Raw genomic sequence first — 121,896 nt, forward strand, 5'->3', positions numbered from 1 at the left:
GCTCACCCTCCTTCGGAAAATGCTTGAGGCCTCGGCTGCTTGCACCAGGAGCTGTTGACTAGTTTGAGGGGGCGGGGGGCGGCGGGCGGTGGGGGGGGGGAGGTCAGAGGGAGGAGACTCACCCAGCCTGTGCAGCCTGAGATTCTCCTTGTGGCCAGATGAGTTTGTACGGACAAGCTTCTCCATTGATAGCTTCATTAAGGCTTACAGTCCATCTTTAGTGCTCCCTCTTGGCAGAGCCTTATAGGAAGTCAGCTGGCAAAGCAGAAATGTGGTTTGCAGAGTCCCAATTCCAGCATCATTAAGGCAGATTGGGAAGAAGCAATGTGGGTTTGGAACTGAGGGCCAACAACTTAATAACTTGTTCCAGCAAACTACTAGGAAATATGGTGTTAAAAATGTTTTCTTAGATCTGTTTTGCAGCTAGTGTTTATGTGATTTTTAGTAGGGTACTTGCATGTTGCTATAAAATGCTAATTTTATAAATCCTGTGATATTGTATATTATATATGATTCACAGGTATTCCTTGCAATCTGAATCTACTGCATAGTAGGCATCTGGAAAGTGAATACTGGGTCATCTACATCTATTTAATTCCTGAGTTTTGAATAGCAAGAGGGAGAGTTCAGATAATGATGGATACAGTTTCTGTCAGACAATAGAATCTTTAAAAGTTAGCAGAATCTATTTGGTTACTGAGATTATATAAGATGGATTTGGATCCTGAGGTGTACTTGCATTTTATTTCCAGGTACAGACTAAGTAATAACAAAAGTTTACTGAAAAAGCAAAAGTTTTCCTGGAACATTTGTTTTATGTAGACAGGTAAATACATATATGCATATAACATAGTTCTTTCTGGGCTTCCGTTGTGGCTCAGCTGTAAAGAATCTGCCTGAAATGTGGGAGACCTGGGTTTAATCCTTGGGTTGGGAAGATCCCCTGAAGAAGGGAAAGGCTACTCACTCCAGTATTCTGGCTTGGAGAATTCCATGGACTATACAGTCCAAGGGGCTACAAAGAGTAGGATATGACTGAGTGACTTTTACTTTCACTTTTCACTTTCACATATCTTAACATTCAGTTCAGTTCAGTCGCTCAGTCGTGTCCAACTCTTTGTGACCCCATGGACTGCAGCACGCCAGGACTCCCTGTCCATCACCAACTCCCATAGTTTACTTAAACTCATTTCCACTGAGTCAGTGATGCCATCCAACCATCTCATCCTCTGTCATCCCCTTCTCCTCCCACCTTCAATCTTTCCCAGCATCAGGGACTTTTCAAATGAGTTAGTTCTTTGCATCAGGTGGCCAAAGTATTGGCGTTTCAGCTTCAGCATCAGTCCTTCCAATGAATATTCAGGACTGATTTCCTTTAGGATGGGCTGGTTGGATCTCTTTGCAGTGCAAGGGACTCTCGAGTCTTCTCTAATACCACAGTTCAAAAGCATCAATTCTTTGGCACTTAGCTTTCCTTATATTCCAACTCTCATATCTATACATGACAACTGGAAAAACCATAGCCTTGACCAGAAGGAACTTTGTTGGCAAAGTAATGTCTCTGCTTTTTAATATGCTGTCTAGGTTGGTCATAACTTTCCTTCCAAGGAGCAAGGGTCTTTTAACTTCATGGCTGCAGTGATTTTGGAGCCCCCCAAAATAAAGTCTGTCACTGTTTTCATTGTATCCCCATCTATTTGCCATGAAGTGATAGGCCCAGATGCCATGATCTTAGTTTTCCGAATGTTGAGCTTTAAGCCAATTTTTTCATTCTCTTCTTTCACTTTCATCAAGAGGCTCTTTAGGTCTTCTTCACTTTCTGCCATAAGGGTGGTATCATCGCATATCTGAGGTTATTGATATTTCTCCTAGCAATCTGGATTCCAGCTTGTGCTTCATCCAGTCCAGGTTTCTCGTGATGTACTCTGCATATAAGTTAAATAAGCAGGGTGACAATATACAGCCTTGACTGTATACTCCTTTTCCTATTTGGAACCAGTCTGTTGTGCCATGTCCAGTTCTAACTGTTGCTTCCTGACCTGCATGCAGGTTTCTCAGGAGGCAGGTCACTTGGTCTGGTATTCCCATCTCTTTAAGAATTTTCCACAGTTTATTGTGATCCACACAATCAAAGACTTTGGTATAGTCAATAAAGCAGAAGTAGATGTTTTTCTAGAACTCTCTTGCTTTTTCGATGATCCAACAGATGTTGACAATTTGATCTCTGGTTCCTCTGCCTTTTCTAAATCTAGCTTGAACATCTGGAATTTCACGGTTCACCTATTGCTGAAGCCTGGCTTGGAGAATTTTGAGCATTACTTTATTAGTGTGTGAGATGAGTGCAATTGTGTGATAGTTTGAGCATTCTTTGGCATTGCCTTTCTTTTGGATTGGAATGAAAACTGACCTTTTCCAGTCCTAACACTAGACTATTTTTATAACTTTGGTTAAAGCAAAATAAAATTTGATATTGCTTTGAACATGTTAAAATGGGGCCCTTTCTGCACTTAAGAATTGCCTAGCATTTATGAGGATTGATTTTATGGTTCACATGTGTATTCAGTCTTGTCTTCCCTTGTGGCTCAGACGGCAAAGAATCTGCCCGCAATGCAGGAGACCCAGGTCCAGTCCCTGGCTCGGGAAGAACCCCTGGAGAAAGGCATAACAATCCACTCCAGTATTCTTTCCTAGAGAGTTCCAGAGACAAAGGAGCCTGGCGGGCCAGAGTTCATGGACTTGCAAAGAGTCAGACATGACTGAGCGACTACGCTTTCACTTTCATTCAGCCTAGGACACTGGGTTATCAGTAGTACTTTAAGTATCAATAGTTTTGACCTTTTACTTTCGGTCTCTTCCTTTCATTATCTTTTTCTATTTTTATGATTCACACTTACCTTTTCCTTTTTGTTGTACATCTCCCTTAAAGAGGCCTTTATTATTGATTCAGTCTATTTGTTTGGATTCTGTTAACGAAAAAATAGGGATTTTTATCACCAGAGAAAGCATGTGTGTTAGTGTCCCAAATGAATTTGCTGTTCATCTGTTTCCTCATTTCCCTCCATTTGATATTGATAACCATGCTATTTAGAATGACCAGAGAAGGGTAGATTTATTTTAAGGCTTCTTGCTGTCTGGTTTCTAGCAGCAGACTTGGTACTGTTAATGCAGCTCTGGTATATAGTCTTAGAATCGGGTAGATACAGGTTTTCAGATCCTTGCCATGTATTATTACTCATATAATCTTGGGTAAGTTACTTCACTTTTCCTAAATTTTTTTTAATAGAGTGGTTAATGTTTACCTAACTGGTCTGTTTGGATTCATGGGATATAACATAAAGCATCTGGCCTAATTTATCTTCTTTCGCATATTCTAGGAGTAGAAAGGGTTTCCCAAGCAGTGCAGTGGTAAAGAAGCCAACTGCTGATGCAGCAGATGTGGGTTCGATCCCTGGGTCAAAATGATCCCCTGGGAAGGAAATAGCAACCTATTACAGGGTTCTTGCCTAGAAAGCTCTATGGACAGAGGAGCCTGACAGGCTACAGTGTATGGGGTCACAAAGAGTTGGACATGATAGAACGACTGAACATGCAACCTCCTAAAGGTAATGGGAGGGCCTACAGAGATTATCGTCCCTAATGCTGACTAGGGGAGGTTTCATTTCTGGGAAGGTGAGAGTGCAATTAGTTTTGGGAATAAATTTGTTTTGGTGACACTGACATGGGCTTAACACAAATGACTTCATTTCAGGCGTGTTGTTTCTTTTTAATAATAGCAACACCACATTTCTGAATAGGAGGCATTGTTATCCAAGGAGCCTTTATGCAAAAGTGTTTTTTATGCTCTCATACTATCACTAAACTGAAATGAAAATCTCTCTACTGGTTGGAAAAAAAGATTTTAATTTTCTAGTGGTTTAAAACTTCAACCTTACGTATTGTTGAAATAATATGTATTTAATTTAGAGTTTTGGTCTTAATTCCTTTTCTTTTCTTCCCTATCTTTATTCAGATATAATTAATATATTTAAGTTTAAGGTGAACAATATGATGAAATGCTATATATATCACAATATGGGATTTCTTTTCTTTTTTTTTTTGTATTTTTATTTTTAAATTTTTTTTTCATTTATTTTTATTAGTTGGAGGCTAATTACTTTACAATATTGTAGTGGGGATTTCTTTTCTATAGAGGAGCCTAGAGGGCTACAATCCATGGGGTCAAGAAAGAGTCAGATACGACTTAGTGACTAAATAGCAACAACATATAGCTGATTCACTTTGCTGTACATCTGAAACTAACACAGCACTGTAAATCAACTCTATTGCAATAGAAATAAATAAATAAATACGTAAACCTGCTTCTCTTCCAAAAAAAAAGTCAACTCATTTCGTTTCAAGTTGGTTAATTCTACTCAAAGGGAAGTAACCAGTCCCACCAGGTTATTGGGTAGTTTGGGAATATTTGACAAGGCCATGTAAAGGGTGACAAGGCCATGTAAAGGGTGACAAGGCAGAACGTATCTAATTATGGTCAATATTGATCCAAAAGGAAGGCAAAGTTTCATTTATGAGTTTTTTAAAAAGCCCCTATCTTATAGTATAATTTATATCAGGGTTAAACTTACTCTCAAGTTAAATTTATTATGAAATTTAAAGCAAACATACATGCCCTGATTTCAGCTGGTAAAGCCCCTAGTTAGCTAAAACTGTTGGCCCCCGTGCGTTAGAGCGGTGCGCGGAGCGCGCACTGCCATCTGGTGGCGCGCGCTGGAGCTCGGCCGGCTTCCAAGCCGGCCTGGGCCCGCAGCCCAGCAGGCTCTCGACAGGGGGTACTCCTGGACCAGCTCCACCGCTGATGTCAGTAAGCCTGCAGAATGGCTCTTGCAGGGCCTTCTTTTCAAAATTAGTCTTAAGTTTAAGAATTAAAAAAAAAAGCTTAATTGTATCCAAGCTTTCAAAGATGGCTTTTTGTCCCATTCTAGAAATAATGATTAGATGCTTTCTTAATTGGAGAATTCTCATTAGAATACAAAAAGAATGACCATGTTCCCTAGAAGTCAAATACTTTAACTAAATGATATAATTTTAATGTGAATTCTAATTTTCTTTTTTTTTTTTTTTATTTTAATTTTTTTATTAGTTGGAGGCTAATTACTTCACAACATTTCAGTGGGTTTTGTCATACATTGATATGAATCAGCCATAGATTTACACTTATTCCCCATCCCGATCCCCCCTCCCATCTCCCTCTCCACCCGATTCCTCTGGGTCTTCCCAGTGTACCAGGCCCGAGCACTTGTCTCATGCATCCCACCTGGGCTGGTGATCTGTTTCACCATAGATAGTATACATGCTGTTCTTTTGAAACATCCCACCCTCACCTTCTCCCACAGAGTTCAAAAGTCTGTTCTGTATTTCTGTGTCTCTTTTTCTGTTTTGCATATAGGGTTATCGTTACCATCTTTCTAAATTCCATATATATGTGTTAGTATGCTGTAATGTTCTTTATCTTTCTGGCTTACTTCACTCTGTATAAGGGGCTCCAGTTTCATCCATCTCATTAGGACTGGTTCAAATGAATTCTTTTTGACGGCTGAGTAAAATTCCATGGTGTATATGTACCACAGCTTCCTTATCCATTCATCTGCTGATGGGCATCTAGGTTGCTTCCATGTCCTGGCTATTATAAACAGTGCTGCGATGAACATTGGGGTGCACGTGTCTCTTTCAGATCTGGTTTCCTCAGTGTGTATGCCCAGAAGTGGTATTGCTGGGTCATATGGCAGTTCTATTTCCAGTTTTTTAAGGAATCTCCACACTGTTTTCCATAGTGGCTGTACTAGTTTGCATTCCCACCAACAGTGTAAGAGGGTTCCCTTTTCTCCACACCCTCTCCAGCATTTATTGCTTGTAGACTTTTGGATAGCAGCCATCCTGACTGGTGTGTAATGGTACCTCATTGTGGTTTTGATTTGCATTTCTCTAATAATGAGTGATGTTGAGCACCTTTTCATGTGTTTGTTAGCCATCTGTATGTCTTCTTTGGAGAAATGTCTGTTTAGTTCTCTGGCCCATTTTTTGATTGGGTCATTTATTTTTCTGGAATTGAGTTGCAGGAGTTGCTTGTATATTTTTGAGATTAATCCTTTGTCTGTTTCTTCATTTGCTATTATTTTCTCCCAATCTGACGGCTGTCTTTTCACCTTACTTATAGTTTCTTTTGTAGTGCAAAAGCTTTTAAGTTTCATTAGATCCCATTTGTTTAGTTTTGCTTTTATTTCCAATATTCTGGGAGGTGGGTCATAGAGGATCTTGCTGTGATTTATGTCGGAGAGTGTTTTGCCTATGTTCTCCTCTAGGAGTTTTATAGTTTCTGGTCTTACATTTAGATCTTTAATCCATTTTGAGTTTATTTTTGTGTATGGTGTTAGAAAGTGTTCTAGTTTCATTCTTTTGCAAGTGGTTGACCAGTTTTCCCAGCACCACTTGTTAAAGAGGTTGTCTTTTTTCCATTGTATATCCTTGCCTCCTTTGTCAAAGATAAGGTGTCCATAGGTTCGTGGATTTATCTCTGGGCTTTCTATTCTGTTCCATTGGTCTATATTTCTGTCTTTGTGCCAGTACCACACTGTCTTGATGACTGTGGCTTTGTAGTAGAGTCTGAAGTCAGGCAGGTTGATTCCTCCAGTTCCATTCTTCTTTTTCAAGATTACTTTGGCTATTCGAGGTTTTTTGTATTTCCATACAAATTGTGAAATTGTTTGTTCTAGTTCTGTGAAAAATACCGTTGGTAGCTTGATAGGGATTGCATTGAATCTATAGATTGCTTTGGGTAGAATAGCCATTTTGACAATATTGATTCTTCCAATCCATGAACACGGTATGTTTCTCCATCTGTTTGTGTCCTCTTTGATTTCTTTCATCAGTGTTTTATAGTTTTCTATGTATAGGTCCTTTGTTTCTTTAGGTAGATATACTCCTACGTATTTTATTCTTTTTCTTGCAATGGTGAATGGTATTGTTTCCTTAATTTCTCTTTCTGTTTTTTCATTGTTAGTATATAGGAATGCAAGGGATTTCTGTGTGTTAATTTTATATCCTGCAACTTTACTATATTCATTGATTAGTTCTAGTAATTTTCTGGTAGAGTCTTTAGGGTTTTCTATGTAGAGGATCATGTCATCTGCAAACAGTGAGAGTTTCACTTCTTCTTTTCCTATCTGGATTCCTTTTACTTCTTTTTCTGCTCTGATTGCTGTGGCCAAAACTTCCAACACTATGTTGAACAGTAGTGGTGAGAGTGGGCACCCTTGTCTTGTTCCTGATTTCAGGGGAAATGCTTTCAATTTTTCACCATTGAGGGTGATGCTTGCTGTGGGTTTGTCATATATAGCTTTTATTATGTTGAGGTATGTTCCTTCTATTCCTGCTTTTTGGAGAGTTTTAATCATAAATGAGTGTTGAATTTTGTCAAAGGCTTTCTCTGCATCTATTGAGATAATCATATGGTTTTTATCTTTCAATTTGTTAATGTGGTGTATTACATTGATTGATTTGCGGATATTGAAGAATCCTTGCATTCCTGGGATAAAGCCCACTTGGTCGTGGTGTATGATTTTTTTAATATGTTGTTGGATTCTGTTTGCTAGAATTTTGTTAAGGATTTTTGCATCTATGTTCATCAGTGATATTGGCCTGTAGTTTTCTTTTTTTGTGGCATCTTTGTCAGGTTTTGGAATTAGGGTGATGGTGGCCTCATAGAATGAGTTTGGAAGTTTACCTTCTTCTGCAATTTTCTGGAAGAGTTTGAGTAAGGTAGGTGTTAGCTCTTCTCTAAATTTTTGGTAGAATTCAGCTGTGAAGCCATCTGGTCCTGGGCTTTTGTTTGCTGGAAGATTTTTGATTACAGTTTCGATTTCCTTGCCTGTGATGGGTCTGTTAAGATCTTCTATTTCTTCCTGGTTCAGTTTTGGAAAGTTATACTTTTCTAAGAATTTGTCCATTTCTTCCAAGTTGTCCATTTTATTGGCATAGAGCTGCTGGTAGTAGTCTCTTATGATCCTTTGTATTTCAGTGTTGTCTGTTGTGATCTCTCCATTTTCATTTCTAATTTTGTTAATTTGGTTCTTCTCTCTTTGTTTCTTAATGAGTCTTGCTAATGGTTTGTCAATTTTGTTTATTTTTTCAAAAAACCAGCTTTTAGCTTTGTTGATTTTTGCTATGGTCTCTTCAGTTTCTTTTGCATTTATTTCTGCCTTAATTTTTAAGATTTCTTTCCTTCTGCTAACCCTGGGGTTCTTCATTTCTTCCTTCTCTAATTGCTTTAGGTGTAGAGTTAGGTTATTTATTTGGCTTTTTTCTTGTTTCTTGATGTAAGCCTGTAATGCTATGAACCTTCCCCTTAGCACTGCTTTTACAGTGTCCCATAGGTTTTGGGTTGTTGTGTTTTCATTTTCATTCATTTCTATACATATTTTGATTTCTTTTTTGATTTCTTCTATGATTTGTTGGTTATTCAGAAGCGTGTTATTTAGCCTCCAGGTGTTTGAATTTTTAACAATTTTTTTCCTGTAATTGAGATCTAATCTTACTGCACTGTGGTCAGAAAAGATGACTGGAATGATTTCAATTTTTTTGAATTTTCCAAGACTAGATTTATGGCCCAGGATGTGATCTATTCTGGAGACGGTTCCGTGTGCACTTGAGAAAAAGGTGAAGTTGATTGTTTTGGGGTGAAATGTCCTATAGACATCAATTAGGTCTAGCTGGTCCATTGTGTCATTTAAAGTTTGTGTTTCCTTGTTAATTTTCTGTTTAGTTGATCTATCCATAGTTGTGAGTGGGGTATTAAAGTCTCCCACTATTATTGTGTTACTATTAATTTCCTCTTTCATACTCATTAGTGTTTGCCGTACATATTGCGGTGCTCCTATGTTGGGTGCATATATATTTATAATTGTTATATCTTCTTCTTGGATTGATCCATTGATCATTATGTAGTGTCCTTCTTTGTCTCTTTTCACAGCTTTTATTTGAAAGTCTATTTTATCTGATATGAGTATTGCGACTCCTGCTTTCTTTTGGTCTCCATTTGCATGAAATATTTTTTTTCCAGCCCTTCACTTTTAGTCTGTATGTGTCTCTTGTTTTGAGGTGGGTCTCTTGTAGACAGCATATATGGGGGTCTTGTTTTTGTATCCATTCAGCCAATCTTTGTCTTTTGGTTGGGGCATTCAACCCATTTACATTTAAGGTAATTATTGATAGGTGTGGTCCCGTTGCCATTTACTTTGTTGTTTTGGGTTCACGTTTATACAACCTTTCTGCATTTCCTGTCTAGAGAAGATCCTTTAGCATTTGTTGAAGAGCTGGTTTGGTGGTGCTGAATTCTCTCAGCTTTTGCTTATCTGCAAAGCTTTTGAGTTCTCCTTCATATCTGAATGAGATCCTTGCTGGGTACAGTAATCTAGGTTGTAGGTTATTCTCTTTCATTACTTTCAGGACGTCCTGCCATTCCCTTCTGGCCTGGAGGGTTTCTATTGATAGGTCAGCTGTTATTCTTATGGGAATCCCTTTGTGTGTTATTTGTTGTTTTTCCCTTGCTGCTTTTAATATTTGTTCTTTGTGTTTGATCTTTGTTAGTTTGATTAATATGTGTCTTGGGGTGTTTCGCCTTGGGTTTATCCTGTTTGGGACTCTCTGGGTTTCTTGGACTTGAGTGGCTATTTCCTTCCCCATTTTAGGGAAGTTTTCAGCTATTATCTCCTCGAGTATTTTCTCATGGCCTTTCTTTTTGTCTTCTTCTTCTGGAACTCCTATGATTCGAATGTTGGGGCGTTTCACATTGTCCCAGAGGTCCCTGAGGTTGTCCTCATTTCTTTTGATCCTTTTTTCTTTTTTCCTCTCTGCTTCATTTATTTCCACCATTTTATCTTCTACCTCACTTATCCTATCTTCTGCCTCCGTTATTCTACTCTTGGTTCCCTCCAAAGTGTTTTTGATCTCATTCATTGCATTGCTCATTTTTAATTGACTCTTTTTTATTTCTTCTAGGTCTTTATTAAACAATTCTTGTATCTTTTCAATCTTTGTCTCCAGGCTATTTATCTGTAACTCCATTTTGTTTTCAAGATTTTGGATCATTTTTATTATCATTATTCTAAATTCTTTTTCAGGTAGATTCCCTATCTCCTCCTCTTTTGTTTGACTTGGTGGGCATTTTTCATGTTCCTTTACCTGTTGGGTATTTCTTTGCCTTTTCATCTTGTTTAGATTGCTGTGTCTGGAGTGGACTTTCTGTATTCTGGAGGTCTGTGGTTCCTTTTTATTGTGGAGGATTTACCCAGTGGGTGGGGTTAGACGATTGGCTTGTCAAGGTTTCCCGGTTAGGGAAGCTTGCGTCAGTGTACTGGTGCGTGGAACTTGATTTCTTCTTTTTGGAGAGCAATGGAGTGCCCAGTAATGAGTTTTGAGATGGGTCTATGTGTTAGGTGTGACCTTGGGCAGCCTGTATGTTGACATTCGGGGCTATGTTCCTGTGTTGCTGGAGAATTTGCGTGGTATGTCTTGCTCTAAAACTTATTGGCTCTTGGGTGGTGGTTGGTTTCAGTGTAGGTATGGAGGCTTTTGGACGGTCACTTATTACTTAAAGTTCCATGTAGTCAGGAGTTTTCTGGTGTTCTCAGGTTTTGGGCTTAAGTTTCCTGCCTCTGGATTTCAGTTTTATTTTTCCTGTAGTCTCAGGACTTCTCCAACTATACAGCACTGATAATAAAACTTCTAGGTTAATGGCGAAAAGATTCTCCCCCGTTAGGGACACCCAGAGAGGTTCACAGAGTTACATGAACAGGAGAAAAGGGAGGAGGGAGATAGAGATGAGCAGGAGGAGAAAAAGGGGGACTCAAGAGGAGAGAGACAGATCTACGTAGCTGTCTGTTCCCAGAGTGTTCTCCGTATCTCAGACACCTACAAGGATTCACAGAATTGGATTGGGAAGAGAAGGGGAAAGGAGGAAATAGAGGTGTTCTGAGGTAGAAAACAGAGAGTCAAGATTGGGAGAGAATAATCTTCGGTTTAAAGATAGGGCTTCTCTCTCTTTTTTTTTTTTGGTAAGGTTATAGTGTAGTGAAAATGAAAATGAAGAGTAGTAGAGGAGTACTAGAGGACTTTAAAAGAAATAAGAGAAAAAGAAAAATAGAAAATAAAAGAGAAAACGGAAAGGAAAAAAAAGAAGAAAAAAGAAAAAAAAAGAAAAAGAAAAAAAAGAAAAAAAAAAACAAAAAAAAAAACAAAAAAAGAAAGAAAGAAAAAAAAAAATTTTTTTTCCCCCTAATTAAAAAAATCGGAAAAATCTATGAAAATGAAAGTTAAGGAGTAATGGGGGAGTAATAGGGAATTTTAAAGGAAAATAAAAGAGAAAAAATAAAAAAGAAAAAATATAAAAAGAAAAAAAATTTTTTTTTTTTTTCCCTTACTTAGAAAAAAAAAAGTAAAAATATATCTAGGAGTTTCTCTGGAGCTGTTGCAGTCAGTGTGGGTTCGGCTCAGTTTCAGATAGCTCCTCGTTCCAGCTTACACTTCTCGATATCTACAGGGCCCTTCCGGTGAAGTTGGTGTTTTCTACAGGGATTTTAATCTGTTGCACCAGTCCCTTCTGAGGCGGTTCCCTTTGTTTATTTGGCTTCTGTTTGCCGGTCTCTTCAGAGCCTCATTTCCGCCCTGACACAGGCGGGCGGAGGTGGACTCTTATTCAGGTAGCTAGTTCCGTTGTGCTGCTGGGAGGGGCTGACGCTGCGGGGGTGGGCTGGCGCTGCGGGGCGGGGCTGACGCTGCGGGGAGGGGCTGGCCCTGCGGGGGCGGGCTGGCGCTGCCGGGAGGGGCTGACGCTGCTTTCTCCGTCTGCGCTGCTCAGGCTCCCGGCTGTTCTATATGGAGCGCGCCCCGCGCTGCGCGAGGTTCCAGCCCTCGGGTGTTACACAAAAGCGCGGAAGGAAAAGCTGCGCCTGCTCTCTGTGCCTTCCCCGTCAGAGCGGTCCAGGCAGCGAGGGGCTTGATGGGCGCGCTATCCCCCGGTGTGGCGCACTCACTCCCTTCCGCGGACCCAGTCTCAGTTTCCGCTGGCGCCAGTCGGGTGCGCGCGCCTTCCGCCCTGTGCGTCCCCAGCCCCAGTCCCCGCCCGCGCCGGTCGGGTGCCTGCGCCCTGTGTCTCGCCGCGACCTTCCCCTCCCCCCTGCCTCCTGCCTCCGGCGGGGCTGGGCCGGTCCGCAGCCTGCGAGCTCTTCTCGGGACTTTCTCCGTCCCTTTGTTCTGCGAACGGCCGGCAGTGTGTTCCGGCCGGTTAATTTTCTCTCTCTCTTTTGGTCTCCCACAGTTCAAGTTGGCACCTCACAGAAGCTCCCTCCGATTGTCCTCAGGGCACTCAGGCCCGGACCCTAGCCCAAGCAAGGCCGCCTAAGACTCCCTCCCGGGACGGGTCTCCGTCCTTAGCTCTTTTGTCTCACTTTTTATCTTTTATATTTTGTCCTACCTCCTTTCGAAGACAATGGTCTGCTTTTCTGGGCGCCTGATGACCTCAGCTAGCGATCAGAAGTTGTTTTGTGAAGTTTGCTCTGCATTCAGTTATTCTTTTGATGAATTTGTAGGAGAGAAAGTGGTCTCCCCGTCCTACTCCTCCGCCATCTTGGCTCCTCCCGTGAATTCTAATTTTCTTGAATTCCCTGACCTCTCCGAAATAGGGTCAATTTTATACCTGGGTTCAAATGGCTGAGGAGCCTGTGTTTTCACAAGACGGCAATAGGGGCACTTAGGTCAGGGATGCCCCCCGAGGCCCCCAGGTTTCATCTTACACCATGGAGACACAGGAAGAAGATTGCTGAGCTGAGCGTCAGGATACGTGCATCTAAAAATTTATGTAACACTTAGGCTCTAAATTTTTATGTAAAATGATGTGAGAGAGAGACAGAAAAGAGAGACCTGATTATAGATAAAAAGATTTGAGTAAAAATTCTGAAATGATCCCTTATGGCTCAGACAGTAAAGAATCCACCTGCAATATAGGAGACCTGGGCTCGATCCCTGAGTCGAGAAGATCCCCTGGAGAAGGAAATGGCAACCCACTCCAGTACTCTTGCCTGGAGAATTCCACGGGGTTGCAAAGAGATGGACACGATTGAGTGACTAACACTTCACTTTCATATTTAGCTAACCTTTTAAAAAATGGACTACTTCACTAGAAGATAGTGAACTTTTAAAAACTGAAGTGATAAATCACAAAACCTAGTTTAATTACTGTTGAAATAGTACAAGGGCTCTGTAACAGGTTTTAATGGCAGGACTAGGGGGCCACTTTATTGTACTCAAACCTACAGACAGAATGGTGCACAAATTTTAAGTGTGTAGCTTAAGGATTTTCTATAAACTTGCCTTCTACATATAAATAGCAACTGATTAGCAGGAATTCCCTGAAGGTCCAGTGGTTAGGACTCCATGCTTCCACAGGCCCGGGGTTGATACCTGGTTGGGGAGCAGAGGTCCCGCAAAGCATGCTGCGCAGCCCAAATAAGTAAATAAATAAATAAAGTGGCAGCCGCCAGGACACAGCGCTCAGAACCTTTCTCATGCCTTTCTTTAAGCTCTGCACATATCCACTATCCTGACTTTCCATAGCAAAGATCATTTCTGTTCATTTGTATTTTTTATGTAAATACAGTCATCTAGTATTACTCTACTGCATCTGACTCAGCACTACTTGTGAACTTGTGAGATTCATCTTCATAGTCGCTCTAGATGTATTTGATACTTCTCATTGCTGTGTAGCCCACTGTGCAAACATACCAGAATTGATCTATTTTTCTGTTGATGAGCATTTGAGAAGTTTCAAATGTCGTCTATCATAAAGTATGTTTCTTTGAACATTCCTGTGTATGTATTCTGTTGAACATATGAACATGTTTCTCTTAGATATAGATATACCCCAAATGGAACTTGGGTATATTTAGGCTTATTGCAAAGTGCATAAGTTGCTTCCGTTGTGTCTGACTCTGTGTGACCCTATGGACTGTAGCCTGCCAGGCTCCTCTGTCCATGGGATTATTCCCCAGGAAAGAATCCTGGAGTGGGTTGCCATGCCCTCCTCCAGGGAATCTCCCTGACCCAGGGATTGAACTCGAGTCTTATATGCCTCCTGCAATGGCAGGTGGGTTCTTTACCTCTAGCGTTATCTAGGAAGCCCCTTAAGCTTATTCAGTTCAGTTCAGTCACTCAGTTGTGTCCGACTCTCCGCAACCCCATGAATTGCAGCATGCCAGGCCTCCCTGTCCATCACCAACTCCTGGAGTTTACTCAAACTCATGTCCATCGAGTCAGTGATGCCATCCAGCCATCTCATCCTCTGTTGTCCCCTTCTCCTCCTGCCCCCAATCCCTCCCAGCATCAGGGTCTTTTCCAATGAGTCAACACTTTTCATGAGGTGGCCAAAGTATTGGAGTTTCAGCTTCAGGATCAGTCCTTCCAATGAACACTCAGGACTGATCTCCTTTAGGATGGACTGGTTGGATCTCCTTGCAGCCCAAGGGACTCTCAAGAGTCTTCTCCAACACCATAGTTCAAAAGCATCAATTTTTTCTGCACTCAGCTTTCCTCACAGTCCAACTCTCACATCCATACATGACCACTGGAAAAAACATAGCCTTGACCAGAAGGACCTTTGTTGGCAAAGTAATGTCTCTGCTTTTTACTATGCTGTCTATGTTGGTCATAACTTTCCTTCCAAGGAGTAAGCATCTTTCAATTTCATGGCTTCAATCACCATCTGCAGTGATTGTGGAGCCCAGAAAAATAAGGTCTGTCACTGTTTCTGCTGTCTCCCGATCTATTTCCCATGAACTGATGGGACCAGATGCCATGATCTTAGTTTTCTGAATGTTGAGCTTTAAGCCAACTTTTTCACTCTCCTCTTTCACTTTCATTAAGAGGCTTTTTAGTTCCTCTTCACTTTCTGCCATAACGGTGGTATCATCGCATATCTGAGGTTATTGATATTTCTCCCAGCAATCTTGATTCCAGCTTGTGCTTCTTCCAGTCCAGTGTTTCTCATGATGTACTCTGCATATAAGTTAAATAAGCAGGGTGACAATATACAGCCTCAACGTACTCCTTTTCCTATTTGGAACCAGTCTGTTGTTCCATGTCCAGTTCTAACTGTTGCTTCCTGTCCTGCATACAGGTTTCTCAAGAGGCAGGTCAGGTGGTCTGGTATTCCCATCTCTTTCAGAATTTTCCACAGTTTATTGTGATCCACACAGTCAAATGCTTTGGCATAGTCAAAAACACAGAAATAGATGTTTTTCTGGAACTCTCTTGTTTTTTCAATGATCCAGCATATGTTGGCAATTTGATCTCTGGTTCCTCTGCCTTTTCTAAAACCAGCTTGAACATCTGGAAGTTCACAGTTCACGTATTGCTGAAGCCTGGCTTGGAGAATTTTGAGCATTACTTTATTAGCGTGTGAGATGAGTGCAATTGTGTGGTAGTTTGAGCATTCTTTGGCATTGCCTTTTTTTGGGATTGGAATGAAAACTGACCTTTTCCAGTCCTGTGGCCACTGCTGAGTTTTCCAAATTTGCTGGCATATTGAATGCAGCACTTTCACAGCATTATCTTTCAGGATGTGAAATAACTCAACTGGAATTCCATCACATCCACTTTGTTCGTAGTGATGCTTTCTAAGCTTATTAGGTGATGCCAAATAGTTTTCCAAAGTAGTTGTGCCAATTTACACTCCTACAGGCAGTGTATGAGAGTTCTAATCACCCCGGCTTCATGCCAGTACTTAGTGTTATCTCTTTTTTTTTTAGTCATTTTTGTGGGTGTAGCTAATTTATATTTATTCTAGTTTGCTTTTCAAGGCTTTATCCTGTGTCTTATCATAATTTAACTCAATACAAATCATGTTGCTCACATTCCACAGGCACCCCACATTCACTCTTACCTCCCTCCCTCTACTTGGTACAGAAGCCTTTCTAAGCCTGTCCAGGCCCCACGATTTTCCAAATCTCAATGTTTAGTGCACCTTTTCAATGAACAACTCCTACAAGGTCAATGTGAGCTAAAAAGCTTACCTGCTTCATAGGTATGTATATCAGATTGCGAGGTATACGTCCTAGGAGAGAGACGAAAATTTGTTTAGTTGTGAAGTCACATTTAAGTTCAGTTATAGATATTTCCATTACTGTGCTCCTCATTTGTTAGTCCAGAGAAAATGAAACATAGTCATTAATTTACTGAGCACAGGGTGTGTTTAAGGCTGGAATATATAAAGGTGAACAAGGCTCATAGAACTTTCTTCTTGTAGGGGAAACCTCAAAATCCCCACAGTAATTCTTGAAAGGTTTTATGAAATAAAGGCTATACATTTAGAAACAAAAAATTAAAAATATCCAATATGTTAAGGTGCCGTATTTTGAGGTGGCATGTCCTGGACCCCATTACAATGTTCTAGGCACTGGACTCCATGCTCCATCCTCTTTTCAGGTAGAAATGTCAATCTAGCAGGGAGGGGACCTATTTTAATTAAACAGTGACTAATGTAGAATTATAACTATTTAAATGATGCAAAGAAATTTCAGAGAGTCCCATGAAAGAGTATAATAAGAAAATCTGGTCTGTAAGATCAAGGAAGGCCCATTTAATACTGAAAAAGAATATAGAATAATTTTTTAAAAAACTAAAGTATATACCTGTTGTATTAAATGAGACTGTGAGTTTTTGAAGCAGAGTCTGAACTTGTAACTAGCATATAAAATGAATTAGTGGTTTTCAAAGCAATTTTCTTTTTATAAATAGCACAGAACTTGGTTTCTGCGCCTTCATCGTGGTTAACATTTTCAAATGACCAGTTAAAATATGCTAATATTTGACACTGACTTGGAAATTTTCAGTTTTTACAGAAATAGATGACATGGTCTTTGACAACTGCATGATAAATACTGATGAGAGAAATGTTTTACCTGTTTGTTGGGTTTTTATCAGGACCTGAAAAATAGAACCATGTAGAACAGCTTACCTCAATTTGCTTCACTTAAGTAACCCAAACGTCACTTAACCCACCTACCCTCTCACTCAATTGTTAAAGTCCATCATTACCTGCCGGGAGCCGTTATGGGGGGTCCCGCCCGTGACGAGGTCATGAGGGCAGGCAAGGCCGTCCGGGACCCCATCCATGGCGAGGTCACGAGGAAAGAACCTGACAGGCAAGGCCGTCTAGGATAAGGGACCCTCCAGGTTGGCCTCGGCCTCTACCCCACCCTGTATCCTCCCCCCTTTTTCTGCTGTTGTTCTTGTTTGCCCTGCTGCGGATTCTTATGTTGCCTGCCGAGAGCTCTCCTGCTCCTCTTTCACTGAATGAGGACCAACTTAAAACCCTAATTAATAAATCTCCTGGACGCTGGTACCCTATGAAGGGTCCAGGGATTAAAGAAATGCTTCAATTCTAACCCTTTTGATGGCATTATGGCTTGTTTGATAAATGTGTGCTCTCATTGCACAAAATGCTCATGATTGTTCTAAACATCCTAAGCACAGTACGCTAACAAAAGAAACTATTAAGCATAGGCCCCTTCGCGGGGTGAGAAAAGCTCCACAAATATGATAGCCACAAATGTGCCTAATAGAAAATACTTTAGATAGAGATTAGCTGGCGACTTCTTGCAGGTAGTTAACTTTTAGACAAAGAGCCTGTTTTGTGCCATATCTGCTATTTTTGCAGTCCTTCGCAATTCTGTTCTGTAAAAATGTAGTCCTATCTAGTTCCCTTAGAGATGACGGCTATTAGAAAGAAAATAGATTAATTACAAGAAAAACAAGCTACTGAAGTTGCTTAAGTCACACCAGGTGCAAGCCATGAAATGTTAGCAGGCCTGAAGGCCAAATGATAAGAAAGACTCTTGTGAACAAAAAGTATGTGGGTGACATCCTGTTTCTGTTGAAGGTCAAGTTGCTGTGATGTTTTGAGATGACCTGTGTGTAAGCGATATGCACTTCCCCCAAAAAGATGTTGTTAAGGGTATGAAGGGGCCGTGCGAAAATAAACTTCAGACTTAGCCCTTGAGCTTTGTCTCACTCTCTCTCTCATTCGCCAATGCCGTTCATCCTGAGGGTTCCCCTGGATCCTGCTGGGGCTGGACCCCGGCAATTACCTTCTTTCTTAAAATTTGTCTTCGCATACAATAGAATCTCTCTTATATTATTTCCCAGATAGTCATCATTAGGTGCAACCATTTACTGGAAGATGAATCAAAAATAGGTCAAGAACTATACTAACTGCTAAAAGAAAGCAAGGGTAGAAAATTAGCTGGTTAAATCATTTTTTATCACCGACTCAATGGACATGGGTTTGGGTGAACTCTGGGAGCTGGTGATGGACAGGGAGGCCTGGCGTGCTGCAGTACATGTGGTCGCAGAGTCAGACACGACTGAGCGACTGAACTGAAGCAAAGTCAGCCATTGGGCTTCTCTGGTGGCTCAGATAGAGTCTGCCTGCAGTGCGGGAGACCTGGGTTCCATCCCTGGGTCGGGAAGATCCCCCGGAGAAGGAAATGGCAATCCTCTCCAGTATTCTTTCAATCCCTGGGTCAGGAAGATCACCAGGAGAAGGAAATGGCAACCCTCTCCAGTATTCTTGCCTGGAGAATCCCATGGACAGAGGAACCTGGCAGTCTACAGTCTTTGGGGTTGCAAAAAGTCAGACACGACTGAACAACTTCACAAGCAAAGTCAGGAATGCTAAGAGATTATTTCTGTAATTTCTTAATGTACATAACTCTGTGTACTACGTTTTTGAATAATTCTGTTTTGTTCATTTTCCCCTTTAACTGCATATTTCTTCTAGACAGAATGAGATTTAATATAATAAAATCCTTAGGTCCCACTTTTAACTAAGTAAATCTTTTAATTTTTATCTTTTTTTTTTTAAACTTTTTTACCTTTTAACTTTTAAACATCATGTCTACATTTAGGAGCTAGATTTAGAATCTTCCCTGTAGCTCAGATGGTAAAGAATTTGCTTGTAATGCAGGAGACCTGGGTTCCATCCCTGGGTTGGGAAGATCTTCTGGAGAAGGAAATGGCAATCTACTCCAGTATTCTTGCCTGGAGAATCCCATGGACAGAGGATCTGGCAGGCTACAGTCTGTGGGTTGCAAAGAGTCAGACACAACTGAATGACTAACACTACTACTATTTTACTAAAAATTACTAAAGAAAGATAATTAAAAAATCCTCAGGTTCTACTTTTAACTAAATAAAGCTTCATATATCTTTTAACTTTTAAACATCACATAATTAAATAGGCCAAATATAGCTCAAAATTCAACTTGGGAAGTTAAGTTTGAAATTTCTGACTCTATTGATAATATTTGAATGCTTTGGTTATTGCCTTTGACATTTAAAATTTTCCAAGAGCAATAAAATTGTTCTATAATCAAATCTGGGTCATGACTGACTTTTCCCATTTTTGAAGGTCAACATTAGTTCTTCTGAGAAGTGTCCTTACCTGTCTCACTCTCCCTACCATATATTAATAATAATTTTTATTATTGAGAATTTAGAGATACAATTGGTATGACATTAGTTTCAGATGTACATCATAATGATTTGATATTTGTATATATTGTAAAATGATCACTACAACAAGTCTAGTCAACATTTGTTACTGTAGTTAACAAATTTTTTTCTTGTGATGAGAAATTTTAAGATTATTCTCAGCAACTTTCAAGTATGTAGTACAATATTACTAACTATAGTTGTCATGTTGTACATTACATCCCCATGACTTTATTATTTTATAACTGGGAATTTGTATCTTTTGACCACCTTCATCTATTTTACCCACACCAATCCCTCTCCACTGTGGGATTTATTACAACCTGAAGAGAAAATGTGGAGTAAAATAAACTACCAAGGGTAAAACATTTATTATTCTAAATATCTTTATTGGTATAGCCTGACTTTACCTAATAGCAAGAAGATTGTATATAGTACCATGGGATAACTTTCCTATATCTATGGTATGAAAGTTTAGAGAAAACTGTTAAAAGCCCACAATTGTAATAAGCCTTGAAATATATATAACTGGAACACCAAAAATCATTTTGGTTCAACAACTCAGGATCAGAATACACAGATTTTAATGATTTAAATAAACAGTTGAAATATTTACCTGACAGAATTGTGACCATTTATGCTGCTTTAGAATGTTTTGGCTGAAGGGTTGTTTCCTTACAGGAGCAATGGGAATAATATAAGATTATTAGAAAATGGAGTTGCTTTACACAGATAACATTTCTAATATAAAATCGGAGAATAACAGTAATCACTCAGAATTCTTCTTGGAAAAGTAAAGATATTGAACCAATTATTGACCAATAATTTGGTTGTTTTTCCACTGGAACAATTATTTTCAAAGTTTAGTCCAAGGAGTTTTAGATTTTGTAGGCATTGAACTCAAAGCTGTTCAGTTTTTTTTTTTTTTTTTTGTGAACACTGCTATGTGGCCATGCAATGTTTATAGTTCCTATGGTAAGAATAAGGTTATTTCAAGGAATAAAATAAGATAGGAGAGGCAGAAGAAAAGGGGGAAAGGGAGTAAGGGAAATAAAAAAAAGGAAAGTGATGTAAAAAGACAATAGGGTTTTTATAAAATCTGCTCAGCTATTCTTAAAAAGGGCAACTTCAAATTTCTAATATATACATATATACACACACAAACACATATAAACATTTCAACAGGATTAGAAAAGACAAAAAGAGTCAGTGATAAAAATAAAACTGGAAGAAAAAAGGGAAGAGAAAAACCTGTCATCCAAGTTTTGAAACAGCGCTGTGCTCAGCCATGTCCAGCTCTTTGCAACCTCATGGACTGTAGCCCACCATGCTCCTAGATCCACGGGATTCTCCAGGTAAGGATACTCGAGTGGGTTGCCTGCCCTTCTCCAGGGGATCTTCCTCACCCAGGGATCGAACCCACATCTCCTGCATTGCAATCAGATTCTTTACCACTGAGCCACCTGGGAAACCCTTTAACTTTACCACTGAGCCACCTGGGAAACCCTTTAAAACAGTAGATGATACAAAACATTCTTGAACTACTTGACTGGACAGAAAGGGAGTTATGACAACCATGTGGTAAATGCATTTTCAAGTTAAATTTCAATAAAATGTAGCACCTAAGAACAACTTTTCTAATTTCAAAGATCGTGTTAAACTGGGGACCATTCTCTAGCACACAACATGTAGCCTTTCCACCATCCTGCTTATTTCTGTTAAGACAGTAGCTTGAGTAGTCATCCTGAGTTTGATGCTGTGGCTCTCACAGGCCTGTCAGATGATTTGATAGATTCGGAAGGTGTTTGGCTCCCAGTTTTCAGTGTAAAATTTGCCACATTCCCAAGGACCTATGAAGCAAATTTTGCTGCAGCTGTCATCAGAGAAATCCTGGTGAGCAAACTGTTGTAGTGGTTTTACCATCTTCCTTTCCTAGAGCGGAGCTCCTGGAATACACTGCTATTGTCTTTGCTTGGTCTCAGCATTGCTTAAACTGGGGACAGAAAATTTGTTTCAGTTTTTTAATTCTATGTTGGGTTCATGGCTGTTCATTTACTTATTCTTCTTTAAAGGTGCACCTCATACTGTATGCTGCTATAAATATATAAAGCCAGAATATAACACAGAAATAAAAGTTTATTATTGAATTGATTAAATTTTTTTGATTAAAATTTCAGTTAAATTTTGAAGAGACAGAAGAGTTCACAAAGATAAAAACACTAAAATATCTAATTAAATAAAAATGAAAGTTTCTGTAAGTTAAACAAAAAACCTCTAACCTGTCGACTAAAAGAGACGTACAACTTGAGAGTTTTTTTTTTATTCAATTCCTTTATTAGGCCTTATTTAATGAGAACTATTTTCTATAATCAAATGTATTGTACATTCTTTTTTTAAAATTGACTGGGTGGGGGGTTTAGGAGAGAATGGATAAACGTATAAGTGTGGCTGAGTCCCTTTGCTGTTCACCAGAAACTACCACAACTTTGTCAACTGGTTACATCCCAATAATAAAAAATTTAAACTTTGGGAAAAAATAAAATAATAAAATTAAATGAAGAAAAGAAATAATAACATGAATAAAACTGGTCAGAGACGTAATAGTTGAATTTTTACTGAATATTTGACACCTTTTGTCCCCCAAATAGGTTTAAATTAGCTTTTTAAAATAACCAACTAATTTCCCGGATGTAAGAAAGAGTAAGGGATTCTCAGAATTGAAAAGCAGCTGCTATTCTCTCTTTTTTTAAGATTAATTAATTAATTTTACAACATTGTATTGGTTTTGCCATACACTGACATGAATCAGCCATGCATGTACATGTGTTCCCCATCCTGAACCCCCCTCCCACCTCCCTCCCCATCCCATCCCACTGGGTCATCCCAGTGCACCAGCCCTGAGCACCCTGTATCATGCATCGAACCTGGACTGGTGATTCGTTTCACATATGATAATTTACATGTTTCAATGCCATTCTCCCATATCATCCTGTCCTCGCCCTCTCCCACAGAGTCCAAGTTTTATTTGGGGCAAAATGAGGACTGCAGCCCGGGAGGCAGCATCTCAGATAACTCTGAGAGACTGCTCCAAAGCAGCAGTGAGGGAAAGTCAATGTATAAGATTTTGGTGAAGAGGGAGTTCAATACCATGAAGCACTCAATTTACAAAAGGTTTTTTGTTAGTCATGAGGGTCTGATGTCACCATGAATGGATTTAGTGCTTCTCTAGATATGAGGAGATGCAAGGATTGAGATCATAAAATCTGTTCCTAAAAACATCCAACTAAAGACCTGTCCCACCGGATTCCCTGGAGCACAGAGTGCCTCTCTCTGAAGGTCACCAGCTATAGCAGCATGGGGTTCAATCTCAGTAGAGGCAGATGGCAGATGCCTTGTAATTGGCAATGCTCTTGGTAAGTGCCAATTTGTAGCTGACAAACCCAATACCAGATATGCTAAGAAATATATATTTGGAAAAAACTGCCCAAATGACAACATATCAGTATTATTTAATAGTGCAAGTCTTATACAAATGGAAAAACTACCTCTGAACTGAGCAACTTAAACATGAGTTTATTATTTTGGTGCATTGAAGATTTCTATAAATAAGTGTGGCAAGTTTGACCAATTCACTCATACTCATGAAAGGTAAAAAAATTCACAGTAGCGCAAATGATTCCAGGAAATACCTGGAGTATGTATAGCTGCTAACATATTCAACATAGGTCAATTTATACATCAAAAGTTAACTTTGCTCCTAATTTCAACATGGCTAATTAAATAAATTACCAAACAGCCTAAAATTCTTCCTCCTATCTTTGTTTCCATACATACTGCAAAAAGATAAAGCACCCCAAATAAGCAAGTCCTGAATAAATGGTAGTAGTAAGCATCAACAAATTAGTTAACTGCTAAATAATGGAATAAATGCAAAATACAGTCCTTTAGAAAAGATTTTTATTTTCTTGGCACAGACATAAAAATGACATTTGCCTACTAGACAGAGCAGGTGAAGACATATCAGAAATGCATTACATAACGTTCATAGACAGGATGACAGGTCTCATGTTTCCTCAGTTATCTGTGAAACGTATTAAATTATCACAGCATACTGGTTAAACTGGCAAACTTCTCAAGTAAAAGAATAAGACTGATCTGAATTGATTAAGAATCAGGGCACAGAACCATTCTCAATATGTGATATAATGGTACCTCATTCAACACCACACAGGAATGAAGTATTCTATTTAAATGTTTTTTAGGCAAACAACATTTATCCCTCTAAAATCTAAAGCTATTAATATCAACAATCTTTGATAAAATAATGTGTAACATGCTTCTTAAGCTTTAAAATAGGCCATGCAGATTACAATAATGTTTTTTCATTAATATTCCTAATAAAAATGTGAATTGCTTAATTTTCTAGTGTAATATGATATCCTAAAAGTGTACTGGTGAGGTGGATATTTGCCCTACCATAGATAACCCAACATGGCTATGTTTTTAAAATTGTCAGCTTGTTATTATTTATTTTTTAGGATTAATTTACTCATTTACTTATTTATTTATCACATTTAACCATCAGCCAGCCATTGCTTCTTGCTTTTTTTTAAGCAGATTTAATGTTGGTCTTTAGTTACTTTTCTTACCACTTTTAGAAGTTTGATTACAACAGAACTATGTGAATCTTTGATAACTAACGGTTCTCCCTCTTAAGGAAGGTCATTTTTCTAACTGCACAGGTTAGAGAAGGTCAGACACTGAACAATGAAGAAGGAAGGAAAACTTGGAAATCAACGCATCCTTATGTAAAAGTCAATCTGCTTTAGGTTGGGAAACCAGAAAAACAATAGGTAACACTAAAGTAGGGTTGAGCATGGGTATTTGGCATCTGAAACATTTTTATATTTTTACTACCCAGAAGTTTTAGCTTACTTGTTTTCCCCCATTTTCACTCCTTCTTCATGGTTAAGGGAGTTGGGCATATGACTTCTAGGTGAGAAAAGTGTTATGGTACCACTATTTTAACTATAAATGTTACAACTGAACAATGAAATGGATTTTTGCAACTATTTTCTTTCAGCTGAAAGTATAATGATCTAATTGTGCCTTCTTGAGACAAAAAGAGATAGTTTTTAAAAAAATCATCTAGAAAATAAGTACTATTAAAAATGTCAAATCATACAAATGTTAAGTCTTTTTCCTTTTATGACTTTTCCAGATTTAAGCTATCTTAAAATAACATGAAAAACTATTCAAGTGATTTTATTGGATTCAAGATAACTGCTGAATTCATATCTCTATTTTAAGCTTGTTCTCCATGCTAAACTTGTCAACAGTTTTCAGTTAACAGGAAACCAATATAATACACTTTTATACACAAACTAAAACTAGTTATTTTTAGAAAATTAATATAGTACCTTTTCCTTTAAAATTCTCATAAATATGTCTGAAGGTTTGCATTACGAAAATGTAAACCATCTCAAAGTAGGAAAATGGAACACAAGACTAATTTTATAAAATTTTTCTTAGAAAATAAATTTCTAATACTTTATGATTTTTTCATATAGCCTATGCATCATTAGCACAATTAAATATATGTTAAATATACTGTTGAAATTCACTGTATTAAAAACATACTACACTATGAGTGAAAAAAATAAAAGCACATTATAAACATCTGTGCTTCACTTACAAACATATATTGTAGGTGGACATTTCCATCATTCCATATTCATTTAGTATCTTCTGAATGCAATTTGGAAGGTGCTAGAAATACTACTAGTAAAAGGTTGAGGAGGTTACTTAACCACAGTTTATTCAGTATATACTGTTACTAAAGAAAATATATACCACCATTTGAAGATACTTTTCCATTTCTTTCATTATTACATTCTCATATTTCATTTCACTAATGTACAAAAAGAAAATTACATGATTTTTCTTTTTCAAACTCTGGCTTTCAAATTATTTATTTCTAGACATTTGAAGAATACTTATTGAATTCAAAAGACAAACATTCCATTGGTAGTGATAATTTTTTTCTTACTCAAATCAAAAACTACATTAGCAAAACCAATGCTTTATAGTCTTACCTATTAGGGCATCAATATTATATGAATGAGATTTAAAAAATGACTTTAGCCATGTGCATATAAAGCATTTACATTACATTATGACTGCATTCAACAACAGAACTGATTGCATACTTAAGAAATATGCATAAGTCAACTATAAGTCATAGAGTGTTTCAAGAACAGCAGCAATTGACCAGGCTTGTGTTTCACAGCTGAAAGGACAGTATTGGCCATTCTCATTGGTCAGCTCTGGAAGTCCTTTCCAAGGGGATCTTAAAGAAAGAAGAGCCATTTTATGAGATATAATCAACATATATCTTGTTGGATTAATAAAATAGGCAATACAGCTGGTGATTTTTGCCTTCTCTTTTAGAAAACAATCATATGTACCCATTTACTACAAAATAAAACAGGCTATACTAAAGATTATATATAAAGAACTTAGACTGAAATTATTCTTTGACATTCAATCTTTAGGATTTAAGACTTTCAATTACAAAGGAGCCCCTTTAAGTACCGAAAACAGGAAAATACCACTACAAGTAATGTAAGTATAGAGATAAACATCCTCTCAGGCCTAATTTTATTTCTTTTAGATAAGTTTATGAGACTCAAATTGTAATTATATGAATGTACTATGTTTGATCTTGACAAAATTATAAAATGAACATGAAATGATGCAGAAGGAAAAGACAATGATTAGGAAAAACATGCCAATTAATATAACAATTCAAATTTCTACACAAATTTCTCATTTTCCTGAGTAATAGTACAGTTGATATTTACTGTACATTTACTATGCTCTAATACTAGTGCTTTATGTACATTATCTCAGTTAATACTCACGGCAACCCTATGAGGTAGGTATCACGACTATTCTTCTAGAATAGAAACACATAGAACTTCAAGGAGAAAGAGGCAAATCCATAATTGTAAAATAAAATGTTACCTTTCTAGGTAACTCACAGTACAAGTAGACAGAAAATCTGCAAGTATTTTGTACAACACTAGCCTGCAATGCAGGAGACTGGGGTTCAATCATTGGGTCAGGAAGATCCCCTAGAGAAGGAAATGGCAATCCACTCCAGTATTCTTGCCTGGAGAATCCCATGGACAGAGGAGCCTGGCGGGGCTATAGTCCATGGGGTCGCAAGAGTCAGACATGACTTAGCAACTAAACCACACCACCATCCAATGATAACAGAAGGCACACTTTTTTACTTGCAGTTTAGTGACCTAGTTAGAATATATTTTGAGTTATAAAATAAGTATCAATAAGTTTAGAAAGATTAGTCATATAAAATACATTTTTTGACCACAATAGAATTAACTTTGAAATCAGTTATAGAAACATCTCTGGAAAATTCCTAAATATTTTAAAACTAAATAACACCTTTATAAATAACCTATGAGTCAAAGAAGAAGCTAAAGGGAAAAACCGAAAGTATTTTCAACTGAATTAAAAAAACATAACACATCAGAATTTTGGAGTATTGTTAATTTAGTACATAGAAGGAAATTTAGCACTAAGTACCTATACTAGAAAAGAAGAAGTCTTTAAATCAGTGACCTCAACTTACACCTTGAAAAAAACAGAAAAAGAAAATAAATCTAAAGTAAGTAGAAGAGAATCATAAAAATTAGCGTAGAAATCAATGAACTAAAAACTGAATAATATGAAAAAAAATTGACAAACTCAAAAGCTGGTTCTTTAAGAAGACCAATAAAATTGATAAGCCTCTAGTCAGACAGATCAGGAAAAAAAAGGGAAAATACAACTTATCAACATCAAGAATGAGAATACTGACATTATTACAGATTCTATAGAAAATTTAAAAAGTAATAATGTACTTTAGGTGAAACCATTTCATGATTTGTGGCAAATATTTTTGATCTATCTTTTCATTTAATTTTGACAACAAGTAATGAGATATTATTATTCCCATTTTATAGATGAAGAAATTTATTTCAGAGACATTAAGTAATTTGCCGAAAGTCACACATGAAAATTAGCAGCAAGGACAGAATTTGAATCCAAAGCTCATAGTTAAAGCTAATGGTAATAAAAGTAGCTATAGGAAACAGTAAGAAATAAAAATGTAAAGGTAGTTGGAAAAAAAATTGTGGAAACTAAGGAATTCGGATTTCATTTTGTAACCAATGGGGAATTGCTAAAGATTTTTAAACATAAGATTAAAATTGTGAGAGTTACATGTCAACAAGATTGAGCTTGTTTGGGGTGATACGACAAAATGGAGAGAGAAGAGGGGAAGTCTGGAGGCTGATTGCTTAGTCCAGAGAAAAGATTATCAGTTACAGACTAGGCATGGGCAAAAGAAAGGAAGACGGTGGGTTATTAAAAGGAAGAGAGCTAGAATCAAGTCTTGACAACTATCTGAATGTTCTGGAGAGGTAATGAAGTAAAGTTAAACAGTACCTGGGGTGTCTGAGCTTGCAGACCATGAATAATGGTAATACTGTAACAAAGATGGGAAGCATAGGAAGAAAAAAACTGAGAGACAATGAGTGATGGCAGAAGGACATCCAAGGTAAGAAGTTTATTAAGTAGTTGAAAAGTAGAAGAGGAGTTTATGAAAGTTCAAAATTACCTGAAGAGTGAAGATGTGAGACTAGGTGAAATATAACAGAAGACAAGGTAGACAGAAAAGAAAAGATCAAGGATAGATTTTTTTTTTAGAATGAATGTGTTTTTAGGTTCCAGAAAGCAGAGCCAGAAAAACAGCAAATAGAGCCAATCATGTAGTGGTTAAGGGCACAGTCCGTGAAACCATATTGCCTGGAGTTTAGTAAGAGCTCTACCAAATTACTTGCCATTTGACTGTGTATAAATTACTTAATTTTCTAAGCTTCCATTATAAAATGGAGATAGCCCACATCTGAGTTAGTATCTTGTCCATGTTACGTGTACTAATAAATTAATCCTCAAAACAACACCAGCACATACCTTAAATAGATGAGGAAACAGAGGCTTAGAGAAGTTAAATAACTTGCCCACAACCACGCAGCTAATAAGGGGAGATGTGACGCTCGGAAAACAGTAATAGTAGTTATCTTGTATAGCTTTTTGGATGAAATGAGTAATGTTATATGAATGCATTTAGAACAATGTCTGAAGATACTAAGTATTCAATAAATATTATTTGCTATTATTATAATTGTTACTGTTACTAGGTTAACAAGGGAAATTTAATGCTATGGCTAGCATAGGTTTTTCATGGAAAGAGGAAAGCAACGATATAGCCAGTCAAAGAAGAGAACTGAGAAGTCATAGGATCTGGGAACCAGAAAGGATCTTCTTGAGTGGCTTCACCAGAATGGTGAGGGCAAAACAAAAGCCAGTTTGCATGTGGTGATGACTGAGTTGGGTCAGAAAGCAAACAAACAAACAAAAAAACTAATTCTAGAGAAAATGTGGATCCTGGAAAGAAAACAGAATGATAAAACAAAGCATGAGGTAGGAACATTATGAAGGGACTTTGTTTTAGGGTAGGCTGACAGGTATCTTCATAGCTTAGGAAGGAAGGATCAAGTGGAAAACCAAGTAAGGATAATCATTTGACAAGGACGTGGAACAGGTAGGAGGGATAAGGTTATAGGCAAAAGTAGAAAAATCATCTCTTCAGTGCAAGATATTCTTACTCCTCATGGAAAAAAGGGAAGAAAGAAAACTAATGCAAATATTGGGAAATATTGTCGTGCAATAAAGGTCAGAACACAAGATTGTTTACATTACAAAGACTTCATACTTAATCTCTGGATGAGGTAGAAGTTTGACAGGACTAAGGTTTCTGGACTGTATTTAAGCTAATGAAAATAAACTTTGAAAAAAAAACTTTGATAACATTCATGGTGATAGATGGAAGCCCCAAGTGTTCCTGTAGTAGAGGAGATAAAATATATGTTGCTCATGCATATTATAAATATGATATATGTACATCATATAAGATGTACATATATCTAGGATTAATCTAGAATTTGTAAAATTAAGATAGCTTTTGACCGAGTTATATCATCTTAAAAAGGCACATAACTCTGATACTATTTAATTGCTAATAGTTCAAAGGATGTGACAAATGGGTTTGTAATAGTCAAAACACCAATACTGATATTTTAATTATAATATTATAAAACCATTTATGAAAATATTTATCAATATATCTTCAAATAGGTGAACTCAAAAGGCCAAGCCTGAGACCTTCAGTTTTTGTATATATCCTGTACTAACCATATCAAAAAATATTAGAAAAATTAAAAAAAACCAAAGGTTATTCCATCACACATACAAATCATGCAATATCAAGTGTTTAAATAACAATTTAAATAATTAAAATAAGGTGAAAATTACATAGAACGTGTGTTAAAGAGTACAACTTTCAAATTTCATTGTGATACATAGAATATACAGAAATGAATTCTATGGAAAAGCCATTTACTTAATAGCTAATAAACTGACTAAACACTCAGTTCAGTTCAGTTGCTCAGTCGTGTCTGACTCTGCGATCCCATGGACTGCAGCACGAGAGGCCTCGCTGTTCATCACCAACTCCCGGAGTTTACTCAAATGCGTGTTCATTGAGTCAGTGATGCCATCCAACCATCTCATCTGTTGTCCCCTTCTCCTCCCACCTTCAATCTTTCCCAGCATCAGGGACTTTTCAAATGAGTCAGTTCTTTGCATCAGGTGGCCAAAGTATTGGGGTTTCAGCTTCAAAATCAGTCCTTCCAATGACTATTCAGGACTGACTTCTTTTAAGGTGGACTGGTTGGATCTCCTTGCAGTCCAAGGGACTCTCAAGAGTCTTCTCCAACACCACAGTTCAAAAGCATCAATTCTTCGGTGCTCAGCTTTCCTTATAGTCCAACTCTCACATCCATACTTTCATGCACTGGAGAAGGAAATGGCAACCCACTCCAGTGTTCTTGCCTGGAGAATCCCAGGGATGGGGGAGCCTGGTGGGCTGACGTCTATGGGGTCGCACAGAGTCAGACACAACTGAAGTGACTAAGCAGCAGTAGCAGCACATCCATCCATGACTACTGGAAAAACCATAGCCTTGACTAGACAGATCTTTGTTGGCAAAGTAATGTCTCTGCTTTTTAATATGCTGTCTAGGTTGGTCATAACTTTCCTTCCAAGGGGCAAGTGTCTTTTAATTTCATGGCTGCAGTCACCATCTGCAGTGATTTTGGAGCCCCCAAAAATAAAGTCTGTCACTGTCTCCACTGCTTCTCCATCTATTTGCCATGAAGTGATGGGACCAGATGCCATGATCTTAGTTTTCTGAATGTTGAACTTCAAGCCAACTTTTTCACTCTCCTCTTTCACTTTCATCAAGAGGCTCTTTAAGTCTTCTTCACTTTCTGTGATAAGGGTAGTGTCACCTGCATATCTGAGGTTATTGATATTTCTCCTGGCAATCTTGATTCCAGCTTGTGCTTCATCCTGCCCAGTGTTTCTCATGATGTACTCTGCATATACATTAAATAAGCAAGGTGATGATATACAGCCTTTAAGGACTCCTTTCCTGATTTGGAACCAGTCTGTTGTTCCATGTTCAGTTCTAACTGTTGCTTCCTGACCCACATACAGATTTATCAAGAGGCAGGTCAGGGAGTCCGGTATTCCCATCCCTTTCATAATTTTCCACAGTTTGTTGTGATCCACACAGTCAAAAGCTTTCACACAGTCATTAAAGCAGAAGTAGATGTTTTTCTGGAACTCTCTTGTTTTTTCAATGATTCAATGGATGTTGGCAACTTGATCTCTGGTTCCTCTGCCTTTTCTAAATCCAGCGTGAACACCTGGGATTTCACGGTTCACGTACTATTGAAGCCTGGCTTGGAGAATTTTGAGCATTACTTTACTAGTGTGTGAGATGAGTGCAATTGGGTGGTAGCTTGAGTATTCTTTGGCATTGCCTTTCTTTGGGATTGGAATGGTAACTGACCTTTCCGAGTCCTAAAGCCACTGCTGAGTTTTCCAAATTTGCTAACATATTGAGTGCAGCACTTTCACAGCACCATCCTTTAGGATTTGAAAGCGCTCAATTGGAATTCCATTACCTCCACTAGCTTTGTTCGTAGTGATGCTTTCTGAGGCCCACTTGACTTCGTGTTCCAGGATGTCTGGTTCTAGGTGAGTGGTCACACCATAGTGAGTATCTCAGTCATGAACATCTTTTTTGTATAGTTCTTCTGTGTATTCTTGACATCTCTTCTTAATATCTGCTGCTTCTGTTAGGTCCATACCATTTCTGTCCTTTATTGTGCACATCTTTGCATGAAATGTTCCTTTGATGTCTCTAATTTTCTTGAAGAGATCTCTATTTCTTTGTACTGATCACTGAGGAAGGCTTTCTTATCTCTCCTTGCTGTTCTTTGGAACTCTGCATTCGAATGAGTATATCTTTCCTTTTCTCTTTTGCCTTTCACTTCTCTTCTTTTCACAGCTATTTGTAAGGCCTCCTCAGACAACCATTTTGCCATTTTGCATTTCTTTTTCCTGGGGATGGTCTTGATCCCTGTCTCCTGTACAATGTCATGAACCTCCGTCCATAGTTCATCAGGCACTCTGTCTATCAGATCTAATCCCTTGAATCTATTTGTCACTTCCACTGTATAATTGTAAGGGATTTGATTTAGGTCATACCTGAATGGTCTAGTGGTTTTCCTTGCTTTCTTCAATTTAAGTCTAAACACGAAACACTAATTTCAGAAATTACATGCTCTGATGACTTACCTCTCAAGATGAACATAATGTCGAGAAAGGACATTTTTAACCAAAAATATAGTTTTTGCAGTAGTCTCCGGACCCATCAATCTGGAAAAGTACAATTTTGCACGAAGAAAATACCCAACAGGCCATAGCCACTCCTGAAAAATATAAAAATGAAGAGAAAAGAGCTGTGAATATCTAAAATTTTTTGAAAAACAACAAATTAAAAAGTCAAAGAAATAAAAAGAAATTCTTACAGGTCCTTGGTGATAATTGAAACCTTTAGCAAGATTATAGTTGTCATTGTCTAAGGCATTGTCATAAGTTCCACAGTAAACCATATCACTGCAAAATGATTGAAATTTAGGTTAAAAAAAGATCAGACATTATATAAAAAGCATCAGGAAAATTTCCTACTGGAAAAGGTAAGAAATAATAAAATTATTTTATCTTCCAATCTGTAGTCTAAAGCTCATCATCCACCTAACCCTAAATTAGTATATACTGAGTTTAGAATGTGTTAGGGGATGATTAACAAATGCTTAATACCTAATACAAAAAATGTAAAATATTCAGATATCTTGCTTTCAAAGAGACACTAAATAATGGTTAAAGTTAACTATTTCACTTGTGCTTTGTCTCTTAGTTGTAGTCGACTCTTTGCGACCGCAGGGACTGTAGCCCGTCAGGCTCCTCTGTCCCTGGAATTCTCTAGGCAAGAATACTGGAATGGTTAACCATTCCCTTCTCCAGCATTATCTTCTCGACCCAGGGATCGAACCTGGGTTTCCTGCATTGCAGGTGGATTCCTTATCGTCTGAGCCACAAGGGAAGCCCCTAATATACTTATAACAATTAAAATATACACATAATAACTTGAATTAGTAAACATTAATGATAAAGTTTTTAATTATTATATATCAGAAAGGCTGTTTTTTAAACTTCTCCATTAAGTTATTTTAAAATTAAGTAAAATTGGTAGATTACCAGATTATAAATAGCAACTGAATATAATTTACATATATTTACAAACTAAACAAAGTTACAAACACTGCAATATTTAATACAAGATAGTTATCTATACTCTCTTTAATTATTGCTTTTTTTCTTTTAGTGAGATAGATAGACCTTATCACATAAGTATGTTTTTTTCTGTGGGTTTTTGTTCTGACCAGTGGTGCTTACCACCTCTGAAAACATTGAGAATACTTTAGAAAGCAGATAAGTTCACACATATAAAATTTTGCATCTCAAGAGTGAAATGAGTAAACAATATGTTAGGAAAAATCTACAAAGGTAAGGCTACAACAAAATGGGGATCTCTCACATATGAAACCCAAGGCAAATGGTGATGGGCATCCAATTTTAAAGCAAAACAGTAGAAGAAAAATAGAAACATCATTATAAACTCAAGAAAAAATAAAAATTGGAAAAGAAATGCAAAATGAGATAAACATTTAATCATAAAAACAAAATTACTTATTGGCTTAAATAAAAACAGTGATGTAATTATTTACAGAAAATGGAAAGGGTTCAGGGCGAGGTAATGACACAGTTAAATCTGCCATCAAAAGAAGTGATGTGATCTGTCATCACAAGAAGTAAGCAAATAACATCTAATATTTAAAGGAGTCAAGAAATAGCTACAAACACATACTATTTAGAATTATAGGAGGAACTACTAGGAGTAACAACTTCTAAAATAAATATCGTTTCTGAGGAAACAATAAAGCCATGCCTCCAATGTTCATAATCATCATGTATGACTTTTATGATCAGAAAAAATAGGCATTAGAAAATATTCATATGACACCTTAGTTTTATAAAATTAAAATTCTTTTATTGATGACTGAATTTAGGACAAGCCCACTTTGAACCCTGATGATTATTGAAGATGTTGTTGCTGTTTAGATGCTAAGTCGTGTCTGACTCCTTGCAACCCCATGGACTGTAGCCCTCCAGGCTCCTCTGGCCATGGGATTCTCCAGCCAAGAATATTGGAGTGGGCTGGTGTCCTTCTCCAGGGATCTTCCTCACCCAGGGACCGGGGCTCACATCTCCTGCATTGGCAGGTGGCTGTTTACCACTGAGCCACTAGGGGGGGCCCTTAAGGAAGACATAGAAGGTCTTTTTAAAAATTCAGTTTGAATGCAACTTTAGAGATTTAACTGATAAGCAAAAAAATTATGACCTGATGAAATAAAATAACACCATTCTTAACACCCATATTTCGACTTACTCTGAACTCACAGTTTTCATGCCAGTATTAATATGATTAAATATAGTTATATATTAAATATAATATGAACTACATTCTTAATACTTTTTAACTTACTCTGGATCCAAAGTTTTCATGCCAAGAGGACCAAGCAATTTTTTTTCTGCAATCTCCAAAGCCTTCCATGCTTTTTGGGTTGTAAAGAGCTCAGGGGCCTAATGAGTGTCAAAAACAAATATACAAACTTTTTGAGATCACAGAAGAGTCTACCCACACTAGGAAAAAAAACTACAAACTTGGGAAATAATGAAAACTTAAAAAATACAGTGCAGATCCAGAAGATCAAGTGTAGATGTCTAATCAGACCTAATTCTATCAGGCCGACTTGGAAGCACTGACCTTGGCTCTAGAGATTAGGGAAGCTGTTTGGGGTGATTGTTTCCTTGTGCCACTTTAAGGAAGTTTACTAGTTCCAAAAGGAAGTTGCCATAGTGCCAGTGAAGGCAGAACATAAGATTTACATTATCTTCCTTTAAGTTCACCTGGAACTCATTTTTTGCTTTTAGTGTCATAATGAAACACAGAAGGATATGCACTGGAATAGCATGAGTACATTTGCTTGTGATATGGAGAAGGAGAGAAAGATGACTAAGTGACTAAAACTCCACATTAAATTTAAATGTTAAATAAAATCAATGCACACTGAACCAAAGCTACCTTTATGTACTTTTGTATTTTTTATTCTACTATAATTAATAATACAATATTTAATACTCTTTTTGACAAGGTGGCAACACCTGGACACAGATGTTGAACACATACCTTCTCTGTTTTACTGTACTTTATTTTGAGACTAAAGTATAGATAAAAAAGGAGAGTCAAGCATTCTTGAGTAGACAGAACTAATTAGAGCAATACAACAAGAGCAAAAAGCAGAATGTGAATTGAAGCTACTCATATTAGTTCATTAGTCCAGATGTTTCCAACTAGTGAGCTGAGGCATGGCACAGGTATGCTGAGAAACAGAGGCCTGCAGCTTTCCCCACAGCTGGGTGGGGTCTGGGGCTCAAAGAAGCGGGTGGTTCTGGCAACAACCTAGTCCATTTCGCCCAGTGTGCTGTACAAACATCATCATTTTCCTTTTTTAAAAATCATCATTTTATATGTGTTATGATGTAAAAACATGGAGAAGAACTTCATTAGTCATCACCCATTATTTTCTATTTTTTGACATCAAATTTTGAGTTAAGGGTGTTACGCTTTATTCATTAGAAAAGACCATATAGTCTATGGCCATACCACTCTGAACGTGCCTGATCTCTGATCTCGGAAGCTGAGTAGAGTTGGGCCTGGTTAGTACTTGGATATGAGAAAAGACCATATAAAACTAGCTAGTAAATAACTCATTTTTTAACAATTCAATGAATTTGAGAACAAATGAGAATAAAGAACTAAATAAACCCTATCATGACATTTTTGAAATTTGAAAAGAACAAAGCAAATTACTCACCACAACCATTGCTATGGTAAAATTAGGCCTGAGCTGGTAGTCACACCACGGGCTTGATGCTCCGTAACTGTCTTTGTATATGCCCCGCTTGTGTACCAGATTAGGGTGCTTTTCATTGACATCTGCAGGGTCTTCTGACACATAAAATAACTTTTCAAAGTTCTCTTGTATTTTTCTGTTCCATTCATCATATGAGACTCTCACAAGCTTTCCTGAAACATTATAAAAGACTTGGTAGTTTTAAGCATTCAGAGAAACTCATACATTTAGTTAAAGCTCAAGAGTAATATTTAGTCAATAAATTATACACTTTTTTGGAAAGTGTCAGGGTCTTTTGAAGGACACTAGCCAGAAATAAAAAATTATCTTTCACTGTATTACTGAAAAAGGATTAGACTCCAACAAATGATCCCAGATCATTTGTCTTTGTTTGGGTCACTCTTACTGTTGATAAAATTATCTTTATTAAGCACTTGAAAGGAGGCTAGTCTGAATTGAGAGGTGCTAGAAGTATAAAATATATACTGTATTTCTAAGACACAGTACCCCTCAAAAGAATGTAAAACAGTCGTGAATAATTTCATAGTGATTACATGTTGAAATAATCTTTCGTATATACTGAGTTAATGAAAATATACTCATTAATTAATTTCACCTGTTTAACTTTTTAAAATGTAGGTACTAGAAAATTATATTTCTATTGGACAGCACTGTTCTAGAAAAAGAGATGTAAAGATTTCATAATTGTTCACCAAAACTTGACCTGATCATAGTCATATCATATCAAGGAAAAAAAATAAGTATGATGCTATTCATATGTCAGTTCAAAGTTGCTATAAAAATATAGTTAGTAATCAGGTTTGTTACAATTTTCATACTAGTAAATTAATGGAACTCCAGTACTTTGGCCACCTCATGCAAAGTATTGACTCATTGGAAAAGACCCTGATGCTGGGAGGGACTGGGGGCAGGAGGAGAAGGGGACGACAGAGGATGAGATGGCTGGATGGCATCACCGACTCGAAGGGCATGAGTCTGAGTAAACTCCGGGAGTTGGTGATGGACAGGGAGGCCTGGCGTGCTGTGATTCACGGGGTCGCAAAGACTCGGACACGACTGAGCGACTGAACTGAACTGAACTGAACTGTCTTTCCTTTTAATCTTAAGGGTTTTCTAATACTAGTTCATTGAGTCACATGATGATTATGTAGATTAAGCATATAGACAGTCATCGGACTTTCTTTGCAAACAAAAGAAATAGCTTACCATGTCTTTTCACTGTAACATAATGATAAGGAAAAATATTTTTTTGGGATAATTCCAGCAACCAACGAACAGCAGATTTACTCAGGCCCACAATTTCCACAGCAGATCCATCTCTAAAATTAAAAATAAATTTTATTCTGTGACAATGAGTAATTTAAACACTATTTAAAGGGCATTCAAAAAATAATTTTGAAGAATTATATAACTAATGTATTATAAAAATGACTATAAAAATCCTTACTTTATAGGAGGTGTGTGGCATATATAAGAAATTTCTCCTTTTATTACTTTTGGATTGCTTAGCATCTTATTTTTAAAAAATTATATGAAGTAGAATACAGACTATGGAGTAAAAGGAGATACTTCTGGAAAAAGGCAGAAGTAGGAATCAAAGAATATTGTGACAGGATTCCGGAGAAAAGAAAATATAGGATATAGGACTAAACAAAGCCAGGGAAGGTGAGCATCATAATTTGAAAGCTCATTTTTAAGGAAAATGAAACAGAAGTTCAAGATCTAATAATTCATCAAAATAAGTGTTTTTAAAAAGAACATGCAAAATATATAATGACAGCTTCTATTTAACAATTTTTTTTGACATTTCTGATTGAAGATAAAATTTGGATAAAAACATGGTTTCTTAGACTTGATACTATAGTAAGAACTTAAAATAATAAAAAGAAATGATGAGATAAAAGATTAAAACATTAAGGGGAAAATATTTAGAAAGTGAAAGGATTTCATAAAAGATAAGACAACTGGTTGTTTTCTGTATTTATAAGAGATAATAATAACGAATTATTTATAACAGTGAAAATACTTCAGGTTATAAAGAAATGTCCTAGCCATGGGGATAATGAATCATAAAACTTTCCTTTGAGGTGCTTGTAGGGAATCAATCCATGAGAACATCCAGAAGAGAACAGATAGGTTTACTTGATCACATATCAAGAGGATTGTACATGTGTATATTGGGGGAGAGAAAGGAGTACGTGGAAGGAGAAGTGGGAGGAAGGAAGCAAAATTTTGACTGATTTACCAAGAACACTTCGTGGTTAACAGAATAAAAGATTCCACAAGTATATCACTTTACAAATGATATAATTATATAAACACTATAAATAAACACTACCTTGGAGTGGCTGGGATTCCTTTGTTTCTAGCTCTGTCACTTTCTCCCATTTTATCCATCCATGTACCGCAATTGAAGCGATTTCCTCCATAAACAAATCCTGTTTCTTCATCAACCCCTGCAGTAATATTAAAACCTGACAATAAAAATAAACCATTTATAAAATTTAAAAGGAATATAATAAATTAGGAAAACTACTCTGGAGATCAATTTGGTAATACCTTAAAAGTTGAAGATGTGCAAATCAAAACTACAATGAAGTACTATGTTATACCCGCCAGAACGGCTAGCATCAAAAAGTCTACAAATAACAAATGTTGGAGAGGATGTGGATAAAAGGGTACCCATGTACCGTATTGGTGGGAAAGTAAATTGGTGCAGCCACTATATTTTTAATAGACAAGATAGGTCATGTTATTCATGCTCAAAACTGTTCACTGGCTCATTTCAGTATGAAAATTCCTTAAAAAACTAAAAAGAGAACTACTATATGATCCAGTAATTCCACTCCTGGACATATATCCAGAAAAGATGAAGACTGTAATTCAAGAAGATACATACATTCAATTCAAGAAGATACCCTAATATTCATAGCAGCACTATTTACAGTAGCCAAGACATGAAAACAACCTAAATGTCCACCAGCAGATGAATGAATAAAGACGACATGGTGTATATATATACAGTGATCTACTTTAATATAAGTCTGTTTGAGTACTGGTGAGATTGAATGCTTCCCTTATGTTTATTAATGGATGGTTGATGCACCTCCTTGGGCAAGCTACTTTTACTTCCTTTCCTATTTCCTCTATTATGAGCTAGGAATAGAGGTACTAGTTTTTGGAAAATGTTTGTCAAGTGATACACAAAGGCAAAGAGCTTTTTAATTTACTTGATACTAAATAACTGGACAGTCAATGTTTAGTGACTAAATCTCAGGGATTTGGCCATGAAGTCAAAAGAATGCACACAAAAAGGTACATAGGTCAAAATGACTATGAATGAACAGGTTGTTTCAGATGCATAAAGTGAGTAGAAAATCTATCTTTGCACTTCTTGATGAGCTGCCGAAGTATTCCAGGCTATTGGTGCCCTTTCCATAATCAACCCTGGAGAAACTACAGAGAAGTATGTGTGAGGTACTGATGTGAACTCACATAATGTTTGGGACAAACTAATGAAAACAGGTGAGACGTGACCAGCCTCTTTGGACTTTTATTTTACCTTGGCTCGTAAAGCTGTTGTTTTACAGCTTAAGAAGACTGCTACAGAGAACTAATAATCAAGGGAATATGAGCTTATTGGGAAAAGACAAACCTTCGATAGCAGAGGAGTCTAATGACTAGATGAGAGAAAGGAGTTGAGTAACATATTTCATATGAAGCAGAATTACTGTATCAATAGCACACAATAAGCAAAACAAATATCCTCAAACATAAGCAAGATATTATTAACAGGAAGTAGGAACAAAAGACATTAAAAATGACTAAGTGGAGATGTTAGGCCTGGAATTTTTAATAGTTGAAATAAGGAAAACAATAAAGTGATAATAAAGGGACTAAACAGTAGATGGATATAGCTAAGAGTGAAATTAGTGAGATGGAGGACAAGATGGAAAAATTCTCCAGAGGCAGCAGGAGTGGTTAAAGGCAGACAACAGAAGAAAAGCTATGGGGATAGAAATAAACAAGAAGATACTCAGACAAAAGTAACCCCAGAAAGTGAAAAGAAATAGTAAATCTCAGATTAAAAGGGCTCATAGAGGACCACATGAAACAGATACGAAAAGTTAGCGTAAAAACCCCGATTAAGACAAACAGATGGTTCTAAAACTTCAAAAAAGAAAGAGTAATCACTTCTAATAGAATGAGGTATAGGTCCATAAGACTTTCAATAGCTTTACTGGAAGTAAGACATCAACAGAATGATATTTTCTAAAGCACTGAAGGAAAAAAGCATTTATGTCTAATCTGTCATTTAAATATGAGGGCATAATAAAAATACTGCCAGTCATTCAAGGCCTTGGTGGGTTTGACATGTAAACTGTTGTTGTTTAGTTGGTAAGTTGTGTCTGACATGTAAATTACAACTAAAAAATACTCATATAGCAACAATAAAAATAACTACAGCAAGACGCTGTAGTAGTAGGAATTTTTCTGAGAGGTTTTCATATATTAACATAAATAAATAAGCTCATTTGATTAAATCTAATAAGGAAAGAAAGAAATCTTGGAGGATATAGACAGGGGATGAAAAGATGATCAAATTACACATCAAAATTTATTGTTGCCTAAAAATAGCACTAACCAAGGAAAAGAAAAAGAAGAATAGTCACAACAATTCAAACTGAAATTTCATCTAGATAATATCAAACATGGATTGGGAGAGAGGTGCATACAATAAATTACTTAATCTGTTAGGGGTCATTATAGATTTTAACAAGGAAACGAGTACAGACATGAAAAATGAACACAGATATAGGTCATAAAAACAAGAGTCACAGGAACAAAAACAGAATGGATTATTTCAGAAATCCTACCCTACCTTCATATCACAAAGATAATCTCTCATATTGACTTTTATTAACTGTGTATGGTTTTGCATTTTACAAATATTTTTTAAAGAAACAATTTATACAAATTGTTATATATAATTATATTAATGATATATAATTTTTATATAAATTGTTTCTGAAATAAACAATAGGATTTCTGAATAAAATAGGTAGGATTTCTGAAATAAAATATGTTGAAGGACACGATAGATAAATTGGGAAAAGGTCTGTATAATTCTAACATTAATGATGGACAAGTACCTAGAGTAAGCCAAAAACTCCTGGTAAACAACATGAAAAATATCAGAATGCCAAAAGAAAGATGAATAAAGGTATAGAATAGGAACAAATAGTTTATAGAAAAGGAAACTTTCCAAAGATGCAATAAACATATGAGAAAATATTCAAATTCAATAACAGGAGAATTACAAGTAAAAACAACTACATATGGTTTTATAACCACATTCAGCATTAGAGGATAATGCCAAATGACGTTGGTAGGCATGGGAGTACATAAGAAGCCACTTTGGTTGGTAATGGGAATAGATACTGGTGCAGTAATTCTGGAAAAGAATGTGGTAGCGTTGAAACAAAGGGCATAAAAGTATAGTATATATAGCTCTGATATACCGATGTTAACTGAAATAAGCCAGACATAAAAGGACAAAAATGATGTAATTCCATTTATTTGAGGTACCAAGAATAATCAAATTCACAGAGACAGAAAACAGATTAGTAATGACCAGGGACTGAGGGAAGGAGAGAATGAGAAATTACTGTTAACTGGGTAAGAGTTTCAGTTTGGGATGATGAAAAAGTTCTGGAGATGGATAGCAGTAATGTTTGAAAAACAGTGTGAATGGTTGAAAAACAGTGTGAATGTACTTAAAGTCACTGCACTGTACACTTAAAGAAGGCTAGAATGATGTGTTTTATGATAAAATGGTAAACATGTATTTTACCACATACACTCAGCAGTAAAAAAAACCCAAGCAATCCAATTAGAAAAGGGATAAAACAGAGTTTTATCATCAAAGAAGGGGTAGGGATGGTAAATATGCACATGAACAGATGTTCAATACTGTTAATAGGAAAATGCAAATCAAAAACACAATATGTAGTAGTCTACATGACTATCAGAATAGCTAAAAAACAAAACAAAAAAACAAACAAAAAAACACCAAATTCTGGCAAGTATGTGGAGAAATGATCTGTTCAGTTTGCTGGAGGAGTGCAAAATGTTACAACCACTTTAGAAAACAGTCTCAGTTCAGTTCAATCACTCAGTCATGTCTGACTGTTTGTGACCCCATGGACTGCAGCACACCAGGACTCCCTGTCCATCACTAAGTCCCGGAGTTTACTGAAGCTCATGTGCATTGAGCGATGATGCCATCCAACCATCTCATCCTCTGTCATCCCCTTCTCCTCCTGCCTTCAATATTTCCCAGCATCAGGGTCTTTTCCAATGAGTCAGTTCTTCCCATCAGGTGGCCAAAGTATTGGAGTTTCAGCTTCAGCATCAGTCCTTCCAATGAATATTCAGGACTGATTTACTTTAGGATGGACTGGTTGGATCTCCTTGCTGTCCGAGAGACTCTCAAAAGTCTTCTCCAACTGTATTTAAACTCCAATACAGTTTAAAAGCATCAATTCTTCAGTGCTCAGCTTTCTTTAGTCCAACTCTCACATCCATACATGACTCCTGGAAAACCATAGCTTTGACTAGACAGATCTTTGTTGGCAAAGTAATGTGTCTGCTTTTTAATATGCGGTCTAGGTTGGTCATAACTTTTCTTTCAAGGAGCAAGCATCTTTTAATTTCATGGTTGCAATCACCATCTGCAGTGATTTTGGAGCCCCCAAAAATAAAAAGTCTGTCACTGTTTACTTGCCATGAAGTGATGTGACCAGATGCCATGATCTTAGTTTTCTGAATGTTGAGCTTCAAGTCAACTTTTTCACTCTCCTCTTTCACTTTCATCAAGAGGCTCTTTAGGTCTTCTTCATTTCTGCCATAAGCGTGGTGTCATCTGCATATCTGAGGTTATTGATATTTCTCCCAGGAATCTTGATTCCAGTTTGTGCTTCATCCAGTCCAGTGTTTCTCATGATGTACTCTGCATAAGTTAAATAAACAGGGTGACAATATACAGCCTTGATGGACTCCTTTCCCTGTTTGGAACCAGTCTGTTGTTCCATGTCCAGTTCTAATTGTTGCTTCTTGACCCGCATACAGATTTCTCAAGAGGCAGGTCAGGTGGTCTGGTATTCCCATCTTTTTAAGAATTTTCCACAGTTTGTTGTGATCCACACAGTCAAAGGCTTTGGCATGGTCAATAAAGCAGAAATAGATGCTTTTCTGGAACTCTCTTGCTTTTCGATGATACAATGGATGTTGGCAATTTGATCTCTGGTTGATTTCATCTGACAATTTGATCTAAATCCAGCTTGAACATCTGGGATTTCACGGTTCATGTATTGCTGAAGCCTGGCTTGGAGAATTTTGAGCATTACTTTACTAGCATGTGAGATGAGTGCAACTGTGTGGCAGTTTGAGCATTCTTTGGTATTGCCTTTCTTTGGGATTGGAATGAAAACTGACCTTTTCTAGTCCTGTGGCCACTGCTGAGTTTTCCAAAGTTGCTGGCATATTGAGTGCAGCACTTTCACAGCATCATCTTTTAGGATTTGAAATAGCTCAACTGGAATTCCATCTCCTCCACTAGCTTTGTTCATAGTGATGCTTCCTAAAGCCCACTTGACTTCGTATTCCAGGATGTCTGGCTCTAGGTGAGTGATCACACCATCGTGATTATCTGGGTCATGAAGATCTGTTTTGTACAGTTCTTCTGTGTGTTCTTGCCACCTCTTCTTAATATCTTCTGCTTCTGTTAGGTCCATACCATTTCTGTCCTTTATCGAGCCCATCTTTGCATGAAATGTTCCTTTGGTATCTCTAATTTTCTTCAAGAGATCTCTAGTCTTTCCCAGTCTATTGTTTTCCTCTATTTCTTTTCATTGATCACTGAGGAAGGCTTTCTTATCTCTCCTTGCTATTCTTTGGAACTCTGCATTCAAATGAGTATATCTTTCCTTTTCTCCTTTGCCTTTTACTTCTCTTCTTTTCATAGCTATTTGTAAGGCCTCCTCAGACAACCATTTTGCCTTTTTGCATTTCTTTTTTTTGGGGGATGGTCTTGATCCCTGCCTTCTGTACAATGCTATAAATCTCTGTCCATAGTTCTTCAGGCACTCTGTCTATCAGATCTAATCCCTTGAATCTATTTGTCACTTCCAAGTATAATCGTTAAGGCATTTGATTTAGGGTCTAGTGGTTTTCCCTACTTTCTTCAATTCAGAAAACAGTCTGGCAATTTCTTATAAAACAAAACATGGATATACCGTATGACCCACATTATTGGGAACAGTATGTGAATTGTGAACTTCCAGATGTTCAGGCGGATTTAGAAAAGGCAGAGGAACCAGAGATCAAGTTGCCAACATCTGCTGGATCATCAAAAAAGCAAGAGAGTTCCAGAAAATCATCTACTTCTACTTTATTGAGTATGCCAAAGCCTTTAACTGTGTGGATCACAACAAACTGTGGAAAATTCTGAAAGAGATGGGAATACCAGACCACCTGACCTGCCTCTTGAGAAATCTGTATGCAGGCCAGGAAGCAACTTTAAAATTGGGCATGGAACAACAGAGTGGTTCCAAACAGGGAAAGGAGTCCGTCAAGGCTGTATATTGTCACCCTTCTTGTTTAACTTATATACAGAGTACATCATGAGATATACTGGACTGGATGAAGCACAAGCTGGAATCTAGATAGATGGGAGAAATATCAATAACCTCAGATATGTATGCAGATGACACCACCTTCATGGCAGAAAGCGAAGACCTAAAGAGCCTCTTAATGAAAGTAAAAGAGGAGAGTGAAAAAGTTGGCTTGAAGCTCAACATTCAGGAAACTAAGATCATGGCATCTGGTCACATCACTTCATGGCAAATAGACAGGGAAACAGTGGAAACAGACAGATTTTACTCTTTTGGGCTCCAAAATCACTGCAAATGGTGATTGCAGCCATGTAAAGGACTCTTGCTCCTTGGAAGAAAAGTTATGACCAGCATATTAAAAAGCAGAGACATTACATAAAAACAAAGATCCATCTAGCCAAGGCTATGGTTTTTCCAGTAGTCACGTATGGATGTGAGAGTGGGACTATAAAGAAAGCTGAGCACCAAAAAATTAATGCCTTTGAACTGTGGTGCTGGAGAAGACTTTTGAGAGTCCCTTGGATTGCAAAGAGTTCCAACCAGTCCATCCTAAAGTAAATCAGTCCTGAATATTCATTGGAAGGACTGATGCTAAAGGTGAAACTCCAATACTTTGGCCACCTGATGGGAAGAACTGACTCATCGGAAAAAACCCTGATGCTGGGAAAGATTGAAGGTGGGAGGAGAAGTGGATGACAGAGCATGAGGTTGTTGGATGGCATCACCGACTCAATAGACATAAGCTTGAATAAACTCCAGGAGTTGGTGATGGACAGGGAGGCCTGGCGTGCTACAGTCCATGGGGTCACAAAGAGTTGGACATGACTGAGCGACTGAACTGAACTGAACTGATTGGGAATTTCTCCCAGAGAATTGAAAACTTAAGTTTACATAAAAACCTGTATATGTTCACAGCAACTCTATTTGTATTAGTCAAAAGAATGAAAACAATCCAAATGTCCTTCAAAAGATGAATGATATATCCATAAAAGGGAATACTACTTAGCAGTAAAAAGTAATACAATATTGATATATGCAGCAACATGGATGGTTTTCAAGGGGAATTATATGTAACCATATATATATATATATATATATATACACACACACACACACATACAGTACAGGTTACATACTACATATAACTTATGTTCATATATATATATTATAGGTTACATACTATACGATGGCATTTACCTACATTCTCAAAATGCCAAAACTATAGAGATGTAGAACAGACTGGCAACTGCCAGAGACCAAGGATGGTTGCTGTGACTATAAAGGATAGCACAAGAAAAACCTTTGTGGTGATGGAATAGCCCTATATCTTGACTGTGGCAGTGGTTACATGAAGTTATACATGGGATAAAATTGCACAGAAGTACACACACACACACACACACATGAGTTAATGTAAAACTGGTAAACATGGAATATGTTCTATAGGTTAATTAACAGTATTATACTGATATCTATCTCTTGATCATGATACTGCACTAAAGTTACATAAGATGTCCTCATTGGGGGAAGATGGACGAAGGGTTCAGGATACTCATGTATCATTTTTGTAATTTTATATCAGTCCCCAATTCTTTCAAAATTGAAAAGTTAAAAAAAGACTATATGTGCTTAAAGAAATGTGTATTTCATAAAAGTACATTATTATACAACAAACCCCATTGGAATATCTCTAAGGGGAATGGGTAATAAAATGAAATAAATTGTTAGCCTTGCATTGGCTAATGATGATGAGTATGTGCCATAAAAATTGGAATATGATGAACTTCAAAGATGTTAAAATATATATTGATTTTAACTCTGAATACTAATAAACCTCTTTATAAGAGCCCAAATTACAAGGGCAGACAAACTATGTATGAAATCCTAGCTCTGCCACTTAGCAGTTCTGTAGACTCTGGGCAAGCTACTCTGCTTCAGCCATCTTATCAATTAAAATGGGAACAATGAAACTCATCCCCAGTGTTCTTAGGAGTGTTAAATGGGAATAACATAGGTAAAGTAGTTAGCACAATGCCTACCTAGCACATAGTAAGCACTCAATCATTAGTAATTATTATTATGATTATAAGTGTAAGCACCAAATTAGTTTTTGGTGTTTTCAAAGTTGGCTGACAAAGGATATAAAATTTTATCTTTCCTCCAGAAACTAAAACTAAGCTGGCAAGATCAGAAACTCTTAACCTTTTTCATTATTATATTCTGAAGTTTTATACACAAATAAAATACTTGTTGAATAAATGAACAATTACAAGGTTTAATTTCATCTCATCATTAAATCTTTATTATGTACCTAAAGTTATATACCTTCATGGGACTTCCCTGATGGTCCAGCGTTAAGACTCTGCACTCTCATTGCAGGGGGTGAGGGTTCAATCCCTGGTCAAGGAACTAGGATCCCACATGCCATATAGCGCGGTCAAAAAAAACCAAAAAAGTTATGTACCTTCATCCTTCATGTTCCGATCTATCTGTGGACCAGCATTCCTTTCTCGGAACTGTATGCCCTGCATGTGTCTTTGCATAGCTTCCTGTATTACTTCAAACAATGGTTGATCCTGTTTGAGACATGGATGTTACCTCTGTTAGAAATTACATTTTTCTTATCTTCTTCCAAATTCTACAACTGAAATTTTGTGAAAACATGTATTTTCCCTTAAAAGAAGAAATAGGGATCAGGGGTGGGACTGGGCAAAGAAGAGGCCTTCATACATCATATGATACAGCAGACCTTTTGCATGTGAACATTTAACATATTGTAGTTTTAACTATAAATTTCTGTGACATGAAATAACCTGTAATTCTGCTGATACATGAAAAAGGATCTTGTGAGTTGTGTGATCTGTTAGAGTAAACAGTTCAGCTAATAAACAAATCCAGCTTATTATACAGAAATCCGAGTTTTAAACTGGCATTGTTCCAATTCATCCACATACATAGCAATGGAGGCAAATTATATACTAAAATGGTAATATGTTTACATTAAAAAATTTTGGGGCAAATATTCTTCACACACTTCATGATATAAACATCGTAGGGCTAGCCCTGGGGTAGCCCAGAAGCCCTCCACACCAAGTAAACTGTAACATAAATGCAGATCAGATGTGGCGAAAGTACAATATCCTGTTCATTCTTGACTGGGGGTAAAACATACACAAACATTTATTCATTCTGTGCTGCACATAAGATAAACTCTGAACTCCCTGGATTGGTAGCCAAGGCTCTCCACAATCTGGCCCCCACTCTCCACAATCCCTTGCCACTTGGCAGGTGCCCTACACAAAAAGCCAAACACTAGATGGAGCAGTATGTTCCAAGCTGTGCTTCAATTCACCCTGTGCTTTTGTTATTCTGTTAATCTGTAATGTCTTCTCATAATTTCCCTCATCTCGGACGAAATCCTACTCAACTTTCAAGGTTAGTTTAGGTGAAATTTTAATTATTTTCTGTAGTCCTCCCTGAGACCCACTACGAGATCATCTCTCTTTCTTTTATGAGACTAAAAGAGGCACTTCTCATATATTTCTTTTTGCAGTGATCGTATTAGTAATATACACATATCACCTCTCCTACCGTGTTGCAAGCTCATTAGGTAAAGAATAAGTCATCTCTGCAGTCTCTCACAGCAGCAGCAGGGCTAAATAAATACCAATATTTGAAGAATTTGTAAGACTCAGATTCTTAATTACATGTATTTTTATATTAGAAAGTAACATTATTCAGGAAAAAATTATTTTAAGAAATGATCTTTACCACTGTGCCGGCAGACAAAGGAACAGAGTCATCTGTAGGATACATTCTGGAAACGGGGCAGTTGAGAATGTCCAGACCATTTGGAACCATTTTGCAATAATCCTGAACACACTGCAGCCACCACCACACAGCATCCCGGCAGTTGTATCTGGCGTGAGTCCCTTCACCCAGGAGATTAGGAATGAGGCCATGTCTCAGGGTACTAGCAAATGCTAAAATGATATTCCTAAAACAACAGAATTAGGTGAATTGTTTGACATGAAAATCATTTTAAAAACTAAAGCAATCTGTATGACTTATCCTCTGGGAGAGTTTTTTTCATCTGTGGAGTTTGGGACCAGGTGATTTTTAAGGTCTCTCATAACTCTAGGTTTTACTTTTGAAATCCCTAGTATTTCAAAAGAACAGGAATTTTATTACCTTAAATGGCAGATACCAAAAATAAAGCAAACATATAAGAAAATTAAAGGTAAAAACTGACCCTGAAAAACATAATTCGTTTTCAAAAACTTGTAGAGAATACCATCATATACCAAATGACAACTTTGTAAGATGGCATGGCATTCTAAAAAGAGCATGAGACTGAGAATTAAGAAGACTGAGATTTAAATCCTAGTGTTGCCATCTGTATAACCTTGGAAAAGTCATTTAAAGTTTTTTTTTTTTCTAAAACCATTTAGAAATTTAATTAATTCTGTGTATCAGGTAATACCTCTCTCTTAAACAATTGTGTAAAAGGAGCTTTTTTATTTTCTGCAGTACAAAAGTGTTAGTGTGGAGAGTGACACCTCCAATTAATAAAAGGTCAGAATAGTAGCAATCTTAATTATCCAGAACATGTCATACACATGGAAGTTGAGTAAAAAGTCCTCTGTCCATGAATATCTCTGCAGAGGGTGGAAGCAGAACTATCTGTGGTAGAGACAGCCATATGTCCACCAAAATGGCTTTCCTAAATGTCCCAGTCAGATGACAGCATTCTCCAGGAAAAAAAAAAATTAACTGCATGGAACAGGAGTGTTTTCCCCAGGCTCTCTTTCCCTCTCTGCCAGCTGACCGGAGAGAACCCAGAGGTCCTGGAAGATTGTATATCATGCAGATAAAGGAGGCTATATCCCTTAACTACCATGTGGAAAACTGCCTCTTGAATACCCATATAGGATCAGAAGATCATAAACTTTGTTTATGAAAAGTCCTTGAAATTTAATGGCTTATAATTCATAGTAGTTAGCACTACTCTAACAAAAGAATTTTCTTCTGGGAAATCTTCTAGATCAGGGGTAGGCAAACTATTTTTCTGTAAAAGGCCAGATGTAAATATTTTAGGCTTTGTTGGCCTTACATAGTGTGATCATACATTCTTCTTCTTTCAATAATTCATTAAAAAGGTAAAAACCATTCTTAGCTCACAGGTCATACAAAACAGGTGACATCAAAACAAAAATATTTTAAAAAATGCTTTTTTTGCTACAGGTTTTAACTTGTAGAGCAATGATTTCAAACTTAAGTCTTAGGCCACTGAAAATCACTTGGAGCCCCTGCAAAAACACAGATTTCCATCTGTCAACTCTGCCTTTCCACCTCTAGGTTTGGACTCAGGGAGTTCAGCACAGGGACCAAGAATTTGCATTTCTAGCTAGCTGTCAGATGGTGGTGATACTGATTTATGGAACACTAGACAACACTGCTGTAGAGCCTTCCTTTTCTACCTTTGATAAAATGCATTTGTAGTATTGTGACACAGAGACACCATTTTAAGTCTAGAAAACATAAAACTGGAGGTTATAAGGTCTGCACTAAAAAGAAGGCAACCTGATATAATTCTCTTTACAGGACTCTGTCATTATGGAAGAACAAAAAATGGAAGACTTTCCATTTTACCTAAAAGTCATCTGCATTCTTATACTTAATTCAGGCACAGACATTTTACTCTTTAGTGAGCGATGTTTGTAACATCCTGAAATAAAGTAGCAAATGCTGAAGATAACCTGATGTGTAATGTGAAGTATTAGAATTTGGTAACTTCAAAGATTTTCACACCTTTGAAATTCTATGATCCTATTAAATGAACACACAACAAATAAAACAAAAATCACACCTCAGGAAAACATGCCTACCTACCAAATGTTGAGAATAGATGAATAAGAAAGGTCTGAAGAGCACTGAAAAACACTCAGACATAAACTTGCATTGCAACTTTTTAAAGATTTCCTACCTGGCCTCCAAATAGCGTCCAGTAATCAGCAGTAGACCTCTAAGGGCAATAAAAGTATCCCTTCCCCAGCAGCGGAAAATACCAGCAGAGAAGTGAGGTAAGCCTAACAGAAAACACAGCAGAGTAATCTATTAACCTCAGTATACACAAGCTTATGAACTCCACGACTACAGATGAGCTGCTCTAAACTTTGGGGTTAAGGAGGAGGTGAAAAGAGTCTTCAAACTCTCTTAAAATTATCTGCAGAATGCATGGTTATTTTTATGTCTACTTGTGTGTGATGAGGTTCCATAATCATATCTGATTCTTAAAGGAATCTGTCACTCAAAATAGACTAAGAATCAGTGCTATAGAGTGATGCTTATTTGAACTGGTTAGAATGTGTGAATTTTTAAACACAAACTTTCTTTTAGCAAATTAAAGATTAAAATCAGAGGTCAGATATTTAACACATGAAGAAACACTCAATATAGTAATAATGATATAAAAGGTTCTACCTGCAGTTTGAAGGCAACAAATTAATCTAAATATGGGATGATTACCTTAACGGAATTACATGTTTATCGGTCTGTCGCTCTAGGGTTATTACTTCATCACCAAATTTCCCATTAACTTAAAACCACTTAAAAGTGTCACAGTTTGTTAGAAACAACTTTTACAGGTGAAAACAAGGATTTCAGATGTTAAATCACTTGAAAACTTTAGGTAACTGCAGCCTTTATACAGGAAGTAAAACAGAATGACCATAGATAAAATCTAAAATTTTACTTTTATATTGAGTTTGGTTTCTTATGAAATGTGAAAAGAAATACAATTGTTACATGTAACAATCAGCAGGAAAATAAAGCAAAGGGAATTAGCATTTCACTTAAAAAAAAAAACTGTGCTAAAGTATAAATGTAACAAAAATTTCAGGGAAGAAAAACCTCAGGTCATAAATAAAAGGTTCAGAGCATTCATTCATAACTATTTTCTAAACACTTAACACTATCTGACATTATCTTGTTTGTCTTCTGGTTTGTTGAATGAATGTCCCTACTCAGTAGAAAATATGACCCATGATAACAGAAACCTCATTAACCTTGTTTGTCAAGTTGTATCACTGAAAACTCTAACTGGTATATATCACTATGAAAGTGTATTGGATGAATGAAATAAAAGATTAACTATAAGGGGTAAATTGAGAGGTGAGAGAACTTGACTAAGACAAAATATTGGCAATACTTCACAATTAAAGTTTCTGTTTGTTAGGTCTTCACCTTGGAGAAAGACATTATTTTCTTCGGTTAGGAAAAGATCAGAACTAAAGGTAACATCAGACATTTCTTTCTATGTTTTCTCCCAAATAGTGGTATAAAATTTCCCTAAACACTTTTATATTGTTTACACACAGTTAGACTTCCCAGGTGGTATAGTGGTAAAAATCTGCCTGCCAAGCAGGAGATGCAGGTTTGATCCCTGGGTCAGGAAGATGCCCTGGAGAAGGAAGTGGCAACCCATTCCAGTATTCTTGCCAGGAAAATTCCATGGACAGAGGAGCCTGGTGGGCTACAGTCCGTGTGGTGGCAAGGAGTCAGACCTACTGAGCAACTGAGCACCAACATACATGGTTGACATACAGTTTATAAATATGGCTGATGATGGTACTGAAGACAGCAGCGAATATGTATATATATAGTGCTCCGTGTTGTACACATTTCCTAGTACTTTATTTTTTTTTTTTTGAAATTTGTTTAAAGTTTTTTATTTTTTTTTTCTCCTTTATTTATTTATTATTTTTTTTCCCAGTGCGTTTTGTCATACATTGATATGAATCAGCCATAGATTTACACGTATTCCCCATCCACTTAACACCTGGCATAAAATGTAAGTATAGACAGATCCAAGGGTAAGTTTGAGTTGGTATGCCCTGAACACAGGCACTCTTGTTAAAAAGTCAAAACTAAAACCTCTAGCATAGATGTGTGAAAATATTTGTATTCACTAAAACATTTTTTAAAACATTTTTTAAAATAAATTAATTAAAAAAAAAAAAAAAAAAAAATTTAATTAATTAATTTTATTTTTGCCTGTGCCGAGTCTTCGGTTGCTGCACAGGCTTTTCTCTAGTTGCAACAAGCCGGGACTACTCTCTAGTTGCGGTGTGTGGGCTTCTCATTGCAGTGGCTTCTCTTGTTGCAGATCATGGGCTCCAGGGCATGTGGGCTCCAGTAGTTGCGGCTCATGGGCTTGAGAGCACAGGCTCAGTAGTTGTGGCACATGGGCTTAGCTGCTTCGTGGCATGTGGGATCTTCCTGGACCAGGGCTTGAACCTGTGTCTCCTGCATTGGCAGGCAGATTTCCAGGGAAGCCCTATATTAACTTTTTGACCTTTCAGAATATATGACTTACAGATCACACATCTTCTGAATAATTTCTACCTTGTCAATTAGTGTAAAAGTTTATAATTATACACATATTTTGTATCACTGTCAGAAAAGGAAGTGGCCTTTGTATCATTTAAAAATGAAACCAAGAAATCTATCTGCAAATCCGTATACAGTCCTATATATTGTTAGTATGGAACACACAAAACTCTCTTTTAGGATGCTAGAAAGAAATACCAGAACTTCTATCCATATTTATAAACTATATTTTTAGTTTTTCTTTTTGTTTTATATTGTACATGATATGTAAACATACCAAGTATACTAACATATGAGTATTTCATTTATGATCTCAATATTCAATACATTCATTTTGGGAGTGTTTAACAACAGCAGTGGATAATCAAAAATGTTGAGCTCACTATTTTATATAATAGGCTTCTAAACAACAGGCTTTAAAATCAACTTCTGCATTTTTTCCACAATGTTCTTGTTCAGTTTTATGACCATCTGCTATAGATTCACAGGGGAAAGTACCAGAAGGATATCAAATAGTTGAGTGAAAATCTAAAACACAATTATATAATTAAAACATTCAGAAGGTTCATATAATCCTTCTAAGTGAAATGTTAATTTCTTTTTTAGTTGTTGGGTCCTAGTAGGTCATTTTTATTGGTCTAAGTGAATGCAAATTTAAGGGTAAACAGAGGCAATCACATAGACAATACTGTTACTTTCATCCAGCAATTGGTATTTCTCAGTTTAGTTTGGAAGTTCTTAACTTCAGTGGACTCAAATATTAAATACTTTTTAGAAACAGCTTGAAATTTATTAAAAAGAAACCAAAAGCCTATTTTGTTGAGAATTATACCTGTTACTTGATTTGGGTTTTAAATATACTTTCAGGAAAGATGCTAATGGAGTTGGAAGCATTTAATTGCAATTAGACACATAATAAAAATTATTTAGCACTTGTTTTGTGTTTTGTAACTTGTAGAGGATCTCCACATGATCTCTTGGTAATTACAAGGTTGGGTAAATTTTTTATATTGGGGGAAAAAAGTATAATGTAACGGGAAAGGTAGTAAAACAGATTTGATTGAAAAATGCAAAATGTTGGAAAAAATTCACATGCAGAAGAAAGGGATTAACTGGCCAAAAGAAAAAAAATGCACATAAATAAATGTCTGGTGCACAGTGATACTAAATAGCACCGTTATTATTGTTATAAATGTATGCCTGTGAAATTTTACTAACCAGTAACATAAAATCTTGGAAAACATCATGAGTTTTTAAAAATAATCATTTCTTTATAATTTTCCTAATACTGACTGACACATTTTAACCTTGTCCCATAGTTTCTTACCTGCAGCAAGAGACACGCAACACTGTTCCTTCTCTCTTGTGATCTCATTCAGCCTGCACGGTACATCCGTGAGGGAAGGTGAAAGAAGTGGCAGAGAAGAGAATCTTCCTACTCCACACATTTGGACTGAACCCAAGGAAAGGTGTTTCACAAAGGTAGAACCATTCTGAACAAAGCTGCAACAAAGTTATAGAGTTCAAAGTGTTATGGGTAGAAATAAAAAATTTTTTATTACTTATTCAAAAAAATTTATTAGGGTAAGAACACCTAATTTGAGAATCTACTTTTTAAAACAGATTTTTAAGGGCACAATACAAATTGTTATTTACAGCCACAACGCTGTACGTTAGATCTCAAAACTTACTCATCTTGCATACCTGAAATTTTACGCCTTATTGATTCAAAAAATTTTAGGAGTATTATTTTAGTTCTTTTTTTCTCTTCAAAAAGTTTCTCTATTCAAATGTGTAGCAATGCTAAAATCAGTTGAACAGAATTTTAAATTTGGTTAAGGTTTCAGAACTGCTTTCATTTCACCCAGTATTCTATCTAGCTGGCTTTAAAATGCTTATTGTAAAACAAATGGTAGAGTTGAAGTCTTATCCTTTCTGAAGTTATGCCCAAATTGCCTTGGCTGCTCTTCACTGGTACATTCCAGCCTGTGGTTTCATCTCAGGGAAATCGCTAATAAAGGCATATTTCATTTATAACAATAGCAGAATATTTTTTCTCTTAATTAATAAAAAATTAGAAAAAAATAGTATGTGTAGATTTAAAAAATTTTATCCATTAACTTAACAACTTGAGGAATAGAGATAACACCAAGCAATTAAAATTTCCCATCAACATGCTTTTTAGCTTCATAGAATAGATTTTAATATCTAAGTTTGTTTCTGTATGTTCCAGGTTAAAGGATGTTAATACATTTTATTCCCACTTATTAACTTTTTCAGCTCTATGCATGCATGACAATTCCTGATGTTTTGGTCTTTTTAAGAGTGTATACACTGACTGTATGTGGCTTCTACACCAACATGCCTATCTACTCAAGCTTTGCTGGGTATACCTTGACATTTGCTTCCAAGCTACATCCAGAAGAGTGGTGTATGCACCGATTAATATAGCATCAAAGTAACACGGGATAAGATAACGTGGGATCTGCTTCAGGTAGAAGAACATAGCCTGCAACCATTTACCAACCTGTTATAAAAATAATTTTAAAAGTTAACTTGGTGTGCTTATAGGTTAGGTGTATTTTAACATGCCATTGTACTATCTAGCAATCTATTAACCAGATTTTCACTTATAAGAACTGAAAGATGGAGAAGAAAATGTTTCAGGTTAGAAAACAACATAAACGTATATGTTAATATATATTTCTTACTGTGCCCCCCACCTTCTATTCTTTTGGATGAGAATATAACTTTACTTACTTCAGCAATAGTTCCTGACCGCGAAATAAGTCGGTTACTGACATAGTCAATCATCCAGTCTCCAGATCTCAAATTATCACAGAAGGGATGCCCCAAGTCATTCTTTGGTCTTATTTCTGCCAATACGGACATTAATCCTGAAAATTCAGAGAAATATCATACCAATTTCATCACTGGCAGAGGTAGTTTGCTCTCATAGCCCGGCAACCTGCTGCTAGTCTCCAGCGACTGAGGGTGAATATACATACAGCTAGACACAAGAGCAGCATAATCCTCAGTGGCACTTCCCATGACTGGAGGTAAGTGTGGCAACACTGCCTTGAACCAAGATACAAAGGCAGGCTGATGGGGACCGCGGTCGATCGCATGAGCTATGCAGAGTTTTCCAAGATTCCTGTTTTCTGGGGTTAGTCCTGCTCTTTTGAATTTTAATATTACAATATTCAAAGGCAAATGGCACAGCTTCCCTATCCTAAGGCATCTAGGGCAGAAAACTGGTAAGTTTGCCTTTTTACAGTTGAAAAGTGGTAGACTCATGAATATTCAAGCAAGATTTAAGAAAAACCATAGAACTGGCCTCAGAGACAGCAAGATCACCTATGGTGATACTAAGAATAAAGTCTGTTCTGGAAAGAATCTTTGAAATATAACAGGAGTTTGTGTTGCTGTTTAGTTGCTAAGTTGTCTGACTCTTTTGCAACCTCATGGATTGGATCCTGCCACCAGGTTCTTCTGTCCATGGAATTTTCCAGGCAAGAATACTGGAGTGGGTCACCATTTCCTTCTCTAGGGGATCTTCCCGACCCAGAAATCGAACCCTGTCTCCTGCATCAGCAGGTGGGTTCTTTATTGCTGAGCCACCAGGGAAGCCCATAACAGGAGGTACTTGGAACTAAATGAAGTATCAAAATGATGTATACATACATATCCTCAAGTACCACTCAATTAGAAATATTAGAATTTCTATGCACGTGTGTGTGTGTGTGTGTGTGTGTGTGTGTGCACGCTCAGTCGTGTCTGATTCTTTGTGACTCCATGTACTGTAGCCCATCAGGCTCCTCTGTTCATGGAATTTTCCAGGCAAGAATACTGGAGTGGGCTGTCATTTCTTACTCCAGGGCATCTTCCCAACCCAGGGATGGAACCTGCATCTCTTGAGTCATCTGCATTGCCAGGCAGATTCTTTACCACTGTGCCATAGAAATTTTTGGGCTTCCCAGGTGGCTCAGTGGTAAGAGGACCCACTTGCCAATGCAGGAGATGTAGTATGTTCAATCCCTGGGTCAGGAAGATCTCCTGGAAGAAATGGCACCTCACTCCAGTATTCTTGCCTGGAGAATCCCACGGACAGAGGAGCCTGGCGGGCTGTAATCCATAGGGTTGCAAAGAATTTCTATGTATATATAACATATTGTTATTTCAATGACAGACAGCTAGAACAATAATACTTCTTTCCATCACTTAATAGGGTAGTAATTTAAAATTATATTGGCTTCACTGACTTCATTCCAAATAAATTTAGTTCGTTAGAATTTAATTAATTTTATTGTGTATAATAAGCATGTTTTGAAAATTTAAAGTTAAATATATAAATTTAAGATATTATTGTTACAAGAAGTAGGGAAGGGGAATTCGGGTTAGAGAAGAGAAAGGTCAGTGAAATGGTTAAGTTTGATTTGAGTAATCCGAGATTGTTATTAAAAGCCTACTGGAAATACAAGGTGATTGTTGGAAATATTAAATAGCCAGAGGGAATACAGATTGGTATAGAGTAAAAAAATAAATCAAATAAAGGCAATTATTTTTAGAATGAATGAGAAAAATCATTTCATGAGAAAGTAGTGGGAAAGTAGAAAGTATAGTTATGTCTATAACTATACTTAATTAATTATAAGGAACATAAAGGCGAGAAAAGAAGTTCACACAAGTACAGTCTTTTCAGGCAAGTAGAAAAAGGAGTTTAACATCTTGGAATGAAAATGGAGTAGCTATCTGCTTATGGCTGAAACATGTACATTTCTTTATTACAGCACAAAATAAAAAATGAGAATATTTCAGAAAAAATGTCATAAGCATAAAAAGTCTTAAAATTTTTTATCGAAAGCTTTTTATGTGCTTGATTTTGCAGAAGGTATGAAAGCTAAAAACAAGAATCCTTCAAAAGGCAAACATTATTCTTCTTCTAAGGGTACAGTCTACTTAGTGGAGTTTGATAGCTAGTTATCACTGAATACTTACTATGAACTAACCACTCACGGTCTAAGTACTTTTTACATATTAACTCATTTAATCCCAACAGTAAGCCCTTGTGGTAAACACTATTTTTATTTCCATTTTACAGATGAAAAAATTGAGCCACAATTTACCATATAATTAAAGCTAGTCAGTGCAACCCATAAAGTTTGGTTCTAAAGCCTATTTCTTGACCATGATCAAACATTCACAAAAAATAGTATATTAATTATTAAAATAAAGCAATAAATTCCAAGGGTTAATAAGGGATATAATAGATAAATACAATGGATGTCTGGAAGACAAAGAAATTACTGTGAAGTCAATAGTTAAGGAAGGATTTGTGGAAGATGTTAAGAATTGAATTGGCCCTTACAGATGGGAGATGTACAAAGAAATTAGGAACTGAAAAGGAGGCTTGTTAAGTTGTAAACTTCATGAACTAGGAATATATGTGCAGTAAACCAAATTTCCTAAATAAAAACCTAAGAAAATATGGCTAACCAAATGAATTAAGCTGACAGTTAAATATTTAGTTCCTTTATCTCAGTTTAGAACTATTCTCACTACAAAATATTTAACTAAAAGTTCTCTTTGTAGGATAAAGCAAATAGGCAATAAAAAATATTTCCAATTATATGAAAAAAGATGACTATACTTACAGCCTAGTCCCATTTGGGGCCCAAATGAATGATCTCATTTAATCCTCAAAAAGTCTATGGATTAGACAATACTATTCACATTTTATGAAGGCAGAAGTTGGGGCACAGAGAATTTAAGTTACTTGTCAGAGGTCAATCAATGAGTAGGTGGCAGACCCATGATTTGAACCCAAGCAGTTGAACTCTGAGCCCATACTCTTATTTCTATAAGGAAGATACCACATGACCTTAAAAAAATACCCCTGAAAAGCTTCACCATCTTTATACTTGCTTACCTTGAAGACCTGCATATTTAAGAGGTAACCAGTTTGGTATGTTATAACATCCTCCACCATCTTCTTGCTCTTCTGATTCACATCGGTAAAGTACCTGATTTAGCTCAGCCAAAGTTAATCTAGAGGCAATACTAACAATTGGAAAATAAAGAAAACTGGTTAAGTATAATGAAATTCCACCTGCTCTCAATAAAAATAAAGAAGAAAATCTGAACCATAACCATAAAATATATGGTTTTGGAAATGTATGTTTTAGGAACTCAGCATTATACTATACATTGTAAGCAGTACACATTATAAACAACAAACAACAAACATGCTGAAAACTCAATTAAAAGTAACACTTCTTCCAAGACAAGGAATTATAAGTGCTAAATTTTATTAATTAGAAGTACACTGAAAAAATCTTTTGGTTGTTATACCCTTTATCTTTTAAATTTCTGTTTTTAATCTTTCTATTTCAGACTTAGTCTTTTTTCTCCTTTATATTCTCCTATGTATGACAAGCACTTTTATACTATCTTAAACTCAAAATAATTATCAAAGGACCAGGAGAAGGATAATCAAAAGTCACAGTTAACTACCTTAGAAATCATGTGTTATTCTACTGTTGCCTATCTCTCCTTTTCCTTTCTGTCCTGTCCTAAAGTTGCACTATCTTTCAGATTTGTTGTTCAAAGAACTAAGATTTTCTTAAAGTTGTTTCTTGATAATGATCAGAATGCAGAAACTAACTCTCACGGCTTTAGTTTCAACCAAGTTTCAGTTAGCAGTGAGATTGTGTAAGGGACCACACCTACCTGAATGCAACTGAAACCCTACCTTCTTGCATTTCTAATTACTCAGGTAAATTCACCTTATATAACTGAATACATATCCTCATGAATATTATGTGAACACATATTTTCTTGAAAATATTCTCTTCTTTCTCATTTACTTCTGCCTCAACTTAGAACACGACTTGGTGACTAAACCCCCACCATCAACTTAGAAAACTGTCAGCTCTGCTTTGATGCCTCTGTCTCTGCTAGTGTCCCTCCTCTCACCTGGGACTGACCCTTTGTAATTTGTGAGTCAAATCAGCAGCCTCAGTACCAAGTCCATTCTACTGCAGTATTTACCAACATGTAGCCAGTGAACTCCTTGCATAAGAATCACCTGGACATCATATTTAAGTGCAGACTCTTGTCCTGAGATAATCTTAGTAGCTTTGATGAGGAATGTGCCATTTTATCGGAGAAGGCAGTGGCACCCCAGTCCAGTACTCTTGCCTGGAGAATCCCATGGACGAGGAGCCTGGTGGGCTGCAGTCCACGGGGTCGCTAAGAGTCAGACACGACTGAGCGACTTCACTTTCCCTTTTCACTTTCATGCATTAGAGAAGGAAATGGCAACCCACTCCAGTGTTCTTGCCTGGAGAATCCCAGGGATGGGGGAGCCTGGTGGGCTGCCGTCTATGAGGTCGCACAGAGTCGGACACGACTGAAGTGACTTAGCAGCAGCAGCAGTGCCATTTTATAAACACGCCATAGAAGCACAAAACTGCTTCATCTCAGATTATAATGTATCTACTAAGTATGGCTTGAATTAAGAGTTAATATCCTTACTAATAAAAGCTCTTATAGAACAGCAAAACCAACTGAACAGAACAGAAAAATGAACTAATATTTAAAAATGACATTTCACTAAATAAATACAAATGACTTATGAACACAGAAATTAGCTTAATATTTACAATAAATTGAGTTGTAATTTTAAAGTGCTTTATATTTACCAATTTGACTAGTAATAGCTAACACTTATTGATCACTAGTACTCTCTGTCAAACACTGTTCTCAGAGTCACTATATCTCCTAAGTAACTTGCCCGAAGTCTGTCTTCTTACAGTTAATAAGTCTGAAATTGGATTTAAATCCAGGCAGTCTGGTCCCATCCTCTATGCTCTTAAACATTAGATTATAATAACATATACTCAGTAAGGATGTGGGATACTGGACTTTTACATAGAGCTGAAAATATTAATATAATCTGTTTGGAAGGGATCTGGCAGTATTAAAAGCCTCAAATACATGATAGTCTAACTCAGAAATTCCATTCCTGGAAATTATCCTAGTACTCATGATATATAACATGTATTGAGCATTTATTATGTGCCATGAATTGTGTTAAGTGTTTCATGCGCATTATCCGATTTAATAAAGTCTAAGAGGTAGGAATTATTTTAAGCCTCATTTTCCAAATGAGGAAACTGAAATGAATAAAGTGTAAATAACCGGTCCAAGTAAGTGTCCAAAAAATGGAGACTGATGAAATAAACTCTGGTATAGCCAGATATTAGAACAATGTATTGGCATTAAAAAAATGAAATGGTAAAGAGTATGATGCATGTAACTTAGTCTCAAACAGCTCAGAAAAACTGTATGTGTGTATATATAAAGATGTGTATATACATATAGATATATATATGTGTGTGTACATAGGTATACATGTATATCTATCTATCTAGAGAGCATGTATGAGTGAGAGAGCGTGTGTGCACACAAATGATAAAGCAAAAGGACAAAATGTTAACAATAAGTGATGCCAATACTGCTGGTCCTTGGACTATCCTTTGAGTAACAAGGATATAGAAAAGCCTTAAAACTGCTTAAATCAGGCTTGAGACAACTTATCAATTATTAAAGTGGCAAATCTCCATAAAATAAGGCATACTTACGAAGCAAAAGGAATTTTTAATATAGGATCTGCGTTGTCAACAGCAAGACTCCCAGATTTAAAGTGAGGACTGAACTGTGTTAGATGATTTCGAAGAATTCCAACAGCAACTTGCGCATGTGGATCAAGACTAACTCTGAAAACATTAATTAAAATGTGGTTGATTTTTAGGAGTAATTTATTCAAAATTAACAGAATACGTAAAACATTTTAAATATTAAGTCAATAGCTTGAACTCTACCTGAATATAATAACACTTCCTGGAGACAAATTTTCAAATTCTATTTCTTGAATATATTCATTGGGTCCTTTTGTAGTAACTCCAGCTTGTTTAACAATTTTACTTTCATTGAGCTTGAAAAAAATATATAAAACTATTCAATAAATAATTCTAATGTCCTTAAAATGTTAAATACAGTAGTGAGATGAGAGTCCGAAGTACCTGAATATGTTCTCTAATTTCTACTGTGATGTTTGGTATTCCATTGATTGAATTAGCATCCTTCCTATACGGTGCTGTATTTCTCTCAACAGTTCTAGCTTCAAGAACTACTTCTTCAATTTTGCCTAGGAATATATAAAAACTTTAACAAAATTTCATATTAAACCATCTGAAATTAAGAACTGCTAAAGGAGTTTTAAATCATTTAACTTAAAGTTGACTATATTAGCTAACTTTAAAAAAAAGCAATCTGAGAGTAGATAATTCTATGTAACATACAGTTTTTACACATGTTTTTAAAAAATTAACAGAACTATTTAAAAGAGATTTCATCAAGTAATAACAGTTTAGCTCTGGGAAACAATGTGAAACCTTCCTAATATTGACAGGAGAGAAAGTAGACCATTTGAAAGGCTTACATTTTAAAAATGGAATATTTCAAAGACAGAAAAAGTAGGGAGAAGTTAAAACACCCAGATCCCACTACCTCGCTTAAGAAAATATTCCAAACCCAACTGATGTCCCTGTGCTCCCTTTCTTTCCCTTCAGAGGTAACCACTACCTGCAGGTTGGTCTGCATTGATCCTGTGCATTTTTACTACATATACATGTTTCCCTAAGCACCACATACTATTCTCCATATTTCCAAGTTTATGTAAGTGGATTCCAGTTATATATACACTTGTGCAACTTCCTTCCTGTCGGATAACACCGCAGTTTTTCAAATTTAGTTATATTGCTATGTTAGCTCTACCTCATTTATTTCAAATGCCGAACAGTATTCCACTGTATGAGTATACCAAAATGTATTCATTTAACCACGATTGTCATTGATTTTCCTCTACTATAAATAATGTTACAATAAATATTTTTGTGCATATTTCTTAATGGAAATGCAGGAGAGTTTCTCAGATACATACCTGGAAATAGAATTGCTAGATCAAAAGATATATAAAACTGAAACTTTATGATTTAAATAATTTGAACTTTAAGCTGTTAACCTGACAATGAAAGAGCTTCTGATCCAGAAATCTACTTCTGAAAATATACACTGAGAAAAGTACTCAAAACAAAAAGGTTATTCCTAGTGTATAATGAAATCTTAAAGAACACGGCTAAACACACACATAAACGTTAAAAATGGAATGCTAACATAATAAAATATAAAACATTCAACATAATGAAAATCACAATTATGTGGACTGACAAAATGGAAAATGTTTTAAGAATGATCACTGATCAAAAACAAAACAAAACAAAACCCTGAGATATTACTATATACACTGAGTGCAACCATGTGAAAATATATATGTATATCAGCAACAACCAGGTGAGATTACTGAATATAAACTTGTGAACAGTTAAAAAAAAGAAATAGACATTTAATGCTAAAATTATTCAAGTTGATAACTTCTAAAAATGGGAGTTATGAATATTTTGCAGTTAGCAACAAATATAGAATATGATCATTTTTGTGAGAAGCTTCATTCACTCAATTAGTCAACGGACTTGGACAGCTGCTATATGCACAGGAGCATGTTATGCCATAATATATTATATATAATAATAAATAAGGAAATTAAATACACATGTCGAGAAAACAATCAAGCACTAATAAGTATATACCACAAGAATGCATTTTATAATGTCTGAGTGCTACAGAGACTATAATTGCTATATGCTCAGAGGACAGAGAGTTTACTGAGCACTTAGAGAAGGCTTCTCAAAGGAGGTTAAACTTTAGTCCTTGAAAGATGTAAAGAGTTCATATATAAGTAGGAGTAAGGCTACTTAGGGAGCAGTGAAAATATCTATTTGGTTGAATCAGATGAGGATGGATTACAAAGTGCCTTAAATATTAAACTATTTTCCATTTTGGTTTATATATGTAAATATATGTATACATATACACAAAATACTTGGACACACACAAATATATATGTATATACATATGTACATGAATATACATATAAATCTAGCTGGGTATAGAAGAAATACAAGTTCATTTATACAAATTAGGAGATAAGAAAATGTATTAAGATGAAAATAAAATTACAACTCAAAAAATGTTAACATTTAACAGTATTTCCAGGTTTTGTTCCATGTAGTAAAAATACAAGTTATCAAAAATTTGTAATTCCTTTTCTTAACTACATCTATACTTGCACTGTGTTACAACATATATGACATGTAACAACAATTTAATATTTATTATTACTAACAATTAAACAATATAATACAATCAAAACAACATTTTTTAGCTCACATTACCAGGGATGCACATTTGAGGCACTTCCTTGCTGTAAAATGAAGTCTTGGGATTCCTGAAAGCAGTTCTGGAAACAGATACAACTGACTGATGGATACTGGGCGAATGTCTTGTTACAGCCACTATGTCTGCATCAACTTGATCCACATATACCTGAGAAACAGAGAAAACACATTAGTGCTCAAACTGGAAAGACTCTAAAACGGAACCTTGAGAAAGAAACCTAGAAAACGTAGCTTCTTGCCTGAATAAAACCCTTGGCTCCGAGCTCTTGGTGAAGCCTATTGATAGCACACCTGGCCGCAATAATGCCACTTTGGGCGTTAACTTCACCAGCGCTGGATGGTGATGCTGCAGGATTCCATTTGGTGTAAAACCGCTCTTCAGAAACTACTGAAATCTGAGCAAAATAAAAACTTAGCTATGTGCATGTTTTAATTACAATGAGAAATTTGGTAAAAATGATCAGGTTTTGGCCTTGTGGATTTTAAAAAACAACACATAGACAAACCTGGTGAGGCACTAATTCGTCATAGCCTTTAGTACTTCCACTAGCACAACATGCCATGGAAACAATTGTGGTACTTGGGAGGGCATCATACGCTGACCTATGCTACAAAAGAGTAAAACGACAAACGTTTATTTTCTTTCAAATGCAAAGTGCATCCTATAGCCCAATGAAGTAAAATGATAAGTACATAAATACATTCTGAAGATATATTCCTTTGCTTTAAAACAAATAACAAACCACTCAAAAACCTTTAAATCACAGTCACTTATAAATCTAAGGCACTATTTTGAGGTACTGTGGATATTACTGCCATTAAACAGCAGAGAACTAAATATCAAAACATTTAGCAAAATAAGTAAATACAAGAAACAGGAAGGATGCTTACCACAATAGGACACTCATTATCATGGGTGATATCCATAAACAGGGCATGTGCAATAGCTGGCATTAAAGGCCTCAAACAGGGCTGAACAAAGGATCCAACAGGTTCTCCTCCGTATCGGTAAACTAATCTGCCCTCTTCATGGCTATCGTATGCACTCATTGCCTCTGCAAAGCATTACAGAATATTTTAAGAATCTTCATTACCTACATTAATTACAATCTTCATTAATCTACATTAGCAATATCCAAAAGCAGATTAGATTTTGTATTGTGACTGATTTTCAAAAACAGATCTCAAAAATATTATCAAAAATAAAATTGATTTAAACATTTAAACAAATGTCCATTAGTTTAAATGACAAAAAAGTCTCTTCTGCAACTTAACCAGAGAAACGGCTCATGCGGTAAAAAATGGAATATATGCTGCTTATTAGGATGTTGGTTACATAAAATCTATGGAGGAAAAATCTCAAGATTACATCATTTAGGCAGATAGAGATGAAAAACAGATTTATATATTTTCAACAACAAAAAAGTGATTTTGTTCAAGAGTCATCAATTCGTTCCATTGGTCTTTCAAGTTAAAATGAGATATCTTACCCCAAAGTAGAAATTGTCACTGATGAAAACAGGGATTCAGTTATATTAAGAAATTTTGAGTAGACTGTTTAAAAGAACAATAACTATGCTGAGCATTATTAAACACTGTACATAAAGCTATTCAATGCCTTTTAATCTACTTAAACAAAAACTGAAGCTTTAGATGGGAAAAACACTTTCAATGAGCCTACCTCTTATTAAGGAACTAATGCCCAGTCTAGTAACAAAGACATTGTCCAGGTCTTCACTTCCTGTGAACAGTTCAGCTACTACATATAAATTGGGTTGCAATTTCCTAGCAGCATCCAACATGTACTGCAAAAAGCACAGTCACAAAATAACAAAGAGAAAAGCAAGATGGTGTTGCGGAAGGAGAGGAGGCAAGACTAGGCATGGGTTTGACACAGGAAAATACCATGTAGCGAGACAAAATGGAAATCCAAGAGAATTTCCAAATAAATTTAATTGTGCATAAGTAAGAAAACATAAAATGGACCAATACATACAGGAAACAAAAGAATGCATAAAGCGAATATAACAGTTAAAAAGGAAGATTAGATTTTGCAGATGGGACACAAAAGGGGGAAAAAAAGGAAGAAGAAAAATGTTAGTGTCACTTACAAAATGTAAACCATAATACTGCAAGTCTGCTAGGCTTTCCAAACCCTATTTTATGTTTTGTTTTTAATATCTCTAATTAGTCTATTAATTTCCAGGCCCTTGACTAAACTATAAATGATAAATTACCTGCTGGTGCATCATTTAGCTATTATAAAGATTAGGTCTGACTAGACTGAAGCCAGCTTTTCCTGCAGATGATAATAAACTCCTTTTTTTTTTCTTCCCCTGGCCATGCTATGTGGCTTGCTAAATCTTTGTTCACTGACCAGGGACTGAACACAGGCCATGGCAGTGAAAGCACGGAGTTCTAACCACTGGACTGCCAAGGAATTCCCCAAAACTTCTAATCAGAAATGAGATCAGTTAAAAAAAATTTTTTGAACATTTGCACAAAGGCTAATAAAATACTTGAAATTCTAACACGTAAGACCCTAGAGGATTTTTAAACTTAAAATTAAGCAAATTAAATTTTAGTATTCTAAGTTTTGCTATAATGTTATAACCATCTTACAAGTGTATTGCTAAAGGCATACATTAAAAAAAAACTCTGCTTTTTTTTGAAGCTAAAAATGTTCTACTACCTTAACTAAAGTTCATTAAATTCTTCCAAATCAAAGCAATTTTTCATCACAGGACTTGAAACATATGCATTATAATACTGCTTTAAAATGATAGAAATAGATGTTTTTCAGTTAAGCACACATTTCCATAGAACACTAACTTGTCACTAGGAAACTTTCAAAGATCTTACAAATAAATGAAAATCTAAAGTGTTTACAAAGTTGTAAACATAAATGATAATGCTATAAATTGTATAAAATTTGTAGCACTTATAGTATTATATAAAATTTATAGTATTATCTTTTTTGTTTCATAAAAGATAATGCTATAAATGTTGGCATTGCTTAAGTTACTATAAAAAATCTGAGAAGGGAAAGAAAATTTTTATGTTTACATTTACATATAATTACATTTCCATATGATAATGAAAATTGAATCAATGAGACAAACTATCTTCAATATGCTGTAATGCTAGTGTTTAAATAATTGTTATCATATGAAATAAGCTATATGACTTCACAGTGGCTACTAATGTATTGAAACCAACCTAATAATAAGAATAAGACAAATTAATATTTATATATTGTTAAATTATTAACAAGGTTAATTCTTTAAAAATATTAACATTAAAATATTGATAATATTTTAATAATATATATGGCAATATTGCTGTATGTGTATTATCAGAGACAATATAATGTCCCTAACTTAAATAAAAATATTAACTCAAATGTTTTATAGCCCAGTACTCCATAATATCTGCATCAAAAAATTCTCAGAATTATGCAAGTTATGCAAGCTTTAAAATACTACCACCATATTACTGTTAGCATTCAACAAGCAAAAGGAAACATGTATTTGTACACTCTCATTAAGGAAAGCTAGGAAAGAACACTGATTTCTTTAACAAGATGAGTTATTTATCTGTACCTCTGCTACATGAAGAGGGGTTGAGTGGCAGTTATCAAGACGGACGCCCTGGAAATAAGTCGCAGTGATTTCTGTGTATTTTTTCATGTGTGCCCAGAGATAAGGACAGTCCTCTGGTTTTTTCCCATAGCGTAATTTAACACTGTCTCCCCAGCAAATAAGTTCTCTCCTTAGATAAACATCTGAACCTGTTAAAAAAGGAGCTTGCTTTCAATGGTTCAAGGAATAAAATGAAAATATTTATTTCAAGCAAAAACTGTTGTTTTTAAATCACATTTATTATTTCTAACACAAGCCATATATAGGTTAAAATTATATCTAAAATGGTATGGGATAAAGTTTTAAAAAACTGACAGTAATTTATATCTATTTTGCTAAAACTGTACCTTACAGTCTCTTCTAAAAATGTGTGCTTAATAGTAAAAATTCAAGTTGCTTCATAAAGGAAAAGTAATGGTAATATCATGGGCCTTTAAAGCTATACCAAAAACATTTAAAGCTCCATCTCCACCCTACTACCAATCTTTGGCAATATGTTACACTAAATCCATGGTGCAGAGCAGAGTGGCATTTTTCACTTCAAATGGTTAGAAAGGAGAGGGCAGAGATACTTAAATGCAAAGCTATATTTTTTTAAAAAATGAGACTTCTGAATTAAATTTAATGACATAAAACAGGCTTCTGATTCTGAAATGTTAAAAAATAAATACATTGATAGGTCCTCTGCAAAATTATTCCTGGCAGTGAAACAGCTATAAAAAATAAGAAGCTAGCATTAAGTAAGAGGGAATCTAAAAAAAATTGTTTTCTAGTTTAACTGTCATTCAAATACCTTAAATACTCCTCTAGCTAATGAGTGAAAATATCTCTTACAGTAAACTGTTGTAATCATACAGGTTCAAATGGCTTTTTAAAGATGCAAATGAGTACATCTGTGTACAAATGAGTTGCCCAACGTAGAACCATAATATCAAATAGATATATAAGAACTCTTCTGTTAAGGAAGAGGAGATAAGGGGTAGAAAAGGAAAGAAGGAGAAAGAAGCTGAATCTCATTCTGTCAGTCCGTTCTCTTCTCTCAAACTGTATGCACCTCTGGCATCTCCAGTGAAACAATTTAGAAACCATTAGCCTACTCGGGGAACAAAATCAACAAACAATTTATATTCTGAGCTTGCCATGAACTTTTACTTCCCTGTCCATAGAGAAGTTAACAAAAAAGACATACCTGGCTCAGCAAAATTTCGAAGGGGATCATCTCCCATTACCCATCCATTATGTGCCATCAGAAAACAAGCTTTATTTGGGACATGAATCATTGACTCTTCTGCAGAAAGGGATATGTCTTCAAAAGGGAAAGTAAAATATCTAGGGAGATACAATGAAGTATGAAATTCATGCAGAGAAACTCCTTGGGGAAAATCTGAATTAATACCATTAAAATTAAACTTTGTCCCTAATGAATAGAATAGATTAGTTTGACACCATTTATAAGAAATAAGAAATAAACTTCAATACAGGTGAAAAAATCATCAGAAATTTTGAGTAAATCTAGTAGGGTTTGAGAAATTGAGTGAGTATTATAGTATATCTGATTAACATTCTAAGTAATAACTTTAAAAATCTCATAGAATGACTAAGAAAATCACTAAGGTATTGACATTATTTTGCAAAAGTTTTTACTATGCTTCAGTTGCCTGATCTCTGCTGTACATTACTTATAAGGAGCTAAATACTTGCTTAATTTGCTTAACACTGAAATTATTAGTAAGTATGCAGTCCTCCAGAAACATGAATCTAAATGATTATAAATTGGTTCATACTGATGATAGCTTCTCTAACTAAAGATTTGCCTAACAAAATTAATTCATATTAAGCCTGAAGTGAAGTGAAGTCGCTCAGTTGTGTCCGACTCTTTGCGACCCTCTGGACTGTAGCCCACCAGGCTCCTCCATCCATGGGATTCTCCAGGCAAGAATACTGGAGTGGGTTGCCAGTTCCTTCTCCAGGGAATCTTCCCAACCCAGGGATCGAGCCCAGGTCTCCGGCATTGCGGGCAGACGCTTTAACCTCTGAGCCACCAGGGAAGCCCTAATATTAAACCTAGTTACCAGATCAAAACTGCTATTTCAATTTAAGAAACATACTGGGTCACACATTAGAGGAAATTCAAATTTAGGTTAACTTTAAGAGTTTAATACAATTTTCAATTTTTAACCTTTCATGAGAAGAAAACAAAATGGAATACCTGGTAACCAAAGGATGTTTTCTAGTAACAGGTCCTAGTTTAGGACCATGGCCAGCCAGTCGTTCATAAAACACATTTCCCAAAAGGCAATTGACTGCCTAGAAAACATGAACTTATGTCAATAACAGCAGCAAAAAACAGTATTAAAACTCAAAGAAAAACAGCAGTTCAAAAGAAGTAGGTAAAACCTGTTCGTGATGATAGTTCATGAGTTGATGTTTCTCTGAATTTAATTCCTCAATTCTCTTCCTGAACCAATTGCAGCATTCGTTAATTGCGGCTGGCCCATTGCTTGAAGTAGATAAAGCAATACGAACAATATTTAATGGTTCTACAAACTCTACATTTGAAATTTTTCTAATACGGGTCATAGAAACTTTAAATATATTCATCAGGACCTTAATTAAGACTTAAGAAATTTTCCAGTTGTATACATTTTTACCACAAAAGGGGAAATGTCATGTGTTGGAAGTAGTAGTTATAGTGAATTACTTTATTTCATTTTCTACTCAGGCTGTTAACAAATAGCATAAAAATAATACCATAAATGTAATCAGAATAGTTGTAAAGGTTTACAAGTAATATTATTCTTTAGTATGTAGTAAAATATAAAACATACTCATGTGGTATGAAAGTTGCTAGAGCAACATTCATATCTACAGTACAGCCAAGCCGTCTGTATTCAGGATCCTGAATTATCTTAAGGTGGTGATTTGGATCAGGCCTTGTTGTTTTCCTATTTTCTGAAAGAAAGAAAATATTATATCTTAAATGCAGATATGTATAAGGAGATTATAACTGTTACTTATTTCATATTTTTAATTTATTGTTTTTTTCTTAGAAAATAAAATAACTATTTATTTCATAAGCATTCCTTCCTCCCTATGTATCCTTCTGCAAAAACCTAACACACACACACACACACACAGAGAAGGAAAGAGACAGAGAGGCGGGGTTGGGTAAAGAGGAGAGAGAGATGCTGACTGGGGGAAAAAAAAACACTGCAGAAGAACACAGCAATTCCTACCAGTTCAACCCCAGTCCCACCTTTCTGCTTCAATTAGTATTCAGGTATTCTATACATTTTTTAGGGCACTAAAGATGCTCAGTTCAGTCACTCAGTCACGTTCGACTCTGTGACCCCATGGACTGCAGCACGCCAGGCCTCCCTGTCCATCACCAACTCCCGGAGCTTATTCAAACTCATGTCCATTGAGTCGGTGATGCCATCCAACCATCTCATCCTCTGTCATCCCCTTCTCCTCCTGCCTTCAATCTTTCCCAGCATCAGGGTCTTTTCCAATGAGTCAGTTCTTCCCATTAGGTGGGCAAAGTATTGGAGTTTCAGCTTCAGCATCATTCCATTCAATGAATATTCAGGACTGATCTCCTTTAGGATGGACTAGTTGGATCTCCTTGGAGTCCAAGGGACTCTCAAAAGTCTTCCCCAACACCACAGTTCAAAAGCATCAATTTTTTGGTGCTCAGTTTTCTTTACAGTCCAATTCTCACATCCAAACATGATCACTGGAAAAACCATAGCCTTGACCAGATGGACATTTGCTGGCAAAGGAATGTCTCTGCTTTTTAATATGCTGTCTAGGTTGGTCATAACTTTTCTTCCAAGGAGCAAGCGTCTTTTAATTTCATGGCTGCAATCACCATCTGCAGTGAAATTGGAGCCCCCAAAAATAAAGTCTGTCACTGTTTCCCCAACTATTTGCCATGAAGTGATGGGACCAGATGCCATGATCTTAGTTTTCTGAATGTTGAGTTCTAAGCCAACTTTTTCACTCTCCTCTTTCACTTTCATCAAGAGGCTCTTTAGTTCTTCTTCACTTTCTGCCATAAGGGTGGTATCATCTGCATATCTGAGATTATTGATATTTCTCCCAGCAATCTTGATTCCAGCTTGTGCTTCATCCAGCACAGCGTTTCTCGTGATGTACTCTGCATATAAGTTAAATAAGCAGGGTGACAATATACAGCCTTGACGTACTCCTTTTCCTATTTGGAACCAGTCTGCTGTTCCAAGCACAGTTCTAACTGTTGCTTCCTGACCTGCATACAGATTTCTCAGGAGGCAGCTCAGGTGGTCTGGTATTCCCATCTCTTTAAGAATTTTCCACAAGTTTGTTGTGATCCACACAGTCAAAGGCTTTGGCATAGCCAACAAAGCAGAAATAGATGTCTCCCTGGAACTTTCTTGCTTTTTTGATGATCCAGCGAATATTGGCAATTTGATCTCTGGTTCCTCTGCCTTTTCTAAATCCAGCTTGAACATCTGGAAATTCATGGTTCACGTACTGTTGAAGCCTAGCGTGGAGAATTTTGAGTATTACTTTGCTAGTGTGTGAGATGAATGCAATAGTGCAATAGTCTGAGCATTCTTTGGCATTGCCTTTCTTTGGGATTGGAATGAAAACTGATCTTTTCCAGTCTTGTGGCCGCTGTTGAGTTTTCCAAATTTGCTGGCATATTGAGTGCAGCACTTTCACAGCATCTTTTAGGGTTTGAAAGAGCTCAACTGGAATTTCATCACCTCCACTATCTTTGCTTGTAGTGATGCTTCCTAAGGCCCACTTGACTTCACATTCCAGGATGTCTGGCTCTAGGTGAGTGATCACACCATCATAGTTATCTGGGTTATTTTTGTATAATTCTTCTGTGTATTCTTGCCACCTCTTCTTAATATCTTCTGCTTCTGTTGGGTCCATACCATTCTGTCCTTTATTGTGCCCATCTTTTCATAAAATGTTCCTTTGGTATCTCTGATTTTCCTCAAGAGATCTCTAGTCTTTCCCATTCTATTGTTTTCCTCTATTTCTTTGCATTGATCCCTGAGGAAGGCTTTCTTGTCTCTCCTTGCTATTCTTTGGAACTCTGCATTCAAATGGGTATATTTTTCCTTTTCTCCTTTGCTTTTTGCTTCTCTTCTTTTCTCAGCTATTTGTAAGGCCTCCTCAGGCAACCATTTTGCCATTTGGCATTTCTTTTTCTTGGGGATGGTCTTGATCCCTGTCTCCTATACAATGTCACGAACCTCCGTCCATAGTTCTTCAGGCACTCTATCAGATCTAATCCCTTGAATCTATTTGTCACTTCCACTGTATAATCGTAAGGGATTTGATTTAGGTCACACCTGAATGGTCTAGTGTTGATGGTACACATTTACTTAAGGATGTTGATGGTATACATTTTCTTCCCAGGTGCTACCAAAGACACTAACTTTAGGAGTTCTTTTTACTCAAAGATTGCTTTCTATTTTAAAACTTAAGTCTTATTAACAACTTGACTTTCTCTGAAAGAAGCAGACAAGTTTGTTTTTTGTTTTTTCCTTTTCACCAACTAGCATTCTCTTCTTACATAATAATAAAAAATGAAAAAAGTAAATAAATGCTTTGTAGGGGGAGTTTTCATTCTTATTCCGAAACTTGTTCCTAGTAAATCAGTGGAAGATTGCCTCCACTGGGTTTGATTTTACTTTAGTTAATTAATATCTGGCTTATTCTAAATGAAATGGCTTATAAAAGTGTAAACAAAGTAAAACAAATATTAAATAGATTTAAAGATGTAGTTTCTGAGGTAAATTTGGAAGAGTAACATACCTGAAAAATGCCAAGAAGTGTTTTAAAAAGAGGTAAAACTACACAATCAGTGTATATTATAAAAGTGATTAGTAGTGCTAGATTAAAAGACAGATCACTGGAATAGCATAGATAACAGGCCCATGAATATTCAGCATATGATTATACATTATGAAGTATTATCTTGGTATCCCAAACCAGTTTAAAAGGATGGAATATCAACCCAGTATCACTTTTTAAAACAAAAATAAAGTTAATATCTTCTTTATATAAATTCCAGGTATATTAAATATTTAAAAGTAAACTGTAAATAAGATTTTCAGAAGAAAACAGAATGTTGTTTGAAGGTCTAGGCACAATGTAAAATTAGAAGCCATAGAAGAAAAGATCATTAAATTTGGGTACAGTGAGGGGAGGAAACCACAGTAAACAAGGATTAAAAGATCAACAGCATAATAGGAGGATATAGCTGAGGCTACTATAATAAGGAACCACCAGTTATAATAAGTCAATATGAAAAAGATGAGCAACCCAACAGAAAAATAGGGGAAGAACATTAAAAGGCAATTAATGGAAGAATTATAAATGGCTAATTAACACATGAAAAGATATTTCATTCATAACCAAAGAAATAAAAATAAAAATAATGAATATTTTGCCTATTGACAAAGATTAAATGGTATCTAATGTTGATGATGTTATAGTTAGTGATAACATAAACTGGTACAACTTGTATTGAAAAGCAATTTGACAACATCTATTACAAATTTATCATTAAATTTGTATACTCTTTGACCTATGAATTCTGTCTAACAATTTGTCCTACTGATTTAGTCCCAAAGCAAGTAAAGTTAACATGCACAAGGATTTATTTTCTATAGTATCACTTGTAAGAATATAAGTTATTCTGGATCCAGGGCTTGCTATGTTTACCACTGAATCCCCCTACCTGGAAGAGTGCCTCGCACATAATAGGTGATTCAATAAATATGTATTAAATGAATGAATGAGAAATGAACTACAAATAATTTACCAAAATGGTTAAAAGAAATTCAAGTACTTTAAAGCAGTGTATTGCTATCTAGAAGTTAAAAAGAAATAATTAGCTGTAATAAGATCATGTTGTCAACTAAAAGAACAACTTGTTAAACAGTCTGTATACTGCAGTCTTATTTATGTATAAAATAGATATAAATATAAAACTTATGAATGTAATTTACAGTACCTAACTATATAAAATTGGAATTTCTTTCAAAAAAGAGTCTGAAAAGAAACACAAGAGACTATTAAATAATAGTTCCTTCTAGTAAGTAGATTTTGGAGGAGAGGAAGTTACATATTCTATTTATTATATATTTGTCCTGTTTGGCTTTTTTTCTTTACTATGAGCATACATTATTGCAAATAAATAATACAGTTTATAAATATCAGAGGAAAGGGAAAATGGAGGCACTTCAGTAAGATAAAACATGAAGGAAAGATAATATTAAAAATTCATGTATTAAGATGTTACACAAATGTGAAGGCTAGAAGAGTGAACCTGACCCGAAGCTTCCAGGGCCTCAAACATAATGACTTTGACTTTGAAGGCAGTGTTTCTGGGCCTTACTTAAGCTCAACTTTCTGGATAAGGAAGAGGATTTCTTATTTTAAGAGCCTTCAAAGATCCTTGCTCTTAGGTTGTCCTATACTAACTGTAGATATATTCTTTATAATTTCTCTAATTAGCTTCCTAAAAAATCCTAATTTCTCTTTTGGCATGGTTTTTCCTATCCTACTTTGTCAGTGACACAGTGATTAACTTCTTAAGGTTAATTTTGTCCTCAACTGGAGATTTGTTTCTTTACCTTTGCTACTGGCTAGTATCTGAGTCAGTCCACTAGTGGTTAGGTGGCCTTAATGGTGCGCATGTGAATGCTAAGTGGCTTCAGTCATGTCTGACTTTTGGCGACCCTATGGATTGTAGCCTGCCAGGCTCCACTGTCCATGGGATTCTCCAGGCAAGAATACTGCAGTGGGTTGCCATGCCCTGCTTCAGGAGATCTTCCCGACCCAGGGATGGTACCCATGTCTCTTACATCTCCTGCATTGGCAGGTGGGATCTTTACCACTAATGCCACCTGAGAAGCCCAGTGTTAAAGGTAGGTACCATTAACTAGAACTCAGTTAAGTTAACTGAGGTACCATCAACTACCTCAGTTAAGATTCCTACATTAGCCAACAGAAGACTATCACATCTCTCAGTTTTGAAGCCTGTTTCAAGTTTTTGGCGGCTGAAATAATCTGTTCTATTTACCTGCCATGTTAAACATTCATTTAACAAATGTATATTGAGCTGTATGGTATTCTGAGCATTTTGCTAAGGAATCAATATAAGAAGCAGTCCCCAAGGGAAATAATTGTTTATTATGAAAGAACTGATGCTTTTGAACTGTGGTGTTGGAGAAGACTCTTGAGAGCCCCTTGGACTGCAAGGAGATCCAACAAGTCCATCCAAAAGGAAATCAGTCCTGAATATTCATTGGAAGGACTGATGCTGAAGCTGAAACTCCAATACTTTGGCCACCTCATGCGAAGAACTGACTAACTGGATAAGACCCTGATGCTGGGAAAGATTGAAGGTGGGAGGAGAAGGGGATGACAGAGGATGAGATGGTTGGATGGCATCACTGACACGATGGACATAAGTTTGAGTAGGCTCTGGGGATTGGTGATGGACAGGGAGGCCTGGGTGCTGCAGTCTATGGGGTCGCAAAGAGTCGGACATGACCGAGCGAATGAACTGAACTGAACTGAATGGCATGGCCTTTACAGATCTCTGCTAACTCACAGATAGCTTCCAGAATCATAGTGTTAGAACATCAAAAATAACACAAATACCATATAATAATAACAGATTTAATACTGTGTTAACCAAGAGAAGAGTAATAGTAAATTTCTTAAAATTGATAGTAACATTCTAGTGTATAACCTTTACCTTGTGTAAGAAGTCCTCTAAATTGCTCGACTGCTTTGTGAACATCTACTTGGAAAAATTCCCAGAGTTGAATCTTTGGATAAATATCCTCCCAAATTATTTTTCGAATGCACTGAAAAATATTAATAGTTAGAACACATATTTAAAATCATTTTACTAAGTATTATTTAGCACCTTAAAAGACAGGTTCTAAATGATCTTCGAAAGGACACTTAATTTATACTTTAGAAATTATGTACTAAAAGTGCGGTATTCCTCTATACATACTGACATTCATTTGATGATCATTTTCAATCAAAGCAGGTACTCCTCTGTCTTTGTATTTCCCTTCTGCAACGTCACAGGATAAATGCCAAAGTGCTCTGTCTAAGACCCAGGCAGGTTTTAAGTGTGGGGAATTCACAAGGTTATATGCACTTTCTGGATGTTCCTGGAGCCATCTACTATTAGCAGCTTAAAGAAAAAGGAAACATAAAGGATTATCATGTAATTAGACTGAAGTTAGGTTTAAAGCTGAAATAAAATATCAACATCTGTCACTCATTTTCTTATATGTTAGATATCAATATTTTATAATGATACTGTAGTAGTATGAAAACAACTTTTTGGTTATGGTATCCTATCATCTATTTCACCATACATTTTTCTTTTCTGTTGTAAGAGTTTTTAACAGTAAATAGGATCAACACTGATTCATTATATCATCATATTTACTATTATGGTGGGAGTTAAGAAGGGTCTTGTCCTCTGCCTGTTTTGGTGGTCCTTAGGAGAACAATATTTTGGAATGCTCCTTCTAAACCCAAAGGACCTCTTTCCCTTTAAGGTAGACTGGGCTTTTGCCCTGACTTCAAGTTCTCTGACCTTGTTAAAGCAGAAAGTTACCTGCATCTTCAGCTCTGGTTTAGGCTTCTCAGTGTCTGGCTGCTCAGTTGTAGGGCAGGAAAAGAGCCCCTGAAATTTATTCTCCCTCGAAAGTCCTCCTTCTTACTTCTGGTCTCCTAAGTGATAGACCCTTCTTCAGCCCCATCTAGCTCTAGATTCTAGATTTTGCATCCAAAATGTCATTTATATTTCCCCCCCCCTACATATCATGTCTTTTTTTGTTATCTGAAGGGGGAGGGAGGTGAGATTCTTTCTTCTGGATCTTTAAATATGCTTGTACCTCCCCAAAGCTATGAATACAAACACACATCTTATCTAAATAGAGTTATTTTCCGAAGTTCTGCAGCGTCTATTAGTATCAAGACCAAACACCTTGAAAACCAACCTGCACCTACTGCTTCCACTTTCTCCCCACACTCTCATTTTCTTCCCACCACACTCTGCTCCCTTATTCACTCAACCATCTACGTGTTATGGAAGCTCTACCCCTGTTGCTCTACTCCAGGCAGATGTGGCCAATATGGCAATGCCCTCTCCTCCCAACTCCTTGTCTAGGGTTAGTTTCATTCTGGGAGACAGAGGCTGCCTGTTTCTCATTCCCTCTAGCTCCAAGCTGTAAAAGCTCTATTCCAGGTTGCAGGCAGAGAAAACCTTGACTCTTTTCCTTCACCAAATGCCAATGTGTAGGGTAACTGTCCTTCTTGAGCTGTGGGGGGCCCAGAATGCTGAGGCTCTACTTGCCCCCCAGACCTGGAGCTTGCTCATAAGGAGGAGGTTCCACATGGGAGAGACAACCAAGAAGATCAGAGACTGATGCCTCCTGCCTGAATACAGTCAGAATGGCTGCCCCAGGAAAAGTGGGCAGTGGCACAGGTGTTCTGCTCAAGAGGCATGACAGGCATTAAGGTTGAAGAGCTCTGCCTGAAAGGACTGAATTTATTTGGCAGAGTGAGTGGAGAACTCTGTGCCTAACAGTGTTGTTGAAAATAACAGAGACCTTGATGAGGCGCAGTTAAGAGAATGCTAATAGCTCCATGATACAAGAAAAACATTAGAACGACCAGAAATTTCATAGAGAGAACCAGGGAAAGAGATTGCTGAGAAGAACCCTACTGGGACCACTGGCAACTATGGGGTTTGGAAAGGCTGGATATGTGTGCTAGGCACCTACTCAGGGGCATCCTGGAAGGACATTAGACTTGAAAGCATTCCTCAAACCACATACACACCCATCAACACAGGACAGAAAGTCCCTGGCAAAGGGACTTAAATACAACCTCTAACCAAACACTGAGTGAACAATGAAGTACACCCTGACCCAGGGTGAGTTCTAGGAAGCTGGCATTAAAAACAAGTCACATTCACCTCTGGCAGTCTGGAAGACCTTGTGCATGTACAAGGCTAAGCCGTCTTAGCAGTGGTCAGAGAGGGACTTCCAAGCTAACAGTTCAGGTTTATCTTTTTCCATCCTTTTATGGGCAAACTATTTGTATCTTTGAATTTAAAGTATGTGGCATATAGACAGAATATATTTGAATTTTTTTTTTGGACTCTGACAATACCTTCTTTCAAGATATTACTTTCAAGATTCCCTAAGTCTTTGGCTTTCAAAATGTTTCCTATGATGTGTCTGAGCGTGGTTCTCTTTTGTTTAGGGTTCTTGAAGGTTCCTGAGTCTTAGAATGTGTAAACTGATGCTGAAGGTTTCCATTCTTTCCCCTCCTTCTGGTATTTCCAAATCCTGCATTCCACTGAAGCTCTGTGCATTTTTATCTTTTTTCTTTCTGTTCTTTACATTGCATAGTCACTGTTCACTAATCCTTTCTCCTGTCAACTCAAGTATACTGCTGAACAGCGGTCACTGAATTTTTCAGTTTGGTTATTTACTTTTCAATTTCAGAATTCTCATTTAGGTCTTTAAAAATTTTTTTAATCTATTTATGATATTCTTTCTTGATGGGATATCATCATAAAATCCTCCTTTACAGCTTTAAGTTGGTTTCCTTTAGTTCTCTAAATACATTTATAATACTTGCTTTAAAGTCTGTTTCAAGTAGGACATCTAGGACTTCTCAAAGGTGATTTCTATTGCCTGCTTTTTTCTTGTGTAAGGGTTACACTTTGCTGTTTCTTTACATGTCTCAATTATTTGCTGGGTACTGGTAATTAGATAATATGATTGCAGAAAATCTGGATACTGATCCCATGCCCTCCAGGTCTTTTGGGTTGCTTGTCTGGAATATTTTAGGGAAGTCTACTTCCCCCATAGTGTGTAGCCTCTGAGGTAGTCTATTAAGCTGTCAAGTCTATTAAGCTATTAACACGTCAAGGCAGTATATTGTCACCCTGCTTATTTAACTTATACGCAGAGTACATAATGAGAAACGCTGGGCTGGATGAAGCACAAGCTGGAATCAAGATTGCTGGGAGAAATATCAATACCTTTAGACATGCAGATGACACTACCCTTATGGTAGAAAGCAAAGAAGAAGAAAAGGGCTTCTTGATGAAAATGAAAGAGGAGAGTGAAAAAGTTGGCTTAAAGCTCAATATTCAGAAAACTAAGATCATGACATCTGGTCCCATCACTTCATGGCAAACAGATGGGGAAACAGCGGAAACAGTGACAGAGTTTATTTTTGGGGGCTCCAAAATCACTGCAGATGGTGATTGCCGCCATGAAATTAAAAGACGCTTGCTCTTTGAAAGAAAAGTTATGACCAACCTACACAGCATATTAAAAAGCAGAGACATTACTTTGCCAACAAAGGTCCATCTAGTCAAAGCTATGGTTTTTCCAGTGGTCATGTATGGATGTGAGAGTTGGACTATAAAGAAAGCTGAGTGCTGAAGAATTGGCGCTTTTGAACTGTGGTGTTAGAGAAGACTCTTGAGAGTCCCTTGAACTGCAAGGAGGTCCAACTAGTCCATCCTAAAGGAAATCAGTCCTGAATATTCATTGGAAGGACTGATGCTGAAGCTGAAACTCCAATACTTTGCCCATCTGATGTGAAGAACTTACTCTTTTGAAAAGACCCTGATGCTGGGAAAGATCGATTGAAGGCAGGAGGAGAAGAGGATGACAGAGGATGAGATGGTTGGATGGCATCACTGACTCAATGGACATGAGTTTGAGTAAGCTCCGCGAGTTGGTGATGGACAGGGAGGCCTGGAGTGCTATAGTCCATGGGGTCACAAAGAGTCAGACACGACTGAGTGACTGAACTGAACTGAACTGAACTGAATTAAGCTGTCTGCTTCTATTGGTATCAGCTATAACACTCAGCTATTACTCTCCTGAGCTGTTACTGAGGCTGACTGTGCTATGATTTTTTATAAGATTCCAGAGCATAAATTGTACCATAATATGACCCAGTTAAATCTGGGTCCTTTGGCAGGGGTAGTCTTTGAAGCTTGTCTCTGAAGTCCGTTCTGACCGTAGGAAGGCTCTGCTTTACTGTCTCTTTCCTGGTTCTCTCCGTTGGACTACTAGCTGGCCTACGGCATAGGGTATTACCCTCATGAAGATACCAGCCTTCTCCTGATTGTTTACCACTGCTTTCAACAGCGCTCACGGGCATGAGCTTCCCCTGCTATGTGCCAGGTAAAGTTATTCCATTCTGGCTCTGCTTCTACTGCACATCTCTTCCCCTGGGCAGCACATCCATGTCACTGTTCCCCCGCGGGTAGCAGAGACAGTGGCCTCCGGTTTTCTTGGCTTAGCTCTCCAGGTGTGGAACCCCAACCCCACAAGCAAGTTGTGCAAGGGTTCAGTATTCCTGACCTGCTGTGCATGGGGTAGAACTTTCTCTCTATAAATGGGGGCTGGGTGGGGGAAGGGTGTCCCAGATCGCTCATCCGCTCTTGCCTAGAGTAGTTTCTGTAATATAGTGCTGAAAGTGGAAAACAAGAAATGCTGGACACCTGCATTTTTCAACCATAGCGAGAAGGGGAGCCTGGTGTCCTTACAGCACCTGCTAGGAACAGACATATCGTCACTCTGATCTGAGGCAGGGGACAGAGGGAGGAGTGGGTTGTGGTTCAAATGTCATAGACTGACTACTCTTTTTGAGATTTAATAGAGTTTCTTGAATACGGGTCTCTCTATATGCTGAATACCCTTAGGACAATTTTCAGAGACTGGTATTTTAAAAATAATTTGCACCAGTTGTAGCTGTTTTGCAGGGTAGAGGGTCTGTGAAGCACTCATACTGCCATTCTGGAAGTCGACTTCCCCTGGAAAGTAACTTTTTAATGAAAACCTGTTTCGTGGGAAAGATATTATGATATGCAACACTTTTCAAGTAAGGTGGAAGTAATGCTCACTTCTTTTATATTACACAGAATCTCTCAAATGCTTTAGAAATAGTCTCTGACAGAGTCTGTGACCGTACCCCAAATTTTATACTCACTCTGTCCCTTTAGTAACAGAATTCTCAAGGTTCAGTGACAGACATGGCTGACCAGCAAAAGACTACACTGCAAGCTCCTTTATAGCCAGGTGTGACAAGAGACAAAACCCCATCTGATGCAATGTGAGCGGGAGTGATACATACACCAGATCAGGCCCTTAAAAGACATTACTTCCCTTTCCTCATTTCCACTGGGTAGAAGGTGATATCAGGAGCTGGAGTGGCTATGTTTGATGAAGAGTTGGGAGCAAAAGTGCTGGACAGCAGAGCATCATGAGAGAAAGAACTCAGTGCCCTATAACGGGTGGGCTACCACACCAATCTTAGAATGCCTACTTAATTTTTTATAGAAATAAGTATAATTTCAGTCTTATGTTACTATATTTTTCTGTCTCTCTGTTACAGATGCCTAAGTCATATCATAATTTGTATAATTCCATTATGTGGTTTGATAAATTTGATATGAATAATAGTAAAAGATGTCAAAGTGGTTATCAATAATGTCAAATTTTCAAGTGAAGAATATTGAATTCTTGGATATTAGGAAGTCTTCACTGTGAACCCTGATGCTTAGTTTTCAGGTGCAGGCGGAAACAACACACTTTAGAATATACCTACTTTGTCTAACTTTGAATTTTTATTATTATAGTTAGAGATTATTATTTATATTGATGAACTGAATCTTTGAGCTTTTAAATATCTTCATAGTTGCTATGGTTACTTGGGAAATGGTTTTATGACACAGCAGAGATTTTTTTGTTGTTGTTAAATGTTTTGTACCACCTGGAATCCTTGTTGTTTACATATGTAAATCAGTGGTTTTCTGACTTCTCTATACCACAGCAAATAGAAGAGAGTATTTGCAAGGTGCACTCTGATCAGGACTAGCGGCTCCTCCAGGCCCAGCTGCAATGACAGCTGATGTTTCTGAGGAACAGCATCTAGAAGCTTAGAACGTATTTTATGGAACTGGATATTGGAAAGAAATCTGGGACCCAAGACAGGTTAACGGTAGTAACATATGTTAACATGTAAAAGATACAATAAAGTTCTAAGAATTTACCATTAGCTTTCTCTTCAAATAACATCATTCAGTTTTTTCCAAATATATGCTAGGGTACCAGAGCTATCGCTATACAGGATTCATTTGTCGTTCTGGAAAGTATTAATATTGTAAGTTGAAATATGTGGCTTTTTTCCTATGATCATACTTCTGTTTTTATAATCATTACATGTAAAATACTTATGTATTAATTATATCTTCAATTAATACTGCTTTCTTTGGAAAAAAAAAGTGATACTATCTCAAGTCATTTTTTAAACTGAAGGACACCTAATCATTACTTGTGTTTTCAAGATTTGTTAAATAAAACAGCAAGGAATGAAATAATTAGCATACAATATTCTCGTTAAAATTAATAGAAGCAGTTAATGAAGTTCATACCAGTATGATTGTAGACAACATCAGTTATACAAAGAACATTCCATTCCTTTTTCAATTTTTGCACCAGCTGCCCAACATCAGTCCAGGTGTACTTTTTATTAGGTCTTGAAAAGTCAGGGTTTAATTCTAACTGATCAGCAAGGGAATAGCATGACCTAGACAGTCCAAGAGTCTGCAGTGGGGTAAAATGAATCATGTTGTAGCCTGCAACACAAGAAAGTAAACAAAGACCGTTAAGAGAAAAGATATACCTAAAACGAAGTATACACATTGTAAGGTTAAACTTCCATGCATGCCTGTGTGCTCAGTGGCTTCAGATGTGTCCGCCTCTGTGTGACCCCATGGACTGTAGCCCCTCAGGCTCCTCTGTCCATGGGTTTCTCCAGGCAAGAATACTGGAGTAGGTTGCTATGTCCTCCTCTAGGGGATCTTCCCAACCCAGGGATCGAACCCACTTCTCCTGTGTCTCCTGCCTTGCAGGCAGATTCTTTACCCACTGAGTCACCTGGGAAGCCCTTAAATTTCCATAAGTAATTCTAAATGGCAAGACAACCATGCCATAGGAGAAGGGGTTAGAGACCTGAGTTCAAATCCTAGCTATACCAGAAGTGATTTAAGCAAGTCTACTGAAATCTTTCAGGATTATCAGTTTCCTCACATATAAGATAGGGATAATGAGATGATGTATTTAAAAAAAAATCACAGAGAGTGCCCAGTTCCTATTAGGGGTTCAATTTATATTTCTGGAATGGATATATTTATATGTAGAAAATATATCCTGTGCAAGTACATCAGTACATCTTTCTCCTAGTTTTAATGTTCCATAGTACTTGTATTCTTTTAGTTATGTCAGGGAACCTCTCATTTCTTTCTTCACTCTACATTCAAGTTGAAAGTAGAAAATTAACACTATGCTTTACTTAAGAGTAAAATATATGGCAGCATATGACTTTCACATTAAACGCTTGTTGAATTAAAATTATATATATGATAATACATTTTCCAACATTTTGGTAGCTTACTAATTTTATATGTCAAAGTAAAGTCTTAAGAGACAATAAAAAAAAGAGAGACAATAATAACCTCATTTTGTCATAGAGTTCCTTAATTATTAAGTTGAACCATATAATTTTCCATTTTTGTAGGTTAAAATAGTCAAATATCAACAAGTTCATAAAGTTCTACCTATTTATATTACTAAATAGATTAAGAAGTGAAATTAAAAGGAAGATTAAAGCCTTTGCAATGTATATCACAGATGATAATTACATTTATTTTAAAGAAGAGAAGAAAAAAAGCTGGCATTACCTGATTCTTTTGCAACCATAAGTCTGCTTTCCCATTCATCAAAAGGTCCCATACACTTGGCTAAAAACGTCTGGAGAGTAACACAGTCCAAGGGTAACACGTGATTATCAGCACCAACACGTAAAATAGGGTCCACAACTATGTAACCTCCACCACTTTTCTCATTTCTGAGGAAAAAACAAAACAAAAACTTTTCAGTTAGTGACAGGAAAAAAAATCTCTTCTAACCGTCTAACTGGAAAGTAAATTACCCCATTTTAAAACATATTTTGAAGTCCATAAAATCTTTCTAAAAAGTTGCAGTGAAACTAGTACAGCCACTATGGAGAACAGTGTGGAGATTCCTTAAAAAACTGGAAATAGAACTGCCATATGACCCAGCAATCCCACTGCTGGGCATACACACCAAGGAAACCAGATCTGAGAGAGACACGTGTACCCCAATGTTCACCACAACACTGTTTACAATAGCCAAGACATGGAAGCAACCTAGATGGCCATTGGCAGACGAATGGATAAAAAAACTGTGGTACTCATTATCAGAGAAATGCAAATCAAAACCACAATGAGGTACCATTACACACCAGTCAGGATGGCTGCTATCCAAAAGTCTACAAGCAATAAATGCTGGAGAGGGTGTGGAGAAAAGGGAACCCTCTTACACTGTTGGTGGGAATGCAAACTAGTACAGCCACTATGGAGAACAGTGGGGAGATTCCTTAAAAAACTGGAAATAGAACTGCCATATGACCCAGCAATCCCACTTCTGGGCATACACACCAAGGAAACCAGGTCTGAAAGAGACACGTGTACCCCAATGTTCATCGCAGCACTGTTTATAATAGTCAGGACATGGAAGCAACCTAGATGCCCATCAGCAGACGAATGGATGAGAAAGCTGTGGTACATATACACCATGGAATATTACTCAGCCATTAAAAAGAATTCATTTGAAGCCCATTATACAGAGTGAAGTAAGCCAGAAAGATAAAGACCAATACAGTATACTAACGCATATATATGGAATTTAAAAGATGGTAACGATAACCCTATATGCAAGACAGAAAAGGAGACACAGATGTATAGAACAGACTTTTGGACTCTATGGGAGAAGGTGAGGGTGGGATGATCTGAGAGAACAGCATCGAAACTTGTGTATTATCAAGGGTGAAACAGATCACCAGTCCAGGTTGGATGCATGAGACAAGTGCTTGGGGCTGGGGCACTGGGATGACCCAGGGGGATGGGATGGGGAGGGAAGTGGGACGGGGGTTCAAGATGGGGAACACATGTAAATCCATGGCTGATTCATGTCAATGTATGGCGAAAACCACTGCAATATTGTAAAATAATTAGCCTCCAACCAAAAAAAATAAAAGAAAAAAAAAAAGAAAACTGTGGTACATATACACAACAGAATATTACTCAGCTATTAAAAAGAATGCATTTGAATCAGTCCTAATGGGGTGGATGAAACTGGAGCCTATTATACAGAATGAAGTAAGTCAGAAAGTAAAACACCAATACAGTATATTAACGCATATATATGGAATTTAGAAAGATGGTAACGATGACTCTATACGTGAAACAGCAAAAGAGACACAGATGTAAAGAACAGACTTTTGGACTCTGTGGCAGGAGGCGAGGGTGGGATGATTTGAGACAATAGCATTGAAACATGTATATTATCATATGTGAAATAGATCGCCAGTCCAGGGTCGATGCATGAGGCAGGGTGCTCAGGGCTGGTGCACTGGGATGACCCTGAGGGGTGGGATGGGGAGGGAAGTGGGAGGGGGGTTCAGGATGGGGGACACACGTATACCCATGGCTGATTCATGTCAATGTATGGCAAAAACCAGTACAATACTGTATAGTAATTAGCCTCTAATTAAAATAAATAAATTAATTAAAAAATAAAGAAAAGTGAAAAAAAAAAGTTGCAGTGAAACTCAATGGAAAAGCCACATTTTATCCTTTTCCAGATATAATAATATAAACAAGGCATACATATATATCTAATAATATTGCTTTAAGGAAAAAATCTCTACTAAAATCTGTCAATAATAATAGGGCACATAAGTGAATAGAATGCTATAACCAGGTTGAATGAAAATACTAAATAATAATACTTTGAATATGCAATGAGGCTTACAATTCCTACCTAGAAACTAAAGAATTATATTCTATTGCATCCTAAGAAACTCCTGTAAAAACTGCATTGCCATAGTTCATATGATAACTTGTTACAAGTTAGATAACATCAAGTTAGAGAATAAATTAACTTTTTTTCATATACAGAACACCTGACTTACCCTTGAAGGAAGTAATACTGAAATGATCCAGCTTGTTGAAGATTAAGTTTACAGTATTTATCAGAATCATCTTCTCTTTCTGTTGGATTTTCCCATTCCAGGGAATGGAATTTTTCTCGATTAAATGCTTCTCCAGAAAGTGGGTAATTTGTATACACAGTAACTGCTTTTCCCTGTAAAGTTGGGCCCAATCGGAACTGCAGTTCAAACCCTAAACATAAAGCACATTTCAATAAACTCATTGCAGACCTTAAATTACCACATTAAAAAGATGTTTTACTTAAAGTATTATGAAAATAATGATTTCTCAACTATGTTTAAAAGAATTCCAAATACTTAATGCTGTTTTTGGAACTACTTTGCATTCTAATTTAGCTTAATTTTGCACTTTAACATACAGTATACACCATAGAACTGTCTGCTCTGTACTGCCCTTCTCTTCTTCTCCTGGAAATGTATACTCCTAGTTGCATGGCTACTTTGGGATATGCAAGTTATTACACGATCTCATTCCCCAGCATTCCCACGAGCCCCTCACCCGCTTCCAAACCCCCACCTCCACTTCCTGAATTGACTGCTCAGACGTGGACATCTAATCAGAGACTCAGTGGTATTTTTCAAGCTGAAACAGAGAAAGTGAGTTTCTCTGTGGTATCAGAGTCTGTGATAATACGTAAAAGTTGGGAGATCACAGGACAACCATCTTACCAGATAGAGCAGGCCCATCTTCCCCGAGAGAAGTCAACCTCTAGAGAGCAGAATTCAGATTTCTAACAAGAGTCTTAAAGGCATTTGAGCCCCTGATAACAATTATTCTCAATGTCTGCTCAAATTCAGAGATGTGATAATAGAGAGTTAACAAGTGGTTGTGTAGAGCTGAGTGGCATGGGGTGGTGCGGAACTCTGATTTGCAGTGTTTGTTGACTTCTAGAGAAAACAATCTCACCATGGTCAACATCAAGCTACCAACATGACATCACTGAACATGGACCTGGGAAGAGATACTCACCATCAGCTCTTGACAGCCAACACAAGCAACTCCAGCATATTACAGCCTCTATCCCTGCTCTTCATGGTTTACTTACTTAAGCCTTTCTTGGAATTCTGAAAGCCAAAACATTCTCTCTTTTGCCTTAGTTTGACTATCTCTATTAAAATATTTCTGAGATGTCTGTACTATATTACAAGTCTTTGGCCATAAGAAGAGAAAAATTAACACATTATAGTCATAACTACTGCAAAAGAAAAATGTTTACTGGCTCCAGGCAAACTTTGATTATAATTATTAGAATGTGAACATTCTGACTATAGTACAGTCTATCAGAAACATCAGGCACATAAATTTTAAATGTGTGTGTAATATTTAAAAATTGAGGGCAGGAGGAGAAGGGGGTGGCAGAAAATGAAACGGTTGGATGGCATTGCTGATGCGATCGACATGATTTTGAGCAAACTCTGGGAGATACTGAAGGACATGGAAGCCTGGTGTGCTGCAGTCCATGGGGCCGCAAAGAGTTGGACATGACTGTGTGACTGGAAAACAATATTTAATTAATAATGGGAAATAATAACTGATGAAGGTAGGAAAATTTAGTTTTACTGGTTATAATCTTCAAGTTTAAGAATCTTTTTGAGAAGAAAGAAGTACAGTAATAGCTAAGGGACAAAAATCAGAGCAGAGTAGGGAGGAAAGGAGTGATGGTAAGGAGCTGGCAGCAACTTTAAATAGGATGATTATTGAGAAGTTGAAGGGTTCGGGAGGAGTGAACAAGTTAGCCTTGTGTTTAATCATGACCATGGAGGGAAAGTGCTGACCAAGCAAAAAGGAAACAGAAAGCATAAAGGACCCAAGGTCGAAGCATGCCTGGTGGTTCCAGAAATAGCAAGAAGCTCTATTGGTCAGACTGGAGCAAGCTGGGGGAGGAATAGTATGGTAAGAGGAAAGAAAGTAACAAGGGAGTCAGATCATGCAGAGACTTGAAGGCCACGGTAAGGATTTTGGCTTCTCCACTGACTCAAATGAGTCAGTGGACAGTTTAGAGCAGGAGTGACAGGACCTAACTTGTGTATTAAAAATATCCTTCTGAAGATATCTGCTCCTGGCCATAATGGAGTAATTGGAACTAGACTTGCCCTCTTCTGATAAACTAAAAGAACTATATGAAACAGCTGTTCTCAAAAAAAGGTAGAGAAGAACTGTGATGCCTGAGATTTTCTATAAACTTTTTAGCTTTCACACTAGAGGACCTTTCTGGGCTGCGACACAGGGGGCAGAAATAGTAATCTCACTGAGCTGAAGAGACAGAGATTAGTGCTTGGGAAGGGTGAAGAGAATGCAATTTTCAGGGCAGAGTATGAGAAGAAGGGAGTTAAACAACGAAAGAACTCCACAAATTTACCTAGAGTCATGTTGAATCTGCCTGAAAACTAAACTGTACACAAATAGGGTTTGACGACATGAGGTGAGGTTGGGAAAAGAACAACTAGTGGAAGCTGTAAATTGAACAATTCCTAGTGCTCACCCAGGTCTGGGATACATTACAATTTTTAAGCAGCCAGAATTAAGGACACCTTGTTGAACAGCTGTTTTATTCAAGGGAGTCATGTCTTAAATAACAGGGTTAAAGTGGTCCTGGAGTACAAACTAATATAAACCTATCCTATCAAAGCTTAAAAACAAGCCTCAAAAGGATTAAGTTGATCCACAAATAATGTAAATGACTTCTAAAATAAAACTCATCACTCCTTTAAAGCAAGAAAACAATTCAGAGATAAAAACAGAACACCTACAATGTCCAGCATCCAATAAAAAAACTGCCGAACAGAAACAGGAGGTAGGGGAGTTGACCACACAGATATCTGGAATAGGGCATTCCACATAGAGGAAACAGAGATCTAAACGGCTTGCAAATGCTGCTTCTGGCAAAGACGGAATAACAGGGATTGGATTTACCATTTTCCCCAAAACTTGAAAGAAACCAACAATTAAAAAAAAAAATCAGACAAAATATATGAACTGATAATTTTTCAAGTCCCTGATGTTAGGCAACAAGTCAGTGATCCCTGAGAGATGGAAAGTAAACAAGATGAGCCTTATAACTGCCCTATCTTGAAAGATTTTACAGGATGGGGCACTGGGAGAAGGGACCCAGGCAGACCTCAACTGACTTCCTGTGTTGAAGAGGCGGATCTAAGGACTTGTGGAGATCAAGGCAGTGAAGAGTTTTCAGACGAGAGTAGCGGATGAAGACAAGAAAGCTGCACACAGAGAGAATTCCAGAGATCTGGAAAAGGTATTCCTGGAGTATTCAGAAGAGTACTAGCCAGTGCATGTCTGGGAGGAAAAATACCTGAGACCAGGAACAGAGTTTGTTCTCACCAGCTAGACTGAGAACATTCACGAGGCACTGGGTAGAAAGTTCAGAAGGATCTTGCTTTCAGCAGTGGGGAATAATGAGCCTGAGACAGGGCACAGGTCTAGACTGGCTTAACGAAACATAGAAGTAAAACTCAAAAAGACAGTAATATTTCCAAGTAACTTAACTTCACTCCAGAACAAAGACCAAGAATATTTATATGAATCCCAAAATACCTATCACTCAACAAGGTAAAATTAATAATGTCTGGCATCCAAACAAAAATTACAAGACATACAAAGAAGGAGGAAAACACAATCCATGACTGACACAGATGTTGAACTAGTAGACAAGGAAGGACTTCAGTTATCAAAACTGTATTTCATATGTTCAAAAAGTTGGGTCCATACATGGAAAATATTAAGAAAAAATAAAAAAGATAAAAATTAAGCTTTTAGAGATTAAAACTACAACACCTGAGAATGAAAAATACAGGCAACAGAATTAAGGGATGGTGAGACATGACAGAAAAAGCAGAGTAGTGAATTTCAAGGCACAGGAATAGAAACTATGTAAAAAGCAACAAAGAGAGAAAAAAGAAACTAAAAAATTGAAAAAGTATCAGACAATTCAAGTGATTTAACAGAAGTGTAATTAGATTACTCACAGGAGAGAAGAAAAGAGACAAATTATTTGAAGAAATAACAGGTAAACATTCCCCAATTTGATGAAAAAAACAAACTTACAGATCTAAGAATTTAATAGTCTTAATCCAAGAAATATGAAGAATATTACACCAAAGAGCATCAGTATCAAATTGCTCAAAACTAGGGACAATGAGAATATTTTATAAGCAGCCAGAGAGGAAAAAAGACAGAGTATGTACAGAGGAGCAAGGAAAAGAATGACAGCAGAATTCTCATGGACAACAGTGCAAGAAAGAAGAGCCACATCTATAAAAGTTTTAAAGAAAGAAGTGGAGCCACATCTATAAAAGTTTTAAAAAATTCTAACAGTTGACCTAGAATTCTATACTTGGTGGAAATATATTTCACAAACAACAGTGATAAGAGTCAGGTTTTTCACTGTCAGAGAAAGATGTTATAAATAAGCAAGGGAGACAGATACAATGAACCCTGCTATGGTGATATGATATGCCATGGTGATATGATATGATATGGTGATATGATATGATATGCCAGGCTGGATGAAGCACAAGCCAGGAGAAATATCAATAACCTCAGGTATGCAGATGACACTACCTTATGGCAGAAAGCAAAGAAGAACTAAAGAGCATCTTGATGAAAGTGAAAGAGGAGAGTGAAAAAGTTGGCTTAAAACTCAACATTCAGAAAACAAAGATCATGGCATCTGGTCCCCTCACTTCATGGCAAACAGATGGGGAAACAGTAGAAACAACGACAGACTTTATCGTGGGGGGCTCCAAAATCACTGTGACTGCAGCCATGAAATTAAAAGACACTTGCTCCTTGGAAGAAAAGTTATGACCAACCTAGACAGCATATTAAAAAGCAGAGACATTACTTTGCCAACAAAGGTCCCTCTAGTCAAAGCTATGGTTTTTCCAGTAGTCATGGATGGATGTGAGAGTTGGACTATAAAGAAAACTGAGAGCCAAAGAATTGATGCTTTTGAATTGTGGTGCTGGAAAAGACTCTTGAGTGTCCCTTGAACCGCAAGGAGATCCAACCAGTCCATCCTAAAGGAAATCAGTCCTGAATATTCATTGGATGGACTGATGCTGAAGCTGAAACTCCAGTACTTTGGCTACCTGATGTGAAGAACTGACTCACTATAAAAGACCCTAATGCTGGGAAAGATTGAAGGCAGAAGGAGAAGGGGATGACAGAGGATGAGATGGTTGGATGGCATCACTGACTCAATGGACATGAGTTTGAGCAAGCTCTGGGAGTTGGTGATGGACAGGCAGGCCTGGTGTGCTGCAGTCCATGGGGTCGCAAAGAGTCAGAAATGACTGAGCGACTGAAGTGAACTGAACTGACGGTGATATGAATCAGAAATATGAGTAAGAACTGCTATTTATTCATATATAAAGAATGTCAGTTTGGTTCAAGGCAAATCATGAAGTAGAGAACATGTAGATATATTTCAGTCAGTCTAAAATCACTCTTTGGAAGAAATAAATCTCTCACAGTGCTGTTTGAGAGGTGGTAAATTCTACAGCACAATATTAAACATGGGTAAGACATTCTTTGTGAAGAAAAGATACCAGCAGAATATGTAAGAGAATGCTGGACTCTTCCAGTTTATTCTAATCCAATTAAAATACTTATATATTTGTCAAGAGAAACATGAATGTTCTGTTTTAAATCCTGCAATATGAATAATATGAGGGAATAGATGTTCTAGGAATTCCTAGAAAAAATTATAATTTATAATTAAGTGATAAGTATTGCTAACTGTATTCTTGGGTTGGACCAAAATATGGATATAAATTTACTCATAGTAAATGGATTTGGCAAGCAAGAAACAAATTATTCAAAAGGAGTTATCAAGTAACTTTGCCAAAATTGAGGGACTCACTTTTACTCCTCACACTACACAGTGAAACTAATAATTTTTTCCAAGTAGCTACATGCACAAATTTTTCTATAAGGCAATTTGGCACAAATATACTAAGAATATTAATAAAGTTTATATTACTGGCTAATAATTTCATAAAGACATTTATGTTATTGGCAGTTAATCAGTGATATAAACATAGATGATACATAAGGATGTTCATCACAGTTTCATTTATTATAACTAAACTCACAACAAATAAAATATATAATGATTAAGAATGATTAAATAAATCATGGTACAAATGGTATTCTGTAAGCAGGTATATTATAAAGCCACTATAAATCATATTATCAAGGGACATTTAATAATATGTTACTTTCAATATTTTGTTACATTTTATGTGTCTATATAGATCTTCTGAAATCCTTTCTGGGAAAAAGTATGATGACATATGGCAGTAAGCAGGGAGATGGAATTTACACATCATGATACTATAAGCAGGTATTAAAAGTATTTAGACAGTAAAAATCCAATTTGGTTTTGAAACAAAAAGCACAGGAAAAAGACTTTTATGCCTTTTTATAATTTTGTAATTGGGAAACATCATTTTTATACTAGAGCTATTATTATGAAGAGATAGACTGAGAAGTAAATTGCCCAAAGGATTAAAATATGAAGTTTTAATACTTAGGTGATTTTGAGAACTACATTTCCAAGAATTGTTAAGTTTATTACAGAAAATATCAGAGATCAGCTATCTGAGCACAGTTAAACAACCTGCCCCCTGTTCAGCTTATACAAATATTGTTTTTATAATTACACAAGGATTCAGAGAACTTGTAGTACAAAGGTTAAAACTCATCCAAAACCTCTAAACCGGATTTGGATCAGTGGTCTACCTTCGGAACAAAATGACAAGTATTCTCCAAATACGAATATTTACTTATATAATATACATTATGATAATTTAATAGATTATATAATTTATAAAACACAAAATAAGGACAAGATGTAAATAATAACAATATTTTAAATAATTAATTTTATTTATTAGTTAATGGAACAAATCTTTTAACTCACTAAAAATTAGTAATATCTCTCATAAAAGTAATGTGATTAAATACATTTCATTAATTTTAAGTCTTGGTTTAATATTTTGTGATAAAGTAATTTAAAGTCCTGTTTATTTAGTTTATTTAGTGGTCTCAGATCTGAAAAAAAAATGTAACACAAAGATACCCGAATCCTAATGGATAAAGTTCTTGGTAGCTATGTTTACTAATCCATGATCTTAACTTTTCAAATCCATTCATTAATTATGCAAATATTTTCATTGAAATGTGCTTGCAAATATATATATATATATTTCCCTGACATATATCAATTGTTTTTACAAGCTAAAGAGATGTCCCATTTTATATATTAAAGAGGTGATCTGAAAACCAACTAAAATTCTTTATTGGGTAGATTTCAAACAGATCAGAAAACTTTGTTATCAGTTTTTAAATTGAGTGGATATTCATTCATTTATGTGGGTGAAATCATATGATGGAATCATTACTAAAAATACATATTTAAAATGCTCTCCCTGTAGCAAGGGTTGGTAAAGTATATCCCCTATCTTTAAATAAAGTTTTATTGGAACACACCACTCATTTATGTATTATCTATGCTGCTTTCATAGTACAATGGTCAAGTTGAGCTGCTGCAATTGAAACCATGTGGCCTGCAAAGCTGAAAGTATTTGCCACTTGAACCTTTATAGGAAAGAAATGTGCTGAACTCTACGGCATCAATTTCCAGCAAAAGCAGTTTACTTTCTCATTCATGTTTACCTTAGAGTTAGACTGTGTTTAATTTTTCTGAGAATATTTTCCAAATACATTGTAGAAAGCTACATGTCATTTCTGAAAAGGACAAAAACAGCACATTTCAAACACTCTCCAACTCATCTTTAAGTTTGACAACCTCTAGAGATAAAACAGAAATTTACGGTTACATTGCTTCTCATTACAAAGTGTGGTAAAGATTCTACTATTTAAGATTATATAACTTGCATATCTACTTAACCTGGCTTAGATAAAAGTATAATTCATGGCAACATAAAGTAAACAAATCAGTGACACCGTGACTGTCAACCTCTTGTAGACCTATAACCTCCACTTTTTCTTCAGAATATATCTATTTGTTTATAACTCAACTAACATATGAACCAAGAGCATCAATATCAATTCATATATTAGCAAAATTTAATTATTTTTATATTAAAACATTTTTTTTTGGTTGTGCCACACAGCTTATGGGATGTTAGTTCCCTGACCAGGGATCAAACCTCGGTCCTTGACAGTGATAACACAGAAACCTAACCATTGGACCACCAGGGAATTTCTCTTAACTTATTTTAACTAATCAAAATAGGTAGATACATAGACAAAAGGAAAGAGAGAAGAGAAAGAAAATTAAATCCTATTCTTTCTATATCCTGATAAGCAGTGCACAGCTGAAAGGGTATATACAGCCACTCTGTAACCTCAAATCCATATTCTTGAAACTAAAATTTTTACATACAGTAAATGAAATATCAGAATACCTAGAGTATGTCAGTTTCCATAATTAATAGCTCAGTTTGCTAAAATTAGCTTAGCCACGGCAGTACATGGTGTGGCTATCTTATTCCTCACACACTAGGAATACTCTACTCAGATTAGCCATTTCCCTCTTGCAGGCAATGAAACTAGCAAGGTGAGAAATTACACTATTACTGTAAACTAAGTTTCTCTATCTCATTCTCTCCACTTCATTTATAGAAACTTGACCCCTAGTCAAGGAACCTTTATAAATGTTTTCTTTCAAAACAAGTAAAAATTGAAATTTGACTAACCTACATAAAAAAATGGAAGAATCCCACGTTTGAGAAATAAAGACTTTTACTCATTATTCTACCACTCAATGAGATAGGAAAGACAGGGAAAGGCTAATTACTTGGTCTTGTACTTGTTAAATTAGAAGAGTCTATAGAGATGTTAGCCTTGAAAATGAGGAGGAATCATTTCTTAGGGAAAAGTGAAAAGGAAAGAAAAATGAAGAAGGGCTTGGTGAAAGAACCAAAATTTGCCAGAGCTTTTCTTTACAACTAATTGGTCACCAAGTCCTATGAATTTTAAAATGTCTTATACTCTGTGCCCTCTTTTTTTAAACTCTAATGTAGTTAAACCAGACATGTTTGTAAAATAGTCTTCTCCATAATTTCTTGCCTCCAATGTCCCTTCTCTTCATCTTTCACAGTACAATTATCTTCTAAAATAATACAGTGAATCATTACTGCACAAAAAATTCAACATGCTCCCATTTATATCATTTGGATGAATTTACTGGCTTTAATCAGAGTTACAGGGTCAACCATATTATTCAGAGCTCCTTCTTCAAACAGCTAGGCTAACTTTAACTGGCACTTTAGTAGTGATCACCTAGCAAGGATTTATTAGCTGTTGTACACTGCACTACATTTGTAATACTGCTTCTGTCTTTACAGATTGTAAACTATAGTTGGACACTAAGATTTTAGACACTGCTATACCGTTAAGCTATGGTTTTTCCAGTGGTCATGTATGGATGTGAGAATTGGACTGTGAAGAAAGCTGAGTGCCAAAGAATTGATGCTTTTGAACTGTGGTGTTGGAGAAGACTGTTGAGAGTCCCTTGGACTGCAAGGAGATCCAACCTGTCCATTCTAAAGGAGATCAGTCCTGCGTGTTCATTGGAAGGACTGATGCTAAAGCTGAAACTCCAATACTTTGGCCACCTCATGAAAAGAGTTGACTCATTGGAAAAGACCCTGATGCTGGGAGGGATTGAGGGCAGGAGGAGAAGGGGACGACAGAGGATGAGATGGCTGGATGGTATCACCGACTCGATGGACATGAGTTTGGGTAGACTCCAGGAGTTGGTGATGGACAGAGAGGCCTGGCGTGCTGTGATTCATGGGGTTGCAAAGAGTCGGACAAGACTGAGCAACTGAACTGAACTAAACTGATACCATTAAGTACTTGACTGTCCTGTGCCCACTGTGTAATCAGAAATCAAGGAAAGGAGACACCAACAAATTAAGAAAAAGCTTCATGGAGGAAGTGGAATTTTAGCTGAAGGTTGAGATGGAGGCAACACATACAGTAAAGGAATTTAATAGACACAGAGGAATCTGACAGGAGTGGAGGGGTAAGAACAGGCATAAGAAAAGCCACTCGGAAGGGAATTAACAAGAGAAGTGTAAAGATGTAGGACACTAATAATGATGAACAATGAGATAAAATCTTGGCTAGGGAAGGTGGATCCCATTATAGAATCCTGGAAGCCAGGCAGAGGTATTTAAACGACATTATAAACATCAATTAATAAAAAGAGAAGAGATGGCATAAGAAGATTATTTCAGCATCCACAGGCATATGGAAGAGACAGGCAGGCAAGAGGAGACATTTGGAAAGAAATTACAGGGTTTAAAGAGAAGCTGTAGTTAAAGAGAAGAAATTTCAAAGAAGAGCACAAGGTTTCTAGACTTGGAAACTATGAAAATGGAGACATCGCTAAAGTAAACAGGAAAGCTGAGAAGCAAAAACATGTGAGAATTGCGAGGAGATGGTTTTGGACATGTTAGATTTAAGCAAAACCAACTGGAGCTATCCTCAGGCTCTTCCATATCATGATACTGGGATGAAGGCAAGAATCCAGGGTAAGAACTGACAGATATGGTGATCTAGCCTTTGTATCTATTTGGGGCTTTAAAACCATTTTTTATTAATTTTGAGCCTCAAAACTCAGCAATGTAGAAAAGGGGAAATTAGTATCTTCACATCACAAATAATGTTTAGAATTAATGTGACTTGCCCAAAGTCAAACAATCTGTTAGCAGCAGAGTCAGGAAAATTCTAGCTCTCTACTCTTGCCATTACAATCACTTGCTCCTAAGAAGCAAGCAAAGTTTAAGGCCTTTCTTCCAAAAGGAGTCATCAGTATGGAGGCCATGAGAACGTATACTTCTTTGAGGGCAGGAGAAGTGAAAAAAGAAAGGATTCCTTGAAGATACACATAATCAAAATGTGGAAGAAGACAGCTCAGCAAATACCACCAAGTTGACAGGAGTACTCAAGAGGATGGGGGAAAAAAAAATCAAAACCAGAAAACTGCAGAGTCAGGAAAGCCAAAAATGGTTTAGTACTCAGTTGATCTTAAGTTCAGCACTGGAGTTGGAAGAAGATGAAGATTTCCTATGGAGGAAACACATCTGACAGCTGAAATTTTTTTAAAAAATTAGCTCTTGAGAAATTCAGGGGAAAATTTTATTCAAAATGTTTACTACTATCAACATCCATTTGGTAGGATGAGAGAGGGGATGGCATTTTACTTTTCATACATTAAACTTCTACTTCACAAGTTATATTAACATAAATGAGTGTGAAATTTTTTTTCAATGTTAAAAAATGTAAGTTTAAGACAATAATGCATCTATTTGATTAGTCTTAAAGAAATAGAATTTGATCTTTTAAATTACAGCTAGAATATATTTCAACACAACTTGATCAATTATTTCACTTTTGATTTGGCAAAAAAATTTTCAACTTTAACCTTCTCCACAGTTGGGGGGCTTTTGATAAACATAAATAATAGTTTACTTTTTGCTGTGATCTATTTTACTAAAGCAAATGTCCAGTAAAGGAAAAGAGTGAGAGCTATAAAACAGCAAAACTACAGACATACCCAAAGTAAAATTACTTATGAAACAATTTGCCAAGTTTTAATAGTAAATGCTAATGGAAATAATACTGTCAATCTTCTGATTATAAATGCAACTTCTGTCTTAAGTGGAAGCTAGCAAGCTAAGTAAAGTGAATTTTTTATCCTCATTCTAACATGACAAAACTTTTTCACTTTCATTAGTGATATTTTTTAGAACACAGAAACGTCTTCACACAAATCAGGTTTAGAAAAGGCCTTGGAAATTATATTTAAAAGTTAAAAAAAGTTAATGACAATGAATTAAAAAATGTAAAAGACAGAGCTAATCAAATGACTTGCTACTGACCTTGTTCAAGTCTGAAGAGGGTCCTTTCCAGCTTTTCCATTTCGTTCAGTAGTAAAATCCTAATCTGTTTACTGTGTCCCATTTTGGCTTCTAGAGGATTTGAAATCTTTCAGAAGAATTAACAGAACTCCGAAATCGAATGAGTTGCCCCTAATGAAACGAAAAAGGAATTAAGATAAAGAAATAACTAATATCTTAAATTCTCTAGGGCTGACAGCTACACACTTACATGTTCAAAACGTGTTTTTAACCCTATCAGAGAATGAAACCCTATCAGAGAATAAGAACAGAAGAAGCAAATTGAAAAGTTGTCTCCTCCCTTCGAGCACAAGACCAAGGTAAAAATTACAACATAAAAAAATGAAGTATTTTCATAGAAAAGCAATACGTTTTGGAAAACCTGAGGTTGGGTAGGGGGTAAAATTCCCAGCCCCAAGCCAAGCGACTCTGAAGGCTTCATATGGCACTTCTGCTTACAAGAGATTAGCCTGCTCAAAGATAACAGGTGGGAGATCTCCCCATTCCCAAATTCGGGTCGGAAGCCACCAATAGGGAGATGAGAACAGAGGGAAGCAGTTGTTGCCCCTGGAATAGCTGCCGTGAACATAGAATGTACAGAGCTATAGATAGTAAGGACGCATTTCCCCGGGAGGCCGGCGGCATTCCTAGCACTTACACCGAGCAAGTTATACGTGCGGCTTCAGGGACACTGCAGGACCCGCGACTCCGGTGTTAAGAGTCGGGGGAGGAGACTGGAAGGAAAGCTAGAGGGGAAAGGCAGGCGGCCCCGGCGCAGAAGGAAGCTGCAGACGAGGAGCGCCGGGCGCCGTGAAGGGCAAAGGGAGGGGCGGCGGCAGCCGGGGCAGGGCCGACGCCGCCGTGTGAGAGGCAGAGCGCTTCTCCGTGACTCCGCCTCGCGCCGGTCCCCAGGGAGACCCTCGATCCCCACGGGGCCTCAAGAGCACACAGCCGGGTGCGAGCTGACAGGTCGCCTCGCCCACTTCCGGGAGGCTCGGCCCCAGTTCGCCGGGACCGCTAGTCTCGCGAGAGTCCAGTCGTTGGTGGCCCGGGCCTGGGAGACTGCTGGCAGCCGCTTTTTTTCTCGCCCCGAGGGAGGTGCGACGGCCGGGGCGTACCTGTTTTATACCTTGGGAGATAGTGGTTGAGCATTAAAAATGCTGCGGTAGAGAGCTAGGTAGAGCTGCACTACAGGATTATTTTGTGAACCCCCTGAATGGCGGGAGGCAAGCCATCTGGCTTCTTTTGCGTTTTGTGTCTTCGTTTTGACCCTTTTACGTGGCCTCAGTTTACTTGGCCTAAATTCTCTGAGCCTTGATTTCCTCATCTCTAAAATGAGGGGCTTGGCTACAGTCCTGGACATTTCATCCTTCACGTGTCCACATGTCCACGTGACCGCAAACATGGCAGGACTAGGTAGGTAAAGTGTGGCCAGTCTGCAAACAATCAACAGGGCAAATACACTTGCGTTTACAACATCTGGTTGTACTTAATATACACTGCATAGACTGGAAGATCGTCAAAGATTAAGAATTTATATTGCCTGCAACAGCCGTGTATCAGGTCAGCCATTCAGGAGACCGTGCAGATGTCTAAGGAGATATTCATGGCTGAGGGAAAAGGAAAGCCCATCTTCCAGGGAAAATGGACAAAAGGTTTGGAGTTTGGAGAAGAATCTTGATTTCTTTATTGTGGAATTACTGTAGGTCCAAGAAGAACAATGGGTTAAAAACTAAAGATACTGAAATGTTCACTTGTTTCGGTAGCTTCCTGAGGATGCCTAGTTACAAATGGTCCAAAACTGTGTTTGGAAATGCACAACTCTTTTATTCATTCAATGGATAGTTTTTTGAGCACCTACCATTAGCCAGGCTCAAGGGTGCTGGGAATGCAGCAATGAAACAAAGTCACTGCCCTCAGGGAACTCCTACATGTGACTGGTGGGAGACTGATAAACAAGTAAATTATGTATGATAATTAATTAAAGGTTGTAAGACATAAAGCTAAGAAAGGGAAAATGGAAGAATCAGGACAGGGTGGTTTGCAAATTTAAGTACAATTATCAGTAAAGGACTTGCTGGTAAGTTGACATTTGATCCAAAACAGAGAAAGAAGATAGAGGCTATCCAGGGTAAGAGGGTTAGATACAGAAGTACCAGAAGTGCAGGAGCCTGGATGCAGCAACATACTTGGTGAATTCAAGGAGGCAACTGTAGCTGAGTTAAGAAGGAAGTGCTAAGGAATTAGGACAGATAGCGGGGTGGGGTGAGTGGTCAGAACCTAAAAGTCTTTGTCAGCTGTTGTAAGGACTTAGGCTTTTGCTCTGCAGAAAGAGCCGTTGGAGGATTTTGAACGGAGGAGTGACATAATCATCTGACGTTTTAAAAGGATCACCTGTCACCTTTATAAGTGTTGGTCAAACAATCGTGTCCAACTCTTTGTGACCCCATGGACTGTAGCCCACCAGGCTCCTCTGTCTATGGAATTTTCCAGGCAAGAATTCTGGAGTGGGTTGTCATTCCCTTCTCCAGGGCATCTTCGCAACCTAGGGATTGAATCCAGGTCTCCTCCATTGCAGGCAGATTCTTCACTGTTTGAGCATATAAGCTGTAAGATGTGGTGAAGAAGGAAGCAAGGAGATCTGTTAAGAATCTATTTCATGGAGAAGGAAATGGCAACCCACTCCAGTATTCTTGCCTGGAAAAGTCCATGGACAGAGGAGCCTGGCGGGCTGCAGTCCATGGGGTTACATGACTAAGCATGTGTGCACGAGGGTGGAGGGAAATGGGTTGGTAGCAATAAAGTCGTAGAACTAAAAAAAAAAAGAATCTATTTCAATTATCCAAGCAAGAGATAGTGGTGTGTGTGCGTGTGTGTGTGTAATAGTGAAAGTGGTGAGAAGTTCTTGAGCTATGAATCTTTTAATGGTCAAGCTTACCATTTGCTGGTGGAGAGAAAAGGAGTAAGGAATGATTTATAAGTTTTTAGCTTGAGCAACCAGAACATTACTGTCCAGTAGAAATATAATGTACTGCACAGGTAATGAAAGTTCTCCTTCTAGCCACATCAAAAAAGGTAAAAAGAAACAGCTGAAATCAATTTGAAATAATATATTTTATTTAACTCAGTGTAACAAACATCATTTCAACACACAACTAATTGAAGTTATTAATAAAATATTTTAGATTATTTTTCATACTAAGTCTTTTAAATATAAGGTATATTTTACATTACAGCATGTCTCAGTTCTGATAGGGACATTTCAAGTGCTTGACTGCTTCCTTTGTCAAGTGGCTACTGTGTGGACAGTACAGAAGCAGCTGTCGTTTAATGAGAGAGGAAACAAAGGGGAGGAGGGTGAAATTTAGAAGTTCAGTTGTAGACTGTCAACAAGCAAGTGAAGATGATTGTCCATTTGCTCGGATGACTGTCAAACATCCAAGTAGAAATATTTAATTACCATTTGTAGCCCTGGTCTCCAAAGAAGTAGTTTTCAAGTTGTGAGGTGTAACCCACTGAGGGTTGTAAAGTCAATTTATTGGTTGTAACCAACAATTTTTTAAAGTGAAATAAAGATCTGAATGCATTGCATCTAGTAAAAGTATTATTTCACAAAGGTTCTGTTTCTATTACGTAGGTTTTGATATACTGGGTCATATATTCCTCCTGGGAGTCACAGTTAAAAACAAGTTTGAGAGCCACTGCTCTAGAATGTATTGCTGTGTAAAATAATTATTCATGATTTGAAGTGGTGCCTGAGTTTGAATTCCAGCTCTGCTACTAATCAGCTGCGAGGCTTTGGAAAATACTCAACTTCTTTGGGCTTTGGGCTTTGGGCTTTCCAACTGTAAAGTAAGGATAAAAATAGTTGTAGTTTAGTCACTAAGTTACATCTGACTCTTCTGCAACCCCATGGAAAGTAGCCTGCTAGGTTCCTCTGTCCATGAGATTTCCAAGGCAAGAATACTGAAGTGAGTTGCCATTTCCTTCTCCAGGGAATCTTCCTGGCCCAGGAATTGAACTCAGTATGCATGGACATATGAAATTTTCTTTGCCACTGAGCCACCCGGGAAGCCCAAGGATAAGCATAGTAACTACTGTTAATTAAACAGGGACCCAAGAACTGTGCCTGATACATCCTGATTACTGTGTAAGTGCAAATATCAGAGCAAAGGGGGTCCTGGCCATATTGTGAAACACAGTCCACGTTCATGTTTGTGTCTGGTCTCTCCTTTCCACACCCTGTTCTGCCTTCAGATTCTCCTATTGCTGTTTCATCACCCTGCCCACCTGTTGATGTTTCTTGTCCAGGGTTCCAAAATTAGCCTTTCCTGCTGTCCTTCCTCCAACAAAACACTCACTTCAGTATCCAATATTTCAACCAGGTATAAGAAGTAAAACTGATTGATGAAGTGAATTCCTTTAGTGGTGAATTTTTCTTACACAAAGGCTTGAATTTTAAAAGAAGATTTGTTAATCCAAACAATCTTAGTTTGAGAGTTTCATACAGTGAAGAATGTTAAGTAGTGAAAATATTATGATTTAATATGATGTTTCTAAGATTAAATTTCCAAGCCTCATGGTATCCTCTTTAAAAAGAAAGGTCACACTGTATTCTATTTGTGACGTTCTTGGAATGCCAATGAATTTGCAGTCTAGGGCTACAGTGGTGCCAATGTGCAGGCTTCATTTTGGTGACATTTGTCATGTGCTTGTCCTGTGCATAGCTGCGATCTATATATACACAATAGCCTCATGTTGGAGTTGTTGGGAGCAGACTCTCCTTGAGGAACAACTGATGGATAATCTCAGTTGTTTGGCAGAAACTTTAGTGTTTTCTAACACACCGATTAATATTAATGTACCTGGGGAGTGGGAGAAGGGCTGTGGTCAGAAGTGACTTTCTTCAGGTTTGTGTATGTATGTGTGTATTTGCTGAAAGAAAAGGAGTTGTTTGAGGTATTATTTATGGTTAGGTACCAACTCTGTGAGCTTCTAAATCTGAAGTGGAGGGGCTGCCTTATTTGGTTTTTATATTCATCAGTATTTTCTGCATACTTTATTTTGTAGCAATAGTATATTAATATTATTAATAGTTTTATTCTGTAAAATTGAAACTGTGTTTTCAAAGTCCCTTCTGAGGGGAATAATTTATTCTGCTTATTTTGAAATATCCAGATACAGCCAGTGAGGAAAAGAAGGGGAGGTAGCAAAGGAAGTAGAGAGATGTGGAAAAACAGATTTTTCAAAAAGGAAATAGCACAACATCTTCTTTGGAGACAAACAAACCTCAGATTAGTTTCAGTCTCTTTGAATCATAGTTGATTCATCCATAATGGAGAAAATAAGACCTTACTCATGGGGTTGGTAGGAAGAATAGATGAAATAATGAAAGCATTTAAAGTGGCATTTAGCATTTAGCAAAAATTAGGCTTTTAATTTGGCTTTCCCTGGTGGCTCAGCAGTAAAGAATGTGCCTGTCAGTGCAGGAGACATGGGTTCAATCTCTGGGTCGGGAAGATCCCTGGAGAAGGAAATGGCAACCCACTCCATTGTTCTTGCCTGGAGAATCCCAGGACAGAGGAGTCTGGTAGGCTACAGTCCATAGGGTCAGACATGACTGAGTGAGTGAACATACATGCATGTGTAAGCATGAGGCTTTTAATAAGGATAGCTTAAAAAAGAAGGGGTGATGACTGGTTGTCTTTGCTGGATCAAAGAGACAAATGACGTCATCAGAAGGTCTCTTACTCAATGTAGTATAAAGGTGAAATCAAAGAGCAAAGTCAGAGCCAAGTTTTCAGTCTAAATTGTACAAGACAGAGGAAGAGTAGAGCCTAAGAATGAAGTAAGGATCAGTTGGTATACAATAAATATTTGTTGGAAAATTTATTGAGGTGTACACATATAGAGGTAAATACAATTGTATTTCTATTGAAATGAAAAACAAATGTTGGGCTCTTAGAGCTAATATAGGAAAAGTCACTTAAAAATTCCTAAGTATTCATGTAATAAGTTAGCCAAAAGCAGTGCATTAAATTCTTGGAAACCATGATAGGAGGAACTTTGAGAGGGGATTTTTAGTGGTGATCTTTTCCTCTTTCTTAGATATTTTTAAAGTTCTTTGGTCTCCAATTAAATGCTAGATCATTTTCCCCTTGCAAGCCAATTTAACTTTCTGTTAAAATAGTGGCTCCAGAGTTTCCAGATAGGTGGGTTTAAGAGTTGGCACTCTAGTTGGGAAGAAAGGACAGGGAAGAGGGGCTTGAAGCTGATTTTCTGTGTTTGTCACGGTGACTACAGCTTCATATGACAGGAAAAAAACAAAGCAACAGTGACTTGAACTGCAGATAAGTTTATTTTTCTCTCACATAAAAATCCAGAGGTAAGGTGAGCAATACAGAGCTGGCATGGCAGTTCTGTAACATCATCAGGAAGCCAGACTGTCTCTAGTTCACAGCTTCTCACCTTTTTTATTCTGTGGGACTCATCATTGTGCAATAAGGCTGCCAGAGCTCCAGCTCTCATAACCATATTCAGGGAACGGAATGGAGGAAGAGGAAAACAAGGGTGATTCTCCTACTTTAAGAATTCCTGAAAAATACCACACACCATTTCTGCTTGTATTTCATAAACCAAAACTTAGTCACAAGATACACACAAAGGAAACCTTGATCCAGTCAGCAGTGAGACTAGCCAAAGCCCCGGTTTTGTCACGAAGGAAATAAAGAATGGACTTTGGCGGATAACTAACAGTCTCTGCCACAGTTTACATGGTACTTTAGTTTTTGCTTGTGATAACAGCAGTACAGTGTGGAGCAGGGAGATGAAAGGTTCAGGAAGGATGTCTCCAAGGGAAAAAAATAGAATTGATTATGTAATATGCTTGACCACATTGAGAGATGTTTCTCAAACACCTCGCAGTTTTCTGCCAGAAAGCTTGGGGGTGAATCAACTCACTTGCCAAAAAAAAAAAAAATAGTCCACTTAGAGACTGCAGTTTTAGATCTGTCAGTCGAATGCGCTTGCTAAAATTAAGCTGCAGTACTGGCCAACTTTCCCTTCACCTCACAAAAGACTGAGGAAATCATGCTCACTGCATATTTATTCCCCAAATGAAAAAGGGCAGAGGTGAGCAAAGCTCACCCAGTTATTCTTCCCAAATTCACCAACCAGGTAAGTCTCTCTGCCTCCCCAGGAATACAATGAGTTAAAGAGCAAAGGGAAGCCAGGGGTTTGTTTAGGGGAGCTCTTTCTTCAAAGGAAACAGAATTAGGGAAACACATTCTTTTTCAGGCATTATGCAAGTCATTTAAGCTTCTTTTGTACTATACAAAAAAGATCTTCATGACCCAGATAATCACAATGGTGTGATCACTCACCTAGAGCCAGACATCCTGGAATGCGAGGTCAAGAGGGTCTTAGGAAGCATTACTATGCACAAAGCTAGTGGAGGTGATGGAATTCCAGTTGAGCTATTTCAAATCCTAAAAGATGATGCTGTGAAAGTGCTGCACTCAGTATGCCAGCAAATTTGGAAAACTCAGCAGTGGCCACAGGATTGGAAAAGGTCAGTATTCATTCCAATCCCAAAGAAAGGTAATGCTAAAGAATGCTCAAACTACTGCACAATTGCACTCATCTCACATTCTAGCAAAGTAATGCTCAAAATTCTCCAAGCCAGGCTTCAACAGTACGTGAACTGTGAACTTCTAGATGTTCCAGCTGGATTTAGAGAAAGGCAGAGGAGCCAGAGATCAAGTTGCCAACATCTGTTGGATCACTGAAAAAGCAGGAGAGTTCCAGAAAAACATCTACTTCTGCTTTATTGACTATGCCAAAGCCTTTGACTGTGTGGATCACAACAAACTGTGGAAAATTCTTCAAGAGATGGGAATACCAGACAACCTGACCTGCCTCCTGAGAAATCTGTATGCAGGTCAGGACGCAACAGTTAGAACTGTGCTTGGAACAGCAGACTGGTTCCAAATAGGAAAAGGAGTACGTCAAGGCTGTATATTGTCACCCTGCTTATTTAACTTATATGCAGAGTACATCACGAGAAACGCTGTGCTGGATGAAGCACAAGCTGGAATCAAGATTGCTGGGAGAAATATCAATAACCTCAGATGTGCAGATGACACCACCTTTATGGCAGAAAGTGAAGAAGAACAAAAGAACCTCTCGATGAAAGTGAAAGAAGAGAGTGAAAAAGTTGACTTAAAGCTCAACATTCAGAAAACTAAGATTATGGCATCTGGTCCCATCACTTCATGGTAAATAGATGGGGAAACAGTGACAGACTTTATTTTGGGGGGCTCAAAATCACTGCAGATGGTGACTGCAGCCATGAAATTAAAAGACGCATACTCCTTGGAAGGAAGTTATGACCAACCTAGATAGCATATTAAAAAGCAAAGACATTCCTTTGCCAACAAAGGTCCATCTAATCAAAGCTATGGTTTTTCCAGTAGTCATAGATGGATGTGAGAGTTGAACTATAAAGAAAGCTGGGCACCAAAGAATTGATGCTTTTGAACTGTGGTGTTGGAGAAGAGTCTTTGAGAGTCCCTTTAACTGCAAGGAGATCCAACCAGTCCATCCTAAAGGAAATCAGTCCTGAATATTCATTGGAAGGACTGATGCTGAAACTGAAACTCCAAAACTTTGGCCACCTGATGGGAAGAACTGACTCGTTGGAAAAGACCCTGATGCTGGGAAAGATTGAAGGCGGGAGGAGAAGGGGACCTAGAGGTTGAGATGGTTGGATGGCATCACTGACTCAATGGACATGAGTTTGAGTAAGTGCCAGGAGTTGGTGTTGGACAGGGAGGCCTGGGGCACTGCAGTCCATGGGGTTGCAAAGAGTCGGACACGACTGAGCGACTGAACTGAATTGAATTGGATAATTAATAAGTATCTAGGAGGTGCCAGGCACTGTCCTAAGCCTATTACATATACTAATTTAATTCCCAAAACAACACTGTTATTATCCACAATTTAAAGATAAGGAAACTGAGTCCCTAATTTCAGTAACTTGCCTAAGGTCACATAGCAGAAGAAAGTGCTTTCAGTTGCCTCCTCAGTGATTCTGTTCAGTAAACCTTAAATCTGAGGGGATTAACATATCCTCTAACCTGGTAATCAATAAAAGTTTTATAAATTTAAGCTGGATGTTCCTTACTGTATTGACAGCTCTGTCAGCAGTGAGTTTGTTTTCTTGCTTGTATGGATTTTCTGGCTAATTTAAGACTCAGTCATCTCAGGACTCTTCCTTCGGTTTGCCTTGCCCTTCCTCCTGTGGGTATAGAGTAGCTGCTTCCCTTCTATGATCCGTTGTTGTATGATATGTTGTGTTTATGTTGTATGACAACTGACTTAACCCTTTCCTTCTTTTCCCACTGGGTTCCCTGAGAGCCCAGACCTGAGACTGGGCTCCCTGTGTTTTCTGTCTCTGGATGGCAGAGTTGTAGTTATTTACACTTTTTAGATATAATTAGAAAATCATACTTTATTCTTAAAAATATTTTAAAGTACATTTTATATTTTAGAATAGAATTAAGAATAGTTGCAAAAAAAAGTACAGAGCATTCCTGAATACTTCACACCAGTTTCTAGGTTTCATGTTCCCCTACTGTTAACATCTTACAGTAGTATGATGCATTTGTTACAATTAATGAGCTAATGAGGATACATTATTATTAATGTATTAAGCTACACTCCATAGTTTATTCATTTTTTTTTTCTGATGGGAATGATTAAGATCTAGTCTCTTGGGAACTTTGAAGTTTGTAACACAGTATTGTTGTCTATAATCCCTGTCTTGTGCATTGGATCTCCAGGATTTATCTATTGATTGCAAGTTTGTACCCTTAAACTGGTTTTCTCCAATTCCCCCCACCTCAGCTCCTGGTAATCACCACTCTACTCTCTATTTTTACAAGTTCAGCTTTTCTAGATTCTGCACATAAGTGATAGCATGCAGTAGTTGTCTTTCTTTCAGCATAATGCCTTGAGAGTCCACTGACATTGTTGCAAATGGCAGAATTTCTTTCTTTCTCATGGCTGGGAATATTCCACTGGAAGAATATTCAAGCATGGAAAAATATTGCATATTTTCTTTATTCCTTCATCCATTGATGGACACCTAGGTTGCTTCCATATATATTTATTCTTAAAAACTACTCTGACCTGTTTACCATTCCCCAACTGCTAGGTAGACATGGAAAACAAAAAATATTTTAGTCTTGTCTGTTTTAAAACTAATTCTGATCCAGTTATTTAAATAATCTTTTAAACTCTGTTTCTTTGAAATCATCATTTTATGGTTTCAACTCCCCTTCCTCTATCTCTAAGATGGCATCTGGCCACAGAGCAGGGTCTCATATGAGCTTGTTGCCTTGGAGGAGTTAAACTCTCTGGCCCTGAACTGGACATTGTGCAGGGCCCCTCATCATCTGAAGTACATCTGTCTCATCCTATTCTTGGTTATCCAGTTGGCATAAGCTCCTGATGTCTGTAGCTGATAATTTCTTGGTCATTCTTTCTTGGCTTGATCAGAGCCTAGAAGCCCTCCCTGCTGTCTCAGCCTTCCATGAAACCTTATTTCACTACAGACTCCTTGGAATATCTGAGATATTCTTGGCTAGGTCCAAGGTCCAAGGCATCCATTCCATAAATCTTTGTTGGAGTGATCACACCTCTGTCATGGTGAATCCGTGAAATATTTGTTGGGGATGAAAACCAGATTCTGTCTACAACTGATTTCCCTGCTTCACTGGGACATATCAGACTGTTTGTTTCACATTCCTTTCTCTTTAGGTTGTCTCATCTTCATGATCACTCAAGCTCAGATGGAATGAGTTTTCCTTCCTTCCTGTCAGAAGCTAATTCATCAGTATCAACCCCGAATGTGTTAAAGGAGAGATAAAAGAACTTAGAACATTTTTCTATCTCAAAAATACCTATAGTCTTGCTGCAAAATCCTATTTTGAACTTTCCTTTGTATTCATTCTGTAATGGTCCAAGACCTCTATTGAGGCAGATGTCTTAGACCGAATAGAGAAAATCTTACATGATGCAAAAACAAATGAGAAAATGGCATTGATATATTTTAAAATATTATCCCTATTACATTGTGCTCCCCATTGCCTGGTGTAGTGCCTGGCACTTAAAGGCATTCAATAAATGTCTACAAGAATGAGTGAAAGATAGAAGGAATGAATAACTGAATGTGCTAGAATATCTATACTTTTATTTCTGGTTTAATGAATAATTCATTTAGGCTAACTTCATGTTAAATCTTCTTTCCTTGTTATTTCTTTTTTTTTTTTTTTGCTCTTGTGTAGGTAGTTGAATATTTCATTGAACAAGGCTTACAGAGCTAACACCCTGAGATACATTTATTTCTTTTTTCCCCTCATTTATTTTTATTATTGTAAAATACACATAACATACAATTTACCATCTTAATCATTTTAAAGTATACAGTTCAGTGGTATTAAGAACATTTATATTATTGTACAATTATCACCACTATCTCTCCAGAACTCTTCTCATCTTGAAAAGGCTGAAACTCCATATTCATTGAATGATAAACTCCCCATTTCTCCCCTCCTTCCAACTCCTGGCAAGCATCATTCCGACTTTCTGATTTTGATTACTCTAGATACCTTATATAAGTACAATCATATAGTGTCTCTCTTTTTGTGATGGTCTTATTACATTTAATATAATGTCCTCAGGGCTTAACTATGTTGTAGCTTATGTCAGAATCTCCTTCCTTTTAAAGGCTGAATAATATTCCATTGTATGAATATACCACATTTTGCTTATTTATTCATCTGTCAGTGAACACTTGGGTTGCTTCCTCATTTTAGTGTGAATAATGTTGAGAACATGGCTGTACCAATATCTCTTCAAGACCCTGCTTTTTAATTCTTTTGGATGTACCAGAAATGGAATTGTTGGATCATATGGTAAGTCTACTTTTCAGTTTTTGAGGAACTATCATGCTGTTTTCCATAGCAGCTTTACCATTTTACATTCTCATGAACAGTGCACAAGTGTTCTAGTTTGTTTGCATCAGTGTCAACACATCGTTATTGATAACCGTGATCCTAAAGGGTTTGAGGTTACATCATCCTGATTTGGATTTGCATTTCCTTAATAGTAGTGATGTTGAGCATCTTTGCATGTGCTTACTGACCATTTGTGTGTTGTCTTTGGAGAACTGTCTGTTTTTGTCAATCTTTGAATTGAATTGTTTCTCTTGTTGTCATGATCTCTATATTTTCTAGATAGTAATCCCTTATCACATATAGATATGCAAATATTTTCTCCCTTTCATGGGTTGCCTTTTTACTCTATTAAATTGTGTTCTTTGATGAACAGGAGTTTTTAATGTTCATGTGGTGCAATTCATCTATTTTTAAATTTTATAGTCTGTGCCTTTTGTGTTTTATCCATGACATCTTGCCAAATCCAATATCATGAACTTTATGCCCTATGTTTTCTTCTAAGAGTTTTGTAGTTCTGTAGCTTATAGTTATATAAACATTTATAGTGATATAGTTTTACATTTAAGTCTTTGATCTGCTTTGAATTAACACTTATTAATTAGTTATCAGTCTAACTTAATTCTTTTGGATAGGAATATCTAGTTTTTCCCCCACCATTAGTTGAAAAGACTGTCCTTTTCCCACTGAATGGTCTCATCACCCTTGTCAAAAAATATTTTGGCCATATGTGTGAATATATGTTTCTGTGCTCCATATTCTAGTCCATTGGTCTATACATCTGTCTTTATTTCTTTACCACACTATTTTGATTATTGTAGCTTTGTAATAAGTTTTAAAGTCAGGAAGTTTGAGTCCTCTAATTTTGTTCTTCTTTTTCAAATTGATTTGACTATTTGGGGTCTCTTGACATCCCATATGAATTTTATGATAAATTTTTGTATTTATACCAAAAAAAGTGATTGGGATTTGATAGAGATTGCATTATATCTGTGTATTACTTTGAGTGATACAATATAACCTTCCAATCCATGAACATGGGATATCTTTCTGTTTACTTACATCTTCTTTAATTCTTTAGCAATGTATTGTAGTTTTCATTGCACAAATCTTTTATTTCCTTGGTTAAGTTAATTCCTAATTATTTATTCTTTTTAATGGTATTGTAAATGGAATTGTTTTTATAATTTTTTCAGATATTCATTGTTAGTGTATAGAAATGCAACTTATTTTTGTATTGACTTTTATTCTGCTACTTTGCTGAATTTTCTTAGTTGTAATAGTTTTGTGTTTTTTTTGGTAGAATCTTTAGAGTTTTCTACTATAAGATCATAACATCTGTGAACAGAGATAATTTTATTTCTTCCTTTTCTATTTGGATACCATTTACTTATTTATTTGTTTATTTATTTATTTCACCTACCTAAGTGCTCTAGCAAGGACTAGTACTATATTGGCTGTAAGTGATGAAAGTGGGCATCTTTGCCTTATTCTTGATCTTAGAGGAAAAGCTTCAGTCTTTAATCATTGAGTGTGATTTTGCTACAAATTTTCCACACATGACTTTTATTTGTTGAAGCAGTTTTTGTCTATTACTAGAGTTTGTTGAATTTTTGAATAAAAGGATGTTAAATTTTGTCAAATACTTTTTTTCTGCACCAATTGAGATGATCCTTTATTTCTTTTTAAGGATATGCATCTCCTTTTCCCTTTTGAAGTGTCACAGGAAAGCTTGCTGGGCTTGAATTTGCTATATCTCATGGCAGTATAATAAGCTATGGCTAGTATATATAGTATGGTACAAACAATGATGCATTTACTATCTTTTCAAAAGTATTATTATTACTATTATTAATTTTGTTTAAGTTTTAAATCTTTCTCAGTTATGAATTGGAGTTGATTGGACAGCTGATTTCATGGGCCTTTTGCCCAATTCAAATGGTAGGAAACAGACTTCTCAAAACAAAGCTTCCAAAATGGAAGAATGCATAAGAGATCCTGACAATAGCAGTCATAGGTCCATTTCTCCTACAGAGAGTGAGTTCTTGAGGGGAGAAAATATAAAGATACCTAGAACTGGAGGTTGTTGTATAATAAACAACCTTAATATATAATGTTTGTATAATAAACAAAGACTTAATAAAACATCTTGAAGGGTATCAAAGAAACACAGTTTTCCCTTGCTCTTTCTCCCCTCTCCTTTCCCCAAGAGAGGCTGCATGAAACTCAGTAACTTTCATAGTGTTGATTCATTTTGAAATATAAAATGAAAGTATCCAAGTTCTGCAAATAGTGCAAAACTAAGCAATCATGCATTTTAATTTGATTCAGCATTGTTGAATCGAAATATTTAGACTTTGGGATTAAGAGAAGATTGCACTTTTTCTAAAAATCCGTCTCACTATTTATTGCTTTCTTATTTTAAGCTTATAGACATACACATTATTTAATTCACAAGAGTTAAGTTGATAGGCTGTCTGAGGGTAGATGTACAAACTGTAATACGAAACCAGAACTGGAGAACAGAGGTACTTTGACTAACTTTTCAATGTAGGTTTTATGTTATAGAAAGCATCACATAGTACATTGTGTGAAAATAAAATTAGATGAAGACTAATCTATGAGTGATACCTGCTTTATAGATTCTCAATTTGATGACCAATCATCAGTATGAAAATGGCAACCCAGTCCAGTATTGCCTGGGAAATCCCATGGACAGAGGAGCCTGGCTGGCTACAGTTGATGGGGTCACAAGAGTCGGACATGACATAGCGACTAAACCACCACCGCCATAATCTAATCTACCAGAACACTTAACCAAAGTATTTCACTGATGATCAAGTAAATTCTGAGGAAAGGTCAGTGGTATAACTACTACACCCAGTCTATTTTAATTGCCTAAGTTTTAAAAAAAGCCCTCTTCTCAATTTACAGTGACCGAGGGAGTAATTTTCCTGCTTACACAGTGATAAATGGTTTGTACATCATGAATGCAACATAGTGGATAATCAGCAAAACTTTAAGATTAAATTAAACACTGCTTTGTAAAGTTCCTTCCATGAACATAGGTAACATATCCTATCAAGGCAAATGATTGCTTCTTTGATTATGCAAAAAGACTAATAAGCTTTCACTTTCTTTTTTTTAAGATGTTTTACTGGAAAGAATTTAGGTAGAGATTTAAACATAGTAAACTTTATAACATATATGTGTATGACTGAGTCTGTTTGCCGTTCACCTGAAACTATTACAACATTGTTAATCAGCTATACCCCAATACAAAATAAAAAGTTAAAAAAACATGAGAATCACTGTTGTGCACCAAGAATTAATATTGCATTGTAAATCAGTTATACTCTGAAAACAAACAAACAAGCAAATTCATAGGGAAAAAGATTAGACTTGTGGTTACCAGAGGAGTGGGGTGGAGGGGGTGTTGGGAGAGGGAAGAAAGTTAAGAGAGTAAATCCTAAGAGATCTCATCACGGCAAAAATTGTTTTTCTTTTGCATCTATACAGAGTGACAGATGCACACTAAACTTATTGGGGTTATTATTTCATGATACATGCAAATCAAATCATTATGTTCCACAACTTAAACTTATACAGCGCTTTATGTTACATCAATAAAACTGGAAGGAAAATGGATAATAAAATGTAACTGCTTTAGGTTTGAAAATAAAGAAATATATAAAGTGTGTGTGTGTGTGTGTGTGTGTGTGTGTGTGCTTCATCTCTCAGTCATATCCGACTCTCTGCGACCCCGTGAACTGTAGCCTGCCAGGCTCCTCTGTCCATGGGGATTCTCCAGGGAAGAATGCTGGAGTGGGTTGCCATGCCCTCCTCCAGGGGATCTTTGCCCTCCTCCAGGGGATCTTCCCAACCCAGGGATTGAACCCAGGTGTCCTGCCTTGCATGTGAATTCTTTACTGTCTGAGACACCAGGGAGGCCCAAGAATACAGGAGTGGGTAGCCTATCCCTTCTCCAGAAGATCTTCCTGACGCAGGGATTGAACCTGGGTCTCCTGCATTGCAGGCAGTTTCTTTACCAGCTGACCTAACAGGGAAGACCACAATATTTTTAGATGTTCAAGCTGGACTTAGAAAAAGCAGAGGAACCAGAGATCAAATTGCCAACATCCATTGGATCATCGAAAAAGCAAGAGAGTTCCAGAAAAACATCTACTTCTGCTTTATTGACTATGCCAAAGCCTTTGACTGTGTGGATCAACACAGTTGTTTTCCACAACAAACTTTGGAAAATTCTTCAAGAGATGGGAATACCAGACAACCCTGACCTGCCTCCTGAGAAATCTGTATGCAGGTCAGGAAGCAACAGTTAGAAATGGACATGAAACAGCAGACTGGTTCCAAATCAGGAAAGGAGTCTATCAAGGCTGTATATTGTCACCCTGCTTATTTAACTTATATGCAGGGTACTGGCATTTCATGAGAAATGCCAGGCTGGATGAAGCTCAAGCTGGAATCAAGATTGCAGTTGCAGATCAATAACCTCAGATATGCAGATGACACCAACTATATGGCAGGAATTGAAGAAGAACTAATAAGCCTCTTCATGAAAGTGAAAGCCAAAAGTTGGCTTAAAACTCAACATTCAGAAAACTAAGATCATGGCATCTGGGCCTATCACTTCATGGCAAATAGATGGGTAAACAATGGAAACAGTGGCTGACTTTATTTTGGGGGACTCCAAGATCACTGCAGATGGTGACTGTAGCCATGAAATTAAAAGACACTTGCTCCTTGGAAGATAGGCTATGACCAAGCTAGATGGCATATTAAAAAGCAGAGACATTACTTTGCCAACAAAGGTCCCTCTAGTCAAAGCTATGGTTTTTCCAGTAGTCATGTACGGATGTGAGAGCTGGACTACAAAGAAAGGTGAGTGCTGAGGAATTGATGCCTTTGAACTGTGGTGTTGGAGAAGACTCTTGAAAGTCCCTTGGACTACAAGGAGATCCAACCAGTCCATCCTAAAGTAAATCAGTCCTGAATGAATATTGGAAAGACTGATGCTGAAGCTCCAATACTGTGGCCACCTGATGCAAAGAACTGACTCATTGGAAAAGACCCTGATGCTGGGAAAGATTGAAGGCGAGAGGAGAAGAGGATGACAGAGGATGAGATGGCTGGATGGCATCACTGACTCAATGGACATGAGTTTGAGTAAAACTCCAGGATTTGGTGATGGACAGGGAGGCCTGGCGTGCTGCAGTCCATGGGGTCGCAGAGCTGGACATGACTGAGCGACTGAACTGATTGAACTGAAACATATTCCAGGCATTCTCATTAGCAGGGCTCAATCCACTGTCCAACGTCTTCATCCTCCTTGCTGGACAAAGCTCAAGTGTGCAGCGACAACTTAGGAGGCATGTACTGTGCCTGAGAGCTGAGTGACGTGCTGTGCTCACATTTAAACCTGTGAAGTTTCCATGTAAAATGCGTGCCACTGCCTTTTATAGTAATTCCCACGTGTATTTTCATGGAATGCTGTCAGTGAGTTTGTACTGCTTTATCAGTAATTCTGGGATTATCTGAAAAATAGCATAGTATTCTTATGCCAGGTTTACGTTAATAAGTTTGATTAGCATAAAGCAAAAATTATTCATATAATTAATAAATAAAATAAATAAAGTTAACAGAGTTTCGTTTTCCCATGTGACTAATTTTCTGGTCTTGTGAAGGTCTATACATTTCTGTGGCTGAATGACTACATGGGAAGCTTCTCTGTGGGTTCCCAGGATGTTAGATTAAGTTGGGTGTCATCAGTGTGACACTTTGCTATTTTCAAAGTGTGACCCAGGGACCAATTGCATTGGCATCACTTTGGGAGCTTATTAGAAAAGCAGAATCTCAGGCCTAATGCTAGGCCTATTAATTAGAGTTCATTTTATCAAGATCTCTAGGTGATTAGTAAACACGTTTAAGTTTAGGAAGTACTAGTTGTGCTTTTGTGGCTCAAGGTCATGCCTTTCCTAAACTTCTGCTTTTAGGGACCCTCTATTTTCTGCTCTTCTAGAGTCTGTAGGCTATCAGCTTAACCATTTCATTTGGATGTTCTAAAAATTCCCAAACCTGTGACTTTGTGTGCCCTAAGCTGTCTTTTCTTTATTTTGTCAGAGAAGGGAAACTTTTCTTTCATTGCACTCCCCATATTTTTCATCTCTTTTTACTTGATGATTTTTGTTTTTGGAGAAAAACAAAGAGCATCACTTCTAGCTTCCAGGGTACATGTTCTCTCTCTGATCAACTTGAAAACTTTCTCATGGCATCTCTCAATAACATCAAGGTACTGAAGTTCTGTTTACTGCTGAGTTCAATCAGAAAGATGAGTTGCCACAAATTTCAATATTGCATAGTTTTATGTAACTTTAGACTAAAATAAAATAAAACCACCAAAAAGACTACTTGATAACTTACTCTGCTGTGTTCAACTTTTTGTTTTAACTTTTCATATTATAGACATCTTGGGCCTCAGAAATGTCATCTTTCTCAACAAGAGCTATACTTTCTGTGTCTTAGTAATAAACATTCTGTTCTTTTGTTCTAGAACTCTAAACCAATTAAGGGAAAATCTTTATTGGGCATTTTCTGCTCTTGTTCTCTTAATCTTTGTTTTCTTTTTATCCATCTTTGTTTTAAAAGGAAAAAACCTTCATGCTACATGTTGCCATTATGAAATTTAGATATTTATGTGTATATTATTTTTGTATATGTATCAGAAATCACATTTAGAAATATTCTCTGTAAATTACCCTTAAACATTTTTAGTGGGCAAGTGCCGGGAACATTATGGTTTGTTTCATGAGACCTCTCTTCACTTTGAAACCGTATCCTCTGTTTCTTCCTTTTCTCTAAAAACCACACAGGATGATGAAGAAGTAAAGAGAAGTCCACTGAAATACAAGCTATTGTAAATGTCATTTGTTGAATAATGTGTAGAATTTCATGGCATAAGGGGCAGGATTCTCTGAAAGTAACCCCAAGAACTCATTCTTGGTTACTGAACCCCTGGACTCCCTGGAACCAGGAATAACTCTTTACCCAGTGGGAAGAGTCACCCTTGAACTCAGCTTCCTGTAAGACTGATGAAACTGTTTTAGCCTCTTGCAGGAACTCCGGTTTTCTGTGGTCTCTAAGGTCCTCAGGTGCTAGGCAGCTGCTTTCGCAGTTACTTCCTCTAAATAGATGACATGCAATCTGGTCTGCCTGACATTTAAGTTGTGTGCTTATCTCTCCCCATTATGGTTGCTGTCATGCTTGCCCTGCAAGAAATGAGAGCAGCAGGGTAGTGGGGACTCTGCCCTGCAGTGCTGGACCGAGTGTCCGTGAGATGGCCAAGGGCCCTATGTACGTCTACACGGGAAAATGGGAAACTCAAAGGACTTCTGATTTTCTTATTGTTGACCCCTTAAGTTTCCTCAATAAAGCTTATTCTTAAGTATGATCATGTAAAATTCGCCCAGAGTTCTGGTGAACCTCAGGGGACCTATCTTACATAGCTCATTTACTGGTGATAATCAAAGCTTTGTTCTGCATACTCTGCTTTGGGAGAGTCCCTGGTGACTTAGATGGAAAAGAATCTGCCTGCAATGTGGGAGACCTGGGTTCGATCCCTGGGTTGGGAAGATCCCCTAGAGAAGGGAAAGGCTGCCCACTCTAGTATTCTGGCCTGGAGAATTCCATGGACTATACAGTCCATGGGGTCTCAAAGAGTCAGACACGACTGAGCGACTTTCACTTTCACTTTCTTCAATTGGAGCTTTTGAAAACAGGATCAAGTGTCTCCCAATGAAGAGAAAGAAAAAGAGGAAAGGAGGGAGAGAGAAGAAAATTTTCAGTTAATTTCTTCACTCCCTTCTAGCTTCTGCCCTATTTCCTCTGTTCAAATTTTTGAAAAATTGTTTCTGTGCGCTGCTTCTATTTCTTTCCCCCTGGCCATTTCTAAGTCTTTTCCAATCCAAACTTCTGCCTACATTGCTCTTATCTTCAGGATTTCTTAACCTTGGCACCATTAGCATGTTAGGCCAATATTTTATGTTTGCAATACAGTCCTACACATTTTAGGATGTTCAGCTGCATCTCTGAGTAACAGCCCCTTTGCGGCTGTAACAACCAAAATTGTCCTTGGACGTTACCAAATGACCCCTGTGAAGCAAAATTGAGAATCATTTCCCATGGTTCTCTATTCCCATGGTTCCTGTTGAGTTACCAATGACTTTCATGATATTAAACCTCATTTTTTATCTGACTGATAGCTCAGTAGCATCTGACATTGTTAGCCTCTCCTGTCATATATTTCTCTTGCCTCTATTGACAAAAGTCTCTTGATTTTCCTTTTACCTCTCAGATTGTTCTTTTTTTTCTTTCTTATTTCCTTTCTTTCTCTCTTTCACTCTTTCTTTCTTTCCTTCTCTCTCCCTCTAGTTTCTCCTCCAAAACGCTTCTTTTTCTCTTTAAATTTTTTTAGGTTCATCCCCTGTCAGTTGACAATTAAATATTGGCCTTGTCTTCTTCCTCTGTGGTTTTTCTGGGGACTCTCATCCCCATCCAGAGCTTTAATTTTCACCTTTTGACTTCTGCTTCAAGTTATGATGAACAGGCTTCAGTGTGGTTAACAGATTAATCCTCCCACCACCAGAAGTAACAAAAATCTGGACATAATAGTTTATCCATAGCTTGTGAGTCTTTATCTGTACATGATACCCTTCTCTCTTAGGGGAAAATAATCTGCTTCTGGCTGTACCTTTTGAAGTAGAAAATTAGTTCTTAGAATAATACAAAGCAGATTTCTTCAGGGAACCTTCCTTGATTTTCCTGACCAGCTTCAACTCCCCATTATGGAGGCCTTTAATAGCCTCCATATATCTCTTTATTAGTGCATAATATAGCAGCAATTTTACATTTACTTGTGGTATTAGTGAGGCCATTGAGTAGAGCTGAGTGTTTAAAAGCAAGGATTTAAAAATAAAGAAATAAATAAAAGCAAGGGTTTTCAAGCCAAGACTGCCTGGCTTGGAATCTTGGGTCTTAAATTCTTGGTGCCTCAATTTCCTTAACATGGGAATAGTAATACAACCTATTTTAAGAGTTGTTTTGAGCCTTAAATGATTCAGTGTATATATAATGCTTAGAACATGGCTTGGAGCATAGTAAGCACTGTCACTTATAGTTTTTGGAATTTAGTTTTCATCTCTCTCTCCTACATTTTGCTCATGATTTTTTCCTCAGTGTCAGCACAGTTCATGAGACATTGCAGGCATGCAGTAACTGTCAGAGTCATGTATAAATAAAAGTGTTTGGAAAAAAGAAATGCTATATACATGTAAAGCACATTTGTATAAGTGAAAAAGTAGACAGTCTGCACTGTGTTTTTAAAAATGATTCTACTATTAGATTATTTAAATAGTCATTCACTGTTTCTATTTGTACAACCTATGCAAGAAGGGAAATAGGTAATTTATTTTAATTCTAAAAGAATTAAAATAATATTTTTATGCTGACTGAGTTCATTATAACAGAATCAGTGAAGTCAGAGACTTTCAGGTTAAAATATTACTCAAATATTTCGTAAGTGAAGAATATAGTCAAATTCAAATTTCTGTATTAAATACATAAGAAGTAGACATAATTTTTCATAACAAGCCATGAAAATAAACATTTTAGTTTCAGAGCTTAAGGATTACACAACAAAGAATCATTTTAGGTTTTAAAATATCACACATATCTTGTAAACAACCTGTTAAGGACTTGAGTTTTTGATGACAAGGTACCAAATAAATATAAATCTGACAAGCAAACATGGCTGTCAAGCATGCATATGAGATTATTTCTTTGGTTTGAAGGTTGCTGGATTCTTTGACTCATTATGAATTATTGGATATTAATAGTTGAGAAATACCTGTGCTTCATGAGTAGCAATAATTCAATGCAAACAAATCTAAACTTAAGAAGGGATATTCCTAAAGTAGTATATTGTCATTTGCATTAGCTCAGGCTGTCATAACAAATTACTACAGACTGGGTGGCTTACACAATAGAAATGTATTTCTCACAGTTCTGGAGGCCGGGAAGTCTAAGATCAAGGTCCGGATTGATTTTATTCCTGGTGAGGGCTCTTTCCTTTGTTTGCAGACAGCTATCTTCTGACTGTGTCATCACATGGTGGAGGCAGAGGGCTCTGGGGTCCCTCCCTCTTATAAGAGCAGCAGCCCTATCAGATTAGAGCTCTACCCTTATGACCTCATTTAACCTTTATCACTCCTCACAGGGTCTGTCTCTAGATACACTCACACTGGGTGTTCAGCCTTCAATGTATGAACTTTTGGGAGAACGCCAACATCCAATTCATAACACCATTGAAAAGGAGGAGAAAATATTTTTATTGGGGTGAGTGTACCAAAAACTTTCAGAAGAGGCTTTTAAGGTTGGTTTTAAAAGGATATGGACTTGCAGAG

At 37.0% G+C, this 121,896-nt stretch overlaps 1 protein-coding gene across 7 annotated transcripts; it reads right to left on the reverse strand.

Annotated features, from left to right (window-relative positions):
• Positions 1-23,539: 23,539 nt before the first annotated feature.
• AGL (amylo-alpha-1, 6-glucosidase, 4-alpha-glucanotransferase) lies at positions 23,540-121,618 on the reverse strand. Of its 7 annotated transcripts, none has more exons than XM_043876563.1 (35): positions 121,495-121,571; positions 103,157-103,246; positions 99,384-99,533; positions 87,405-87,615; positions 85,090-85,256; positions 83,782-83,985; positions 77,312-77,493; positions 77,041-77,152; positions 71,096-71,219; positions 70,665-70,767; positions 70,477-70,574; positions 69,457-69,596; positions 68,229-68,416; positions 66,308-66,431; positions 65,518-65,681; positions 65,133-65,234; positions 64,866-65,021; positions 64,624-64,774; positions 62,353-62,477; positions 62,152-62,264; positions 61,912-62,046; positions 59,196-59,326; positions 56,027-56,163; positions 55,660-55,793; positions 54,594-54,769; positions 50,862-50,964; positions 48,647-48,872; positions 47,340-47,451; positions 38,539-38,674; positions 37,407-37,519; positions 36,141-36,352; positions 34,748-34,845; positions 32,670-32,757; positions 32,437-32,570; positions 23,540-25,948 (listed from the first exon to the last, which is right to left on the reverse strand). In XM_043876563.1, the coding sequence occupies exons 3-35, from the start codon at positions 99,463-99,465 to the stop codon at positions 25,831-25,833; spliced, it is 4,599 nt and encodes a 1,532-aa protein (XP_043732498.1). In that variant the 5' UTR covers positions 99,466-99,533; positions 103,157-103,246; positions 121,495-121,571; the 3' UTR covers positions 23,540-25,830. The 7 variants fall into 7 exon arrangements, with proteins under 7 accessions (XP_043732498.1, XP_043732494.1, XP_043732497.1 ...); XM_043876559.1 differs by lacking the exons at positions 103,157-103,246; positions 121,495-121,571 and adding exons at positions 99,613-99,653; positions 99,772-99,856; XM_043876562.1 differs by lacking the exons at positions 103,157-103,246; positions 121,495-121,571 and adding exons at positions 99,613-99,653; positions 99,784-99,798.
• Between the last annotated feature and the right edge of the window lie 278 nt (positions 121,619-121,896).

This window comes from Cervus elaphus, chromosome 20, assembly GCF_910594005.1.
Source record: "Cervus elaphus chromosome 20, mCerEla1.1, whole genome shotgun sequence".
Taxonomy (NCBI): domain Eukaryota; kingdom Metazoa; phylum Chordata; class Mammalia; order Artiodactyla; family Cervidae; genus Cervus; species Cervus elaphus.

Coding starts and splice junctions, on each gene's coding strand:
- AGL (XM_043876561.1), bottom strand. CDS start 99,465: ATGGGACACAGTAAACAGATTAGGATTTTACTACTGAACGAAATGGAA. Junction 85,257..87,404: donor CAGTATTACTTCCTTCAAGG/GTAAGTCAGGTG, acceptor TTTTTTCCTCAG/AAATGAGAAAAGTGGTGGAG. Junction 32,571..32,669: donor TCAATTATCACCAAGGACCT/GTAAGAATTTCT, acceptor TATATTTTTCAG/GAGTGGCTATGGCCTGTTGG.